At 37.6% G+C, this 144,179-nt stretch overlaps 1 protein-coding gene across 1 annotated transcript; it reads left to right on the top strand.

The window, feature by feature from the left end:
- The first annotated feature begins 36,798 nt into the window (after nucleotides 1-36,798).
- Nucleotides 36,799-131,192, top strand: LOC134754265 (zinc finger protein 37 homolog). The gene is made up of 7 exons (XM_063690480.1): nucleotides 36,799-37,552; nucleotides 38,726-38,866; nucleotides 41,763-42,001; nucleotides 44,599-44,718; nucleotides 49,258-49,358; nucleotides 63,564-63,763; nucleotides 130,277-131,192. The coding sequence occupies exons 1-7, from the start codon at nucleotides 36,972-36,974 to the stop codon at nucleotides 130,659-130,661; spliced, it is 1,767 nt and encodes a 588-aa protein (XP_063546550.1). The 5' UTR covers nucleotides 36,799-36,971; the 3' UTR covers nucleotides 130,662-131,192.
- Nucleotides 131,193-144,179: the final 12,987 nt, after the last annotated feature.

Genomic DNA, 144,179 nt, shown 5'->3' with positions numbered 1-144,179 from the left:
ATGTACACATTAGTTGTTATTTTTATGTAAAAAAAAATTTAATAAAGAAAATTATTGGGGGCAGGGTTCTGTGTCAAGCTCGAAGAAAATACAAAAACTTAATAAGTATATGTTTGAGAACAGCATATTAGAAAATTTCTAGTGTGGGGATTGATGTTTTGGTTTATTTTTCTATTTTAGTAATAATTTAGATTTATAAAAAAAAAATTGACATATTTTGTGGAGATTTTTTTCAAAATATATTATTTGTAACATAGGTAATCACATCTCAAAAAATCTCTGATGTGAGAATTAATGTAGATTTCTCATACATTTTGAACTGTGCTGACCGGCCTATAATAACTTCACAGCCATTATTATGGGTCGGCAATAGCAACAATCGACTCAGTAACTTTAAAAAATATTTTTTCCATCATAATCCTTTGTGTAGGTACAGGTAACTTAGTAATTACCTTTTATAAACATAATATTAGCATATAAAAATGGAAAAGTATATTTGAGGGATCCTGTATGCTTAAAAACTATGGTCGATTCTAAAATTGCCTTAAGGGGGTCGTTAATACCTGCAGTTACCTTAACCCTCGTGCCTTGAAATCCTCGCAACTCTCAAGATTCTTGGAATCTAAGTTTTATGAACATTGAAGGGGGCTACTTGTAGCAATAGCAGCATTAGTACCGGAAAAGAATTACCTAAGAATTGACAAGAGGCGTGGTAGAGTCGGGAACGGATTCAAAAGATAGAGGAAATAAAACCTGCCCTTACAATTTGACTCACATGAGTGCACAAAGCACGATCAGGTAACACTGAGGGGCGTCACGGATGCTAAGTTTCAACTGTATTTTATGATTTTTTTTAATATTATGCTTTTACTATATTGTATGTATTCAAACACAATTGACATTGTTTATGAATAAATATCTTGAATCTTGAAACTACTGTACAGTCCGTTAACTCTCAGAATGACATTCGTTTTTCGGGTAAAATCGGACGTAATCGCGTAATAGAAAATGACAATGTCTCACTGATTTAGTTGCAATCCAACACCCAAAGAATGCAGTCTTAAACTATATAGAGTAGTTAATACCACCATAACTAGTAGGTTAATATTTAATTTCATATTTTTCGGCAATTAACAGAATGGGGACTAATCTCAAAAATCGTATTTCTATAAATGGTCAATCAGGAGAAATCATAATATATAAAGTATATAAATATTTTTGAAAAGAAGCGGAAACGTTTAAGAAAAGTGATAATTGTAAATATTTTAATAAAATTCAAGACCAGGAGATAGAAGTAACAGAAATTTCAAAAAGTACATTAATAAAAATATTAAGATTCAAAGATCTCCCGAATTTGAAAAATCGTATAACTTTACCATATGAATTAAAATATGTGACGGGTGTTAACAACTATATAATTTCCGCCAGAAGTAGTAAATGACGGTGCGACGTTCTGTTTTCAAATTACTTTGGGACGAATTTCAAATTCTGATTCTATTTAGATTATGACAAAAAGTCAAATCGCAATATAGTCATCAACCGAATATTAAGTCATTAAATTAGGGCTTATTTTACATTAAGACTTTTTGCGGTAAGTTTAAAACTTTTTGTGAGTTAAGGTGGTTCGATTTTCATACAAAATTCAACCGGCTTTAATTAAGGCACTACACACTATTACTACACAAATATTTGCTCATTTATCTACTTTCGAATATTCGTTTGCGCTAAATTAATAGAAAAACTTTGTTTCATACAGAAATCATGCATAAATCAACGTAATCTTTTCATCAATTTTACGTATGTGTGTGTCACAAATGTCGTGTACAAAAACGTTGCGTGCGGCGTTGCCGCTCTATGACGTTGGCGACGTTGCCTGGCCGCCCTGGCAGGATTTGCAGTGCCGTCATGTTTAGTGCATTTTTTGTTGACAGTGTTGACACTGACACATAGGGTCATGTTTATTGTAACTTATCAATTTGTTTGTGTAAATTGAAAATGATAGCACGTCTAAATCAAGTTACAAAAATCATCGGTATTCTGGTCTGCGAAAATCCAGGAAAATTCACTCAATTGAAGCGGAATTCATGATGGTGAAGTTTCGTAAGGTACAGTTTCACTCCTTCATTGTACATTGAAATTTTCTCGTGCCGATCTTTTTAGAAAATAATTCTCACTTCTTCCGTAATGGTAGGATAATAAGCAGTGAACAATACCTATATAATGTAATTATTACTGTTTTGGTTGCCGAATAGTCAATGTGTCACTAACTAGGTTTTTTTAGGTATTGTGCAAAATGAAGAGGCATTCTTGGAAATAAAATGTTTTCCTTCATTACCCAGAAAAAATCAGGACATCCTCACTGCAATAAAATAGAAACTTTCCTGGGGTTGAAAATGATGGAATTTTGTATATGAATGAAAAACACAATTATTACTACCAGGTAAGTAAGTGATAACTTTATTAGAATCCATATTGTTGCATCATCTTTCTTCCTATAACATTAGAGATTTTTTGCTATCATGATATTATTTTTCTTTCAGGTACAGGGACAACTACGGATAACAAATATGAAAAAATGTTATTTCATTTGTTGTGTACTTGAATCCAAAAAAAATATATATAATAAAAGTTTTAATTTTATTTTACAATTACTACTTTATTATTAGTACATTACGATACAAGTGCGAAAAGTAGGAAACTGGCAACGAGTGGGGATAAATTGAAACACGACCGAAGGGAGTGTTTTAATCGACACGAGTTGCGAATTACCTTTTCGCACGTGTATTGTACAACGTTTTACAGTACATAATTATGGCCCTAAGACATTTTCGACATATGCACGTATATGCACCATATGTGCTAAAAGTATTTGTAAAATACTTGTTAGCACATATGGTGCTACTTTCTCGCACTAGTGCGTCAAAAAGCACTTTTCGTGCATATGTCGAAAGTTTAAAGGGCCATATGTACTGTAAAACGTTGTACGATACACGTGCGAATAGGTAATTCACAACTCGTGTCGATTCAAAACACTCCCTGCGGTCGTGTTTTAATTTATTGCCACTCGTTTCGAATTTCCTCTTTTCCGCACTTGTATCGTAAATAACTATTACAGTACATATGGTGTAACTTTCTCGCCCTAGTGCGTAAAGAGCACTTTTCGTGCATATTTCGAAAGTTTAAAGGGCCATATGTACTGTAAAACGTTGTACGATACACGTGCGAATAGGTAATTCGCAACTCGTGTCTATTTAAAACACTCCCTGCAGGCGTGTTTTAATTTATCGCCACTCGTTTCGAATTTCCTCTTTTCCGCACTTGTATCGTAAATAACTATTTCAAGCAAGGGTACGATTCAAATTTCCCAGAGATAAGACCTAGCTAGATCGAACCCCTTACAGCAAATTTCATCGAAATCGTTAGAGCCGTTTCCGATATCACTGAAATATATTTCGGTTATATTGGAATCGAACAAGAATTCGAAGAAGAAAAGGTATAAGAAAGATAAGATGACACAAAAAGAACAAAAAAAGTACCCCTGTCGTACCAGTATCGAACCCGAATCCTCTTGCACGTATTTCCACGAACATACCGCAACGCCATTGCAGCATACTTACACTGCATGAAATTGTATACTACAAGCATCACGGAAACACTGTTTGCATGTGTGAGTAATAGTAGGAAATAGCATGACAGAAACACTCTGTCGACATTAAAGGTGGTTTTTTCACAATGAAGTATTCATACTTTTAAGTATACAGATACCAACACTATTCCACAAAAAAATAAAACCTGAAAGTTTGCGAAAGTGACGCCATCTAGCGGGGTTTAAGCTTTGGGTAACCTAGTCGAACCACCTTAATAAGAAAGCAGAACAGCAGTATCACCTTCGCGTGTTACCGCCGATACCCGGATTTTAGAAAGATACATCATCTTTCTAAAATCCGAAGGTCATTCTCAGAGTTAACGGACGTAATGTAATGCCTACACGATTAAAGTGATATTGTTACAACGTTAAATTGAGAGACAAAAGCTGTTTCTCATTCGCTTCCATTAGGCATGATGTATTGGCGCGTGCCTAACTGGGTCTCCCCGTTGGCTCGTCATGGTGCGCCGACTTTTTATACGCTACGGGACCGCGGCCACGACCATTCGCACTAAACGCACCACCTACTATGCAGTCAATTTCTATATCATACGTAACACACGAAAGACGATGTTACTTCCATGCCTGGAAAATGAGACAAGAAGAGAAAACTGTTATCCCCATTACATCGACATAGGTAGGTGTTTAGAATTATTTCTTTACGTGTGCTACATAGGAATTACACACTACAATGGGAAGTCCTTTAAAGGTTTTCTTTTGATTGCAAGCGTCAAAATATGCGCCATAAACGGCCTTATCATAAATTGAGTTGACTTAGAAGTCTGATTTTTTACTGTTGTAAGGGGTAGCGGATGTGTATTTGATATAAGGTTCAGCCTGATACCATACGTGTTCCTGAGAATATTGGCAGACGGACAGACGGACAACAAAGTGATTAAATAAGGGTTTCGTTTTTGCCGACATATACTCGTAGGTATATGGAACTAAAACCACGAGTAAAACTTGAAACGATAATCGATAATCATTATTACTGAGCTGAAATTTGACACCAATATATAAATCAGTTACGCTGACAAAGTCGTAAGATAAAAACTAGTTTTTTTTTTTTATATGAAAAGTGGGGATGCTTTTTTTTTCGCTTGAACCCTATAGTGTGGGGTGTGGTTGGATAGGTCTTTTAAAACGAATACGGGTCTTCAAGAACCATTTTTTGATCAACTTAATATTTTCGGAAATAATCGATCTGAAAGGAAAAAAGTTTGGCTCAACTGCACTTTAGCTGACGCGGCCGTTCCATCGATTTGCCGCTGTCACTGTCACATTTCGCAAGAAAGAACGGGAAAGATGATGCGCGCCAAGTGTCAATTTTGATCGAATTTTGTCGATTTTTATTTATTTTAAAAACGTTACCTTACAATATCGAAATTCTAAAGCTATGAAATTACTATTTATGTTAAGATTGTTTTTTCTTCTTTTTTTGTTTATAGTATCACATAATAAATAACCGAGTAAAGTAGGATTAAAAGTCCGAGTTAGAGGCACAGATTAATAAATAGAGGTGACTTTGGGAATTAATTGTATCGAGCGAAGTGTCATAATTCGTGTATCGGAAGCTATGTTGTTAAAGATAATATAGTCAAGAACTACATATATTTTTTCCACGTCTACGAATATCAACGCCTCTTAGAAAAACATGATCATATAAGGAAATTTTTTGGCTTCTGGCTCAGGGAACCGCCTTCAGGGCTCATGTTTTTTTTATAGAAAGTACTCATCATAAGGAATCTTCCCACCAACTCTTATGGTGCGGAACCCCATAGTTTTCGAGAGAGAAAATGTTAAAGTTCCCATACAAATTTCCTTCAACACGGCTCTGGCGCATTCAGTTGTCAAAACTGATAAATGTGGTATTTTCTATAAAAAGGGACCTTATTGTCGATGGCGCTTACGCCATTATTAACGATGCTCCGATATAAATACAATGCCGTGCGACGCTGTGCGGCGTAAGCGCCATCGTCAATAAGGTCCCTTTTCAGAGAAAATGCCCCAAATACGTTCCTAGCTACGCAGTTTAGGACAAGGACAAGAAGAGTGACAAAAAATTGGCGAAGCCCCCAAGAGGGGGGCTCCGGGGGCGAAGCCCCCTGCATTAAAAAACAGACACAATAAGATAGTTATTTTTAAGCTGGATAGGTTAGGTGTAGGCCCTTCGTGTATTTAAGTAGTTACGAGCTGGTAACCAGTCGACGAAGCCCCGCTCTCGCGGGGCTTCTACTTCTGAGGGACGAGAGAACCCTAACTAACCTATCCAGGTTAAAAATAACTATCTTATGGTGTCTGTTTTTTAATGCGGGGGGCTTCGCTCCCCGAGCCCCCTCTTGGGGGCGCACCTCGTCCCCCCTTTGTCACTCTTCTCGTCCTTGGATGCGTAGGAACGTATTCAGTTTTGACAACTGAATGCGCCAGAGCCGTGTTACTTAAAGGAAATTTGTATGGGAATTTTAACATATTTTTCTCGAAAACTATGGGGTTCCGCACCATAAGACTTGGTGGGGAGATTGCTTATGATGAGTACTTTCTATAAAAAATATGAGCCCTGAACTCCGCGTCAGCTAAAGTGCAGTAGAGCCAAAGTATAGCATAGTAAAGAATTTCAAGGAAAAATATAGAGAACCTGATCGGTCTAGCTGTTTTTGAGTTTTGGCAAATAGTCTATTTCGACGGAAGGGTAACTACGGAACCCTACACTGAGCATGGCCCGACATGCTCTTGGCCGGTTTTTTTTATGTTTCATCAGCAGGTCGCTAAGCTTGCTTATTCTAAACTAAAAATTGGATTTATGATGAACATTTACGAAAAAAACGACGTTTTCTTAAGTCGTCTATTTTTTATCTTTTGAATACATGAAACTAGTTTTTAACCGACTTCAATTTCATAGAAGGAGAAGGTTCTGTATTCGGCTGTGGCAATTACTTTTTTATTTATTATGTTGCTGGATTCGTCGATCTATGAACTCAAAACAAAAACGGCCGTTTTAACTTCGGACGCATAGATTGACGAATCCAACAACGAGAGAAAATAGTACATTGTTGCCGAGGGATGGAAAGAAAGACATTCTCTGACGAGGTACCTAGATCTCAGGCCTCGGCTTGGCAAAAGGTCCGAGTCAGAAAATGCCTGTTTCCACAGAGGTATACATAGTGCTTTTCTCAAACATGTAAACCAGGCGCGCGGGGGCCGTGCGTTGTCGTCGCTGGGATAAAAATTAGGCACTGCGTTTTCGATTTACGAACAAAATGCGACCATTTCCGAGCATGTTTGGGAAAAAAATATTGGGTGGGAATAGTACATTTCGATGCTAGTGCGGAAAGTATGTCATTACCTCACGAGTACCGAGATATCTTGCCACGAGCCGTACATTCTTGCTGTAAGAAAATACGCCTCTTCTTTGACAGGCGTACCGTTCCATTCAGACAACTTTAAGCACGGTTTTTCAACATTCAAAAATAAACGTGTTATAATACTTATAATGATGAAGAGGTAAGTAATAAAATATGAAATATGCATATTTTTCGTATTCTTACATTAACAGTGCCCTCCTAGTGTAAAAATCAGTTTTTCGACATTTTGTCGAAATCAACTTTTTGTGATAATCATAATGTACGGATTAAGCTGCATCGACCACTTTGGCCCGTTTTCCGATATGTGGCTTAGTTTTCGAGAAAAAAGTCGTAAAAAGGACGTATTTGCACTAATTTTCCAAGCATTCCTAGTCTAAAAAGCGACTATTTGACAAAACCAGGCTAAATCAACGTATATGCAGCTATACGTTTTTTTACGCTCTGGTTTGCGTGAAATCTTATCCACCATGTCTAGCCTAAAAGTACGTATAAGACAAAAACTAAGCAAAAAACACGTAAAAGACGCTATACGTACTTTAAGACTAGGATCTTTAGCAAAGTTTTAGATCTGATTCTAGTCTAAAAAACCGTATAATATTTTTTTTCTGTTTAAACGTTCAGTACGTCATTTAAGCCTAGTATCACTTAACTTTATTACGTCACCATAATAGTCTTTAAAACCGTATAACTGCTATACGTTCTTCTTATTTTGTATGGACGTCGTATTATATGAAAACAAACTTTAAAAATGGTTGAAAGTGCGTCTAACTAGTCTATAACGCAGTATACGCTCCAACCGTTGTAATTCCCCCCGCGCGCCAATAGGCACCTTACGCTAAGTAAAAGCCGTCAGCAGTGAGCGGCGAGCACCGGCGCAGCTTGTGGCTGACGGTACGAGAGCGGGAGGTGGTTTTTTGCTCGCGAAATATTGACCGAACGCCAAGGTAAGAAAAATGCTTTATTATTGCATTACCACCATCTGTTATCAATAGTATGTAGTGTTTACAATTAGTACCTTCGAATATTATCATTTTTATCAAGGTAAATACTTCAAAATTGCCTTTCAAATACTTTCGCTCGACAGCAAATACGTCTTTCTAGCGTAGTTTGTAATGGGAAAATTGTTGATACGTACTTTTCTACAGCAAACTTTGTTTAAGTTTTATCTCTTAATTTGACGGTTTATAATAATAATAATAAAATACTTTATTGCACACTGCAAAATAAAGGTTACAGAGACTACATTGGAATTTAACGGCGTAGGTAATAACAGGTGGTCTTATCGCTAAACAGCGATCTCTTCCAGACAACCTTCACCGGTTTAACTGTTTTTATCTAAATAAAATCAAATCAGCTAATCGTCTTGGGTTTAATTCCCAGTAAGGCAAGTAGGTAATTGACATTATGAAGAGTCTAAATTTTATTATAAAATGTTTTAAAAGGAAATTTAATGAGAATGCTTATAAGCATGATATCATTTTCCGCCTAAGCATTTAGATAACCAGCTCAAAGGACTATGGGCTTCTTTGTATGTAACCTGGGTTCAAAAGCCAACTGACAGTTAGGTCATTAAATACCAAGGTAGGTTTTATCTAGTTGGCCCCAAGCGGAAATGAATTATTTTTATTGCAGTTTGTCACTCACTTGCTTCTGGTATCCTGGTAAGTCACCCGACGTCACTCTTATTATCTAGGAAATAGACTTCGATGAGAAATATCGGCTAGGTACGTAAGTGAATTAATTACTGCAGATCATATTACGTTTTATTTATCATAGTATTTATGTAGTAATAAACAGAGGTATTACAGTAACTGTACAAGAGGTATTACAGTGTTATTACGTTTTTTTATAACAGAAACAATTTATGTATCTTAAAATAGGTAGTATTTATTAAGTAAAAAATGTATGTTAAAATAGTAAAAGCTATGATTTTGTAATCTAATAGATAAATAATTTTACTATAATTTGAATTCGATTTTTAATTACGATCGTTAAAAGACATTTTCGAATTAAATAAATGAATGAGTATATGTAGGAATGAATACGAGTTTAATTTTATTGTTAATTTCGACTTCATAGCTCGCTAACGTTACCATGCGATGAAAACTCTCGATGACTCGATACATACCCATACATGTTTCATTACATGGTTCATTGTCTATTGATAAGAAAATAAAATAACTATTAGAGATGCCACAAATCCGGTAAAACAAATATATTATTTTGAGTTACATTTATGTGAAAACTGGTCGCCTACAAAGTTAAATATTTGCAAGCTAGGTTCTCCATACAAACGTAGTTACGCTCTCATTTTAAAACAATTCGCTAGATTGCTTTAAACTAAAACTTTGTACTTATAATAGGATAAGGTATATCTAATATATCTATGCCTGTAATGAGTGTATGTAGCTTCAGATACCATAGTAAAAAAATACAACGAATTTAAGTTTCCATACAAAACTAGTTTTTAATTTTATTTTAATCACTTTTAAGGCAGTTTACTAAAACACTCATCGACTTTTAATTATTTACTAAAAAAATCTGTATTTATACAATACTATTTATACTGTAGGTATTGAACTCTAACAAAATTTTAGTGGAAAAATGGTAACTGGTAACATGGTGAACTAGTAGAAATAATCCGATTTTTGTGTTGATTTTGTATGGTAATTAACATTATAATCGTTGGATCTCGTTTTTTTAAATAATTAGCTAGTAGGATGGCGTTTTTTGTTCGTATAATAAATAAACATTTGAACTACGTCACTGTTTTTTATTCCCTTTTCTACCATAAATACTAATCTATAAAGCGGTATATTCGGTGTTTTTGGTGTTATACGTACTTTTACACTAGGACGCTGGTGGATAATCGTAAATTTTACCAGGATACTGACCATGAGGCCGAATAACTGCAATAAGGTCTTTTAACTTAGGATCTCAAGTGAAAATTACTCATTGTTGCTAAGCTAAAAGGCAGTATGGGACATATACGGCATTATTACCTACTTTCTACCAATATCCTAAATTAGAACGCCGTATAACGCATGTTTACCGCCTTCTTGACTAGTACCACCTACACATTTTTAAGCTTAATACTAATCTAAAGTGGTTTTTATAAAATAAAATAAAAACCAAGCTGTTTAGAAACATACTATAATTTTTAAGAAAAAAAAAACCGACTTCAATGGGGGATGCCGCTGAAAGTTTACTTATTGTTGATGGTGCACTCTTAGATTCCAGACAATGAAATGAAATAGACAGCATATTTTGCGTAATTATCCTAATCCATCTTTTGACAAATTTTGCCTAATTGCCTAATTATTATAATATTGCCTAATAATGTAGAAAAGGAGGTAAAACCACCCACTTTTCTAGTAGCATTCCGTTTTTGTAAGGGTCTAACCTAACCTAACCTACTTTTCTGATAGCATTTCGTTTCTGTAAGGGTCACAGTTTTAACCTAACCTAACCCACTTTTCTAGTAGGATTTCCGGGTCCGGGTCTGGGTCCGGATCCGAGTCCGGGTCCGTGTCCGGCTGTCCGGGTCCAAGTTTGGGTCAGAGTTCGGTCCGGGTCCGGATCCGAGTTGGGGTCCATGTACAGACCCGGGTCCGGGTCCGAGTCCGGGTCCAAGTTTGGGTCTGGGTCCATAAGGAAGGGAACAAATCGCCAAACGTGAACTATGCGTCATTAAAGAGTTCCATTCTGATCATCATCAGCAGTTCCATTTCATCAAATGTCACTTTTTAAAATGGAAATGCTGGATTTGTTGATAAAAATACAAAAATCACTATATGTATGCCTTTCACATCTGAGGAGTTCCCTCGATTCCTCATGGATCCCATCATCAGAACTCGAGCTTGACAAAAATGTTTCTTGAAAACCTAACTTGCTTAACAAACATAAAGAAGAGGACAAATCGCCAAACCTATGCGTCATTAAAGAGTTCCCTTTTGATCATCATCAGCAGTTCCACTTCATCAAATGTCAGTTTTTTAAATGTAGGTGCTTGATTCGTTGATGAAAATACTAAGATCACTATATGTAAGCCTTTAACATTTGAGGAGTTCCCTCGATTCCTCATGGATCCCATCATCAGAACTGCGTTTTGACAAAAACGGGACCAATCTGTATGTATATACTTACAATTAAAAAAAGAATTTTCAAAATCGGTCCAGAAATGACGGAGTTATGGAGTAACAAACAATAAATAAAAAAAAGAAAGAAACATACAACCGAATTGATAACCTCCTCCTTTTGAAATCTTGAAGTCGGTTAATAAATACCTAAAATAAGTACATACCTATACCTACTACATACAAAAAGAAATATTGGAATGTCTTTCCGTTTCGTAGAAATCCAAAAAAGAAGGTTTTTTTTTGCGATTATCTCGAAAGTAGCTTTTGTCGAAAAACTGCTTTTTATACTAGGAGGGCAGATTAGGTTGATTACGACGTTTAAAGGAAACTAATATTAACACTCATCAATAAGTAGAAGTAGTCATGAATTGGAACAAAATTATTTATAAAAAATTGGAAAAGTAAAAAGCACTCTTTCGCGAAAACCAACTTTCCGCAGGCTAAACAGCCACGAAAAGTAGCACTTTTGAGCAACTGTATTAAAAAAATATTTAGGTGGCTATATATATAGCTAGCTAGGCTATATATAAAACATGTATGGGTATGTACATACCATGACCCCTGCGACTCGACCTTGAACTATGGATAATCCTTATATTGGTATAGTAATATCATCTAATTAATCTTGATTTAATGAATGTAATTAATCTTCTAATATTATACAAACTACCCCTTATATTAAAGCCGCGCTTTCTACTCACCGGATCCACTTATAAGATTTGGCTCAGATATCCTGATAAATGCGTACTGCACACGTACTCAAGTCGTAATTTATCCCAAATTGTATCACAAATACCGCTGGGGTAGTTTTGCCAATTAGAAATAATGTTCGTTGACAGAAAAGTTCGTTAATTTGAACGAACGGCGGGAAAGCGTCGCTGTTAGTGTGCGCGTCTAATATACGGCACGGCGTCGGTACGGCAGCGGGCAACTCGGCGTGAGGCGAGACTGACCTCGGTTCGGTAGGCTCTGGTGCGAGTGGTGTGATGGTGGCGAGAGGGCGAGCTTTGCGAGGGTGGGGTCGCCATGGGCCATTGTCCGAGCTGCAATTGCAACCACTCATATTAGTTTATGTTAGAGCTCTTTCCCACTTACGTCCAGCTTTTTGCGGGTATGATTTTTTGCAGGATCCAGTTTTCTGTAGTATTCGTGGTACTACTAAAGCGGAATCCTGCAAAAAACCGTACCCGCAAAAAACTAGACGTAAGTGGGAAAGACTTCTTATATTACGGGCTTTACGAGAGAAGGTACCACTTATAAGTACCTACTGTATCTACGAATATGTAGGTATAATATTAATACGAGTATTGAAAATGAAAAATTATTTATTTAGGTAAAATATTTCGTTTTAACTGTTAACAATACAGTTAATGGAGTCTCCTAGTAAGCATAATATACCTGTGACAGGAGACCCCGCTCTTCCCAGACAACACTTCGTATAAGCAGAAAAATTAGGGCGAGCGAAGCGAGCCCTATCATCACTATTCGACAATCTATGCATTCTTGTGGTACACTACGGAAAAACTTCGGAAAAACATAGTAATTTAAATTTATGTCGAGATGTGTTATCAAACTTAAAAATATCATTTTGTAAACATAAAAAATATAATAAAGGAATAATACTTCGTGCTAATGTTTCTTTATTTTTCTAACAGATGGCGTTAGTAGTAAAAAACCGGACAAGGCGGATAAGTGCGAGTTGGACTCGCCCACCGAGGGTTCCGTACTTTTTAGTATTTGTTATAGCGGCAACAGAAATACATCTGTGAAAATGTCAGCCTGGTGACAGACAGACAAACGGACGGACAGAGGAGTCTTAGTAATAGGGTCTCGTTTTTACCCTTTGGGCACGAATATTTGCCAAATAGGGCGAAGTGCGGTGCCAGCATAACAGGCATATCGGACAGCGACCGTGGTCCGTTGAGTATATTTCTTTCTAGCTCTCAGCTGCGTCGAGTAGGATGGAGATGGCGAGTGGGCGTTCCCGTCTATCCGACAGTTAGTAGCGACCGACTCACTTTATGCACAGACTATGCTCAGTTGTTGTGTAAACTTCATGCTCGAATGACATTCACGTCGTACGTACGCTCGTCTAACAAAAATTTATAATTAAATTTAAAATGCCGTATTGTGCAGTATTAAGCTGCAGAAATCACAGCGGTTAAAAAAATCTTTCACGTGGAGGTATTTCCTATCACCGGTGGTTATTTATTTAAATATAATCCGATAAATACGAAAAATCTGTTTATTTTGCATTATTTACGAATGTTTGTTAAGTAAATCTATATTTTATCAGTTAGAACTTAAAGTTCACAATCCTTTGTCACTATTCTTTACGTTTATCTGGAATATTCGCTATCCTAAATGTCAAATAACTTCGCTACTCAGATGCTGCGCAATGTCGATATTTATATCGATAAAGTTAAAGTTACGATATTTCAAGTTTGATGTTTGGTTCGGTAATAAATTATTATTTTAGACAAGTTTCTAATTATTATTTGGGATAATCAATGTCTAAGTAAATATGGCAGCTCTGGTCATTAAGCACTAAGTTAAGTCGGGGTCATTTCATGGCAACCTTTCAAACCTTCGTATTCCTTTACATACGTTTTTGTTTTTTACACCCATCATATTTTCATCGTTAAAATAATTAGACTAGGTACTTAATGTACTTATGCGTACAATGCATGCAATGTGCCATGAATAAACGATTTATATTTTCTATTTCTTTATTATTAATTATTGTAGGTTCCCACAAGATGCCGATATTAAAAATAAATGGATCCATGCTACTGGGCAAGAAAATTAGTTTCCGCAAAAATATAGCACCATTTGCTCGGAGCATTTCTTAGAGAAAGATTTCTGGGGATAAAATTGCCATACATCTCATCTAGCGTCCACACGCCTAAAACTTAGTTACTAATTTAGTAATTATTAGTGACATTCGGGCTCACTAAATTAATAAAAAGTGTTCCATACCACGCAAACTAGCGTCAAATATTGGAATTTTGCCGCCCCCCTTCCTGATTTGATAGGTCACAATCTTACAATCAAATCAAGTGGGATCGATGAGCCAGTTTCATGTATGCTTTCACACCATACAATTAATTTGACAATTTAATCAGGTTGTCCCGTCTAGATTGGCCTTAAATGCTGCTACAAGTAAATATATTGTTAAAGACGAATACTTACCTATGTAAGTAATTGCAGATTTGTTATTACAAAATAACAGCAATACCGAGTTAATAGACCTTTAAAGAACTATGATTTTATCTGTTTGACTTTAAGATATATTTAATGTTCACATTAACAACCTAGTTGGTCAATTAATAAGAAACAAATTTCTGGTTAGATATTTGTTGTACTGTACTACATATTATTTTTCATACAATCACGATTATCACTACCTATATTATAATCATAAATGAAGTATCATCTAAATGTGTTAAAACATACGGTAATGAAATATCAATACCTAACTGAACACACAAATATCGATAAAACACTCCGATTACACTGTCCCCTCCCTATATCGAATGGAACGAAGTTCCAACGGTTGCTACTCGCAGGCGTGTAGAGATCTCGAAAACACCAGTGTAACGTGACCGTGAGATCCGTAACAAACCATGCGTAATTAGACCTTACTTATACTGGTTTTTTAGCTCTTTTCTCGCCTGTAATAAGCAAGTGATTTTAAAACTATCTATATATAAAATAACACCATCTGGTGTTGAGTAGTTGTATTAGGTGAACGTTGAGCGAGCTTTTGTGAGATGAATGAGATAATGAAAGAGTCGTATGTCATATAGCTTTGACATTATATTTTAAACCGTCACTCATGTAGCCTACAGTTGATATTCGTTCGAGAAATGTCCACCGGTAATAACCTTTTGGTATGGAAAGTTGCTACGAATCAGAGCAATTTTGTAAGTGTGTGACGTATTTTAACGTGGCTATGAATGTGTGAGTTTAGCGACACTGGTTTTAATACTAAATAGGAGTCATTTCACATCCACTAGTTTATTAATTCGTGGCTGCGTCCTTAAGAGTCCGCAGCAAGCTCGGTTCTCCATACAATAGTACATTTCGATGCTAGTGCGGAAAGTATGTCATTAATTCACGAGTACCGAGATATCTTGCCACGAGCAGTAGGCGAGTGGCAAGACTCGGGACAAGTGAAGAATGACATATCCGCACGTGTATCGAACGACGTTTTTTAATACAGTTGCGAAAAAATAAGAAAAGCAACAAGTAAGGAATGGAATTCGAAACTTTTATATTATTAATTCTGTGACACTGACATCATTGACATTGACATTATGAAGAGGTGTTTTTCTAGCTTTTATTCGACTAGAATAGATTTTGTTATTATTATTGAACCCACTTCAATGAATGTTTTTTTTTTCAAATGCATGTTCTATAAGACAGAAACAATTGTAAATATTAAAACATTGTAGTATTATTACCTAAATATCGTTATTTACGATTATTTGTGTATCGTATATTTATAAAAACAATATCGAATGTTGCCTTTGGAAACTTAAAACATTCTTGCAGTAAGAAAATACGCCTCTTCTTTGACAGGCGTTCCGTTCCATTCAGACAACTTATTAAGAACGGTTTTTCAACATTAAAAAATAAACGTGTAATACTTATAATGATGAAGAGGTAAGTAATAAAATATGAAATATGCATATTTTTCGTATTCTTACATTAACAGTAGGTTTTTATGTTGATTGCGACGTTTAAAGGAAACTAATATTAACACTCATCAATAAGTAGTCATGAATTGGAACAAGTAAAAATTTAAAAAAAATAGGAAAAGTAAAAAGCACTACTTCGCGAAAACCAACTTTCCGCACGCTAAACAGCCACGAAAAGTAGCACTTTTTGAGCAACTATATTAAAAACGTAGTTACGCTCTAATTTTAAAACGAGTAGCTAAATTGCTCTGAAACTTTGTACTTACACTTATGCCTATAATTAGTTTATGTAGCTTCGGATACCATAGTTAAAAAAAATACAGCGAATTTGTTTTTTTTTACAATACTTGTTTTTGCTCTATTTCGTTTGTTTGATAAGCTGGAGCTGTATATTAACTATAGTTGGTCAAAGGACTGTCTCATTTCAAACATAGACAGAGATAATCATAGTATCTTCGTCTACACTAGTACTAGCACCCAAAAGAAAAGGATGAATAGGTAGGTATAGTTTTTTCTGTTCTTATTTACTGACAATTTGGTTGACCAACTATAATTACACGCATAGATATACCTTAATATGTCATTGTATGTGCCAACAGTTCAACACGTAGTTTTAAAATGAGAACGAAACTCCGTTTGGGAAGGTGAAATTCGGCCGAACTTGCTGTCTACTTCCATATTAGTGCGACAGTGACAGCTGCGTTTCCTTCGCTACGGATCGGAAACGATAGGCATGCGGGCTACGCACCCTGGTTACAATAATAAACAAAATCGTTGAATATTTAAATGTGAAGTTAAAGGCGTTATAATTTTTTGGCATGAAATAGAAAAACTATTCTATTGGAGCGTCAGTCATCATGAGAGGTACCTATCTATAGAAAACTGCTGTCTAAACGCGAATTATACTTACAGCATAACTTGGTGAGAACATGAAACGATGGTTCTGGACACTTAGGAGCAAGGGCCTGACACTCTTTGATAGAGAAAGATAGTCTTATTGCGATTCCTATAAGAGGAAAGAGAAAATAGTGCCATACTTTGTCCTTATCACCGACTGGGTTTTTTTTCATGGTCGGGATATGGCAGCATAGGTAGGAGGCGATAGCGAAATACCGAAATTTATAAGAGTGAAAGAGAAAAAGGATTATGCTGCCAAACATTAACCTGTCAATACATGAATATGTCTTTCTCTTACCCCTGGTCGCTCGGTTTCATGTCTATAACTACTATACTATGTCTATGCTTAGGAGGCTCGCGTGGAGCCAAAGTCAACACGTAGAGCCCTTTTGACACTGATAAATGTTTACACCGAGCGGTTGCTGGCAAAGTGGTACCTTTTGATTGAGAACGCCACAAATATTTTTTCCCCTCACTAGCTCGGAAAGTTGTCGTTTATCCCCTTCAATACAAGCGGGGAAAAACGCGTTTTATCCACTAGTGGGGAAAGTTATTTGACCTTGGATGGAGCGTGTTTAAGTAGCTTGACAGATAACAAGACGTAAAACGCTCATGATAATGGTTCGTTCGATATTAATTATCATTAAATAAATGGTTTGAGAATCTAATAAAAAATACCAAATTTAGCTTTATTTAATGATTTTAAGTCATAAACCTTAAAATTTCATAAGAAACGTCTGTTTCTTTATAATGATGTTAAATATAATTCTGAACGCACAAGTTGAGTCGATGCAATTTCAAAACGCATCGTTGACATTCCATACATCAGAAATGTCAACATTGTCAACAAATTTTTTACTTACATCTTTTCTCACCGACTCGCGTAAAAATACACAACTTCCAGAGTTTTCTGTTATAATATCGTAAAGAAATGTGTGATTCCAGTGATGAAGATGATCTAACGCCTGTGGATGTTGCACTTTCCTCGCTATAGTGAGGTGAAAAGTTTTGTGTTACACACGGGCGCAAATGTATTTTACTTCTCGTGTGTTGAAACACTCGCTACGCTCAGGATTCTATTTTAGAACCACTCGCTTCGCTCGTGGTTCACCTATAGAATCCTTTCGCTTGCTCGTGTTTCAATTCTACACTCGCGGGTAAAATACAACTTTGCACCCTTGTATAACAAATAACTAATTTTATTCTGTTTTTAGTATTTCTTTATAACGTATAGCGGCATAGCTGTCTAGCTATCACGGTTCATGACGATATCTCATGAGATACAGCCTGGTGACAGACGGACAGACAGACAGACAGACACACGGACAGACAGCGGAGTCCCGAATAACAGTCCAGTCTTTACCCTTCGGGTACGGAACTTTATAAAAAGGAAAAAGAAACTCAACGTCGACGTCGCGTTATCAGGCTGTCAAGGAGAAGGCAGAGAACCGACATGCATGGAAATCGCTTCACCGACAAGAGTAACTCTTAAATATATGATGATGAGGTAGAAAAACTCCGCGAGCCCTTACAAAGCTCTGCTTTTTGCTAGTTTAATGTAATTTACTTTAATTTAGTATGCACTAATCTAAAAAGTAACAAACTAACTAAAGCTATCCTATAGGAACTACCCTAACAAGTACTACGGGGTCCACCTATTTGGCCTGTTTTAATAGTGAAAAAGTTAAAATAACTTGTCCAGAAGCATTTAAACGTTTGTAGTTTTATTGCCGGACTGTGCACGAGTGTTATCCTATCAATATTCGGCAATCTGATGCCTTAAAATGGAATCATTGGATTTGACGTAGCATCATTGTTTACATTTGCATCAAGTATTCAACAGTGAATGTAAAAGTTCTGCGAGGTTAACGTGCAGTAACAGATTAATGTGTGTGTGTGCGGGTTAATAAAATAAATAATAATCATTACAAAAATTGATTCGCCCAACCTGCACGTATACCGCCATCTAGGCGTTATTGGTCGAACTAACGAGCTGTCACCTCACACTGAATCTCTTCTTGCGTCCCGCCTGCGCAGGAGCACTTGGGAGCACGTAACGACGCGTCATCTACAGCTTCGTAAGAGAGCTGCCGAGCGCCTACGGTTTGGAGCAATTGGAGCGACGGCGAAACTTCACCCCGTGGTATTGCATAAATTGAAATATAGTGACCCCGATTCCTCGGTAGAAGGCATTAGCCGCCATTAAGTTATCTAGTCAAATAAACATTATATTTTTATGTTTTAAATTGTGATTTTTTCGTTTGTATTTTTTTGTGTGAATAGTGGAATTTTATTTTGATTTGTTATTTGAACCGCCCAAACTTTGATGTTGAGTAAAGTTTGGGCGGTTCAAATAACAAATCAAAAGCCCACCCCCATGTCACGCAAAATAGGCGCCAGTCGTCGAGTTGCGGAAAATCGCCCGAACTACAATACAATACCGCCCAAACTTTTTTTTTCTGTTTTTAAGTTACTAATTGACCAATAATTGTGTAAGTACCTATTGCATTTTAAGTCGAGAATCTGTGTTTGCACTTGAACCTGTATATTACAGGGTCTTACGGACTCCATTTTAGATTTATTTTCAATTGCAATTTTTATTTATTTATACGTATATGAAGGATATTGTTTTTTTATTATTTCTTTTTTACTTTATTGTAATTTTTAAGATTCTTAGTGTACAGATGTGTATTAATTAATGTGTACCTATATTTTTAGTGAGCTCGCAATTTAATTTATTAATTCAATGTTTATGATTATTGTTATCATTTCAATTCCAAAAGTGTTTTTAATTTGTTACCTAGTAAAATTGTATTACTTATACATTAGAATTTGGCTAGGGTGCTTTTACTAAAGGAATTTAGTTGTCATTCTACCAAATAAGAGCTTTTCGTTTTTAGTATGGCAAGCATAAGATTTCTTTGGAAATGTCAACAAAATGTCACACAGAGATTGCATGAAGTTACTATAACTATCCAACGGTTTAGGTGCTAGTACAAAAGACGCAAATTTTTCGGTGCAAAGTTTAGAAAATGTTTCCCAGTTGATTTTATTGAAGTTTATATTTGATACGGAAGAAGCAGTAATGGTACAAGTCGAAATCCGAATGCTGCCGAATGAAGAGCGGTCTACATCATTAAAAATAACATTAATCAGAATTGGGAAATGGTTACTACTTAAAAGGTCATCGTGGACAGAAAACGAACAGCTAGAACTAACCGCCGGCGATGCAAATACTAAATCAAGAGTGTTACCTAGTTGGCCAAACGGGGCAAAAGTGGTTTCAGAGAAATCATTTAAACAAACTAGATTATATTTGTCTACAAAAGAACTAATAACATTGCCTCTACTGTTATTACGACGGCATCTCCAAGCTGAATTATGAGCATTAAAAATCGCCTATGAGCAAGTAGTTCCTACTTGTAATTTTAGAAAAGGAATTGAGTAACATTTCTAAATTAAATCTACCATAGGAGGGGGAGGTATATATAGACAAAGAATCTCAATAATAGTAGAGCCAGTGATAGATACAATGTTTTGAAAATGATAATTGGCAGGCGTGTTAACCAGAGTGAAAGAAAACTTATCTTTAACAGCCACTGCAATGCCTCCATGAGGGCAATCAGAGTCTCTGCGCACAATCCTGTAACCCGGTAACTTAAAAGATTTGGAAGGTTCCAACCATGTTTCATTTAATAAAATTATATCAATGTTATTGCAAATGAAGTGTTTTAATTGGTCTATTTTAGTGATGATGCTGCGTGAATTCCAATGAAAGATATTAAGGTTATCAATGTTGGTATTAGTATACATTATTGAGTAGATTTAATTATATATATATAATGAATTCAGTCTAAACAACTGAATATTGATGCTCCTATATGTAGTAAGGTAATAAAAGAAACTCTAATTAATAATCTATCTACTCAATAATGTATATATATATATATAAGCCTTTTATTCAGTAATATTTTTTTTACAATTTGAGAGACATTTAATACCACATCAGAATTAATTAAGTCTGTAAACAGAGCTCTGGAATGAGGCCGCTGGAGGGGCTTCTTGGGTTGTGGCTGTGGCCTGTTAGGGACACCGGGAGTAACTGGAGTCTTGGCCGATACCGTTGCGTAGGTAATATTTCCATTTATTCTATCCTTCACCTCTTGATTTTTTGCAGCTTTGACAGGGCAGACATTACTTACAGCCATGTGAGGGCCACTGCAGTTGACACATATTAAGTTGGATTTATCTGTACAGTCCTTGAATAGATGGCCAGCACCGCAAATAGAGCACACTTGGGGGCTACTACAGGAACCACGTCCATGGCCAAACTTATAACATACGTAACACCGGCGAATTGGCTTCACATACTCTTTAACGTCGAACCAGATGTAATCATATGTGACATGATCAGGTCGTAGCGAGCCTAGAAATGTAATCAGAACAGTAGGCGTTGGCAAAGTTGAGCCATCAACAGCATTTTTTCTTGTAAATCGCTTGACTCCAATGATCTCAGCACTTGACTTAGTGCCCTGTTTATCAAAACTTACAAGCCTTGTATTACAAGCATTTTGCCTGTAAAAATTTTCATTATTACAAGTATCTGTTCATCAAAACTGCACTTGAAAACTACAAGTGACAAGTGTCGTGTTTAATTTCACAAGTATATTTTTACACGTATATTCGTGATTTTGTTTATCAAAAAATTCTTCGTAAGTTACAACTTTTAAAAAATCATGCAAAAACCTTAGTGCCCGGCGACCCTCCATTCCGTATTACAAGTTAACGAGTGTCGGGCTCACTATTTTAAATATAAATTTTTAAATCGATTTCCTTTTCAAAATGTGGTCAAGTGATTCGAGCGACGACGAAAACGTTAGAATAACGGAACCTAGGCAATATAAACCAAGAATGGCCATATGGAGGCGACCTACGAATTCAATGAAAGGTTTCGTCTGAAAGCGTAAAAAATGGAACACTTAATTGTTATTTTGGGCAACAATTTGGAAAGAAACACAAACAGAAACAAGGCATTGTCACCGAAATTGACGTTACAAATAGCTCTCCATTGGTTGGGTACCGGAGCTCAATACCATGCGGTTTCGGACATGCATGGTGTTACCAAAGGAAGTGTATGCAATGCAGTTCACAGTGTTGTAGCGGCTGTCAATACTGTTATGTTTGAAGATTACGTCAAATGGCCGAATAATATACAGGAGGTAGTACAGAAATTTCATATGTTAAATGGAATGCCGTTAGTTTGTGGCTATCTAGATGGCACCTTAATAGAAATGGATGCCCCACACCAACATGAAGAAGTATTCGTAGATCGCCATGGAAAACATTCCATTAATTGTTTGGTGGTGTGCGGACCTGACAGGATATTTTATTATTTGCTATGCTAATTGGCCCGGTAGTACTCATGACAGCAGAGTATTAAGAAATAGTCCGTTATACGAGCAATTTGAAAATGGTTGGAGGCCGATTCCACAAGGTGTTCTCCTTGGCGACTCTGCTTACCCTCTAAAGGACTGGCTCATTACTCCTCTAGTAATTGATCGCAATGTTCAAGCAAACGTAAGTTTTCTTAATGCCCACAAATCGACACGGCGACTTATTGAAAATGCAATTGGGATACTGAAAGAAAAGTTTCCATGTTTAAATTATTTACGGGTTCAACCAAAATTTGCCTGTGAGATTTTTAAATGCTGTGTGACCTTATGCAATTTCGTCCGAGAAAACGGCGGCGAAGACGACATAAACGACTTGCATGACGAAGAGAACTACGACGCTGCTAATGTGTTCGAAGGCGTACAAGATGATGGGGGGCGCAACAGACTTGAAAGGATAATCAATTGTTTTAGGATTTAAGATTTTTTAATATCAATGAGTTAAAACTTAAACGTATGCTATTAACAAAAAGTGAAAAATGAATAAGTATACAAATAATCAATCGTATGAGTACTTATTACATTTCTGAATAGGTACCATCTTCGTGTAATATTAGATTGTCACTAGAAATTAATAAAAATTCGGAAGAGTTGTTTTCCTGAGATATGCGTTTTATTTCTTCAGTATATTTCGAAGGCTTGATTTCCAACTTTCGTTCCATTTCCAAAATTGCAAGCTTCATTTTGTAATTTTGCAACTCGAGGAACTCCAGTTGCAGATCAAGTTTTCTATTTTTCTTTGTTTCTTGGTCTAGTATGTCAGCGTGCCGCTTAGATCCTTTTCGGACAATTTTAATCTTATTTTCTTCTGTGAACAAAGAAAAGCATGCGTTAAGGCCGTTCCGTCGGTTTGCCGCTGTCACTGTCACATTTCGCAAGAAAGAAAGGGAAAGATCATGCGCGCCAAGTGTAAATTTTGATCGAATTTGGTCGATTTTTATTTATTTTAAAATCGTTACCTTACAATATCGAAATTGGAAAGCTATGAAATTACTATTAGTTAAGATTGTTTTTTCTTCTTTTTTTGTTTATAGCATCATATAATAAATAACCGAGTAAAGTTTGATTAAAAGTCCGAGTTAGATGTTACTTTGGGAATTAATTGTATCGAGCGAAGTGTCATAATTCGTGTATCGGAAGCTATGTTATTATAGATAATATAGTCAAGAACTACATATATTTTTTCCACGTCTACGAATATCAACGCATCTTAGAAAAACATGAACATATAAGGAGATTTTTCGCCTTCTGGCTCAGGGAACCGCCTTAAACGTGGAATTTTCCAGGCCGATAAATAATAATAAAATTAAATAATATCAAGTTTCAATTATTACCTAGTTGTTTCATAAGTTTTTTTACCTACTCAGAAATGAATGATCGTGTTATTCGTAATGGCTCCTCTAAACGATGGACCATCACTATGATGGTCCATCGTGTAAAGGAGCCATAAACGAAGTCGCGAGCAAACTCTCTACGCCAGTTATTGTCCGCGATTCCGTCCACGTGGAACTCGTATATATGTGTAGATATATCTTCATACAAAGATTCGTCCCCCTATTTCTGCCTCTAAATAATTATTAACGCAATAAAAAGTCGTCCAAATCGATTCTATAATTTAAAAGGTGACAGACAGACAGAGTAACTTAGACTTACGCAATAAATATGGATTTACCTGCAAGACTTACCGTTTACATTTGAAGTTGTCGGACAGTTTTGATTCTTTGTTTGTATCTGAGATGACTCGGGAACATCATTTTCGTCAATTTGTAACTCAGAAGTCGTTGGTTCTACGTTTATCCCATCCTTAATAGGCGAATTTTTGCCTATGATCTCCAGTATGAGTTCGTCTATTGGAGACACTGCTTCTTTTTCCGCCGCCAGTTCCAGTTTTTCTTGCGTTGTCTCTTTTATTGTAATAAAAAATAGACAAATTAGCACCTATATTTTGATTTAAAACATGAATAAACGAAAGTAGATTAAACAGTTGGTATGTAGGTAAAAAGAAACGGTGTTAATAAAGGACGAAAAAGTTAAAATTATACTCTGTAATACTTACTTACGGCATTTGTATAATTGTATGAATTAATTTAAGTATAGCCATTTACTTGTATTGATATATGGCTTAAAAATATGACATAAAATTTTGTTGTATGTTCGGCAACTAATGTTTAGATACTTACCAAAGTAGATCTTTTTATGTTTGAATAAAAGGTATCCCGAACATAAGTATAGTCTTTTCCTGCAGGTACCAGACCAAGCGACTGACAACAAGTTAAAACATTTTTCCATTCTTCTATTTTTTTGTCTTTCGACAATCTATCGCTAAACGCACCGAATGAAATGTCCTTTTTATTGCGAATCATTTGGAGGACAGTTATTTTACTATCGTTTCGAGACATTTTCAAAAGTTTTTTATCTAAAAAATCTGCCGCTAATGAATACTTGTCCAATTATAGTTTCAACAGACGGGAAATGAGCGGGAAAACAATTTTGTCGCTACTATTTTTATTGAACTTTTCATATCAGGCACAGACAATATACCATTCAGCCATGCGTTGAAGTAGAGCATAATCGATTAAAAAAAACTGTGACATGGCGGGAAAAGAACGTGACGGCACATTATTTTGATTTTAGAACTTACAAGTGGAATTTACAAGGGTCCAAATTAGCCTCATGCATGAAGTTTATATTTGAACGAAATATGTTTTATTCGGATGTTTGTTACCGTTATATCATGTTACAAATGCATTTCCGTTTTTAAATTACCATTTAATTAGTTAAAATTATAAATAAAAAGTACAAAAATTTTCTCGCGAAAAGCTAGTGAGCGAAACGCTCGAAACGCCACGTGACGTCACGCGTTCGACAGATTTGTGTCATTAGTCGCAAACGTCAGTTGGGCCGCCCAACGTGTGACGTCATTACGCTCTGTCGAATTCGCGCCAAAAATTATGAGCGTTTCAACCGCTCAAAAATTTTCAACATTTTAAATATTTTACAAAAGTATTTTTATCATTTCCGGTGTTCCAACGATATAAATTATGAATCAAAAATAAAAATAAATTCATGCATGGAGCTAATTGTACAAACCCTGTAGGTTCTTATTGATAAACATAATTTACACGAACTTGTAAAAATTTTCTTGTAAAGTGTAACTTGTGAACTTGTAGACTTGTAAGTTTTGATAAACAGGGCACAGGGTCCTTCAAAAGTTCTTCTTCAGTAATTTCAATAGGCACTTTAACTATTCCTAAGCATTCTAGGTGATCATAAGGAATTTTAGCTTGCCAGCTATGTGACTCCTGCATCTGGGCATAGAGTAACTTATACTAGAGCGGTACTGTCATAGTAAATTTTGTAACCCCAGTAAATTCACTGCCATCTGTCGACACACTTTAAAACTAAAAATGAAGATTTATAAAAATATGATAAAATGTATTTAAATATGGATAAATGATTTTTATATTTGCATTAATTATTTTTATGATTTTGACCCATGTTCTTTCACTGATATGCGTTTAAATTGTTAAATAACAAATGAAACCGTCAACGCCATCTATACGACAGTAGGCCAAAGCTAGTAGCGCCCTCTGAACGAGAATCAAATTTTCTTGATTTTCGAGGCACGTTTTTTCCTTAGACTGTATCCATCTATTACGGAGTTATATCTATCTTTGATCTGGGTATTTAAAAGAAAATTTTTGGCATCTTTCTTGTTAGTGAAGAAGACTTTCATCATGAAATTTCCAATAGGTTTAACATGGCTTAGGCCAAAACACGTTTTCAGGATATCTGTGGTCTGCATGACTTCAATTTTGGTATTTGGTGACGACATAGACAGTAAAATGGGATATTCTTTTTTATTGTCTTCTGTATACATGTGGGTATAGTCCTTAAATAGACCTCTTTTGTTTGATATAAAATTTGCCGCCATTTTAGTTGGTGGAGACTGTACCGCTTCACCGGCTTCACCTGATTTGCGTTTGGCGGCCTTGCCGCCGCTATCTTTACCCATCACCCAAACCTACACATCTTGTTGTGTATCGGAACGGGACGAGTGAAACAAATGCTGCTTAGATACGCACTCACGTTTATTCGCCATGACACCTTATTATAAGTACATGCATACAGTAGCATACGTAACATTTCTCCCCGTTTTTAATAGAGAGTAAGCTTCTTAATCTAAGTTACAGTTTCGTATAATTCATACAATAAAAAGGTTTATAATCCGTTCGGGGAAGTGGACGCAACAACATGTCTGACAACCCGCCCCTTGAACTCTGGTCAGCGGGGGTAGCTACCTGCTGCGACTGAACATTGTCATCAGAGGTCTCAAAAAATTCCTCAACTTCTCCGCCTGAAGTAGCAACCTGGGTGGACCCGTCCGAGGTACCATCTTCCTCTCCCATTTCAGCTGGCGAAGACGAGACAGGCTCAGGCTCATGACTGCCGCTGGCCACCAGTGAGGAATACTCGATCTCATTGGTAGCACAACTGTCGTTGACAGAGGGTTCTTCTGTTTCATCTAAACTCTGATGACTGGGGTAACGGAATCTGTTGACGTCCACTCCTTTAATCAGTACAAGTTGATTTACATGCTTTTTTACTTGCACTAACGTAACATGATCCTTAACTAAGTATATTGTTCTACCAATTTGTTTTACTATTATGCCTTTGTTCCAAGTAAATTTTTTGTTGCCATATTTTTTTTATACATTACATAATCACCAGGCTTATAAAATGGCCGTTTTTTTCCACCAAAGGATTTACTCTGTGAACACTGTTTACGCTCCACTGTTTTAACATGAGCGTCGTGGGACGAGGACGGCGTTAGTGTCGGGGAATATAACAAGTCCCAGCGCGAACGAAGTTTGCGGCCGAATACGATCTGGGCAGGTGAAGTCCCCGTGGTGACATGTACGGAATTCCTATAATCGAATAGGTATTTGGACAGGTTTTTATCTACTTTCCTCTGATTAGTACTAACCATTAGACAAGAACCGTTTCCTTTTTTTGCTACCTTCACATTACTGGCCGCATGGTAGGCGGGGGAAGTTACGTGCGATATTCCATTCGCAGCGCAAAACGTACGGAAATCGTCAGACAAAAAACATGTGGCATTGTCACTAACTAGCGTGTGAATTAATCCGAATCGTGACATAAATTCATATAGTTTTGATATAACAACAGACTGTGAATTAATCCGAATCGTGACATAAATTCATATAGTTTTGATATAACAACAGACGTTGAAGTCGAACTAACACTATATACCTCAACCCCTCAACCCATTTCGAGTACGCGTCCACTACTACTAAATATGACCTATTATTTATTGGGCCCAGGAAATCTATATGCACCCTATAAAATGCCTGCTTAGGGTATGGCCACACTGCAAGCGGGACGCGCGGCGGAGATGGTCTCAACTGGTTACAAATGTCACAACTGGCTATCATAGTTTCAATAGCATTATCAATACCTGGAAACCATACCCTACTCCTAGCTTCTGCTTTGCACTTAACAATACCCAAGTGCAACTTATGTAACTTTGATTTTAAAGTTTCCGGTATAACTATTTTATGCCCCGCATAACTACTCCATTCTACAATGCTAATTCGTTTTTACAGAGTAGATATGGTTGAATACCCTGAACTGTAACTTTTTTTGGCCATCCGTTTATAATGAATTTTATGACTTGGTTTAATAAATGATCTTTCTCAGTTTCCTCACGCAACACCTTAGACGTCACAGGTAAGCTGTTGTCGGCAACAAAATTTATGTACGATGCCCTATCGTCGATAGACACTGGTGCCCCGCCCTTAGTGTGGCCCGCGCCGGCAGATGAGTCATCATTGTTAAAGGGGCCCACAGACTATCAGTCCGCCGGACGACATCGGCCTGTCAGTTGTTCGGAACTGTCAAATTTTCGTTCTAACTGACAGGCCGATATCGTCTGGCGAACTGATAGTCAGTGGGCCCCTTTACGCTCGCCCGCGACAGATAATCAGCACTGTTATCAGCGCTGCGAACGTACTCAATAGTGTAGTTATAGGCACTTAAAAACATCGCATAGTGCTGGAGCCTATTAGCTGATACCTCTGGAATACCACGGTGAGGCCCAAAAATCGTGGTTAGTGGCTTATGGTCCGTGCGAAGAACGAACGGCTCGTCCTACCATAGAGGTATTGATGAAAACGCCGTACCGCAAATATAATCGCTATTGCTTCTTTTTGTAAATGGGAGTAATATTTTTCAGCCGCGTTTAACGGGCGCGAAGCGTAAGAAACCGGACGTTTCAACCCGTCATCCCCAATAACACGCAAAATAGCCCCAAGGCCGGTGGGGGACGCATCTGAAGTGACTACGATTTTTGCATTGGGGTTAAAATGCGCTAACACTTGATCTGAATCAAACAGAGCGCGAAGCCGAGCGAGCAAAGCGAGCGTGCCGCGGTAGCGGCCGGCGAGCGCCAGAACAGACATGTTATTGTACCTACTAAAAAAATCTTCTTTTTTTTGCACCCCCTTTGCTTTAGGCCAACCCCAAAATGGACTTTTAAATATTCGTAATAAAATAATATTAATTTTATACTTACATCGACGTGATCCTCACAGCAATATTGTGTGTAACACTTGAAGTATTCTATTCCACATTTACTTCACGACAACACCGTCTTTCACGACTATAATTTTTGTGAATCATTCCCACAAGTGGGAACAAGGTTTTTGATATATTAAGCAATCAAAATCTACTGTTTTGGTATTAAATAATTATAAATCAAATCGTAAGAAACTAGCGGTTTAACTGAAAATTTTAATTATGACAATTGATGACAATGACATCTTTGACAATTACGTGACGTGAGTGACGGATTTATTTACTATGGTTCGATAACTTTTATTATACGATGACATTATTATATTCAGCCTCGCGAGAAGGTCAAACTAAGGTAATCAGTATATTTGTTGAAATATCTTCAATCCTCGATTATTATATCGCAGCAAATGTCGGATACTGTTTAGAAACCTCATATCTCGAAATGGTTTTCGAAATAGAACATAAAAAAAAAAAAACAATCCTAATTGGGCCAGAGTGGAATTGTTTGGTAAATAAGTTTTGTAACTGGCTACAAAATGGGAATCCAAAATTACATTAAATCAATAGGTAGGTAGGTTAGGTTCGTTAGGTAGCTTCAAATGCCCGAAGGGCAAACCGCCCAGAAATAGGAGCCCCGCGAAGCCGTCTAGTTACGTTGTGAAGTAATTTTTTTTTAAGGAAACAGTCCGACGAACTCCAGCTAACTAGACGGAGCCCCGCTTCGCGGGGCTCCTATTTCTGGGCGGTTTGCCCTTCGGGCATTTAAAGCTACCTAACCTACCTACTGATTTAGTGTAATTTTGGATTCCCATTTTGTAGACAGTTAGGTACAAAACATTTGCTAACCGTGGCTACGAATAATCCATTTGAGTAAATAAGTATTATTAAAATTTAGTTATCATATTCAAACGATACTGACGTTACTAAACTCGACTAGGTTTTGTCGTGAATAATATTTGAAAATATGTAAGCAAAAAGCTAATCCATTTGAGTGACTACTTTTTGCCGAAATGGTATAGATATTGTTAACTAATATGCATAAACAAAAGCTCCCCGATTATAATCTGAGGCGTGACTGAAATAATTTAGCTTTTGTAAATACGCGGCCAGGCCACGAGCCACGAGCCACGAGACGAGACGCGAGTGTAAACAGTGGGCTCGTGGCTCGAGGGGCGAGGCATGGAGGGGGACGAGCCACAAGCCCACCGTTTACACTCGCGTCTCGTGGTTCGGCCAAAGAGTAGTATAATATGGGTTCGGCTCGTGGCTCGCACGCAAATGTAAACAAATCGGACTTTACAAATCAGCTTTATGCTAGTTTTATAATATAGTTGGTCAAACCAAATTGTGAGTAAATAAGAACAAAAAAATAAACTCATTCTTTTCTTTTGGGTGCTAGTACTAGTGTAAGACAAAGATAGTATGATTCCCTCTGTCTATGTTTGAAGCCCCCTCCACACTCGTACGCGGCGCGAATCGCACGCGTAGAGAGTGGAGGGGGCTTGAAATGAGACAAACTATATAATAGTATCATTAAGAAAGAGATAGACATATTCATATATTGACAGGTTAATGTATGGCAGCATAATCCTTTTTCTCTTTCACTCTTATATATTTCGATATTTCGCCATCGCCTCCTACCTATGTACCTATGCTGCTATAACCCGACCATGAAAAAAAAACCCGGTCGGTGATAAGGACAAAGCATGGCACTATTTTCCCTTTCCTTTTATAGGAATCGCAATAAGACTATCTTTTTCTATCAAAGCGTGTCAGGCCCTTGGTTGTTAGAAATGTTAAAACGTGTTTTTAATTTGTTTTTTTTTATGGACACATTTTATATACTAGAACCGTTTTTCCCCCGAAGGGTAAAAAACGGATATTTAGGTTCCTGCCGAAGCTTGAACCACATATGAGATAACACCCTTGTAAGTCAGCCCTAATTAAGGGACTTTATCAACTTGCAGCGCCATCTATCACGCCAATCAAGTACTAATGTCGCCCGGTTGCTAGCGCTCGGCTGCTTTCTCGTCAGTACCATATGTATAAGCCGGCAAGGCCCTTAGGCGTGGTTCAAGCTTCGGCAGGATCCTAAATATCCGTTTTTTACCCTTCGGGGGAAAAACGGTTCTATTTAGGTATCCTTGCCTCCCGCTTGAACCACATATGAGACGTGTTTAAACCTCTGCCTGCGCTGGCCCGGGCGTACTGTGACCTGTGACTGATAGTTATAATATTTATGCAAAAATCACATAATAAGAATATGGGCTTGAAATATATTCCGTATTTATATACCAAAAGATTGTTTGCGTCAAACCTTAATGACTAGAATTTCCTCATTTGTAATTATCGATAGATACGACAATCGTTAGCACTGACTGGCAACATAACTAAAGTTATTCATTGCGACTATGTAAGTATGCTGAATCACATCTGAAGCTACGCGAGCTGTGATGCTTGCAAAGTGAACCCTATCAAGTGAGTTTTATATCAAACCCGTCCACACTACCTCTGATGCTTTCCTTACAACACCTCACTAGGTGAAAATGATAAATAGGTTATGTTGTATAATGTAATGATAATAATTATTTTACAAAAAAAGAATACTACTTGTCTACTGCTTAACACAATGAAATATAGAACTGCCGATCCATCCAAAAATCTGTTCCAATTCGTAACTAATTGGAAAAACCCTGGGTCCTCTCTGATTTAAAGTATTTTCTATCAATTAAATGTAAATTGGTATGTATAGGTCAAATGTAATGTAATATGTATTTTAATATGCAGGAATAACCAAATGTTTGTATTTTTAGACATTAATAGTTATTTACTATACCGGCTTCATTTGTACATAGCCCACTACATACTGACAACAAATTCCGTAAATGTGTTGAAAATTATATGTATACCTACATAATGTGTTTATTTGCGGAAATAATTGAATTGTATTTCGAATCGAGTACTGCTCTGCCTGAAAGTAGCGTCAGAAAATGAAGAAGAAAATACATTATTTTACGATTTAGCACTTTAATATCTAGTAACAACTTTCAGCTAGTAGTAGTTTCAACTGAGCCGATAATACATCCTTATTGATTTAAAACAACCATATTAATGTTAAGCTATGAATAGTTAATAATTCTAATATGAAATGGTAGGCTCCTATTTATTTTAAGTGTCAATTATGCTGCTAAATTTACTATCCACAGATAACTGAAAACATGCCATTAGGCTGGTACCGCTTCAACTGAGCTTATATTATATACTTGTCAGTCATGCAAGCGAATGTAACGAATGGCGAATGAACAGAATTACTGAGTACTGACACGCAGGTGACAATCGTATGGTGTTGATGATTGTAAATTTAAAGTGATGCTGACAACTCCAGTTGTTGTGGATGGCATCTCTCCATGATACTGTGCGTTTACTGAAGATAGAATATTAAGTGCCAAGTAGAATATTTTAGAAGATATTTTAATAATTGAATCATTCAAATGAGTTCACCTATAACCTTTAGGTTTGGCATTTTAGGTTGTTTAACGTTCACTCTTTCTGATGGCGAATTGATTCCCAAAATGAAGATTTTATGGTTCGCGCACTGGTAGTGGATTGTACATTAGTTTATTGTTAGTCTTAGCACACTTCGTGAGTTTTTTATTGCTTTCGTACCTATACATACGATCTTCTAATAAGAGCGTAAACACCTCTTGGCTGACCACGGAAGACTCTTTGAATAAGAAAAGACGAAGTGAAAATATCCACTTTAAATTGTAGTGCAACCTATTAAAACCAATTGCGAACTTTCGTGAGACTAAGACAAATTACATTACATTACACTATTATTTGTTTATGTCCACGGGTCGAGCTTCATAACGTAATCTAATCTCAAGTGCTGCGCTAGCTTCCTATTGACCCTTGACACGTGTAGATGCATTCATTACCAAATATTAATTTTGATAAGAGATTTAGCAATGCAAGGACGTTGTATGTTGTTTATTGACTGAGGCAGGGTATAGTGCTACAAATATTTATTTACCGCTACTGTAATCAGTTTGACATATACTCACAAATAAAAACACTTTGAACTTTGTATATCAGTTGAATTTAGACTGTTTTTATTATCTTGAAGGAACCCTAGTACTAATCTGTCATCATGATGCCCCCAAATAGACAATTATTTGATGATCTAGGCCTTTCTGCGACATATTATTTTTCACTTAGTTGACGTAAAGCTAATATATATCTAGAAATCTCATATTTACTATATTTAATGAATGTATCATGAATATATAAATATATGAATTGTAGTTGTCTTCACAAGTAATGCTGTAATTCGATTAGCAGCGCGTCTGCCCTATATCCAAGACACGATGATTTTGTAGGGTACTACAAACCTACAACACTACTTGATTGCATTGACGATGATGTTTACAATTGCGAGTACATGCCATACGAGACCTGTTACAACAGTATGCTGTAAGCCCTGGACTTCTACCTTTAGTACTTAGATCTGGCAATAACAACAGAACTAGTGTTGATTTTTAGAGTACATTGCACTCTATTTAACCGGCGAGCATATTGTAGTCATGAGACACTACTAGAATCATATTCGGCTTAGATCTTGCGCGATCCTTTGATGAGCGTTCTAACGGTTTTATCAAGCCTCTGATTCCGTGCACTGGTATCTATTTGGGATTTGACCTAGTTGACTCGTCTTTTTAAGGATGTTCTCTTTCTGGTATTCCTCTAAGAATATTACATATTATCTGAACTTGGGTGCCTTTGGCCTAAAACGCCGTATGTTATAGTTCTTTTGTAAAAGCATGTGACTACTTCGTAGGAAGGGAAACATCTCAACTAGAAATCGAAAGAAGGGTTTGTATTTCCGATCCGTGCTCTTTTCGAATCAGGTATCTGCTATCAGTGACTGCCTGCAAATATTTTCTAAATATTACTCTTGTATGTACGTTTGCGTACGTTGTACCTTTGTATGTACATATATTGGCTTGCCCTGCAGTCCACATGGTTTCAAAGATTTTGAAGTGATTTCATTTATTTGTCTTATTGGAAAATCAAACAAACCCTCGGAGCAATTAACGAGTTTTATTGCTTTATCATGTGTGGTCGTTTGAGTTAAAGACTTCCAAGTTAATTTAGATACAAAGCCGTGGACCATGGCTGTTGGTTCGACGGTTTAGTTCCCTTAGTCGGCTTCACTAATTTAATTCGCGATTTTTCGGTACACAGGATCAGTAACTCCACTCTAACTGAACTACCGAAAAATCTTTTCATAAATTCTTTCTTTATTTACACAAAGGAAAGCTTCGTCAGACATATAATATCTACCACTAACGAAACCGATGTTTCCACTCCTATTGATCAATCATGGGTGACAATGCGGAAGGCCATATTAAATTAGTATTGTAGTCCTTTTAGTCATTCTGTGAAAGCACCTCCTACAAATACCATTCCGTTTCCGATAGTTATATTAATAGTAATGGAACTCTTTGAAATGGAACTAGAACGTTTGCGGTCAACGTATTATGATTTAAAACCCGCTGCTAAGATAATCTTCCAAAGTGGAGCTCGTTACTTACAGCATTTGAAGCTGAGTTTACAAGTTTCTGCCTGATTGATGTGAATAGAGCATTATAAATGCTTTTGTTAGTTCGGCCTTTTGAACGGAATGTGATAGAAGTTATGTTTTCTACGTGTTACTCTTAGTTCTGTGGTCTCTGTGTGACAGCTACTTAGTAGACGTTTTGAAATATAGATAATTTCTAGACTAGCGCAAAGGTTTCTCTTTGTGACAGGCCGCTATTTTGTAGCTATAGACTATAGTCAACATTAGAAGAGGATACAGGAGATGCTTTAGTATCCCCAAAAAGACTATCAAAACCTGACTAGTCATTCAAAACAGGGATTAAGTGCGATGATTTTTTCACTCATATATATTATAAAATGACAGTCGTAAACGAATTTGTATTTTACGTGTATTGATATTCTTATTCAGAAGAGAGAGTTTTAATCTTCTTTTCTTCTTTAAAACTGATGTCGATTGTCCTTGCCTCCCCCTCTCTCGTTTTGGTAAAGGATCTAGTTGGGCAAAGTATAACACAAGGTTTCACTCTGTGCTTTTCCCTGTGCACAGTTTCTTAACTGCCATTTTGCAGTTGGTTATACAGTTACGATCCCCAGAATGTATATAGGTAGGTTAGTTTTTTAGGTTCGTTCACGGCAAACAATTCCTTGTTTGTTATCGACCAAGACCAACATTTGTACACAACCAAGATTTACTGTAACTGCGTTTCGTTATCAATTTCGCGCCAAACCCGCCAATAGAAATTCAGCTGCTTATCGTCCTAAAAGGTGACACACAATTCGATCGATGACGTAGACTAACCGGGTCGCACATGGGTAATATCAGGACCATGCAGATCTTTAAAAAAATGTGAGTCCGACCAAGCAGACATCGAACAATAATGCGACCAATAAGACGTCCGCCACCGTATTAATGGTAGACCATGAGACAACGGTTGTTTGTCTAACAAGACAATGTTATTTCATTGTCATTTCAGAGGACGATACGATGCCGTCTCATAGGACGACACATTAGGGTCTCACGATACGACAAAATGTCGTCTTATCGAACAACGGAATGTAGTTCTACGGGGCGACGCAATATCTTCTCACGGGACGATACCACGGGATGACGCGATATCTTTCCACAGGATGACGTAACTCATCAGGACGACGCCTTGTCGTTTTACCGGACGACGCTTGGCGTTCCCCAGGGATGCCAAGTCGTCTCATGGGACGACGCTTTGTCGTCTCATGGGACGACGCTTTGTCGTCTCACGGGACGACGCCATGTCGTCTTACGGGACGACGCTTTATCGTCTCACGGGTCGACGCCATGTCGTCTCACGGGACGACGCCATGTTGTCTCACGGGACGACGCCATGTCGTCTCACGGGACGACGCCATGTCGTCTCACGGGACGACGCTTGTCGTCTCACAGGGCGACGTCATGTCGTCTCACGGGACGACGCCATGTCGTCTCACGGGACGACGCCATGTCGTCTCACGGGACGACACCATTTCGTCTCACGAGACGACACCATGTCGTCTCACGGGACGACACCATGTCGTCCCACGGGGCGACGCCATGTCATCTCACGGGACGACGCCATGTCGTCTCACGGGACGACGCTTGTCGTCCCAGAGGACGAAACCATGAGGCATAAGTACCCGTGTACTTTTTGTGACGGTGCCTGTAGTAAGGTCACTGCGTCTCGTCGCTGGGCCATGGGCACCGAGCGGAATGTCACGAAGTCGAAGGTATTCAAAACATTTTCACGATTTGAAATTTCTCGATCTTTAAACTTGCTTTGTAAACGTGTTGCTCGGCTGAGTTACAAAAGCGTACTGACGAGAAAGCAGCCGAGCGCTAGCAACCGGGCGACATTAGTACTTGAGTGGCGCGATAGATGGCGCTGCAAGTTGATAAATTCCCTTAATTAGGGCTGAGTTACAAGGGTGTTATCTCATTTGTGGTTCAAGCGGGAGGCAAGGATACCTGAATATTGATCTACACTCCATAATGCAAAGTATATAGCAAAGTACATGGAGACTGTATAAAGGAGCCAAATCTCTATGTATGGAAAGTGTCCATCAAAAAACAGTAATTAGGCGGCGCCACCATACACCGAAATACTACCAAAAACAACCTACGTAATTTGGTCGGGTTATTTGTTGCCTTATATGGTTCATGTTATACTCATGTCCCAGAGCCTAACTAGCGCCACCGGAGAGATTAGGAACTATTATTTAAAGCTTAACGCGGTCACTTTTGCAACAATTCTGCCATAAGAGATTGCGATCCTTTCTATACCATCCATACCAAAGTATGTAGACGACCAAGTTGCCATCGAAAAATAATAAATTAAATAATGAGATGCCAACCCTACCGTCAAAATGTCACTGATTAATTTTCAACTTCGCTTGGTGGAGTTGGTTGGTGGTTGTTTCTTGTTTTTTTTTTATTTGTGACTGGGTGCAGTTACTGAGTTTAACATAGAAATATGAAGGTTTTTTTCACGCTGCCGGTTCGGTTAGTCTGGTAATTTGTTCGGAATTACGAATTTTTGCTTTATTTCCTCGGATAAAAAGCCATTGCGATGGCAGAACTTGAATCTTTGAACCCCGACAGTCGTGTCGGAACCATTGGGTATATTAGTAAGGTTGATGTGGAATTGAATATAAAGAAGGAGGTTGAGATAAGGGTCAAACCCGAGCCACACGAATGCGTGACGTGCTCGAGCCGGGGCCGCGACGGACTTGATATCTACAACAGTAATACGGCTTCCGGCATCTCATTGTACGACTTCCTATACAAGTTTACACGCGTAGACTTCTCTGCAGCCGAAAATTGCCCAAAATATATGTGTAAGACTTGTTTTGAACTTATTAATGTCTTGGAAGCTGCAGAACTAGAATATCTTAAGCTCAAGCAAGCCTTTGAAGACATTCTTAGCAGAAATCCTTTATTTGACACAACATCCCATCCTGTTGAACTTGGCGCAGTAAAGACAGAAGTTTTTGATGAAATCTATAACACAAGGAATTTAGGTCCTGACTCTGAAGATGAACCACTTGCAGTTACTAAAAAGAAGAGACACCGAAAACCTGAAAAAACAAAAAAGAAGCTTTCAAAAAATGCACCTAAAAGAAAGCCAAAGAATGCAGTCAACATTGAAAGGTCTGTCTCTATATTTTATTATGAACTTAGCACATAAATTTAACGTTCAGTTTAAATCAGAGACTGTTAAAAATGTTTTTATTTTATTTGTGTACTAAAATTAACTGACATTTTTAAGATGTTATATATATTTAGAAATGTTAACAAAAACTACTGCGTAGGCAGTTATGCGATGCTGTATTTGTTTGACTATCTATCATAATAGTATATATCGATACCTCCTAAGTATACTGAGGCAACTACAAAATCACAACTTTACAGGAGAGCCGTGCAAAGGTATAATTTGATGTAACTAAATTATGCGTAAAGATAACTTCATGAAATCTGCATAAATAGAATTTCGATAAAAGTGGTAGTTTATGTCAGAGATGGGCATTAATCGATTAATCTTTTAGTTAACTAATCAATCGATTAAAAATATCAATCATCATTTTTTAATCGCGATTAATTTAGTTGCGATTAAATTAGTTGTGAGAATGTTCGACTAACAACTAAATTAGTTTTAGTTTCAATCGACTAAATTTCACGATTAAATCTATATTAAAACTACTTAGTCGCCCGTTTTTGCATTTTTTATCTTGCAATATGTAACTACAAGTACGTATGTATGTAACATACGGAGGTACTCGTATGTTGAAACTATGTTAGTTTGGGTTCCCCAGTTCTTATTTACCCTTAGATAAGAGAAATTTAATCCAATTTCAGAGAGATGCACTACTTTAGTAGCAAAATAATAGTGAGAACAGATCTCACTCCTTAGAAACTGTCAAAATATCGTAAGTAATACATGACTATTTTATTTTTAAACATCCGTTAAGATGTCCTAATCAGTCTGTCAACATAGCCATACCGAGGTATTCTATTCAATTTGCTTCTAACATTAGTCGCGAGAAAATAGTCTAACTAATTAGTCAATTACAAAATTTAGTTTTCCGAAATCAATCGGCAACTAATTTAGTTGCAACTTAATTAAAAAATGGTGTCAGTTGTATTCATATGCGTAGTTTTATTTTCGAAACTAACAGTAAGTATTTCAAACATAAATATGCAAAAAAACGATTTTCTCAAAAATGTCACTTGTCACAGTATACTTAGGAGGTATCAATATGATGTTTTCTTTGTATTTAAGTATTTATTGAATTATATCATATACATAGTTATGCTTGGTTTTAGTTGGCAGTGCAATGTGTGTGGTAAGAAAGGTGATACTGGTGGTATTGTTGCGGAGGCAGCCCACAAGTTGACTGTTCACACCTTGGTTGCAGCCGCAGCCCCTAGCCTCGAAAATGTTAAGAGAGAAGATTCAACAGATGGGTAATTATTTAAAATATTGCAAATTTTTGTGCTGCGATATTCATAATACTTATCAAAGTGATATTAAACTTCTAATTAACAAACTCTTGGTTGTCATGTAACTATTAGTTGTGTTATGGTTGTGTTTAAAATGAGTGACATTAATTTCTTTTTAATCTTTTATGTATATAAGTACATATAGAGGCGTTATTCATAAACGCGTTACTGGCCTGAATTAGCTATGAATCGTTTGCCTTTATCTGTCATTTTGACATGTATTTGTAAGAAAGGGATAAAAAAAATATTTAACTAAATCAGGCCCATAAAGTTTTAAGTTAGCAAAAATAGCCAATTAGTCGGCTCTCTTTGAGTTACGAAAAATGTGACATTTTATTAAGATATATCAGCCAACATTTATTATTCATTTGACAATTTGTTAACTTTACTCAAATACACTACAGGAACATTCATTCCAATTTTAATATGGAATTCATGTGTAATCTGTTGAATGGGTCATTTATTTATTGGGTTTACCAACAATATCATACCTAATTGCTGTAATGGCGGAAGTGTTTAAAATAATGTCGCAAGGTTTTCAATGTGTCAAGTGACCTACGAAAACTTTAGTGCAAATTATTGACTGTATGATGGCTTTCCTATGTCCGTTTGTCTGGTGTTCTCCTCTGCAGTTCGTATTTCTCAACCAATTATTGTGAAACGTTGTGAGAAAGTCCGATAGTTGCTTAGAATTTATTGTGGATTCAGTTTTTGGATTTTTTTAATGTTGGAGTTATATCATCAGGTACACGAGGTTCACAGAGCCACTAGTCATATGAAAGTCAGGTAGTTATATTGCCGTAGTCCAGAGAATATTTCATAATTGGCTACAATTACAATCGTAATAATATAGTATCGTCGTAAGTACCCCTCTTTTTACTATAATGTGTGTTTTTTAGGTGGTTTAAAATGGCTACCTTACAAATGACAGGTCTCTTAAGGTGCAGTAGGTTCAGAAAACGGATTAAAAAAACTCATAGCGCTTTTTTGGATCACAATATGGCTGCCATAAATTTAATTAGCAATCTTGAGGCCTTTCTCTAGGGACTTGAGCGATTCGAATCTTGTTTTTGACTTTTGCTCGATACAAAAAAATCACTAAAATAGGTCTAAATTGCTCTTTATAAAATTACGATAAATTTTGCACAAATGCTAAACATATGAAAATTATTTCTAAAAATGAGCAATATTATGCTTGAAGGAACTCAATGATTACTTTTTATTTTTAAATCAAGAAATTCAAATTAAAAAACATGATATCCGCGCTCCCGGGCACGCACTTCCATACTTACTTATAATAAAAATTGAGAGTGCACTATTCACCAACAAACTGTCTACAGTTTGGCGAAACTTTTGTATACCTAGACATAAGTATATTTTTTGAAATAAATAAATTAAAAAAATCTTGCTTACGCTTACGCTCAGTGAGAGTTAGAGAAGAACACGAACTTACTGAACCTTAAGAAAAGTCTATGTTGCTCAAAGAGATTGGGATTGGATTGATATAGCCGACTAAACGGCTGTCCGATCGCCGATTAGTCGGCTAGTCGGTCAAATCAATAGTTGGTACATGACTCGTACCCTATATCCTTTTACTAAAAAAAAGCACAATTTGTTAATTTTGATGGCAGAGTACTTACTCCCATAGAACCAAAAATCTGCTGTAGGAAATTAAAGTGTTCAACTGTCTTGGTAGTCACGAAATCGATTTCTATTGACGTCCTGCCACTGCACGCTAAAGACTGCATAAAATTAAAGTGTTCAACTGTCTTGGTAGTCACGAAATCGATTTATATTGACGTCCTGCCACTGCACGCCAAACTTTTTTTTAAATGAAATAGGAGGCAAACGAGCAGACGGATCACCTGATGGTAAGCGATTACCGCCGCCCATGGACACCCGCAACACCAGAGGGGTTGTAAGTGCGTTGCCGGCCTTTAAGATGGGAATACGCTCTTTTCTTGAAGGTTTGAAGGTCATATCGGTCCGGAAATACCGCAGGCGACAGTTCATTCCACAGTTTAGCTGTGCGAGGCAGGAGGAGAAGACTGCATAAAATTAAAGTGTTCAACTGTCTTGGTAGTCACGAAATCGATTTCTATTGACGTCCTGCCACTGCACGCTAAAGACTGCATAAAATTAGCCTTACCTTAGATACTATTTTATTATTATGGGAAATTATATTATTTTGATTACTTATATAGGGTGGGCCAATGATAAATGCATTTTAACGAAAGACGTCGATACGAAAAGAGAATTTATCACTGGCCCACCCTATACAAAGATATAGTTTTAAACTTATTTTACACTGCTACTGCAACAAAGGGATCATTTTGCTCAGGAATTAGGGAGCTTAGCCACAGAATAACTAATAGTACTACCGGCTTGGCCACAGAATAACTATGGCTTGGCATTGAAAAATGTAAATACCTACTGTTTGCCTCATACATTTCGTATGGTTTGGTTACATAAAGTCTGCAACCATGAAGTTGTAAATTGTGACTGATAACGCGTTTCAAAATATTTAATAGATATTTTATTTTACTAGAAGACCAACAGCTTTTTACAAACAGTATAGACTTATAACTAGGATACAATCATGAAGCCAATAATAGGTCTCCCTAACAGATACAAATGAAAAAAGAAAACGGATTTGCTTAGGCACTAGGTAGGTAGGTAAAAAATGGTGTGTTTCTGTGCGCGCGCGTGTGTGTGTGTATATATATGTATACTTCTTAGGTTATTTCTTTTTATAATTAAAAAAATGATTTATTCAGTAACTTAATGACTTAAAAATATGCAGGTTGGTGTCTCTTTTTCAGTATGTACTACTGTAATAAACCATGTACTAATTTTCCAGAACACACAGTCCAGATTACAGTAACGGCTTTGATACTGCTAGTGACAGTTTGTTCAAAATTGAAATGGGTGATTTCGAGGAGGATGATGATGACAGCGACAGCTATATTCCGGATGATATTAGCACAGGCGAGGTCCCTCGTAAAAGATCGCGAATACTATCGTCAAAGAAGAGAAAACGACGCGAGGACAAAGTCATGCATCAGTGTGATCAGTGTGATTTGAAATACTCATCTATGGGTATGTAATTTTTAAATTGTGGTATTTCCTATAAAAAGGGACCTTATTGCGCTTACGCCATTATAAACGATGCTCCTATATAAATACAATGCCGCGCGACGCTGTGCGGCTTAAGCGCCATCGACAATAAGGTCCCTTTACATAAAAAAATGCCCCAATTTATGTTTAAAGAAATGAAAAACATGATCTGTTTTGCCTTTTGAGTTTGCTTTAAAAAACCATAGGTCCAAAGTTATGTAAAGTTCTAAGGACTTTCATCACTTTCTCACTTTAGCATTGTGGGTCTAAGCAAAGAGAATTAAGTAGATATAGAGTGCTCACTCCAGACATCAGATGTTACCAAAAATACTATTATTTTCGTAGTCGACATCTAGCGTCAAGTAGCGGAATTATTATACTGCTATTCGACAATAGATGTTGCGACGGACGGAAAGTCAACGATTTTCAGAGAATATTAAACATAAATTAATTTTGAACAAGCAGAAACGTCTGCGATCGATGCTATTAAGCTTAGAATAAATTTAAAAGTGGAAAAATTACTGCCTTGGGTGAGACTTGAAAATTAATTTAGAATGGGTAGCACATCGTAACTGGTGAATTTCCAATATGACTTGGAACTCCGGTGGCCGTTTAAGAAGTGTAACACTCTTACGGTAGATGTGGTAGTGGGAAGATTTGCTGACTATGGATGAGGTCTTGGTGGCTTAGTTGGCAGAGCGCTGGAGTATCGATCCAGAGGCCGTGAATTCAAGTCTCACCCAAGGCAGTAATTTTTCCACTTTTAAATTTAATATTAAACATATTAATAACGGGTCACTCACGTATTTTAAGTCGAAAAGGTCGACATGTTCACTCCGTACCGAGGAGCGTCATCGGGAGCTTGCGTCGACGGTGACGGACCGGCGCAGACTGCGGGCCGCAGCCCTCCGCGCCCGATGACGAGGGTAGTTTCTGCCCCCCCCTGCCGCCACCGGCGCCCGCGCCGAGTTATCGGGCGCGGAGGGCTGCGGCCCGCAGTCTGCGCCGGTCCGTCACCGTCGACGCAAGCTCCTGATGACGCTCCTCGGTACGGAGTGAAACATGTCGACCGTTTTCTACTTAAAATACGCGAGTGACCCGTTATTAATATGTCTATGTCTCACGGAAGTTTTGTTATTAAAAGATTTTTAGAGAATTAACCGGAACTCTATTTTCAACTCAACTCCTTCTTCTTATAATGTCAGTTGTAAATTATTGAGCAATACACTTTTCGTCAGTCGCGACACAAGTGACATCTAGTGTCGAGTAGCAGTACTGTTCTCTTTGGTCTAAGGAAAGAGCTGAGCTCATTATTTGAGTCGCTTAACTTCAAACTCGGGTAAATCCATCCGTCAAATTATGTGATTTTTGGTTGGTATTAAGAAAAGGTAATAGTGTAGATATTTGCAGAGAGGGTCGAATCTATTTACCCGAGTTTGAAGTTAAGCGAGACATTTAGTCTGCTGTTGATACTGTTGGTAAGTCGAGACAGTCTCTTTTGTAATGTCAGATCCTTTACACATTGTATATGCGGAGTAAAATGTGGACAAAATTCCATATCGTATTAAATAAAATCAACATCTTATTTTTTATAAATAAGATAAGATAAGATAAAATTTATTTCATTTATAAATATCCAAAGATAAAAACAATCATAATACGCTTAAATAGTTAGTTAAATACCATAAATGTACAATCATGGTTTAGAAAAGTAGACATAAAATATAAGATCTTGTAAGCAAAAATTGTAACATCAATACCTAAACTAAGTAATTTAATACTTGTATCTTAGGTATTAAATTAAATTGAATTATTAACTATATTAAATATTCATGTTCTTTAATAATGTATTTAATAACTTTACATGCAAGATAAAGTTTACTAAAATGCGAAATTTTTAATAGCAGTTATGGTACTTTAAAGCCATCGGCGTCGAAAACACAAATGTTGCCATTTTTTTTTTATTACAATTTTATCTTCCCTAGGAAAGCTTTTTTTAGGAAATAGTACTGGAGACATTACATACAGTTTCGCAACGGTGTTCTTCTAGATTTACCATAATTTCAAGAGAAAGAATCTAATGCCCATGAATCTTACTGGATTAATTGACACATATATAGACTTTTAATCGGCAGTTAGTTATAATTTTTTGGTTTACTTTTTACATGTCCAAAACTTTGTCCAGATTTCACTCTGCATACGTTAGTTCATGAATTTAGAGCCGGAAAAGTGGGCAAACTGATTTTTAACGCCCTAGGGACAGGGACGGATACAACGCCGCGAGGCTCCAGCCATGGCGTAACATGTTTAACTTCATTTATAGTAGGTACATATGGTGCTATTTTACTACCGCACCTCACTAGTCCGATAGTTGGCACATTACGTGACTATGTCGAAAATTTTAAGGGCCATATGTACTGTAAAACGTTGTACGATACATGTGTGAATAGGTAATTCGCAACTCGTGTCGATTTAAAACACTCCCTTCCGGCGTGTGTTACTTTATCGCCCCTTGTTGCGAATTTCCTATTTTTCGCACTTGTATCGTAATGTATGTATTGTTGTGTCTCTGTGTGCAGTGAGGCTCCAGCAGCACAAGCGAAAGCACGACGACTCGAAGCCACCGTACATTTGCGAGGTTTGCGGTGCTCACTACAAGCACAAGCGCGCATGTGATATACATGTCGCTCTTCATAAAGGTAACTAAGTATTAACTACTGATTTCAATATAAACGGTGTATTGTTGTCTTAAATAATTTTAAAAGCAAAAGCTTTGCCTTTTCATGTGCCACGTTATTGTTTTTATAGTTTACTATTGTTATACAGTCAAATCTGAGTAAGTAATCACCTAATACTTAATTGAAATTGAAATTATACCGCCAACTATACTTACTATACTTAACTATCCTATACTTAACTCTAGAAAAAATAATATGTTTTCTTTATTTTGCGGGGTTAGAAATGCTCTAGATAGATCAAAAATTATTTTGTGTGTTGAGAAGGATCGCTCCAGGTCCACTGGTGTTAAAGTTACATTCTCGAGAAGGTTTGCCTGGAAAACCGATTCCAATGCAAAGTCATAACATTGAAATCGGGATTCCGGGATTTAACACTTCTTATAGTTTATCTAAAAGACTGTCTGTAGCCCAACAAAGTAATACTATAAGCAAAGATAGATATAACTCCGTAATAGATGGATACAGTCTAAGGAAAAAACGTGCCTCGAAAATCACGAAAATTTGATTCTCGATCAGATGGCGCCACTAGTTTTTTTATTTTATTTATTATAAACTGATCGGCAATTGGCCCTAGTCACACCTGATGGAAAGTGAAGACAGGGCCTAAGATTGAGCTCACCGGTTCAGTAACAGCCTATTCACTCTTGTTTTAAAGAGACCCAGGTCATATTGATCAGGAAATACAGATGGCGGGAGCGCATTCCATTCCTTAGCTGTCCGTACCAAAAAGGAGGCTTACTCTCGTATGGAGGGCGTTGACGGTTTCGTTTGTTATTCATAATTTTAACGCATATCCGTTAAAGAACATGGGTCAAAAACATATAAAAATAATTAATGCAAATAAAAAAATCATTCATCCATATTTAAATACATTTTAACGTGTTTTTATAAATCTTCGTTTTTAGTTTTAAAGTATGTCGATAGATGGCAGTGAATTTACAGTGGCTACAAAATTTACTATGACAGTACCGCTCTATCTTATTATATCCTCTTTGCTATAGTAAGTATGTGCTTGGTCAACAACTTGTTAAGAATCTCTATCACTAGTGCCCCAATATTTTTCTCGATTGATTAGACCGAGTTAATTTCATAGGCATTTTTTTACAACATGAAGTTTACTTATTAAATTGATGCGAAAAAAAAGATAGGATCACTCGTGCGTTTGTCTGTCTGTCCGTCTGTAACAGCCTATTTTAATATATTGTGTAATATATCAAATAAAAGAGCAAACTTTGAGAATCTCAAATATATTTTTTTGTAATTGTAAAATAATTAGTTTTGAAATTATTTAAGAAAATAGGCAAAAATTACCATGAAAGAGCTCACTGTGAGAATTACAAAATTTGTAATACGAATTATTTTAAAATTACCAAAGATATATATTTAATAGAAATCTCAACTTTATTTTGTAATTTTCTCATTTACCCCCCAAAAGTGGCCTCCATGTTTAAAATTCATTTGTTTGCGTTACATGCCCGTCTTTGGGTCACAAACTTACATACGTGTACCACATTTAAACTTAATTGGTTTATCTCCGAAACTACTGTCTAAATTTTTTACCTATAGATGACAGGAAGACCTATTAGAAATGTGCAGTCATGCCTGATTCGGACTTAATTACGTAGTCTTTGATCCGACCCCTATGGTTTTTTTTTATTATGCTGAGGTAAAAAGTTGATTAAGAAAATATAAAAAAAAATACCATTCCCCCCCTCCCCCCCTTATCTCCGAAACTACTGGGTGTAAAATTCTGAAAAAAATACAATAAACAGTTCTATAAGTTAAGTACCTCTGAATAATAAATATTCATCATCATCATCATCATCATGTCAGCCGATAGACGTCCACTGCTGGACATAGGCCTCCCCCAAGGCTCGCCACTCCGACCGATCCTGTGCCGCTCGCATCTACCGAATTCCCGCGACCTTCACCAGGTCGTCGCTCCATCTCGTTTGGCAGTTCGTTTTTATAAATATTATTAATATTATTTATAGGGAACATACTTACACAAATTGATTAAGTCCCACGGTAAGCCCAAGAAGGTGTTGTGGGTACTCAGACAACGATATATATAATACTTATACAAATACTTAATTAAATACATAGGAAACATCCATGACTCAGGAAAAAATATCTGTGCTCATCACACAAATAAATGCCCTTACCGGAATTCGAACCCAGGACCATCTGCTTCACAGGCAGGGTACAGGGGCTACCCACTAGGCCAGACCGGACGTCTATAGATTATAGGAAAACCTATAAGAACACTGATTAAAATTTTCACGAATGTTACACATTATTCAATTGTAAAACGGGACTTAATCGCGTATTTAAATATTTGAGTCCTATGAGACCACGGCGACAACGCTGTCCTCGAAACGTCGAAGGTAAATCTTAAAACTTAAATACGCGATTAAGTCCCGTTTTACAATTTAATAACCTATAAAAAATGTAAGAGATATTTAACAAAAATGTATGTATTTCAAAGTATATTGTGATATTATCAAAAGATAGGAATCATATGACGATATATCATATGCGACCGGTCTGGCCTAGTGGGTAGTGACCCTGCCTGTAAAGCCGAAGGTCCTGGGTTAGAATCCCGGTAAGGGCATTTATTTGTGTGATGAACATAAATATTTGTTCCTGAGTCATGAGTGTTTTGTATGTATATATGTATGTATTTATCTATATACCTATAAGTATGTATATCGTCGCCTAGCACCCATAGTACAAGCTTTGCTTAGTTTGGGGCTAGGTTGATGTGTGTAAGATGTCCCTTAATATTTATTATTATTTATTATTATTAATTTATTTATTGTTTGAATGAAATAATAATAAATGCTTTTATAATTATTTTATTTTTAAACCTATACGAATATGTAGTGTATGGTACCTAAAGTAACATGGCAAGTTTTCAATATTTGTGCGTATGCATTTCATCTGCAAATCTCAGAGCAATTTGCTTCGTCTACAATTATACTAGACCGTTTATCTGTGACCTAATTCCTTACAATAAGGTTTATGAACCATCACTTCTTTAACATTGTTTACGATGCTACGAGTAGATAACTACTAACTAGTATAATAACTTACTACTATTAAATTGTCAAAAACCTGTTAAAGGTACCTACAGTATGTATAAGTTACTCTATGGTTTACTAAAAAGGCTAGTGCTGCACTCTGGTGGCAGAACATTACAGAAATATTCCCTAATGACACTACTTTCCTAAATCCGTTCATAGAATTATGAGTCATCACTATAAACACCGCGCATAAGGGTCATTTTAGCTCTGAATCCGTCGTTTTAACGCAAACTCAGCGCCATCTCTATTGGCGGTACATTCAATTAGAATTTAATTTATTTAATTATTTTCACTAAACACCATTATAAGCAACTTCACTCACGTTTCACGTCGAAAAAACATTGTTTAAAATCTTGTGATGTACGGAACCCTTGCAACGTGAGTCCGACTCGCACTTGGCCGGTTTATTTAATAGATATGACATCAATCGACTTTAGGTTTGTAACAATATTTTTTGTCCTAATTTTTAGTGTTCCCTACAAAACTTTGTTCACGGAACACTTATGGGATCACTTCAGTCTTGTAAATCAGTTAAGTAGTAGTAGTAGTAAATCACTTTATTGTACAAAAAAAAAATTGTGCAAATTGTGTTTACACTACGTAAATGCGTTTTTCTCAGACACCGTTTGACGTAGATAGCTAATATTTGGAACAGTTATAGCAATTACCACCACTAATATTGTGAATAAGTCAAAACCGCTTATATCTTATTATTAAGTATTTTGTGTTTATTAACCCTGTATAGAGTCTGCAGAAAGAGAATGCCCATAGTCCATACATTCTACGACCCTTCTCTTTCTGCAGAGACTAACAACATAAATCATGACATTTAGTATAACGTTTTATTTTTAGACTGTCTTTGACTTCGAAAAAATATTTTAGCATATGACGACTCCATGGATTCTAGAACCACGATAAGCATCCAAAAGTCCCAAGCCTATTTATTTACATACAAAATAATCGTATTAAACTAAATATTTCTTTGTTATTATTATACCTATATACATAAAATGAAACAAATCACAATATTTCACTAAAAATGTTTTTGATGTAAGTTTTTTTGTAATCATTTATGTCCAGCTATTATTTTAATAAATAGTACACGTATTTTGTTTATAATAACGTACATACTTGCTGTGTTTTTATTGACTTTTTTAAGTAAGACAGACCTCTCCTGAGACTGCACTGCAAGCTAGAAACGCTTATTGTGACAAACTTCTAGGAGAGAGATCGGGGTCCCTAAAGCTCTCACTTACCCCATGTTCGCCGTAACAAAATGCGCTGGTACTGAGACTACTGAGACTTGCACATTATAAGGGGCATTTATTATTGTCCAAGTAGACATTAATAAATGCCCCTTATAATGTGTGCTCATTTTAAAAGGTAAAATAAAATAAGCTAAATTTGTTTTTAGGTATTAGTGACTGGAAATGTGAAGAATGTAATAAGCTCTTCCCATCTAAAGGTGCACTGCATAGACACAATAATATACACACCGGGAAACCCAATTATCAGGTAAGCCAATTTACAATATCTATACGTAGTAATTATACAAATTATTAATAGTTTTTTTTACGTTTAAGCTGTCAACTTAATAGCAAATCCCTATGAACCTATAAACGGACAGCAACGCAAATGAGATCAGCGGCTTCGGTATCCTCTTAGCATCAGGATTTTTGTTTCAACACAGGACAACATCAATTCACCGTACATTGCTGGTCTAACAAGTACCTAAACATTGATGATGTGAAATAGGTATAAAGTACGATTACAATCTGCCTAGGATTCTTCGCTTCTTGGTTTTTAACAACTAGGTTCGTTTTTTACGTAGAATGCATAAAATTATAGGTTACATAAAAAAAACAGATAGTGCTATTAGTGCCTTTTCTCGAAAAATCTTCTAGAAATCGATTATCGCTCATGTCATCTCTGATATGGGTGAATAAAGTATCAATGCATTCAGTTTGATGTCCTGAAGACAAATAACATATGAGATGACAAGCGCGAAAGTGGTGGGGGTAGTTGCTGTGACGTCATAAAGTCGGCAGTACAAAGGTTTTAACTTTTTCTTTTAAACCTTATTAGAAACCGAATAGCGTCGTTCTGGAACAGGGTACGAATTTCTAATAATAGGCTTATTCTGACAGTAAATGAAAACAGTGAGTAGATCACAAATACATAACATACTGTAACATTTTCACGAATTGGTCTAACAAATTATTAGAAAACGTTCAAAATATTTTTTATAATGTTAATATCCAAAGAGGAATAAAAAAACCGGCCAAGTGCGAGTCGGACTCGCGCACCGAGGGTTCCGTACATTACATAATTTTAACAATGAATTTTTATGTGAAACAAGCTAAAGGTAAATTGCGGTTTACAATTTATGACGTATTTGTCCCGAATTTACGCGATTCTTAATAAAAGGTGAGTGACAACCTTTAGCGTGAGATTTTGACATTGGTAACACTGTACAGACAATTTTGGCGGGAGAGAAAAATAACTTGACATTCTAATTGACAGAGAGGAAGGAACGCGTTTTTCTAAGCGGCCTTTAATACTATATAGAACTAATAGAAGATTAAGAACCTGTTATGGCTTTGAGATAGTGGGTAAGAGTTTAACCAGAAGATCCCCCTGGTGAGTGCTTATATTTCATTAACTATGACGAGAGAAATACGTTGAGAGGTTATGTAAAAGTAAGATTATGGTGGCAAGGGAAGGTCTATTGGGGAAGGTGGTAGGACCTCCAGGGACCTGCGGGTCCCACATAAGACGGTGAGAGTAGAGAAACCGTGTTGGCAATGAGTTGGATCCATTACGAGAGGATTCACCACTATAAGTGGCTCTTGATCTGAATCATGGTGCCATCTACGGCTCTCACCTATAGTATTTATTGAGCTCATGAAAGCTATTAACCTCTCAGCGTAAGTTACTCAAGTTCTTGTCGCACATATAGGAAATGAGGGAAAATATAAACAATATGATAAATTATAATATGTCTATTTATCATCTAATTGAGCATGATGTGGCGACAAAATGGTGGAGAGATGCTGAGATAATATTAAATTTGTTTTCCCATAAACCAGTAAAGTATAGGAAATTATAATTTAAATTATTCATCTAAGAACTCAGTTTTCAGCAATATTCATGAGTCATAGTAAAGGATATGCTGAAGTATTTGCGTTTGATAGCCCTTAGTAGGCATAGTTGAAGCAGTAACAAACATGCATCAATGATGAGCGCATGTAAAGTATTTGTAGTTAACAAGAACCTTGTATTAGGTACCGCTGAAGTAGTGGCATTTATGAGTCCTTAAGAGTAAAGGGCATAACATTAAGAGCCTTGTATTAGGCACTGCTAAAGTATCTGCATTTATGAGTCCTTAAGAGCAAAGGGCATAATATTAAGAGCCTTGTATTAGGCACTGCTAAAGTATCTGCATTTATGAGTCCTTAAGAGCAAAGGGCATAATATCAAGAGCCTTGTATTAGGCACTGCTAAAGTATCTGCATTTATGAGTCCTTAAGAGCAAAGGGCATAACATTAAGAGCCTTGTATTAGGCACTGCTAAAGTATCTGCACTTATGAGTCCTTAAAGAGTAAAGGGCATAGTATTAACTAAGAACCTTGTAATAGGTACCGCTGAGGTAGTAGCATTAATGAGTCCTGTATGGGACATAGCAGTGAACAAGAACCTTGCACTAGGTAATACAGTTGATATTAGCAAAATTGTGTCTATTGCAGTGGACAATAAGAATTATCAAGTCAAAAGATTCCTTCAAAAACTAAAGTCCTTTTAATTTGCCTTATATATAAATTAAATTAAAATGTCAAGATCTCCTGTGTTGAAACTTTACCAACAATAAGAGTGTTTGATAGAAAAAGAATCGATTAAAATAAAGGTTTCATATTAGAGAAATGAATATTTTTTCTCTCTCTCTCCTTCTGCAGCTCTCTCTTCTAAGGATTGTATTTTTGGATGTGTTGTTATAAGACTTTCGAAGAAATTTGTGTGTTATTAAGATAAGTTTGGCATGACGTGTTACAAATGTTACAATACAATAAAAAAACCGGACAAGTGCGACTCGGACTCGCCCACCGAGGGTGTCGTACTTTTTAGTATTTGTTGTTATAGCGGCAACAGAAATACATCATCTGTGATAATTTCAACTGTCTAGCCATCACAGTTCTTGAGATACAGCCTGAGGTTCCGAGATATCAAATGAGAATAATAACATTAATAACCTTTATGTTTGTTGTTTTACTTAATTCAAGATGAATTTTAATAAATTATCGATTATGCGATGGATAATCGATTTATTTTGTACTATAGTGAATACGTAAAACCGCAAATCGACGATTCGTTCATTAAGCAATCGATTTGGTAATCGATATAAAATCTTGCACTGGTAACACTTGAGACTTTGTTTTCATTGTGACTTTTTGGCGGGAAGTCGAAAAAAGCGGGCGATTTAATTTTTCCGAAATTTTCTGAAATTGATTTCTCTGTATATATTAGTTTAATTTAGGTGTAAATAATAAATTTGTGTACATAGAACATTGTGTAAATAAAAATGGGTGAAGAAACCGGCGGGGGCGAGCCCCCCGGTGATAAAGAACCGAAAGAACGTAAGAAACGAAAGTTGGCGGCTTCGGACCTTACCGCGAACTATAAAATGTTTGTTAAACCTAATTACAAGCGACAATTCCCAGACAATCACAGTGCAGAGTGCGTCGTGTACGTGGAATCGCAGGAAAACGATAAGTTAGGCAATAGGAATCCCATCACTTTGACTAAACTATTCACGGACAATGTTAAAGGAATAGTTGGCGTGCATCGAGTGAACGCGTATAAAGTAGGCGTCACTTTTAAAAAACCTGCACCGGCCAATAACTTTCTCAAAATGGACAATTTTTTGGGCAAACATAAGTTGAAAGCTTTTGTACCAGCGCACCTTACAGAGACAACAGGCGTGTTACGTTACGTACCTAAGGAGATGAGCAATGAAGAGATCTATAAAAACATTACCTGTGACACGGAGGTGATCTCGGTTAAGAGATTTATGAGAAAAGTGGACGGCAAATTGGTACCCATAGGTACGATTGCCGTTACTTTTGCGGCTACGACGTTACCCCAATATGCATACATGCAAATGTATAGATACCCGATACACATGTATATACCACCACTGCTGCAATGCTACAAATGTTTAAAATTCAATCACTCAGCAAGAATTTGTAGAGGCGAACAAATGTGTTCAGCTTGTTCCGGACAGCATTCATATAAAGAATGTGATGTAGACCAACTCACTTGCATTAATTGCAAAGGCAATCATTTGGCGATCTCCAGAGATTGCCCTGTGAAACAAAAGAAAATGGAAGAAAAGAAAGCTAAGTATGAAAACCTCAACCGAAGTTTTGCCACTGTGGTGAGTAATACTGCACCATCAGCCCCTGTACCTACTACTAATCCAAAAGTTTTTCCAACCATAACCAAACCAAATAATACTGTAGGCGTAAGCCAAACTTCCCTGAATATTGAGCAACTACTGAATAACGAGACCATCATTAATGCTTTGATCAAATCTTTGGTTATGCTGGGAAATGACGGTAGTGATACTCCGATTAATAATAAAAGAATTAAAGAAATACTCAAACAAAATTTATTAAATTAAATCATGGACACTTTTTTACATTTAGCACAGTTTAACATTCAAAGTTTATTACATAAGAAAGCCCTATTAAATACATTTCTTGCAGAGCAACAGATAGACATTTGTTTACTAAATGAAACATGGCTTAAAAGTACAAACACAATTCCTAACTTTGCCCCATACAACTTTGTATATAAAATTTCAAAAAATGCCAAAAACGGAGTAGGTATACTTATTAAACAAAACTTACAATATAATATCATAAACACAACTTTTTATGAATCCATTCAGAATATCTGTGTAGCTATAGAAACATCAATTGGTAAATTATACATTCTTTGTGTTTATTGCCCACCCAATGGTAGCAGGTTTGATGTTCGTAAAATGAAAAAGGTGTTTCTTGAAACCCCCAAGCCATGTCTAATCATGGGCGATTTTAATGCTCATCACATATTATTTGGCTGTCATTCAAATAACAGTAGAGGCAATAGTTTATATAATATTATTGATGAATTTGATTTATGTATTTTAAATGATGGTAGTCCAACAACAGTGCAATATCCAAATAGGAATCCATCTGCAATTGATATAACTCTTGTAAGTCCCACGTTAGCTCCACTTTGTGAATGGCGAGTTCATGATGACCCAATGGGCAGTTACCACTATCCAACTCTGGTTGATCTAAATGTGAAGCCATCGATATATGAAGCCCGACCTGTGGAAGAAAAATATATTTATAATAGAGCAGACTGGTCCAAGTATTATAATTTATCAGAAACTTGTTTTTCTCATTTAGACATTGATAATACAGAACCTATTAATTTATATAATAATTTTGTAAATATTTTATATGATATTCGTTCAGAAACAGTTCCAAAAGTAGAGTCCAAACAATCCATGAAGGTCATGAGGAAACCCGTTCCCTGGTGGAACCAAACATGCCTTGAGGCTGTTAAAAAGTCTAAAGAAGCTTTAACTCAGTATAGAACATCACCCAGCATTGCAAACTTTATAAACTACAAAAAGGTTGATGCTCAGAAAAAACGAACATTAAAAGAAGAACGTGTAAAGTCTTGGCATGAGTTATGCAGTAGTTTTAATAGGATGACACCGGTTTCTAGGATATGGGGATACATGAAAAAGTTTAAAAGAATTGGCTCTTCTCACAATAGATATTTAAATGATGAATGGGTGCCAAGTTTTTTAGATAAATTATCAGACTCATCTCCATTAAACAAAAATCATTTAAATAACATCATTAATCAGTCACACGAAACTCCAAAGAACACTTTTCTGAATAGACCGTTTACACTTAATGAACTGTTTATATCACTTAAAAGTAGAAAAGACACAACACCAGGGTTAGACAATATACCATATATGTTAATAAAAAAGTTGCATCCTAATGCTATAGAAGTACTTTTGCATATTTATAATAAATTATGGGATAATTTAGTCATTCCTGAGTCATGGAAAACACAATGTGTCATTCCCATCTTAAAGCCAAATAAACCAGTAAATAGTCCTTCATCATATAGACCAATTTCTTTATCATCGTGCTTAGGCAAACTTTTTGAAAATATGTTAAAGCTACGTTTAGATTACTATGCGGAAACTCAAGGAAAGCTACCAGATGTTCAGTTTGGATTCAGAAAAGGCAAAAGCTGCTCTGAAAGTTTTGTTTCATTTATTAGTGATCTCAAAAAGGCTAAACTTTGTCATACAAATGTTATATGTGTTTTTCTGGATGTAAAAGGTGCCTTTGATAATGTTAATATTGAAAGCTTAATTTACGTATTACATCAATTAGATCTCCCTGCAAAAATTTTGAATTGGATTTTTGGTTTTTTATACAATAGGACTGTATATGTAAAATTCAACAATAAGCTGTATGGCCCCACAATAGCTAACAAAGGAACAATGCAAGGTGCAACCTTATCACCCTTATTATACAACCTATACACATCTCAAATCCTTGGTTTTGTAAATACATCCCAAGTTAAAATATTGCAATTTGCTGATGACTTGCTTTTGTACAGTGAAAACCAAAATCTAAATATGGCTGTTGATAATATGAACACTGCTTTAACCCAATTAGGAAGGTACTACAGCAACATTTTGAAATTAGAAGTTAGTCCTGATAAAAGTAAAGTCTTAGTAATCAGTAGAGACCCATTTGCACAGTCCATTGTAAATATTAGTTATAATAATAATGTAATTCCTATTGCCAGTCATCACAAATTTCTAGGTGTTGTTATAGATGATAAATTGAAATTTGATAAACATATAGATTACATAAGTCAAAATGCTATGAAAAGCATAAATATTATGAGAAGTTTAGCAGGAACATTCTGGGGTTCTGACCCAAAAACGCTAAACATGCTTTACAAGAGTATAGTCAGGAGCCATTTTGACTATAGTTCCCTAGCATACATGAATGCAAGTAGCACATTTTTAAGAAAGCTGGATGTCTTACAAAACATTGGTTTGAGAGTTATAAGTGGAGCCATGCGCACCACTCCCATTAACTCAATGGAAATTGAAAATTGTATACCTCCCTTGTCCTTGCGTCGTTTACAGCTGGCTGAGAGATTTTGTTTAAAGGAGTTGTCTTGCGAGAACCATGTTGTCTTGGATAAAGTTCTATACCCAGTAGAAATTGCTCAGTCAGCTATCATCTCGGCTAATACTCTCATTACAGGTTCTTTGCCTGAAATATCCACAATAATGATGAACACCAAAAATGTGACAAAAAATATGAACATCAATAATCAGTGGCCAATTTATAAGTACTCATATAATACTATACTAAGTTATTTTGATGTTAAATCTCATTTAGACTCTGTAAAAAACAAATTTGACTTTTTTGAATTTTTAAATGAAAAATATGACTTCTATACCATGTATACTGATGGCTCTAAAAGTGAACATGTTAAAGCTGCATATTATGACCCACAATTGAAAGTAACAAAATGTATTAAAATAGATAGCAACTGTAGTATTTTCACGGCTGAAGCTTGGGCAATACTAGAAGCTTTAACATATGTAAGTAGTAATGTAAATAATGTAAATATTCTTATTGTATCTGATTCTAAGAGTGTTTTAACTGCCTTGTGTAATAGTTCATTAGAATATAAGCAAAATTATATTATATACAAGATTAAGGATATGTTATGTAAGTTAGACAAAAATGTAGAATTTGTATGGGTGCCCTCCCACAGTGGCATAACAGGAAACGAGGTTGTGGATCAGGCGACTCGTCGGGACCATGACCAGGACCTCACAGAATCGTTTAAAGTACCGTTTACTGACTATTACCATTACTTCAAAAGTATTTCTAAGAGAATGTGGAAAGAATATTGGAAACATAACACAGAAGTACAGGATAAAGGAAGATGGTACGCAGATATACAGCAAGACTTACCAACAACACCGTGGTATTATGGCTTTAAATATACCAGCAGGAAATTCATAACGTGCATAAACCGTCTACGTTTTGGTCATTGTTTGGTCCCAGCACATCTCAAGAGGAAGAATATTATTACTGATGATAAGTGTACTTATTGTTTTAAAGAAAATGCAGATATAAAACACGTTATGTTTGATTGTGTATCGTTTGCCATGCAAAGGCTGTTACTTGTCAGTGTCATTAGTGATGTTGCAGAAGAGAACTCGTTGAGTGTTCCCCGCCGCGTTCAAGATTTACTGTCTAATCCTGTTTATTTTATACCAGTATTTAATTTTATTTCAAACACTACGAAAGAAATTTAATTTAATTTGAATGTATATATTCCATTGTCATATCTGACATAAATTGCTTGTAAGTGTATGAGTTAAAGTTAAATAAGTGTTTTTCTAATTGATAATTTGTTATTCTTCTGTGTCCTAGTTTATCTCATTTTGTAATGGCTATGTGTATTTTTATGGGTTTTTGTGTATTTTTTTATGAATGCGACTGAAGGACTTGTATCCATGGTCATGAAATAAATTAAAAAAAAAAAAAATGTTTTCATTGTGCAAACCGTAAATTTGTCAAACAAATTCCTGTTCCTGATTGGCTAAATCAAAATCTGAATTTTCTTATTGGCGGATAATAGGAGCTGCGTGACATTGTAATTGGATACCATTTTAAGTATTTGCAAACCAAACCTACTATTTATTAAACTAAATGGCGTCTTGATTGTGTATTGTTTGTTTTGTTGGACTAGAAAATAAAAGTTTTTACCGCCATATCAGTAGCGTTCCCATTAAGTTTCGAACAAGTTTGCACGTAAAGTGTATAAGATTCCAGTAAACAGTGCCAGGAAAGTAAGCTACGCATAGAGAAATACAGCGATATACTTACGACAGCGGCCTGTATTTTGGTTATATTGACTTGTATAAAAGAAGCCTAGAGGGAGCAAATTTATGAGTAAGTTGCAATAATTTCACGAAATGGATAATTTCTTGCGAGATCGATTGGAACTAAGAATAAAAAGACTTGATGAAAACTTAAAGAGCGCAGAGGCGTTAATATTAAATTGTAATTCCGGAACGGATGTCATGGTGCAAGAAGTAATGAAGTTACAATTAAGTTTGAAACAATCTCTGATTAGTATCCAGTCGGACATTGACAAATATATTGCTACGAATAATTAAAACACAGATATTTTACGCCCTGCACTCGAGAAGCAAATAAAAGCAGAGGAACTACTTATAGAATTAGAATTAATTCTAAATATTCATTCTAATTCTCACAATAAAATCTCAACAAAAAGTGTGAAAGTTCCTAGAATTGAGTTGCTCAAATTTGATGGAGATATTCTGAAATGGACAGAGTTCTGGGACCGTTTCACGGCCAATGTACACTCCCAAAACTTAGATGATGTCGAAAAGTTAGCTTATCTGATAAGTTTACTGGAAAAGGAGGCCAAGGAGGCAGTCCAAGGCCTAACAATGACAAATGCTAACTACCAAGTGGCAATAGACACACTTAAGAACAGATACGGGAGTAATCAACAAGTAATTGACTCGCATTATGAAGCACTAAATAGAACTAGTCGCTGCGAATATACAGCCGAAGACTGTAGGAAGACACTAAATAAAATCGAAAACCATCTAAGGGTACTTTCATCTCTTGGCGAAGATATAGAGAATAATTCGTTTTGTAGTATTATTTTAAACAAATTCCCCGAAAAAGTAATCTACGAACTTAACCTATTATCAGTGGATGACCAAACAATAGCGGGGATCAGAAGTACATTAAACAAAATTGTGGTGGCATTGGAGAAGTCTAAGATTACATTGCCTCTACAAAAGGACCATACAGCCACCACAGATACCTTAATTTCAATAGAAAACAGACCCCGATACCACAGAGGGAGAAGGATACACACCCAGACAACATCCCTCCACAAAATGGAATACACACCCAGGAACAACAATAGGAAAAGACCAGCTAAGTCTAGTACTGACAGTGGAATAAAGAAAGCCAAGTTGAGTTGCATATTCTGCTCGGGGCCACACTTTAATGATGAATGCCCATCTTATAAGACATCTGAAGACAGGAAGAAGAAATTATCAAACCGATGTTTTATGTGCTTGAAGTTAGTTAGGAGAGGCGAGGCGGGCTGATAGCGCGCGCCTGCAGAGGCGAGGTGCGCTGATAGCGCGCGCCTAGGAGAGGCGAGGTGCGCTGATAGCGCGCGCCTAGGAGAGGCGAGGCGCGCCGACCGCACGCGCTTAGAAGAGGCGAGGTGCGCTCATAGCGCGCGCCTAAGAGAGGCGAGGCGCGCCGATAGCGCGCGTAAGCAGCTTGAGCAAATTTTATAAGCTGCTGCTACAGATATTATTGTGCTAAATTTCTTAATAAGCATTCACATTAGTCGCGTTACTGAGCTACATTTTAGATAATGATGGTTTTAGAACAGCAAGTTTTGAGAAACATCATTATATTAGTAAATTGTTTTCTCAATATTAACGACCATTAGGGTTCTATACACAAATAGTAAAATCCATTGATCCTATTACTAATTTGATGAGAAACATTGTAGGTATGTAACACGAGCGATATTAAGTCCTACTTCCTACTAATATTATAAACGCGATATAATATTTAAGTTATTATATGATAAATATCACAGAAATCACACAAGTCGGTACGGCACTGTTTTGATCATGCTTTTTAGGGTTCCGTAGTCAACTAGGAACCTTTATAGTTTTGCCATGCTCCGTGATCGTTAGTGCTATAAAGCTGCAATTTGGCATGATTATATTAATCCGACAGTCGTACAATAAAATCTATAAAAAAAAACCGTTTCAACCCTATAGCGTGGGGTATCGTTGGATAGGTCTTTCAAAACGAATAGGGGTCTTAAACAAACATTTTTTGATATTGAATTGAATATTTTCGGAACTAATCGCTCCAAAAGAAAAAAAATGTGTCCTCCCGCTAACTTATGAGCCATGAGTCCAAAAAATATGAAAAAATCTTAGAAATAGAGCTTTAGAAAGACATTAAACGAAAACTATAGCGAACATGATCAGTTTAGCCGTTTTTGAGTTATCGCATAAAATCTCCCCTTCATAGTTAAAAGACGTACAGCCACAGTTATTAAGACATTAAATGGGGTTTTGAAGTTATTTGGCATTATTTATGTAAATAAAGTAAAATTTTAGATAAAATTGCTTGTTTTACTCGGTCAATTTTTATTTAATATTTAATTTCTCTAAAACAGTTCATTCATTGGCTGAATGAGTAATGCCGTTGACTATTGGCAGTTTTAGAACGAAAAAGTAAAAAATCAAAAAGTAAGACACAATCCCACTGATTTTCATACTTTATTTAACAAATCATTTTAAAATTACTGCAGTTTCCTAAAATATGTATTTTTTTCAAAGATATTGCAATTTAATGTTTTTCGTTATGGATTATTATGACCAGACATGCAAAGTCTCCGATTGAAAGTGTTCTATGGAAAAAGTCATGGCTATACGTCTATTACTTTAATTCTTATTACTGATTACGCAAATTTGCCTCGTCTTTTTGGTTTCCTCGTATTCGATATGAAAAAAAAAAAGATTGTTTAACTCGGGTGAAAGGCACCAAGCATCATTTCATCCCTTTGTTAACAATCTTCTAAACTAAAAGCTCCAGTTTAGCATATTGTGACGAAAAGGTAACTACACTGAGCATGGCCCGACATGCACTTAGCCCGTTTATTGCATTTATGGAATAAATGGCCACCGCGCACTTGTTGTTAAGCAGTAGTTTGAATAACACTTCTCAATGCGTTCATTTTGCAGCTTTTAGCAAGAAAAGATAATACATGTGTACTAATATCGCTATAACTTAGGTATAAGTGTTTTTCTAGTATTTATTATTCAGACGTTATGTCTATAAAAGCCATAATTAACCCATATATGTAGCTACTGGATAACAAATAAGATGTGGATATCTTTACTGCTAGCAGTAATAGCGTCAACCTTTATTCAAGAACTAGCATTAAAACAGAAACTGTAACCGCTTTTATACAGTAAAAAGTCTCCACGGACGCTTCTTTTCAGATTTTAGTAACCACTATCACATTTTTCTTAATATTGTCTGCTTAATATCCCACTACGCAGAATATACACAGCTAATTGCTGCTAATGGCTCTATTTTGCAGCTTTTAGTAACCACAAATGCTTTAAGCTGAATAATGTTTGACTAACTGTGTAAGAAATAAGAATTATTCAGCTTTAATATGCAAAACCGATACTATACAAAACTTATTCAGCATAAATTGGTATACAGGCCCACATATTTTTTTATTCCGAATTTGGTAATAATTTGAATAAGATGATAATTTTACTGCATTATCCTGCTTGTGTTGCTTGGGTTAACTTTAACCTGTAAAAATTACAGATTGCCTCCAGAACCTTTTTTGAATTTTTAGAAAAAATATTTTGCACGCGTCTGGTACCCGGCCAAATCGTCTGGCATATTTTTTATGAGTATTTAGATATTCAATTTTCACTTGTAGAAATTACAAATTGCTTCAAGAACATTTTTTGGACACCAAAAAAAAAATCTTTAAAAATTTATAGGTTAATTTAGACCCGTTACCCTGCAGCCAGACTTGTAGTGCTGAGGTAGGGTAAGATAGGAGAAGCATCAGTCAAATTTTCAGCTTGCCTCAAGGACCTACTCCTAATTTCTACCAGCTCTCCGTCTAGTATTTTTTGTACTCGACTAGACTGACTGAAATAGAATAACACGTTCGTGCGTTTCTGTGAAAATACGATGGTAAAATATTATGCACTACATCTACTGATGTAGGCTGACCTCGTAACTATTGTTATATCATAATTTGCTACTGGTCTATCGCGAATTTATATGTACCAGACTATTGACAATAAATAATATACTTGTGGAGGGTGGGTTTTTGTGATGTCTACCTCAACGTCCTCAACTATCTCATAGACTTTCGTTGGGTAGTTGCACAAATTTACCCATGTATCCGTTTTGGCATTTCGCTGGGACATCAGTCATCCGCGACCCTAACCTGCGTACCGAGGGCATGCGGAACCGGTACTGTTCCCAGAACCGGGACTGACATTTCCGGTACTGGGAAAGAACCGGGATTTCGGTACTTTTCGGTACTGAGTATTTACTGTTGTATTTTTTGTTAAATGATGAATTACTTATATGAAACTGAAAATTAAGATTCAATTTTGTGTAATTCAGTACAAACACAACCTAGAAAAAAACAAAATGTAGCATATCGACACTAGCAAAAAAATCACAATTATGTACTTAAGGTTTCTTACTTTATTCAATAATTTTACGCACTGCGGCATTTTACGCACAAGATCTATAAAAAAATATGTCACAAACTATTATTTTAATGATCAATAAATGGAAAAGAAATTAATGACTCATAAGAACATTTCATAACCTTAACCAAAAAAAAAGAGAAATAGTATTTTCTTTCTTCACTCATTAACTTTCGTAGACCTTCACGAAGGCGTTCTCTTTTTGTGTCATATTCCTTGAGTGGAATGTCCCTGATTGTGCTGGGAGATTTATTAGGCAGCGGTTGACCAGCTCCTTCAAGCAGCGGTGTCAAATCGAGAGATATGGTAAACTGTTTAAAAGGAACTCTGTCGAGTGGAACCATGCGACAAATTCTGTCGTTTTTGTTATTTTTGGGTTTACAATCAAATTCATTAAGTAGACTATAAGCTTCACGTTCTTGAGTAGTTGGCGTTGGGAAAACGTCTGTGTGCAAATAATCATCTCTTGTACTGGGTCCTGGTTGTGGGTCTGGCTGCACGTCAAGGACAATTAAATGAACCTTTTTTAAATGCTTGCGTAATCCACTAGCACTCGTTGATCCACGTCCTGGTTGTGGGTCTGGCTGCACGTCAAGGACAATTTAATGAACCTTTTTTAAATGCTTGCGTAATCCACTAGCACTCGTTGATCCACCTTACGTTTTTAAAACTTTCCCTTACTGATGTGTGTAGTTTGTCCTTTTCTTTTTAAATTATTTTATTTTTCTTTTTAAGAAAAATATAATAATTTAAATATCAAAGAGTACGTTCGGGTTGGCCCCCTAATCTTTACTTCTTTATTTTAATTCACATGTATAGACCATCAAACTACAACAGCTACAATACTTGTAATAACTATTTATTTGACTACTCGAGCCGGACTGTCAAGGTTGGGGACTTTGGGTAGTTAATGTAGTTATCGCGCCAAAGCCCAAATCGTAGCCGGGAAATACCGAGCGGGACAAACCTTGGGCAGCCGAGACTGCCGAGAGTACTACAAGGGTGCTACGGAGATTAGGCGCCAAATTTTAAAGTGATTAATGCGGTTTACTTTACTAACTTTTCAGTACCGAAAAGTACCGAAGAACCGGGATTTTCATTACCAGAACCGGTACCCGAAAAGTTGAAATTTCCCGGGATTTCCCGGTACTAACAGTATTAACAGTAACGGGAGCAACCGTACCTAACCTGCGTAGAAACACTTAAAACGCGAAAGTTTTATATCTAGTATGTAATGCGAGTAAACCGTGAGTTTGTCACGTTTCAGTGCGACCTGTGCGGGAAGTCTTTCATCCACACGTCGTCATTCAAGATGCACAAGCTCTCCCACTCGGGGGTGAAGCCGCACGCGTGCGACGTGTGCGGGCTGGCGCTCATGACGCGCTCGCACCTCAAGCGGCACAAGCGAGTGCACAGCGGCGAAAAGCGCCACGAGTGCCCCATCTGTGGAAAACGCTTTTCCGAGAGGTAACAAGCCCTTATATATTATATTACACAATCAGACACATTGCTTTCAGAAGCCAGGTATCAAGCATGTCTTTGACAATAATGACAAAAAAACATAACTCATAGTGAGATTATATAAAAAAAAACACTTAAATTAGCCGGTCATGACTCTATACACATTATGGCAATTACAATCAGGCCCAAACACCATTTAGCCCAAACTCGGTTAAGATACATCGTTTCATTACGGAGTTTCAGATTATGGGGCATGACACACTGCGTCCGATTCGCACGTCGCTCCGAAGTTTGAGCGAGACAATGCTATGCGCGTATTATAGCGACGTCCCGCTTGTACGTCGGAGCGACGTGCGAATCGGACGCAGTGTGCCATGTCCCTATTTTATGATCTCCGTGCGCAGCTGAAAAATAATCTACCTGAATAAGAAATAAAAGACACTCGTATGTAGCTTTTCATTTCCTTTTCAATGTAATCGCCTAGTTAGTGAAATGCTTTTTAACATGCATCAAATATTGATATTAGGCCATGAAAAATAATCCTTTGCCTTTGGGTTAAATTCATTATCTGCTGATAATAAGGCTGCAGCATTTAGTCGTCTGATATCTTTCTTGAGAGGGTTAATAGTCGTGTGGGAGTCTCTGTCAGTCTGGATATAAGTCCACCTATAAAGGTTGTGGTCAGTGGTATCGAATCTCATTTCTTAGCAATTTCCTGCAACAGGTAAAGTGGTAAATTAAGCAAAAAAAAAGAAACAAAATTCCTTTGCTTAATTTATCTCCACTCCTTTCTTTCTTTTGTCGCATCTCTTAACTGGTGTATTTTGGTAAATAATCAATCAACAAAATTCCTTCTATCTAAAACCATAAGTGTTTCTGGTCGACAGTCGAACTTTCAATTTCTGAGGAAGTTTCACATCTTTGAACTTCCACTGTAAAGGCTCTCGTTTACTTTCGCGATCCAGTGTCGAAACCAGGCATCGTTACAACTCATCAGGTCATCATTCTTGAAATAATGTCTTCCATCGACTTAATTTCATCATTCGACCCGCGACTCATTTCCAAAAAACTCTTTACAACATGTGAGTCGTCTGTCCTTGTCAAACGCCGTTAACTTTCGCGGCACTCGGCCCTCACTGCGCTCACCTCGGCCATGTTCACATGCACATTAATATTTTTTTAAAGTACTAGTTCTATATTAATGCTCATATTTTTGGCTATCTCCCACTGAATCCGTGGGTATTCTTATAATATTTGCTTACTTTGGTTACATTTTATTTCGTAACGGCGCAAATCGATATTGCAACAGGAGCGTTAGGCTTCCAGGCTTTCAGGGCTAAATTAAAATTGCTTGGACCAAAACATTATGTTTTCTTGCAAATATTCGAGAAATCACACAGAAATGATATACAAAAGACACGTTGTTAAAATAAAAAATAATAATAACCAACTACGGATGCATTTCAGTCACAATTTTTTGCCCATATAATTTTTGCCATGATTATTTTTCAGCTGCCCTACGTATATCAGACCTGCTAGCATGAGTTGCATGGGACCCTGCGTCCGATTCGCGGAGCGACGTGCGAATCGGACGCAGTGTGCCATGCCCCTCAAGGGTGATTATCAGCCGGACGATATCAGCCTGTCAGTTAGAACAAAAATTAGAAAGATCCGAACAACTGACAGGCCGATATCGTCCGGCGGACTGGTAATCAGTGGGCCCCTTAAGCTAATGTTTTTTTAAACAAGTTAAGAAGTTCTAATGGTAATTATTTTTCACCTCATCAGCTCGAACAAGCTTACTTTCGTCACTCCCTGGAGTGAAACAAAGTAGCTTTTTAATTTAGTGAAGGTCATGAACTGCCACTTCATACCTTTTTTTTGTCTGTATTATTCTGTGTAATTCGAAATACGTTTTAACCTTTAATATGTACTCACTACTGAGGTGAAAAATTATGTGTGCAACACGAGAGCAAAGTTATTTTACATCTCGTGTTTTTGAGTCCCTCGCTACGCTAAAGATTCTAACTTAGAATCACTCGCTTCGCTCTTGATTCAATTATAGAATCTTTCGCTTTCCCGGGACACAAAATAAACACTCGCAAGAAAAACCCACTTTTCTCTCTTGTTGCACAAATTACTATATTAGGGCAGAGCAAATTTAGTTAGACAGCGGTGGGTTATATTTTTTGGGCCTGTTGAATGACGTGCTTGCATTTGGCCCTCTAATAGAGGTGTATGGTATGCGTATCCAATATTCATTTTTATTGATGGATCAATTAGAGTTAAGACAAAGCTAATACCAGTAGTCGTGCCGTCGTGTGAAGCTTATTGTGTGGTGAGCACGAACAATTATAATGGTATCTATCTAAGAAGTGCGAGGTTCACTCGGCCACCTAATCCGAAGTGTGCAAACTGAAAGGACTTTCGAGCGGCGGCGAAAGTGTGGAAACTCGTGAAATAGGGCGAGGTGTGTTAACGGCGTCACCCGAGGGCCACGGAACGCACGCTCCGACCGTGCACGCTTGACGCTGACGCCGATGTTTGTTTAACCAATGTATGGCGGTCGGCGTTAGCGTCGAGCGTCCGTTTCGAGGCCGAAGCGTTATGCCCCTATTTTTTGATTTACGTGCACGGGCAGCTGAAAAATAATCTACCTAAGAAATAAAATGCACTAGTATGTAGTTTTTTATTTCCTTTTCAATGTAATCGCATAGTTAGTGAAATGTATTCATTACATTTATCAAATATTGATATTAGGCCATGAAAAACAATATATTGTCTGTGTCAGAAAGTCATTATCTGAAGTTAATAAGGTTGCATCGTTTAGTCGTCGTCGTGTTTTGTCGTCGGATATCTTTCTTGAGAGAGTTAGAGGTTATGTGGTCAGTGGTATCGAATCCCATTTCTCTCAGCAATTTCCCCAAACAGGTAAAGAGGTAAATTAGGCAAAAAAAAAACAAAATTACTTTTTTTAATTTATCTCCACTCGTTTCTTTTGTCGCATCTCTTAACTGGTGTATTTTGGCAAATAATCAATCGGCGAAATTCCTTCTATCTAAAACCATAAGTGTTTCTGGTCCACAGTTAACAATTTCTGAGGAAGTTTCACATCTTTGAGCTTCCACTGTAAAGGCTCTCGTTTACTTTCGGGATCCAGGGTCGGAACCAGGCCTCATTACAAGTCATCAGGTCATCACTTTTCTTGCTTTTACCCGCGACTCATTTCCAAAAAAACTCTTTACAACATCTGAGTCGTCTGTCCTTGTCAAACGCCGTTAACTTCCGCGGCACTCAGCCCCCACTTCGGCCATGTTCACATGCACATAATTTTTTTTTTGTACTAGTTCTTTATTAATGCTTATATTTTTGGCTATCTCCCACTGCTTCATCCGTGGGTCTTCTAATAATATTTGCTTACTTTGGTTACATTTTATTTCGTAACGGCGCAAATCGATATTCCAACAGGAGCGTTAGGCTTCCAGGCAATCACGGCTAAATTAAAATTGCTTGGACCAAAACATTATGTTTTCTTGCAAATATTCGAGGAATCACACAGAAATGATATACAAAAGACACGTGAGTGTCAAAAATAAAAAATAATAATAACCAACTACTGATGCATTTCAGTCACAATTTTTTGCCCATATATTTTTTACCATGATTATTTTTCAGCTGCCCTACGTATATCCCCTATCACTGTAGTGACCGAAAAATGCTTATACACCCGAGACCAATAGTTTCGGGTCACTAGCATTTACTTGAATATCGCGAAAACTAATAAAGCTGGCGTATTGAAACGAATTGAACCTTATAGACAATTTAATGTTACTAATATAAAATACATTTCATTTATTACTGATAGTTTATGTATTTAGTTAAAAACGATAACGTAAAAATGGCGTACATTTGCTTACAAAGCCAATATTGAACATATTGAACTTTGTATATTTACATGTAGTTTTGAAACATTTTAATACTTGGTATTACCCCCATTTTCTGCCCGCACAGCTGCAATGCGATTCGGCATGCTGTACCTACACCAAGTTTCTTAAACAATGTTTTCCCATTCCTGTACTAATGCATCTTTTTTTTTAATCATTTATCATTTATTTATTGTATTGTCATGTACATAATAGGTGTTACATAATATAAAGTCAGATCATGACACCCTGTAAGGGCACACAATAGTAATATTATTCTAGGCTAATTACATTTACTTATTAGTAATCAATTTAAATAAAAATAAAATAAATGACCGCAAATCTTAAAACTAAATCTAAGAATATATCGTCATAAATAATTATATTGGTAAATGATTAATTGAATTGATTTGTCAGTTTATTATTAATAGTTATTATTTCAATTTAACTTTCTTTCAACTCACGAAGCGTAATTGAAGGAGGATCTCGTTGCCTTACACGTCGACCAAGCTTGTCCCACTTTTGCACTACTCGAGCAGTATGGGGACGGGCTTTATCGTGCATAAAAATAGCGTCCTAGGTTTTTTTAACAGCTTAAGGTGACCTTCTTATATTTATGTCCACTATTCGCCAGTTCCTTATTTTTTACGTCTTTTCCGACCATTTTCCGAAAGGATTTCATAAAAATCGCATTCTCACCGAGTGTTGCCATAAATGGACCGACGTGCTCATTAATGAGTTCTTCCACGTATCTTCCGCTATTCAGAGTACCATTTTCGAGCAGTACTAGCTCTGTTCGGCTTTCCGCAGAAATTCCAGCCCACACGAGTACGGAACCACCACCGTACGCCACCTTTTCTTTAATACAGCCTTGCATAAATCTTTCTCTTGGTCTTCTGTACACCTTTGCCCTTCCGTCATGTTCATACATGCATACATTTTGATTCGTCCTTGAGCATGACATAATGTCATTTTTGGGAGGATGAATGCGTCTTGCTGTACGACAAATACATTTTATGATAGAACAAAAACAAAAGTATAGTTGGTCAATTCAAATTTTCTATGGGACGATAACCCTTCGTGCCTACATTTTTTAAATTTGCCGCCTTTTTCTTCTGACTAGATTTGCTTGACCAACTGTAAAGACAGTTGCGAAAATCAGAAGTACTAATTTAAAAAAAAAAACTATCAATTTGTTTATATTTTTTTCACGGCTTTACTTCACGTCAATCAATGAGTTTTTATACGTGTAATTAAAGATTATTAATTTGTCTATAATGTTCAATTTAGTTCAATACGTCAGCTTCGATTATGCTAGTGACCCGAAACTATTGCTCTCGAGTGTAGTTCGAGTTCTTAACTCAAAGTATAGTCCCATTCCACTTCCATTTGTCCCCGGATAAGCTACATAACTGCCAAGTTTCATACTGCTGGATGGGCCCATAGGTCCTTTTTAGGGTTCCGTACCTCAAAAGGAAAAAACGGAACCCTTATAGGAACACTCGTGCGTCTGTCTGTCTGTCCGTCTGTCTGTCTGTCTGTCCGTCTGTCACAGCCTATTTTCTCCGAAACTACTGGACCAATTAAGTTGAATTTTGGTATACATATGTAAGTTTGTGACCCAAAGCCGAACATGTAACGCAAATAAATGAATTTTAAACATAAGGGCCACTTTTGGGGGGTAAATGAGAAAATTAAAAAATTAAGTTTTTCAAACTATATCGTGTTATATATCAAATGAAAGAGCTCATTGTGGGAATCTCAAATATATTTTTTTAATAATTTTAGGATAAAGAATTTAGAAGTTATTCAAGAAAATAGGCAAAAATTGAACATTCCCACCTTTATCTCCGAAACTACTGGGTCTAAAATTTTGAAAAAAATAAACAAAATAGATCTCTACCTATATATTACAGGAAAACCTATTATAAATTGCAGTCAAGCGTGCGTCGGACTTAATTACTTAGTTTTTGATCCGAGCCCTACAGGTTTTTTTAAGAGATTTCACTTACGTTTCACATAAAAAATACATTGTTTAAATTGTGTAATATACGGAACCCTTGGAACCCGAGTCCGACTCGCACTTGGCCGGTTTTTTTATTTATTAGTCGCGACTCAAACCGTAGGTACAGACAGCAACACTCTTTAACGGTCCATCGGACCTTATGCCTTTTGTAATAAGGTCCACCGATGGACAGTTAACAGTGCGGGCGATGGTACTATGTATTAGACACCTTATCAAACAAAACGTACTAGTCGAGGAGTTCAGCTGGTTTTCATGAAGTATTATCGTCAACGAATCAACCATTTTAAGATTTAAAACTTCCAATCCTTGACTCGTTAACGAAAATAATACTTAATATATATGTATACATATGTATATCTATTTATAATAGTTGTAATGTGATGGACAAAATAAACCAGAAAAATATTTTTTTATACAGAAGTTGCTAAGCAGGCGAGGTATTCAAAATGAACTGAACACATCTTTATTCTTATGAAAATAAAAGCGTGTGTACATTATTTAGAAAACCTCGCCCGCTTAGCTATCCGCTGTCGACTGTACCATCAGTCGTAAAAGTGCATAGCGACTTTATCAATAAAGTCATTCATAATTTCTCCATGCAATTTCGCAGCTCAATGTACATATAACTACATTCGAAATCCTACTTCATGAATATTCATTCATACAATTCATTCATGAATATATCTAAACTTGTAGCACATTTCATTGCTTTTAAATACAGATAATAAGAGTCGAGAAACATAAATATATAAACATTGGTAATTGTTATTTGCCCAGGGGATATAATATAACTGGCATTAACACGAATTAAACTTGATCTAAGATTTCGTGTTCTATCGTGTGGTTTCGTGCTGCTTCTGTCACTGATGCTCATTTTCGAGGCACGGTTTCAACAAGTGATAGTAGTGATGTTAAATATTCAGGGTCGGTTTGGTCTCAAGCTTTTGTCAGTGCACTGAAGTAGGAATCGTTAAATTTTGTTTTGTTAATTTTGTTACGTTGGGTTGGTTTAGGGCGATTGTGGCTTGTGGCAGCCATCTATTTGATGCATTTGTTGTGTGCTTCGGGTCATTATCTTGCTGAAAATCTTAAGCTTTCGGCCCTTCTAGGGATTTATTGTCTGAATACGTCGAAATTACCTACCAAAACTCCAAAGGTCACCCTTCTCAAGGCAAGTAATGCTTTATCGCAATTATACTGACCCTGTCCTACGTTTTTTCAACAGCTCAAGGTGACATTCTTATATTTATGTACACTATATTCCCCAGTTTCTTATTTTTTACGGTTTTTTTTCGAAAGGATTGCAAGTATCGGTAGTAATCTGTTATTCCAACATCTTGAGAAATAAAATAATACTTACAAGAAATTTACTAAAAAATATCGTCAATAATGTTGTTTTGGAAATATTATTTTTAGTACTTCGTTATGTCGTAACTTGACACCTTTTGGCCGACCCTCAGGAGGAAGAGGATATTGCTTTTTATTTTATGAATAGCATACTAGTAAATTATTAAATGTGCTACACGTTTGTATAAAGTCAACACGCGGTGGAGTTCATAAAAGTTGGTAGTTATATAAGAATTTTATTTTTTGTGTAAGAAAATATATTATTAAGAATTAGATTAATTTTGTTCATCACTGTAATTGTTGTGTGGTTTATTTTAGATTCAAGGACTTCTTTATGAATCCTATTATCAGTACTGCCCTTAGGGGCATGGGACATTGCGCCCGATTCGCGGAGCGACGTGCGAATCGGACGCAGTGTGCCATGCCTCTCAAGGGGCCCACTAATTATCAGCCGGACGATATCAGCCTGTCAGTTAGAACAAAAATTAGATAGTTCCGAACAACTGACAGGCCGATATCGTCCGGCGGACTGGTAATCAGTGGGCCCCTTTAGCTAATGTTTTTTTTTAAACAAGTTAAGAAATAACGGAGTTCTAATGGTAATTATTTATTAGGGCCGAGCAAATTTAGTTAAAGACAGCGGTGGGTTATATTTTTTGGGCCTGTTAAATGTCGTGCTTGCATTTGGCCCTCTAATAGATGTGTATTGTATGCGTATTCAATATTCATTTTTATTGATGGGTCAATTAGAGTTAAGACAAAGCAAATACCAGTAGTCGTGCCGTCATGTGAAGCTTATTGTGTGGTGAGCACGAATAATTATAATGGTATCTATCTAAGAAGTGCGAGGTTCACTCGGCCACCTAATCCGAAGTGTGCAAACTGAAAGGACTTTCGAGCGGCGGCGAAAGTGTGAAAGCTCGTGAAATAGGGTGAGGTGTGTTAACGGCGTCACCCGAGGGCCACGGAACGCACGCTCCGACCGTGCACGCTTGACGCTGACGCCGATGTTTGTTTAACCAATGTATGGCGGTCGGCGTTAGCGTCGAGCGTCCGTTTCGAGGCCGAAGCGTTATGCCCCTATTTTTTGATTTACGTGCATGGGCAGCTGAAAAATAATCTACCTCACTAAGAAATAAAATGCACTGTATGTAGCTTTTTATTTCCTTTTCAATGTAATCGCATAGTTGATGAAATGTATTCATTACTTTTATCAAATATTGATATTAGGCCATGAAAAACAATATATTGTCTGTGTCAGAAAGTTATTATCTGCAGTTAATAAGGTTGCAGCGTTTATTTGTCGTCGTGTTTTGTTGTCGGTTATCTTTCTTGAGAGAGTTAGAGGTTATGTGGTCAGTGGTATTGAATCCCATTTCTCTCAGCAATTTCTCCAAACAGGTAAGGAGGTAAATTAAGCAAAAAAAAGCAACATTCCTTTGCTTAATTTATCTCCACTCCTTTCTTTTGTCGCATCTCTTAACTGGTGTATTTTGGTAAATAATTAATCAACAAAATTCCTTCTATCTAAAACCATAAGTCGACAGTCCAACTTCAAATTTCTGAGGAAGTTTCACATCTTTGAACTTCCACTGTAAAGGCTCTCGTTTACTTTCGAGATCCAGTGTCGAAACCAGGCATCATTACAAGTCATCAGGTCATCACTCTTGAAATAATTTCTTCCTTTTACCCGCGACTCATTTCCAAAAAATTCTTTACAACATGCGAGTCGTCTGTCCTTGTCAAACGCCGTTAACTTTCGCGGCACTCGGCCCTCACTGCGCTCACCTCGGCCATGTTCACATGCACATTAATATTTTTTAAAATTACTAGTTCTTTGTGAATGCTCATATTTCTGGCTATCTCCCACTGCTTCATGCGTGGGTCTTCTAATAATATTTGCTTACTTTGGTTACATTTTATTTCGTAACGGCGCAAATCGATATTCCAACAGGAGCGTTAGGCTTCCAGGCTTTCACGGCTAAATTAAAATTGCTTGGACCAAAACATTATGTTTTCTTGCAAATATTCGAGAAATCACACAGAAATGATATACAAAAGACACGTGAGTGTCAAAAATAAAAATAATAATAATAACCAACTACGGATGCATTTTAGTCACAATTTTTTGCCCATATATTTTTTACCATGATTATTTTTCAGCTGCCCTACGTATATCCCCTGTAGTGACCGAAAAATGCTTAACCAATAGTTTCGGGTCACTAGCATTTACTTGAATATCGCGAAAACTAATAAAGCTGGCGTATTGAAACGAATTGAACCTTATAGACAATTTAATGTTACTAATAGAAAATACATTACATTTATTACTGACAGTTTATTTATTTAGTTAAAATCGATAACGTAAAAATGGCGTACATTTGCTTACAAAGCCATAATTGAAAATATTGAACTTTTTATATTAACATGTAGTTTTGAAACATTTTAATACTTGGTATTACCCCCATTTTCTGCCCGCACAGCTGCAATGTGATTCGGCATGCTGTATCTACACCAAGTTTCTTGAACGAATGTTTTCCCATTCCTGTACTAATGCATCTTTCAACTCACGAAGCGTATTTGAAGGAGGATCTCGTTGCCTTACACGTCGACCAAGCTTGTCCCAGGCATGTTCGATTGGGATTAGGTCGGGGCTACGTGCTGGCCACTCATGGGACGAATACCCACGTCATCCAGGTGGTTTTGCACTACTTGAGCAGTATGGGGACGGGCTTTATCGTGCATAAAAATAGTAACCTACGTTTTTTTAACAGCTCAAGGTGACCTTCTTATACTTATGTCCACTATTCGTCAGTTCCTTATTTTTTACGTCTATTCCGACCATTTTCCGAAAGGATTTCATAAAAATCGCATTCTCGCCGAGTGTTGCCATAAATGGACCGACGTGCTCATTAAGGAGTTCTTCCACGTATCTTCCGCCATTCAGAGTACCATTTTCGATCAGTACTAGCTCTGTTCAGCTTTCCGCAGAAATTTCAGCCCACACGAGTACGGAACCACCACCGTATGCCACCTTTTCTTTAATACAGCCTTGCATAAATCTTTCTTTTGGCCTTCTGTACACCTTTGCCCTTCCGTCATGTTCATAAATGCATACATTTTGATTCGTCCTTGTCATGTAATGTCATGTGTTGTGTTGTCATGTAGTGTACAATTGTTCGCATGCATAAATGCGTCTTTTTTTTTAAATTGGCCTTTACTCCCTGCAATTTTGCACAGGGTGAATTTGCCAATGTCGGTGTTGACTTTCACACGTGAGGTGAATGTTCGGTATAGTACAATTGTATTTTTGGGAGGATAAATGCGTCTTGCTGTACGACAAATACATTTTATGACAGAACCAAAAATAAAAGTATAGTTGGTCAAGCAAATCTTGTCAGTAAAAAAAGGCGCGAAATTCAAATTTTCTATGGGACGATAGCCCTTCGTGCCTACATTTTTTAATTTTGCCGCCTTTTTCCTCTGACTAGATTTGCTTGACCAACTATAAAGACAGTTGCGAAATTCAGAAGTTCTAATTAAAAAAAAAACTATTAATTTGTTTATATTTTTTCACGCCATTACTTCACGTCAATCAATAAGTTTTTATACGTGTGAAAGATTATTAATTTGTCTATAATGTTCAATTTATTTCAATACGTCAGCTTCATTTTCAAGATATTTAAGTAAATGCTAGTGACCCGAAACTATTGCTCTCGAGTGTAGTTTGTTCTTAACTCAAAGTATAGTCCCATCCAGCGCTTTTTGAAAATATGACGGGGAATATATTTTTCATTGGTAGTTTTAAGCACAATGAAAAATTGCAAATCAGGGAAGTTGAAACAACCGCTTAAAACAAACAAGTAGGTACTTGACTACGTGTTTGGTTCCACTTCTATTTGTCCCTGGATAAGCTACATAACTGACAAGTTTCATGCAAGCTGCTGGATGGGCCCATAGGTCCTTTTTTAAATTAGTCTGGAGTGTCTGGACTCAAACCGTAGGTACAGACAGCAACTCTCTTTAACTGTCCATCGGACCTTATGCCTTTTGTAATAAGGTCAACCGATGGACAGTTAACAGTGTGGGCGATGGTACTATGTATTAGACACCTTATGAAACAAACCCAAACCCTGTCCTACGTTTTTTCAACAGCTCAAGGTGACATTCTTATATTTATGTACACTATATTCCCCAGTTTCTTATTTTTTACGGTTTTTTTTCGAAAGGATTGCAAGTATCGGTAGTAATCTGTTATTCCAACATCTTGAGAAATAAAATAATACTTACAAGAAATTTACTAAAAAATATCGTCAATAATGTTGTTTTGGAAATATTATTTTTAGTACTTCGTTATGTCGTAACTTGACACCTTTTGGCCGACCCTTAGGAGGAAGAGGATATTGCTTTTTATTTTATGAATAGTATACTAGTAGATTATTGAATGTGCTACACGTTTGTATAAAGTCAACACGCGGTGGAGTTCATAAAAGTGGGTAGTTATATAAGAATGTTTTTTTTTTTTGTAAGAAAATATATTATTAAGAATTAGATTTATTTTGTTCATCACTGTAATTGTTGTGTGGTGTATTTTAGATTCAAGGACTTCTTTATGAATCCTATTATCAGTACTGCCCTTAGGGGCATGGGACACTGCGTCCGATTCGCGGAGCGACGTGCGAATCGGACGCAGTGTGCCATGACCCTCAAGGGGCCCACTGATTATCAGCCGGACGATATCAGCCTGTCAGTTAGAACAAAAATTAGATAGTTACGAACAACTGACAGACCGATATCGTCCGGCGGACTGGTAATCAGTGGGCCCCTTTAGCTAATGTTTTTTTTAAACAAGTTAAGAAATAACGGAGTTCTAATGGTAATTATTTATTAGGGCCGAGCAAATTTAGTTAAAGACAGCGGTGGGTTATATTTTTTGGGCCTGTTAAATGACGTGCTTGCATTTGGCCCTCTAATATAGGTGTATGGTATGCGTATTCAATATTCATTTTTATTGATGGATCAATTAGAGTTAAGACAAAGCTATAATACCAGTAGTCGTGCCGTCGTGTGAAGCTTATTGTGTGGTGAGCACGAATAATTATAATGGTATCTATCTAAGAAGTGCGAGGTTCACTCGGCCACCTAATCCGAAGTGTGCAAACTGAAAAGACCTTCGAGCGGCGAACTAGTGAAATAGGGCGAGGTGTGTTAACGGCGTCACCCGAGGGCCACGGAACGCACGAGCACGGGCCACGACGCTGACGCCGATGTTTGTTTAACCAATGTATGGCGGTCGGCGTTAGCGTCGAGCTTCCGTTTCGAGGCCGAAGCGTTATGCCCCTATTTTTTTATTTACGTGCATGGGCAGCTGAAAAATAATCTACCTCACTAAGAAATAAAATGCACTGTATGTAGCTTTTTATTTCCTTTTCAATGTAATCGCATAGTTAGTGAAATGTATTCATTACATTTATCAAATATTGATATTCGGCCATGAAAAACAATATATTGTCCGAGTCAGAAAGTTATTATCTGCAGTTAATAAGGTTGCAGCGTTTAGTCGTCGTCGTGTTTTGTCGTCGGATATCTTTCTTGAGAGAGTTAGAGGTTATCTGGTCAGTGGTATCGAATCCCATTTCTCTCAGCAATTTCTCCAAACAGGTAAAGAGGTAAATTAAGCAAAAAAAAGCAACATTCCTTTGCTTAATTTATCTCCACTCCTTTCTGTTGTCGCATCTCTTAACTGGTGTATTTTGGTAAATAATTAATGAACAAAATTCCGTCTATCTAAAACCATAAGTGTTTCTGGTCGACAGTCGAACTTCAAATTTCTGAGGAAGTTTCACATCTTTGAACTTCCACTGTAAAGGCTCTCGTTTACTTTCGAGATCCAGTGTCGAAACCAGGCCTCATTACAAGTCATCAGGTCATCACTCTTGAAATAATTTCTTCCTTTTACCCGCGCCTCATTTCCAAAAAAACTCTTTACAACATGCGAGTCGTCTGTTCTTGTCAAACGCCGTTAACTTTCGCGGCACTCGGCCCTCACTGCGCTCACCTCGGCCATGTTCACATGCACATTAATATTTTTTTAAAGTACTAGTTCTTTATGAATGCTCATATTTCTGGCTATCTCCCACTGCTTCATCCGTGGGTCTTCTTATAATATTTGCTTACTTTGGTTACATTTTATTTCGTAACGGCGCAAATCGATATTCCACCAGGAGGGTTAGGTTTCCAGGCTTTCACGGCTAAATTAAAATTGCTTGGACCAAAACATTATGTTTTCTTGCAAATATTCGAGAAATCACACAGAAATGATATACAAAAGACACGTGAGTGTCTAAAATAATAAATAATAATAACCAACTACGGATGCATATCAGTCACAATTTTTTGCCCATATATTTTTTACCATGATTATTTTTCAGCTGCCCTACGTATATCCCCTATCACTGTAGTGACCGAAAAATGCTTATACACTCGAGACCAATAGCATTTACTTGAATATCGCGAGAACTAATAAAGTTGGCGTATTGAAACGAATTGAACCTTATAGACAATTTAATGTTACTAATATAAAATACATTACTTTTTTTTACTGATAGTTTATTTATTTAGTTAAAATCGATAACGTAAAAATGGCGTACATTTGCTTACAAAGCCAAAATTGAAAATATTGAACTTTTTGTATTAACATGTAGTTTTGAAACATTTTAATACTTGGTATTACCCCCATTTTCTGCCCGCACAGCTGCAATGTGATTCGGCATGCTGTATCTACACCAAGTTTCTTGAACAATTTTGGGGAATGTTTTCCCATTCCTGTACTAATGCATCATTCAACTCAAGAAGCGTATTTGAAGGAGGATCTCGGTGCCTTACACGTCGACCAAGCTTGTCCCAGGCATGTTCGATTGGGTTTAGGTCGGGGCTACGTGCTGGCCACTCATGGGACGAATACCCACGTCGTCCAGGTGGTTTTGCACTACTTGAGCAGTATGGGGACGGGCTTTATCGTGCATAAAAATAGTAATCTACGTTTTTTTAACAGCTCAAGGTGACCTTCTTATACTTATGTCCACTATTCGTCAGTTCCTTATTTTTTACGTCTTTTCCAACAATTTTCCGAAAGGATTTCATAAAAATCGCATTCTCGACGAGTGTTGCCATAAATGGACCGACGTGCTCATTAAGGAGTTCTTCCACGTATCTTCCGCCATTCAGAGTACCATTTTCGATCAGTACTAGCTCTGTTCGGCTTTCCGCAGAAATTTCAGCCCACACGAGTACGGAACCACCACCGTATGCCACCTTTTCTTTAATACAGCCTTGCATAAATCTTTCTTTTGGCCTTCTGTACACCTTTGCCCTTCCGTCATGTTCATAAATGCATACATTTTGATTCGTCCTTGTCATGTAATGTCATGTGTTGTGTTGTCATGTAGTGTACAATTGTTCGCATGCATAAATGCGTCTTTTTTTTTAAATTGGCCTTTACTCCCTGCAATTTTGCACAGGGTGAATTTGCCAATGTCGGTGTTGACTTTCACACGTGAGGTGAATGTTCGGTATAGTACAATTGTATTTTTGGGAGGATAAATGCGTCTTGCTGTACAACAAATACATTTTATGACAGAACAAAAACAAAAGTATAGTTGGTCAAGCAAATCTTGTCAGTAGAAAAAGGCGCGAAATTCAAATTTTCTATGGGACGATAGCCCTTCGTGCCAACATTTTTTAATTTTGCCGCCTTTTTCCTCTGACTAGATTTGCTTGACCAACTATAAAGACAGTTGCGAAATTCAGAAGTTCTAATTAAAAAAAAAACTATTAATTTGTTTATATTTTTTCACGCCATTACTTCACGTCAGTCAATACGTGTGAAAGATTATTAATTTGTTTATAATGTTCAATTAATTTTAATACGTCAGCTTCGTTTTCAATATATTTAAGTAAATGCTAGTGACCCGAAACTATTGCTCTCGAGTGTAGTTCGAGTTCTTAACTGAAAGTATAGTCCCATCCGGCGCTTTTTGAAAATATGACGGGGAATATATTTTTCATTGGTAGTTTTAAGCACAATGAAAAATTGCAAATCAGGGAAGTTGAAACAACCGCTTAAAACAAACAAGCAGGTACTTGACTACGTGTTTGGTTCCACTTCTATTTGTCCCTGGATAAGCTACATAACTGCCAAGTTTCATGCAAGCTGCTGGATGGGCCCATAGGTTCTTTTTTAAATTTGTCTGGAGTGTCTGGACTCAAACCGTAGGTACAGACAGCAACACTCTTTAACTGTCCATCGAACCTTATGCCTTTTGTAATAAAGTCCACCGATTGACAGTTAACAGTGTGGGCGATGGTACTATGTATTAGACACCTTATCAAACAAAACGTACTAGTCGAGGAGTTCCGCTGGTTTTCATGAAGTATTATCGTCAACGAATCAACCATTTGAAGATTTAAAACTTCCAATGCTTGACTTGTTAACGAAAAGAATACTATATATATATATATATATGTATACATATATCTATTTATAATAATAGTTGTAATGTGATGGACAAAATAAACCAGAAAAATATTTTTTTATACAGTCAACACCAGAAATTGCTAAGCAGGCGAGGTATTCAAAATGAACTTAACACAGCTTTGTTCTTATGAAAATAAAAGCGTGTGTACATTATTTAGAAAACCTCGCCCGCTTAGCTATCCGCTGTCGACTGTATCATCAGCCGTACAATTGCATAGCGACTTTATCAATAGTCATTCATAATTTCTCCATGCAATTTCGCAGCTCAATGTACCTACATATAACTACATTCGAAATCCTACTTCATGAATATTCATTTATACACTTCATTCATGAATATATCTAAACTTGCAGCAAATTTCATTGCTTTTAAATACAGATAATAAGAGTCGAGAAACATAAATATATAAACATTGGTAATTATTATTTGTCCTGGGAATATAATATAATTGGCATTAACACGAATTAAACTTGATCTAAGATTTCGTGTTCTATCGTGTGGTTTCGTGCTGCTTCTGTCACTAATGCTCATTTTCGAGGCACGCTTTCAACAAGTGATAGTAGTGATGTTAAATATTCAGGGTCGGTTTGGTCTCAAGCTTTTGTCAGTGCATTGAAGTAGGAATCGTAAAATTTTGTTTTGTTAATTTTGTTACGTTGGGTTGGTTTAGGGCGATTGTGGCTTGCGGCAGCCATCTATTTGATGCATTTGTTGTGTGCTTCGGGTCATTATCATGCTGAAAATCTTAAGCTTTCGGCCCTTCTAGGTATTTATTGTCTGAATACCTACTTCGAAATTACCTACCACAACTCCAAAGGTCACCCTTTCCAAGGCAAGTAATGCTTTATCGCAATTATACTGACCCCAGATGATGGGATAAGGCTTAGGACAAGAAGAGAATTATACTGACCCTGTCCTACGTGTTTTCAACAGCTCAAGGTGACATTCTTGTATTTATGTACACTATATTCGCCAGTTTCTTATTTTTTACGTTTTTATTCCGAAAGGATTGCAAGTATCGGTAGTAATCTGTTATTCCAACATCTTGAGAAATAAAATAATACTTACAAGAAATTTACTAAAAAATATCGTCAATAATGTTGTTTTGGTAATTCTATTAGTACTTCGTGGTGTCAGGGTGCCGGCCGCGGAATCGCCGGAACTTGACACCTTTTGGCCGACCCTTAGGAGGAAGAGGATATTGCTTTTTATTTTATGAATAGTATACTAGTAGATTATTAAATGTGCTACACGTTTGTATAAAGTCAACACGCGGTGGAGTTCATAAAAGTGGGTAGTTATATAAGAATGTTTTTTTTTTTGTAAGAAAATATATTATTAAGAATTAGATTTATTTTGTTCATCACTGTAATTGTTGTGTGGTGTATTTTAGATTCAAGGACTTCTTTATGAATCCTATTATCAGTACTGCCCTTAGGGGCATGGGACACTGCATCCGATTCGCGGAGCGACGTGCGAATCGGACGCAGTGTGCCATGCCCCTCAAGGGGCCCACTGATTATCAGCCGGACGATATCAGCCTGTCAGTTAGAACAAAAATTAGATAGTTACGAACAACTGACAGACCGATATCGTCCGGCGGAAGTTAAGAAATAACGGAGTTCTAATGGTAATTATTTATTAGGGCCGAGCAAATTTAGTTAAAGACAGCGGTGGGTTATATTTTTTGGGCCTGTTAAATGACGTGCTTGCATTTGGCCCTCTAATAGAGGTGTATGGTATGCGTATTCAATATTCATTTTTATTGATGGATCAATTAGAGTTAAGACAAAGCTAATACCAGTAGTCGTGCCGTCGTGTGAAGCTTATTGTGTGGTGAGCACGAATAATTATAATGGTATCTATCTAAGAAGTGCGAGGTTCACTCGGCCACCTAATCCGAAGTGTGCAAACTGAAAGGACTTTCGAGCGGCGAACTAGTGAAATAGGGCGAGGTGTGTTAACGGCGTCACCCGAGGGCCACGGAACGCACGAGCACGGGCCACGACGCTGACGCCGATGTTTGTTTAACCAATGTATGGCGGTCGGCGTTAGCGTCGAGCTTCCGTTTCGAGGCCGAAGCGTTATGCCCCTATTTTTTGATTTACGTGCATGGGCAGCTGAAAAACAATCTACCTCACTAAGAAATAAAATGCACTGTATGTAGCTTTTTATTTCCTTTTCAATGTAATCGCATAGTTAGTGAAATGTATTCATTACATTTATCAAATATTGATATTCGGCCATGAAAAACAATATATTGTCTGAGTCAGAAAGTTATTATCTGCAGTTAATAAGGTTGCAGCGTTTAGTCGTCGTCGTGTTTTGTCGTCGGATATCTTTCTGAGAGAGTTAGAGGTTATGTGGTCAGTGGTATCGAATCCCATTTCTCTCAGCAATTTCTCCAAACAGGTAAAGAGGTAAATTAAGCAAAAAAAAAAAGCAACATTCCTTTGCTTAATTTATCTCCACTCCTTTCTTTTGTCGCATCTCTTAACTGGTGTATTTTGGTAAATAATTAATGACCAAAATTCCGTCTATCTAAAACCATAAGTGTTTCTGGTCGACAGTCGAACTTCAAATTTCTGAGGAAGTTTCACATCTTTGAACTTCCACTGTAAAGGCTCTCGTTTACTTTCGAGATCCAGTGTCGAAACCAGGCCTCATTACAAGTCATCAGGTCATCACTCTTGAAATAATTTCTTCCTTTTACCCGCGACTCATTTCCAAAAAACTCTTTACAACATGCGAGTCGTCTGTCCTTGTCAAACGCCGTTAACTTTTGCGGCACTCGGTCCTCACTGCGCTCACCTCGGCCATGTTCACATGCACATTAATATTTTTTTAAAGTACTAGTTCTGTATCTCCCACTGCTTCATCCGTGGGTCTTCTAATAATATTTGCTTACTTTGGTTACATTTTATTTCGTAACGGCGCAAATCGATATTCCAACAGGAGCGTTAGGCTTCCAAGCTTTCACGGCTAAATTAAAATTGATTGAACCAAAACATTATGTTTTCTTGCAAATATTCGAGAAATCGCACAGAAATGATATACAAAAGACGAGACGAGAGAAGAGTGTCAAAAATTAAAAAAATAATAATAACCAACTACGGATGCATTTCAGTCACAATTTTTTGCCTATATATTTTTTACCATGATTATTTTTCAGCTGCCCTACGTATATCCCCCTATCACTGTAGTGACCGAAAAATGCTTATACACTCGAGACCAATAGTTTCGGGTCACTAGCATTTACTTGAATATCGCGAAAAATAATAAAGCTGGCGTATTGAAACGAATTGAACCTTATAGACAATTTAATGTTACTAATATAAAATACATTACATTTATTACTGATAGTTTATTTATTTAGTTAAACTCGATAACGTAAAAATGGCGTACATTTGCTTACAAAGCCAAAATTGAAAATATTGAACTTTTTATATTTACATGTAGTTTTGAAACATTTTAATACTTGGTATTACCCCCATTTTCTGCCCGCACAGCTGCAATGTGATTCGGCATGCTGTATCTACACCAAGTTTCTTGAACAATTTTGGGGAATGTTTTCCCATTCCTGTACTAATACATCTTTCAACTCACGAAGCGTATTTGAAGGAGGATCTCGTTGCCTTACACGTCGACCAAGCTTGTCCCAGGCATGTTCGATTGGGTTTAGGTCGGGGCTACGTGCTGGCCACTCATGGGACGAATACCCACGTCATCCAGGTGGTTTTGCACTACTTCAGCAGTATGGGGACGGGCTTTATCGTGCATAAAAATAGTAACCTACGTTTTTTTAACAGCTCAAGGTGACCTTCTTATACTTATGTCCACTAATCGTCAGTTCCTTATTTTTTACGTCTTTTCCGACCATTTTCCGAAAGGATTTCATAAAAATCGCATTCTCACCGAGTGTTGCCATAAATGGACCGACGTGCTCATGAAGGAGTTCTTCCACGTATCTTCCGCCATTCAGAGTACCATTTTCGATCAGTACTAGCTCTGTTCGGCTTTCCGCAGAAATTTCAGCCCACACGAGTACGGAACCACCACCGTATGCCACCTTTTCTTTAATACAGCCTTGCATAAATCTTTCTTTTGGCCTTCTGTACACTTTTGCCATTCCGTCATGTTCATAAATGCATACATTTTGATTCGTCCTTGTCATGTAATGTCATGTGTTGTGTTGTCATGTAGTGTACAATTAATTGTTCGCGTGCATAAATGCGTCTTTTTTTTAAATTGGCTTTTACTTCCGGCAATTTTGACATGGTGAATTTGCCAATATCGGTGTTGACTTTCACACGTGAGGTGAATGTTCGGTATAGTACAATTGTATTTTTGGGAGGATAAATGCGTCTTGCTGTACGACAAATACATTTTATGACAGAACAAAAACAAAAGTATAGTTGGTCAAGCAAATCTTGTCAGTAGGAAAAGGCGCGAAATTCAAATTTTCTATGGGACGATAGCCCTTCGTGCCTACATTTTTTAATTTTGCCGCCTTTTTCCTCTGACTAGATTTGCTTGACCAACTATAAAGACAGTTGCGAAAATCAGAAGTTCTAATTAAAAAAAAACTATTAGTTTGTTTATATTTTTTCACGCCATTACTTCACGTCAATCAATAAGTTTTTATACGTGTAATGAAAGATTATTAATTTATCTATAATGTTCAATTTATTTGAATACGTCAGCTTCGTTTTCAATATATTTAAGTAAATGCTAGTGACCCGAAACTATTGCTCTCGAGTGTAGTTCGAGTTCTTAACTCAAAGTATAGTCCCATCCGGCGCTTTTTAAAAATATGACGGGGAATATATTTTTCATTATTAGTTTTAAGCACAATGAAAAATTGCAAATCAGGGAAGTTGAAACAACCGCTTAAAACAAACAAGTAGGTACTTGACTACGTGTTTGGTTCCACTTCTATTTGTCCCTGGATAAGCTACATAACTGACAAGTTTCATGCAAGCTGCTGGATGGGCCCATAGGTCCTTTTTTAAATTAGTCTGGAGTGTCTGGACTCAAACCGTAGGTACAGACAGCAACTCTCTTTAACTGTCCATCGGACCTTATGCCTTTTGTAATAAGGTCAACCGATGGACAGTTAACAGTGTGGGCGATGGTACTATGTATTAGACACCTTATCAAACAAAACGTACTAGTCGAGGAGTTCCGCTGGTTTTCATGAAGTATTATCGTCAACGAATCAACCATTTGAAGATTTAAAACTTCCAATGCTTGACTTGTTAACGAAAAGAATACTATATATATATATATGTATACATATATCTATTTATAATAATAGTTGTAATGTGATGGACAAAATAAACCAGAAAAATATTTTTTTATACAGTCAACACCAGAAGTTGCTAAGCAGGCGAGGTATTCAAAATAAACTCAACACAGCTTTGTTCTTATGAAAATAAAAGCGTGTGTACATTATTTAGAAAACCTCGCCCGCTTAGCTATCCGCTGTCGACTGTACCATCAGCCGTACAAGTGCATAGCGACTTTATCAATAAAGTCATTCATAATTTCTCCATGCAATTTCGCAGCTCAATGTACCTACATATAACTACATTCGAAATCCTACTTCATGAATATTCATTTATACAATTCATTCATGAATATATCTAAACTTGCAGCACATTTCATTGCTTTTGAATACAGATAATAAGAGTCGAGAAACATAAATATATAAACATTGGTAATTATTATTTGTCCTGGGAATATAATATAATTGGCATTAACCCGAATTAAACTTGATCTTGATCTGAAGTTCTAATGCTAATTATTTTTCACCTCATCAGCTCGAACAAGCTTACTTTCATCACTCCCTGGAGTGAGGAAAGTGCGACTTTCCTGAGTGAAACAAAGTAGCTTTTTAATTTAGTGAAGGTCATGAACTGCCACTTCATACCTTTTTTTTGTCTGTATTATTCTGTGTAATTCGAAATACGTTTTAACCTTTAATATGTTCTCACTACTGAGGTGAAAAATTATGTGTGCAACACGAGAGCAAAGTTACTTTACATCTCGCTTCGCTCTTGATTCAATTATAGAATCTTTCGCTTTCCCGGGACACAAAATAAACACTGGCAAGAAAAAACCACTTTTCTCTCTTGTTGCACAAATTACTATATTAGGGCAGAGCAAATTTAGTTAGACAGCGGTGGGTTATATTTTTTGGGCCTGTTAAATGACGTGCTTGCATTTGGCCCTCTAATAGAGGTGTATGGTATGCGTATGCAATATTCATTTTTATTGATGGATCAATTAGAGTTAAGACAAAGCTAATACCAGTAGTCGTGCCGTCGTGTGAAGCTTATTGTGTGGTGAGCACGAATAATTATAATGGTATCTATCTAAGAAGTGCGAGGTTCACTCGGCCACCTAATCCGAAGTGTGCAAACTGAAAGAACTTTCGAGCGGCGGCGAAAGTGTGGAAACTCGTGAAATAGGGCGAGGTGTGTTAACGGCGTCACCCGAGGGCCACGGAACGCAGGCTCCTACCGTGCACGTTTGACGCTGACGCCGATGTTTGTTTAACCAATGTATGGCGGTCGGCGTTAGCGTCGAGTGTCCGTTTCGAGGCCGAAGCGTTATGCCCCTATTTTTTTATTTACGTGCATGGGCAGCTGAAAAATAATCTACCTCACTAAGAAATAAAATGCACTCGTATGTAGCTTTTTATTTCCTGTTTAATGTAATCGCATAGTTAGTGAAATGTATTCATTACATTTATCAAATATTGACTTAATAATATTGGCCATGAAAAACAAAATATATTGTCTGTGTCAGAAAGTTATTATCTGAAGTTAATAAGGTTGCAGCGTTTAGTCGTCGTCGTGTTTTGTCGTCGGATATCTTTCTTGAGAGAGTTAGAGGTTATGTGGTCAGTGGTATCGAATCCCATTTCTCTCAGCAATTTCCCCAAACAGGTAAAGAGGTAAATTAGGCAAAAAAAAACAAAATTACTTTTTTTAATTTATCTCCACTCGTTTCTTTTGTCGCATCTCTTAACTGGTGTATTTTGGTAAATAATCAATCGGCGAAATTCCTTCTATCTAAAACCATAACTGTTTCTGGTCCACAGTTAACAATTTCTGAGGAAGTTTCACATCTTTGAGCTTCCACTGTAAAGGCTCTCGTTTACTTTCGGGATCCAGTGTCGGAACCAGGCCTCATTACAAGTCATCAGGTCATCACTTTTCTTGCTTTTACCCGCGACTCATTTCCAAAAAAACTCTTTACAACATCTGAGTCGTCTGTCCTTGTCAAACGCCGTTAACTTCCGCGGCACTCAGCCCCCACTTCGGCCATGTTCACATGCACATTAATTTTTTTTGTACTAGTTCTTTATTAATGCTTATATTTTTGGCTATCTCCCACTGCTTCATCCGTGGGTCCTCTAATAATATTTGCTTACTTTGGTTACATTTTATTTCGTAACGGCGCAAATCGATATTCCAACAGGAGCGTTAGGCTTCCAGGCATTCACGGCTAAATTAAAATTGCTTGGACCAAAACATTATGTTTTCTTGCAAATATTCGAGGAATCACACAGAAATGATATACAAAAGACACGTGAGTGTCAAAAATAAAAAATAATAATAACCAACTACTGATGCATTTCAGTCACAATTTTTTGCCCATATATTTTTTACCATGATTATTTTTCAGCTGCCCTACGTATATCCCCTATCACTGTAGTGACCGAAAAATGCTTATACACTCGAGACCAATAGTTTCGGGTCACTAGCATTTACTTGAATATCGCGAAAACTAATAAAGCTGGCGTATTGAAACGAATTGAACCTTATAGACAATTTAATGTTACTAATATAAAATACATTTCATTTATTACTGATAGTTTATGTATTTAGTTAAAAACGATAACGTAAAAATGGCGTACATTTGCTTACAAAGCCATAATTGAAAATATTGAACTTTTTATATTAACATGTAGTTTTGAAACATTTTAATACTTGCCCGCACAGCTGCAATGTGATTCGGCATGCTGTATCTACACCAAGTTTCTTGAACGAATGTTTTCCCATTCCTGTACTAATGCATCTTTTTTTTTTAATCATTTATCATTTATTTATTGTATTGTCATGTACATAATAGGTGTTACATAATATAAAGTCAGATCATGACACCCTGTAAGGGCACACAATAGTAATATTATTCTAGGCTAATTACATTTACTTATTAGTAATCAATTTAAATTAAAATAAAATAAATGACCGCAAATCTTAAAACTAAATCTAAGAATATATCGTCATAAATAATTATATTGGTAAATGATTAATTGAATTGATTTGTCAGTTTATTATTAATAGTTATTATTTCAATTTAACTTTCTTTCAACTCACGAAGCGTAATTGAAGGAGGATCTCGTTGCCTTACACGTCGACCAAGCTTGTCCCACTTTTGCACTACTCGAGCAGTATGGGGACGGGCGTCATCGTGTATAAAAATAACATCCTACGCTTTTTTAACAGCTCAAGGTGACCTTCGTATGTTTATGTCCACTATTCGCCAGTTCCTTATTTTTTACGTCTTTTCCGACCATTTTCCGATAGGATTTCATAAAAATCGCATTCTCACCGAGTGTTGCCATAAATGGACCGACGTGCTCATTAATGAGTTCTTCCACGTATCTTCCGCTATTCAGAGTACCATTTTCGAGCAGTACTAGCTCTGTTCGGCTTTCCGCAGAAATTCCAGCCCACACGAGTACGGAACCACCACCGTACGCCACCTTTTCTTTAATACAGCCTTGCATAAATCTTTCTCTTGGTCTTCTGTACACCTTTGCCCTTCCGTCATGTTCATACATGCATACATTTTGATTCGTCCTTGAGCATGACATAATGTCATTTTTGGGAGGATGAATGCGTCTTGCTGTACGACAAATACATTTTATGATAGAACAAAAACAAAAGTATAGTTGGTCAATTCAAATTTTCTATGGGACGTAAACCCTTCGTGCCTACATTTTTTAAATTTGCCGCCTTTTTCTTCTGACTAGATTTGCTTGACCAACTGTAAAGACAGTTGTGAAAATCAGAAGTACTAATTTAAAAAAAAACTATCAATTTGTTTATATTTTTTTCACGCCTTTACTTCACGTCAATCAATGAGTTTTTATACGTGTAATTAAAGATTATTAATTTGTCTATAATGTTCAATTTATTTCAATACGTCAGCTTCGTTTATGCTAGTGACCCGAAACTATTGCTCTCGAGTGTAGTTCGAGTTCTTAACTCAAAGTATAGTCCCATTCCACTTCCATTTGTCCCCGGATAAGCTACATAACCTAGACTTACAAGTGATGAATAAAGTTATTCATCACTTCTAAGCCCTTTTTTAATGTTTTAAAGCACGTTAGCGAATTGATATTTTGTATTCAGATATTATGCTGCAAATAATATAAAATCATCAATCAACAAAGTATGTATAAAGACGCATCAACATAAAAAATATTACGAGTATAATAATGTAGGTCGTATCTGATAATGTAGGTGTTGTCTTTAATGATTATCATTACCATGGCGAGCATTCATTGTTTGCAGATCAATCAGCCTGTTTCCATTACACTATTATTATTACATCTGCTTTTGCCTTGAAACTTATTTCAAAAATATTCAGTTTAGGTTCTGTCCTGGTTGATTTATGATGCTAAGGTTCTATTATTTTGTTTGCGATAATGAATAAAATAGTCTTTTCCTTTCGAACTTTGTGATTTGTTATATAACAATTCAGACTTTGTTTCTGTGGAAATTAGTAAATTATTGCGAACATTTTGTTAACAAATTAATAGTTATTGAATCTGTTTTGCGAAATGTGTAAATGTAATCTGTTTTTTGAAATTATCGTTCACTTGTGTTCACTGTAGGGAGTATGACTCAGTCCGAGCTTGCTTTTGCGTCGATTAGGCCTACTATAAATGTAATTGGCTTTGCGAATTTTATTTTTAGTACTAAGTTTAAGTTTATTACTAGTACTAATCTACCAAAAAGCACAACAGAGAATAACTAATTTTAAAAACAATTTTTGCCAGCCCTCTCCCTATTGACCCTTTAGCGTCTCTATTAACTACCAGAGGCATCCCGCTCCAACCCTCAGTCATCCCTATTCACCCCCTTTGCGTCCCTATAAACCTCGTATGTTTTCGAAATTTTCATGGATTTCTATTTTCAAACTTTTTGCTAGCAAAACAAAGATTATTTATACTTACCATGTAATTAATGTAGGTTCTCAATTTTTTTAATTTTTCCGATAATTTTCACTTATTTTGTTTTAAAAGACCTATCCAACGATACCCCACACTATTGGGTTAAAGCTAAAAAAAAAAAGAAAACTGTATGGGAGGTACCCAAAAAATTTTTTTTCTAGTTTTTGCTTTACAGTTCTTTCGTCCCCTGCGGCCGCGTACGAAACCGGAGTTTCGTAACCAATTGCGAAAAAAGAATAAATATACTTTCTACGATACTAGTTGCAATGGAAGACTTTTTTGAAACCGCGGTAATGATTTCGTAACTGGTTGCGAGCGACAATTTTTATGTTTCGTACGGTAGTGCCGTTTCGTACGAGGGATTATCTTTGCTTGAAACGGATTGCTATTGCAACCAGTGAGTAATAAAATAACAAAAGTATACACTATTCCAAAATGGTTTATTTAGTTAAATTTGTACCATTATAGCAGACATTGAAAACGACCAGTAAACAAAATAGCATTAACTCCCTCATAGGCTCTCTTTATTTATTCAGAGGGTTGGGTGACTGTACATACTTAGGCAGAAAACTAACGGGGTTATTAGTAGTTTTGTTGAAATTAAAACTTCAATTATTTTAATTCAAAATTGAAATCAAAATGCACATTTTAAATACAATATTTTTTATACATTACATTAGATACCATTTCTGACACCACAGTGTGCACCATATTTAGGGACAATCTCAGAAGATCGTCGATATGCTGTGCATGGCGGGCGTCGAAGTCCGTGTGGTTGTTAGGTAATAGAAATACTTCCGTCCAGGCTTGCTCCCCTACTTCACATTGTTTATTGCAGACACGTGTTCCAGGTGATATTAAAAGTTTAATTTACACAGGAAATTCATCTTTACAACGTTCGGTACTGACCTGAATTCATTTTTCGTCGTTCGCATCAGTAGACCTTTGTATGTTAGTATTGTGTATTTCTCCGTTTATTTTGAATGTCGACATTTTGCTCTTTTTTCTATGTAATACCGAAGTGACAGCGATAAAGTTATGCTATTTTATTATCAAATACTTGCCACCAATGACATTACTATGTAATGAGGATAAACGTCGGGGCATGATATGTAAACTCCATAGGATCCCAAACTAAGCTGTGCATATCTTGGGATAAATGCTAAGATTGTAAATACTTTCAAACTACGGTTACGTCGGCGGTCGATAAAAACATGACAATTATTTGATCGAAACTAGTTACTAGTGTAAAACAAAATGCTTGATCGACAAGTGCAATAAAAGCCTCTATTCAAAGCAGTTTCTAAACCCCAGTTTTTAGGGTTCCGTACCAAAAAGGTACAAAAGGAACGCGACTCTGTCCGTCTGTCTGTCTGTGTTTCTAAATTCTCGAGAACTACTAAAGCTATTGATTTAAATTTGAAATAGTTATGAACAACGCTAACCCAAACACATTGGAAGTGTGATTTTTTTAGGGTTCCGTACCTCAAAAAAAAACGTAACCCTTATAGGAACACTAGTTTGTCTGTCTGTCTGTCCGTCCGTCCGTCTGTCGCAGCCTATTTGCTCCGAAACTACGAGACCAATTAAGTGGAAATTTGGTACACATATGTAAGTCTGTGACCCATAGACGAACATGTAACGTCAACAAGTGAATTTTAAACATAGGGGCCACTTTTGGGGGGTAAATGAGAAAATTAAAAAACAAATTTTTGCAAACTATATCGTGTTATACAGGGAGGAACGACACCAAGTACCTTCCGGAAAATATTACGTCGTTTGAGTGATACAGAGTAGATTTGTAATCGAGGAAAACATAAAAATACCTAATTTACTCCTTTTTAACTGTGGTGTAGGGATGTTACGGAGGCGGGTTTACCGGAGCCGGAGCCGGATCCGGAGTTTCAAAAAATTTTTTGACTGAGTCGGATCCGGAGCCGGAGGTGAAGTAGGAGTCGTAACCGGAGCCGAATCCGGAGCCAGATCCGGAGGTCTACCGGAGCCGGAGCAGAGTAGTTTTTTAGTGGACTGCAGATATATCAAGGGCAAGTTTAATTAAACAACACAATAACCATAACAAAATCAATGTTAATAAAAATAACTAAATTTCTATTTCAAATGAAATCGTTTTTATAAACGAATATACCTAGATCAACGCGAAACTTAAATGAAAAGCAAACAAAATGTGATATTATAGGTATGTATCTATGTATGATGTATGTAATAAATTAAAAAACAATGCAATTAATCAGTTTAAACCTGGCACATGTTTATGACTTGTTTGCTAAACAAAACTGAAATACGAAAATTTAAGGTGGCTCTTTATTTAAATGCACGAATAAATATGACGCAACAACACGGAAGCAACGGTCGGATCTAAAAAATAGGAAAATAGGCAAATCCTGGGCGACAATTCAAAACTTGTAGGCGCGTGCCGCTACCGCAGCCAGCGCATTTCTCCAAGCTCCGATATAACTCCGGAAAAATTTGAAGCGGAGTTGAAGGCGGAGCCGAAGGTACGAAATTAAAAATAACCATAGCCGGAGGCGGAGGCGGAGGTGTAAAACCAAACGGAAGTTCCGGTTTATCGGATCCGGAGGCGAAGCTCCGTAACATCCCTATTGTGGTGATAGCATATTGACCCTATAGCATCTGCACATCACGGCTAGATTAAGGATCTCTGTCAGGAAAACTCGGGACATAACGCATTTTTCCGATCGTTGACGGAATCGCACTGATGAATCACGCATGCGATAGTGTACGCTCATCGTAATTTTTCCTCCGCAAATTGTCAAAAGCAGCAATTAGCCTTTGTCTCATTTTGTCCGCAGTTTCGCATTCCGTTTGGTACACAATATCTTTTACACAGCCACACAGGAACAAATCTAAACAAGTTAGATCCGGAGATCTAGGTGGTCCCCAAACTCCTTGTTCAATTTCATTCGTACTTCGTGTACAGAATGAGCTGGTGCACCATCTTGTTGAAACCAAATGCGTCACCTTTCAGCCAGTGGTAACTCGTCGAGGTATGTGTCATGCGCCGATATTTAAAATAATCATGTATCCATTTTTATTTAGAATTCGAGGCAAAAATACAGGTCCTATAATAGTTTCACCGTGAATTGCCGCCCAGACGTTAACTGACCAACGATACTGGTGACCTGCAAATCGATAAGCGAAAGGATTATCTTCGGCATACACATGCTCGTTGCGTCTGTTCCACATACCGTTGCGAGTAAATAAGCTTTCATCGCTCCAAATAACATGCCAGATGAAATCACGGTTTTCTACTGTTTTTTGTATAAACCCCCGGCACAGTAGGCTTCGCGGATAGGACAGTCTCTGGGCAGTAAAGCTTGAACCCTCTGTACTTTGTAAGGGTGAAGGCGGGCACGTCTAAGAACAGCACTGCGGTATGACTTATTCCAAAATGTCGACCCGCTGATCTCGAGCTTGCTCTTCGATTCCGTTCAAAATACAGCAGCACTCTTTCTTCATGTCTAACCGCAAGTTGTACAACGCCTACTCCACGTTGATCATTCTGTGCAGTTCCTGGTACAATGGGCTGATTGTTGGCAACACGATCAAAAGCACGTAAAATCGTCCTGCGCCCAGTTGGATGCGGTGGTGGATATATTTATCTATATCGTCGTAAAGCTTCAGCGGCATTATATACGGTGCCCACGAGGAAAGGGAAAAATTAAAACAGCGTATTCCTGATTATAGAGGTATTTAAAGTTAAAAATATCATATAATGTACATACGCTGGATTCGGCTTAGTTTTATCAATATTTCCATTTTTGTGTAAACAAGTTGTAGTGGCATGTCCCGTATAAAAATGACAAATTTAAGTAGCCACGAGCATCTAACAACGGCGTTTTTATTTGAAGAATATGACATTAGATAAGTAAAGTTCAATGACAATTTAATTTCAAACATCAGACGTCTTGTCCATTTCCTACCACGCAAAAAGGTTTGTTTGTTATTTAAAATGTATTTATTCTTGATTTATTTTAATCTTATGTCATGTATCGCATGTGCATCAAACACAACATATTTGTAATGTTTTATTATTTTAGACCTTTTTAGATACTTAGTTTCAATTAATTCGAGAATAATTTTGTGAAACGCGTTACGGAACAAAAATCTTTTTATCAGTCAAGGAAACCAGAGATATTTATTATGACAGAGTGCTATATCATCTTTAATAGTCGTGAGCCGCCACCTGCGCTCATTCAGGGTTTCACATGGCACAGACGTGGCCGAAAGGTGGAGCCATTTTGTCACGTAATCAAACAACAGTTGTGTTGGCACGTGGATGGACCTTGAAGGAGTATGAATTGGTGGAGAGGAAAAGGCGTGTCTCTTCAATGGCGTCTAATTCGTAAAGAAAGTATAATTTTAATATGGCTAAGCTTAAAACTAGATATTGATTAAGGCGCCACCTATGGGCCTATTCTTGAACTACGTGCCCTAGCACGAAGATTCAATAGTGTAGATAGTGTCCCATAGATGGCGCCTGTTAACACGAGTTGACATGCTCCCAGGCAAAGGAGGTGCTTAATTATAACAAACCTGTCGTGTCATACAGAAAGATTGTCATCTCTGTCTGGCATAACAGATTTGCTGTTATACCTCTTTCAACACATGATCATCTCTTATGTATAGGAATGTAGGTAACTATGACCGATAGGATAATCATGTTTTGTTGGAAGAAGCACAACACAAACTGTTTGGTACTTATTGCTCTTTATACTATAGGCAATATGGGTTATATCACAAGAACTACGTAATAATATTATTAAACTTAGGAATTGTTAGCAAGTAGGTACCAAACATTTTGTTTTACTACTTAGGTTAAGGTCAATGAAAAGAACTCGCAAGCAAGTTTTAATAAACAATTAGGAACTTAAGTAACATTAGGTATGTGCTAAACTTAAATAACTACTTAACTAGGTAGGTATACGTATAGAATAATTTAGTTATATGTCTATAGCGTCGATCGGTAGCGGGCAAATATTATTAAAGGATCGCTTAATGATTCCTCTTGTTGTTTGTATCTCGGCCACCCTTGCGACCCCGTCACGACCTTGGCAGCAGCTGATGATGCGCCCCATCCTCCACAGGCAGGGCGGCAGACGTTCCTCTAGCACCAGCACCACGGCTCCCGCGCGAAGAGCTGGACCCTTGGAACTTCTCCATTTTGTACGCTCCTGTAACAGTCCTATGTAGTCTCTTGACCAACAGGTCCAGAAGTTCTGTTGCAGCTGCTGTAATTGTTGATACAAGGTGAGTCGGTTTATAGGTACATCTTTGTAGTCGTAGTCGGGCAATGAATTAGGTGTCCTACCAATCAAGAAGTGGGCTGGCGTGAGACATGTAATTTCGTCCGTATTTGAATTTGGAATAGGGCATAAAGGACGACTGTTCAAAATCCCTTCAACTTGTACAAGTATAGATAAAAAATCCTCATAGGTTAAAAGAGCCTGACCTAGAATCCTCTTTTAGTGAAATTTACATCGTTTAATAGCAGACTCATGGAGCCCCCCCATATGGGGAGTATAGGGTGGAAGGAATTTCCATTGAATTCTTTCCTTCGCACAAAAGGTTATCAGGTCGTTAGATTGCTCATTCAAAAAATCGTAAAGTTCTGTTAACTCGTTGCTAGCACCATGGAAGGTTGTAGCGTTATCCGACAGGAGTTCCTTTGGAACACCTCGTCGACCAATAAATCGTCTAAAGGTCGAAAGAAATGCTGAGGTATGTAACCCTGAAATTAATTCTATGTGAACTGCCTTCGTTGTCATACATGTAAAAATAGCTATGTAACATTTATAGGTTTTGTATCCACGTCCCCTCCTGTCCCTGACCGTGTACGGACCACCGTAATCCAACGTCGTGAACACAAAGGGAAGCGCAGGTGTAACCCGCGTCGGTGGCAAGTTGCCCATAATGGGAATCTGTGACCTTGGTTTTGCTCTGAAGCAGGTTACGCATTTATCTACTATTTTATTTGCAAGACTCTTACCGTTTATCGGCCAAAATCGTTCTCGAACCGATGACAGCAACAGTTGAGGTCCGGCATGCAGCAGTCTCACGTGGTAGTCGCTCATGATGAGCTTGGTTAGTATGTGTTTATGTGAAAGAATTATTGGGTGTTTTTTATTATGGTCGTAAGCAGACAGACCCAAACGGCCACCTACTCTAATTAGCTTGTTTTCCATAAATGGATTTAACGACAATAAGTTAGATGATTTTGGTAACGGTTTTTTATTTTGTAGTAAATTATACTCGGTTGGAAACATTTCGACTTGTGAAATTTCGATTAATTTATTTAATGCTAATTCTAATTCGTTCACAGAGAATGGACCGGTAAGTTTTTTGTTTCGGTTTAAGCTATTATTCGCGAATCTAAAAATGAATGAAACACAATTGATAAGCTTGTTTACATCGGACCATCTTTGAAATAAATTGTCCATTAATGGGTCTGACTGTACACTCGTAGTGATATTGCAACGAGTCTCTGCCAGTTCGGTATCTGACAATAACGCGGTAGGGGTACGATTGGAAGGCCATTCGTCATTGTGTTTACGTAACCACGAAGGTCCTTCCCACCAGAGGGCGCAGTCAACTAATTTATCTGCCTGTATGCCCCTCGTCAAAAGATCCGCAGGATTGTCATTTGACGAAATCCAATGCCAATGTCGGTTAAACCTTGAATTTCGATTACTCGATTTTTTACAAAACAATTGAGATTATTTGGTTGTTGTGATTTTGCCCAAGCCAGAGCTACATTTGAGTCCGACCATAGATGTACCTTGGTAAAATTACACTTTAAGGCATTGTTTACCTTTTTAAATAACTGTGCAAGTAGCAACATCGCCCTAAGTTCAAGTTTAGGTATAGTTTCCTTACGCGCAACTCTTGTCTTCGAGCATAGTAATCGTGTTAAAATATGGCCGTGCATATCTATAGTGCGTATATAGATAGCGCAACCGTATGCGGTCAATGAACTATCCGAGAATCCGTGCAATTCTAACGTTATGTAACCGCTGATAGGCGCGTTCCTAGGTATTTGTAGTGAATTGAGCGTAAACAACCTTTTATAAAAGGTTTCCCATTCACTTATAACATCTGTAGGTAAACCTTGATCCCATTGATATTTATTGTCCCACAACCTTTTAATAATGAATTTAGCAATAATTAGGGTCGGGTTTAGAAGCCCTAGGGGGTCAAAAATAGCTGAGGCTAGGGATAAAATCTTTCGTTTGGTTAATGGCTTTGATACTGGTTCGTCTTTAAATTGGTACATTAAATTGTCACTTGTACTACACCACGCGAGCCCTAACACCTTATGCGTATCGTGTGCGAGTGAGATAGGTGTCGTGTTTGTGTGCGTGGGATCGGTATTACTTACAGTTTTTAATATGTTGGCCGAATTTGATTTCCATTTTCGTAGGTGAAAATTCGCTCCTTGCAGGATGTGCTGGAGATGCACAGCTGTTTCTTCGAGCTGCCGTTCGTCGTCGCCTCCGTGGAGCAGGTCGTCCATGTAGAAGCTGTCACGTATCGCGGCCGCTGCCTCTGGATACTTCTCCTGACACTCGTGCGCCAGCTGCTGTAGGCACCGAGTAGCTATATGGGGTGCGCTCTTCAAACCGAAACTAAGGGTTGTAAGTGTGTATGTACGTAAAGGTTCTGTAGGATTTTCGCGCCATAAAATACACTGTAAATGTCGTTGGTCGGGGTTGATATAAATCATTCGGTACATACGTTCGATATCTGCACTTATTACATATTTATTTTTTCGGAACCTTAGCAATATGTTGACTAAGTCGTCTTGGTTTATTGTACCTTTGTATTGAATACTATTTAGTGATTTACCATTGTTAGTTTGAAATGAACAGTCCATTACGACTCTTAGGGGTGTCGTGGGCTTATGGGGGGTTAACACAGCATGATGAGGTAGGTAATTGCAGTGTTCAGTATTTTTTGTCTGAACCATATGTCCTGCATTTTCAAAATCTTTCATAAATTGAACATATTTTTCCTTATTTCGAAAAAACTTGGATTCTAATGTTTTAAATCGTTTGTAAACTACAGATCGCGACTGACCCAGATCGGTAGGCGGCTCCTTAAAGGGGATAGACACCACGAAGTTACCATCAGACGTTCTGGAGTGCTCATTGAATACCTTCTCGCACTGAACGTTTTCATCATCTGGTACGGCCGGTATAGAATGTTCGCTGTCTGAATTCCAAAGGGTCTGAAGCGCCTGAGTTAGAGTAAATTTACATCTCACCCTCTGCGACACGTTGGCTGTGTACGGGCAGGAGTACGGGCCGGATACTATGTAACCTAGTTGGGTATTTTGAAGAATTGGTCGGCCATTACCTAAAGAATGCCTCTCGGTACAAAGTAGCTGATAAAAATGCTCAGCTCCTATTAGTAGATCGACTTCTCCACCTTCGTAAAATAATTCGTCCGCCAAACGGTATCGCGTAGGTATATTTAACTGTCGAGCGGTAATCGAGTGTGTAGGTAAATTACTTATTGTAGATACAATAAAACAAGACAAATTCTTTGAGAATGAATCATCGGTTGATCGAATGATTAAGTTGCATGATTGATTTACTCTCGTTATTTGTTCGTTAAATCCTATAATCTCTGTATGTAATTGTTGTTTTGGTAATTTTAATTTATCGTATGCACTTTCGGTTAAAAAGTTCGATTGCGAACCATTGTCTAGCAACGCGCGCAAAATAATTGGTTGGTTATCTTTATTTAGTACCTTTACGCGGGCGGTAGACAAAATTACACCTTTATTTTGTGTAACTGAGGATGGATTCCCATCGCGCGGATTTCCACCAGAGTTCAATTGTCGCTGATTAGTAATTAAATTGATCGACTGCGTATCTACGGAAGTCGGCGTCAGTGAAGGAGTATGAAGTGTCGATTGTCGTTGGTTAGACTCGGTTGTGTCGGTATGTGTAATGTGTAAAAGCGTATGGTGCTTACCTTTACATGTTCTGCAGTTACTCGCGCGGCAGTTTGGAACAATATGATTAGATTCTAAGCAATTCGAGCAAAGACCTAATCTTTTTACCACACGAATGCGTGTAGCTGCATTCAGAGCCAAAAACTTCGGGCATTGGTTAATAAAATGCGCCTCCTTACAGTTCGGACATTGGTTACGGTAGGTACTATTTTTAAATGTTACCTTACTGTTGGTATGGGACGGAGGGTGCGTGATTACCATCGCCTTCCGCGACGGGGGCTCGTGGGCCGCGCCCTTCGGGGCCTCGGGTTGACTCACGGCCTCCCTGAGGTCGGCTTGGGTCCGCAAGAACGACTTGAAGTCCTGTAACGTAGGCAATTCACGGGAATTAATTTTTTCCTCCCACTTGGTTTGCAATTTTTTATCGAGTTTGGAACTGAGGAAAAAAACAATTAGCAAATCCCAGTCGTTGGTTGGGACATTTACTGATTTAAGTATGCGCAAATGCTTGGAAATGTTATCATTTAATGATCTAAGGGCAGTGGCTGTATTAGGTAAGTTGTCAATATTAAACAGAGCTCTTAAATGGCTGTAAACGAGTGTCTTAGGGCTGTTATATCTTTCGCACAGTAATTGCCACGCTATGGCGTGGCTTTCCTCGGCAAATTCCAATGAGCTGATAACCTCAAGTGCGCTATCTGTTAAGCAACCCTTTAGGTATTTAAATTTTTGAATAGGTTTTAGACTGGTTTGATTTACGAGTGCGTCAAAAGTGTCTCGAAACTCAATCCAGTCCGTAACCTGTCCATTATAGGACGGTAATTTAATATCTGGGTATTTAATAGAATCATGCTCACGTGGCTCGCTGACCTCGCGAACGTTGCCTTCGGGGGATGTGGAGGCTCCTGTACTAGATGCCTGCGCTAAATAACCTTTGCTTAAAGATACACATTCAAAATAAGTGTTCTCAAAGGTCTCTCTTTCCTTTAAATGCTCCTCGAGAGTTTCACTTAAAGTCTCAATTCTATCTTGAATAATTTCAAACTCTTTGAAAACACCTGTTATTCTAGTTGTACGTAACTCTAATTCGATTATCTGATCAGCAGTTAATGAGGCAGATGTAAGTTTCGACAAATATTTTTTAAATAAGGTTACCTTCCCCTTAACTACTCCTCGTTTTTTAATTAAATTTTTTAATTTTACATCCTCAACAACTGTGTCACTGTGTGCATCACTGTCTGAACTCGATGAAGGCATATTTAAATTGTATTAAATGCAAATTATGGTATGATATAGGTATAACACGTGTACAGTTAGGTTATAAAAATGCGAAAGTTGAAGGATTTTCGAATAATTTAGCCCGTTAAATTAATTGCCAGCCACTTACTTGATAATAGAAACCTAGCCTTAGCCGTCTTCTTCTCTTCTCAACCCTTCTTTGGAGCTTGACCTCTGCAAGTGACCTCGTGGCGTGTTCGCTCGCCACGACTCGTAGTTTGATGAATTGGTGATTTTCCAATGGATTTCGGTTGCAATCTCTGCGCATATATGAAGATCTGTCGATTGTAGCACCCAGATTTCCTTCTCCGCCGGCAAGAATGCTCCGGTCCCCCACGTGGCGATGCGGGAACACAAAGGCGGTCTATCTGTTTACCGCTCGATTTTCCCGTCTCGTTGTTGCTAGGCTCGCCTCGCCCAGCTTCTGCTCCGTGCGTATTCGCTTGGAAGTATCTTCTTTAGGGGTCACCAAAATGTTGGCACGTGGAAGGAGTATGAATTGGTGGAGAGGAAAAGGCGTGTCTCTTCAATGGCGTCTAATTCGTAAAGAAAGTATAATTTTAATATGGCTAAGCTTAAAACTAGATATTGATTAAGGCGCCACCTATGGGCCTATTCTTGAACTACGTGCCCTAGCACGAAGATTCAATAGTGTAGATAGTGTCCCATAGATGGCGCCTGTTAACACGAGTTGACAAGTTGTTTTGTCGAATAGAGGCTTTTCCGCGCGTGCTACCACTTTAGCGGGTCTTCTGGTCTCTTTATTTAAGACTAGCTGTGCCCGCGGCTTCGCCTGCGTGGAATTCGGTCTGTGTCAGTAAGCGGCTAATTCACCCCTAATTTATCTCCCTGTCCCCTGGAGACGGAACTTAAAGTAAAGTTGACAAATGGATACGCTAGAGGACTGTAGTCCAGATAAAATATTTTACAATTAGGTACCTACCACCAAAGATAGATATAACTCCGTAATAGATGGATACAGTCTAAGGAAAAAACGTGCCTCGAAAATCACGAAAATTTGATTCTCGATCAGATGTCGCTACTACCTTTTGCCTACTCTCGTATAGAGGGCGTTAACGGTTTCGTTTGTTATTATTTAACAATTTTAACGCATATCAGTGAAAGAACATGGGTCAAAATAATAAAAATAATTAATGCAAATAAAATAAAAAACATTTATCCATATTTAAATACATTTTATCGTATTTTTATAAATCTTCATTTTTAGTTTTAAAGTGTGTCGATAGATGGCAGTGAATTTAGTGTGGTTACAAAATTTACTATGACAGTACCGCTCTATAATATTACATCCTCTTTGCTACCACTAAATAAAATTACACTCCAAAATGTTTTTTTTGCCCTTATTCAAATTTTTGACGTGATTTAAACGGCATAGAGTAGTAGGTGTATATCGAACGATACAGTACCATTTTTGTATTTTTACGTCCTTGACTGTACCTATCCAAATCGGGTACACTACATATTTCCGAAAAAAAATTATTCCGAATTTTAGAATGTCGAATTTTATCATTCCGATTTTTAAATGATCGACCCATCAAAATTCCGACTGTCATAATTACGAATGATGAAAATCACGAAGATTTATATTTCCGAAAACCCAAAAAGCCGAATTTTGTAAATTCCGAACTACATAATTCCGACTATAACAATTCCGATGGTGGCAAACACCGAATTTAACATTTACGATTTTCAAAATCACGAATTCGGAATTGCCCTTATTCCGAATTAACGTGATTCCTATTTTAAATATCCCAATTTTTAAATTTTCACTTTTTTGTCAACAGTTCGTTTTCTTGGGGGTCGCAGTTCTAACCTAACCTAACCCACTTTTCTGGCAACAGTTCGTTTTCTTGGGGGTCGCAATTCTAACCTAACCTAACCCACTTCTAGCAACAGATTTTCGGAAAAGTGTAAAATCGGAACTTTAAGCTTTCTGTCAAGTGACAATCGGATTTAAAGTTTTCGGAAATAGCACATTCGTGATTTTATTCCATCGTGTTTTTAAAAATCGTAATTTTGATATTTCGGACTTATAAATAATCGGGATTATGAAAGTCGTGGTTATAAAAATCGGAAAAACGTATTTCGGAATATTTGGGTGTTCCCATCAAAATCATGTCATCCAAATCGGTCCTCCAGTGAAATCAGTCTAAGCATGACGCCGGCGGCGGGCAGTGTCTGCCCCTTTTTTTTTGTTTTCGGGGTGGGAAATGCAACTGCGTAGCGTCTGCCCCTACGACTTGTTGATAGTCATAGCGAAGCAGACGCTCACGGGGACCTGTAGGCGCTTAAAGCGGAACGGGAAGTTGCTCGGAATGAGGGGGATACGCAGGATGAACACGGCTTCTCCGGCGCCACACTCCGTCAGGATCTGCGCCTACATATGTATTGCGTACAATGTATTTGGGATCACAATCGAGACTCGCGCTGGCTTGCCGTTTCAGCCGAAAGCGAAGCGACCTGCCTGGCTAGAGCGCCACTGAGTCTCGCACCGTGGTTTTTCTTAGACTCCTGAGACCGTGCCCCTTGTGGCCGCAATGCATTGCGAGACTCGCGAAAGATTCGATTTTTTTCGGGAAGGCATGGTAACGCGTATAAGTCCCAAATCGTTTAACATTTACTGAAAAATGTTTTTTTTTAAAGTACCCACCTTCATGACCATTATTAAGAGGAAAGGGCACGGCCGCTTCTTCATGCAAACGCAGTCTCCATTTTTTGGATAAAAACTACCCTATGTTCTTCCACGGGACTCAAACTATCTCTATACTAAATTTTATTTAAATCGGTTTAGCGGTTTAAGCGTAAAGAGAAATTAAAAAAAGTTTTTTTCATATTTTTTGTGTTTTCACTCGGGAATGGTGTCATTTTGATATCATAAATGAATTCGGCATACCCGATTTATACAAAAACGATACCTAACTTGGCCTAGTAGCTAAAATGATATAGTTATCAAGATAAAGTTTTTAACCCCTTTTTCCATGGGGGATGAATTTTTAAAAACGCTGAAAAAAAATTTCTTGCTTTTAAATATAATTAACGTTTTGCAAAGTTTTAAGTTTCTGGCTTAAAATAAAATTTGCACCCCAAGACAAACTTTCATCCCCTTTTCAACCCCCTGAGGGGTTAAATTTCCAAAAACGGCAAAATTAGTTTTTTTGTAATCGTCTATCATACATTTCTAAGAAGTTTCAAAGCATTTGTAATGGATTCAAACTTTCAACCCCCTTTTAACCCTGTTAGGGGACGAATTCTTGAAAACGCTAAAATTACTTTTCCTGTATTATAATAATATGCCCATTATACAAAGTTTCAAGTAACGCACTCAAAAAAAAATTGAACTCCATACAAACTTTCAACCTCTATTTCACCTCCTTAGGGGATGAATTTTCAAAAACGCTGAAATTAGTTTTCTTGTATTTCAATAATATATCTTCTTACGAAGTTTCAAATTGCTAGCTTAAAATAAATCTTGAACTCCATACAAACTTTCATCCCCTTTTTAACCCCCTTAGGGGTAAAATTTCTCAAATTTTTATAGCCTATAACCTGGCCGTGGATTTTTTCGACAGATTAGTAAAGTTTGCATCAAAATCCGTTTAGCCGTTTTCATTTGTAGCGCGGTCAAATAAACAGACAAACAGACAAACAGATAAACAGACAAAAATTCTAAAAACTGTTGGAATGTGTTCTGTTATCGATTCTAAGTATCCCCAGCCAATTTTTTTTCGAATATCTTCCATGTACAGACTTTCGACCCTCTTCCGCTTTATTATATGTATAGATGGGTTCTTGCAAATATTTATTTTTTAGGAGTTTTTTGGCGACTTCTTGGCCATAACCAACCAAATATTTGACAAACCAGGGCCGGGTTGTGGTCCCGACGATGGTACTGGAACAGCCGCTGGCCTTGTCGAGACGTTTGTTGAGGAACTTCTTCAAATTTTAAGTTTGAGCTCCTTTATTGCCCGGTCGTATAGGCGCGAATCCTGGTAACCTTTCTGCTTATCTTTTATCCAAATTAGTGGATTCATCATTTAAACCGAACTTTCATTATGCCCAATCCTGTGGCTAAGCTCCTTGTGTAGATATTCGGTAACTTTATAAACTTCGGGAATAACATCTTCTCGGTTTTGAAGTTTTCCCCAAACGTGGTGCAGCATTAGCCGGCAAATGGCGATTACCTTGGCTAATGAGACGTTCTTCTCTGCACTTATCTCCACCGGGCAATCGCGGACACGATGGCTTCTTTTAGCAAACAAAACTGGTGCAGCATGTCATATGTCGAATTTCACATGGTAGCGACGTCCTGCTTCAATTATAGCGTTGGCAGATTTAATCTTATTTAGGGTTTCGTAATCAACTAGGAACCCTTATACTTTTGCCATGTCCGTCTGTCCGTCCGTCCTCTGCTTTGCTCCGTGATCGTTAGTTCTAGAAAGCTGAAATTTGGCGTGGGGACATAAGTCATGCATGGCCACAAAACGGTAAAAAAAACCGGCCAAGTGAGAGTCGGACTCGCGCACCGAGGGTTCCGTGCATTACATAATTTTAACAATGTATTTTTTATGTGAAACGTCGACCAACCAACCAAAAACCAGTGACAACCGAATCAAACACGCGTAGTGACACCGTGAGTGTAGTGTGTTTGGACAGACCAACGAGTGTAAACGCGACCAGACCAACAAGTGTGAATGCGACCGATGGTAACGTTGAAAGCGAACGCAGCCGACGCGCAAAAATGAGGGTTGACCGAGCGCTGTCTACACAACTTTGACACCCACCCGCTATCATCCGCCCACGCAACCTGGATCTTTCGTATTATTGCCCACTAACCAAGAGGAAGTTTATAACACGCTAGCAAGTCTTAAATCAAATAGTGCGCCAGGCTGGGATAATGTCTCTACACAATTTTTAAAATACATATCCAAAGAAGTAGTCCCTATTATAACGCACCTAATAAACTTCTGCTTTAGATTAGGAGTATTTCTCAAATCTAAAACAGTCTTTAATAACGCCTGTGTACAAGAGTGGGGATAAAGACAACGTCAACAACTATAGGCCTATTTCAGTTCTACCGGTGATCTCTAAAATCTTAGAAAAGCTACTAAATAACAGATTGTTGAACTATTTAGACAAATTCAACCTTCTGTCTACATCGCAGTTCGGATTTAGACGCGGTAAATCAACCGAAGACGCAGTAAATTCTCTTACCTCGATAGTTGTAGATCATCTGGACAACAACAAAAAGAGCTTAGCGGTCTTTCTAGATTTAAAAAAGGCGTTTGACACAGTCTCTCTTCCCATTCTGGTGCAAAAGCTGGAAAAAAAAGGTGTCAGGGCTATACCACTCGCACTCTTTATAGATTACCTGTACGGTAGGCAGCAACGGGTTAAGCTGGGCGAATTTTGTAGTGAAAATGAGAACGTGCTGTACGGCGTGCCCCAGGGAAGCGTGTTAGGCCCAACTTTATTTTTAGTCTATATAAACGACCTCTGTGACATGACCATTCCTAAAGCTGACATATTCTCCTATGCTGACGACACAGCAGTTATATTTTCTGGAAAATCTTGGGATGAGGTGCAGGTCAATGCTGAAAGTGGTATGGCTAAAATCTCGAATTGACTAAGGATAAACTTGTTAACACTAAATACGAATAAAACAAAATATATTTGCTTTAGTATAACAAATTCCACTCAGCCTACTTTTCAAATGGACCTTAAAATTCACTCGTTCCAGCAATATAACTCTTCTGTTTGTAATTGTCCAATTATAGAAAAAGTATCTGAAACAAAATATCTAGGTGTACTCTTGGACCACAACTTGAACTGGTATTCTCACATTGACCAAATCACTAGTAGAGTTAGGAAAATGATCTGGATATTTAAGACGCTGAGGTACATTACTCCGTGTAAAGTGAGCACAAGTTTAACAAACTCCCGCAACGTTTTAAATGAAATTTATATATCTCTGGTACAATCTATAATAGTGTATTGTATACCTGTGTGGGGAGGCGCAGCAAAAAGTCGTCTCATTGACCTGGAACGAGCTCAACGTGCACTGTTAAAAGTCATGTTTTTCAAAAAAAAAATAGATACCCTACCGACTTGTTATTCCAAACCAGTGGCCTACTTTCGGTCAGGAAGTTATACATACTACTAACAACACTAAAAACACACAAATTATTACCATATAACCCTAACTATAAAAATAATAGACGTATTATCTATGTAGCTTCACGTACAAGATCGCACTTTGCAAGGTCGCAATTTAACGCAAAGTCTGCCTATTTATATAATAAAATAAATAAAGAATTAGACATTCACTCAAAGTCACACCGAGATTGCAAAACACTCCTTACTGCGTGGCTAAAAACAAAATCATACGAAGAAACGGAAAAACTACTAATATTAGAATACTAAAAAAATATATATAGGCAAATGGACAGAACAGTCTATCACACACACACACACACACACACACACACACACGTTTTTCATGCATTTATAGTTATTATAATAAATTATTTAAGGCGCTAGTCGCTATTGTTGGCCGTAAACTCTTACTTTCTAGAGTATATATCTGCTTAACGGTTCAACAAAAAATTATGAAAAAAATATATATTAATCTCCATTTTATGTACAACATTCCTAACGTTTGACTTCTTCCTTATGACTTATAGTTTCTCCATAAAAGGAACATTACGACAGGTCGTTTTGCGACTAACTTTGCTTATATCTCCTAAACGGTTTATTCGATTAAAGTTATTTTTAACCTAAAATAAATGTTTTAACAGGCACTACAAATGCAACGTTTCATAATGTTAAAAAATTATATTTTTTTAAAGAAATCGAATATTATTCAACATTTCGTGCGTATGCAGCTCGAAAAAAGCGTGGCCGGCAGTCTTGTGCTAGCTTTGAGACGAGGAGGCTGTGTCGCTCGTCGCTCCGTGCCTTCCTTGTACTCTGAATGCTTGTGCTGAGCCCATTGTGGCCAAAGACTAAATAACTGAAGAAAGTTGATTTGATTCTGACGCGCTTTAGCGCGCCTAACACGGTGTTTTGCAGCCTATTATAATGAAAATAATGACAATATTTCCACTTATGTTTGAGAAAGCTTCATTTGAAATATAAAAATAAAAGTTTTCTAACATGCGCGGACATATTGCCATTTTTACGTTTTGAATAAAGTTCGATTCCTAACAAAACAATAATTTTATTAATTGATTAATATAGGCTATCAATTTACGTTGTATATAGATATTTATTTATTCATTTTTAAGTTAAATTTTTTTTAATTGTGTTGGGAGATTGGGTAATCTCCAATTGATTGGTGGTGGTTGATGATGAAAACGAACAGTGACAAGTAAGAGTCAATTGATATTCTTCTACAAGCTAATCATAAATGAAAGTAGGCATAACCCAAATATAAACTATTTAATCATGACCCTTACAATTGATTAAGCCTGTTAGTAAAAAGACCAAAACGGCCTGTCGTATTTTTTTTTGGCGAAACTATAAATTAAGGCGAATGGAAAAAATCTAACGTACTACTTACCACCGCAACGACATACGAGTACCTAAGATGCTATAATGTAATAGTTAGTTCGTATTTTACAAATGTTTTCTTGCTCAGATACGAATAGACCTTGCATTTCGTGGAGGTGGTAAATTATTATAATGGTAAATAATACCTCTTTAATTCAGAAACTATATACTTACTTACTGTTACTGTCTACCTATAGAGCGTATTTCTTCTAAATGGGTAAACAAAAAAAATATGAAAAAATATATAGGTATGAAGGTATGAATGAAGAGCCATAAACGAAGTCGCGAGCAAACTACGCCAGTTATTGTCCGCGATTTCGTCCACGTGAAACTCGTACATATGTGTAGATATATCTTCATACAAAGATTCGTCCCCCTATTTCTGCCTCTAAATAATAAATAATTACGCAATAAAAAGTCGTCCAAATCGATTCTATAATTTAAAAGGTGACAGACAGACAGTTACTTAGACTTACGCAATAAATATGGATTTACCTGCAAGACTTACCGTTTACATTTGAAGTTGTCGGACAGTTTTGTTTCTTTGTTTGTATCTGAGATGACTCGGGAACATCATTTTCGTCAATTTGTAACTCAGAAGTCGTTGGTTCTACGTTTATCCCATCCTTAATAGGCGAATCTTTGCCTATGATCTCCAGTATGAGTTCGTCTATTGGAGTCAGACTGCTTTTTTTTCCGCTGCCAGTTCCAGTTTTTCTTGCGTTGTCTCTTTTATTCTAATAAAAAATAGACAAATTAGCACCTATATTTTGATTTAAAACACTCATGAATAAACGAAAGTAGATTAAACAGTTGGTATGTAGGTAAAAAGAAACGGTGTTAATAAAGGACGAAAAAGTTAAAATTATACTCTGTAATAGTATCCCGAACATAAGTATAGTCTTTTCCTGCAGGTACCAGACCAAGCGACTGACAACAAGTTAAAACATTTTTCCATTCTTCTATTTTTTTGTCTTTCGACAATCTATCGCTAAACGCACCGAATAAAATGTCCTTTTTATCGCGAATCATTTGGAGGACAGTTATTTTACTATCATTTCGAGACATTTTCAAAAGTTTTTTATCTAAAAATTCTGCCGCTAATGAATACTTGTCCAATTATAGTTTCAATAGACGGGAAATGAGCGGGAAAACAATTTTGTCGCTACTTTTTTTATTGAACTTTTCATATCAGGCACAGACAATATACCATTCAGCCATGCGTTGAAGTAGAGCATAATCGATTTAAAAAAAAACTGAGACATGGCGGGAAAAGAACGTGACGGCACATTATTTTGATTTTAGAACTTACAAGTGGAATTTACAAGGGTCCAAATTGTGCAAACCCTGTAGGTTTTTTTGATAAACATAATTTACACGAACTTGTAAAAATTTTCTTGTAAAGTGTAACTTGTGAACTTGTAGACTTGTAAGTTTTGATAAACAGGGCACAGCTGACCATCCACCGAGATACAACCGGCTGACGATTTTTTTATTCACATTAGCATCTAAACTATCATCTGACAAAGTATCATGCGGGAGGCGATGACAATTTTTTTTTTGCTTTTTTCGCTGGCTGCCATTCCTCAACCCACCAACGGAACGGCAGCTAACGTCCACGGGGGTTCATCATACATAACCGTTAACCACTAAATCGACTCCGATATAGTGGTTAGCGCTCTGCAGTTTTTTATTTTTGGCCACAATAACTCTATTGTGGCCAAAAAATAAAAAACTGCAGAGCGCTGATTTGGTTGTGGCGCGCTTGTAATATAAATTTCCCACGAATGATATTCCCACGTAATGTTTGAGAAAACTTCGAACTTCGAAAAATAATACTACCTATATATATGGTCTACTATACTAATATTACATGGCCGTACCACCTTAGCCGTGACTCAGTTAGTTTGTCAGTATTGGGCGCTACTTTGAAACTACCCTTTATGTAATTATTACGCACTTTGTCTCCGAGAGTAACTCCACCCGACCACCGCAGCATCCGTTTTTTGCTAGGTATTTCATGTTTATTTCCAACGGAATTATCTATGTAGTCTTATACGACTTTGTCATACTTCCAACCACCATGCCTCTTGAGGACCAGTTGACTGGCTCCAGAGTCTGCTAGAGTTGTCGCAGAAGTACGGCGGAAGCAATGTCCTTATAGAGCTCTGGGTTTTCTAAATTCAAAACCGTGGCTATTTGTCTCGGCAGGGATAACATTTTGTGGCGTCCACTGGTGTACATTTTCTCATCTGTGTAGTTTAGAAAAAGTCTATTACTAGATGAATGCGTGTCCTGAGGCCGTAGGGAATAATATTTTTTTGAAAATATTCAAGAACTCATCCCGGATCACAAGGATCAGTCTAATTTACTATGTGTGTCTCGAAGCTTAAATATCGCTATTTCACCATGGGATTCAATGTCACTGGTAGTTTTAGCCAGCTCTATTCCTCCACATGCACCATTGATGCCCAAGATCAAACCTACCTGTAATTTATATGTTAATAAGTGTACACCTGTAAATGATTCGTTGATCACCGAGCTTCCCGTAACATATTCCTGTCCATTCATTTCCTTGGTGACTTCTTCACAGGGCCTTAGAATGTAAATTAGTTTTCCAACGATTTCCCATTCATTCGGCGTTAAAGGGTTTACATCTGACGTCGTCGTAAAATTTGACAGGGAGCTGTTTATCTCTTCTTTTAAATCCACAAATCTCTCCAACATATAAAATGCGTTGGAAACGCGTGGGCACGTCTTAAAGTGGTCGTTGTACGGGTTGTCCTGCTTGTTCCCTGGTTTTTTTTTCTTCTCGCACGCGTTTGTACTCCATTTATAGAGAGCCACGGTGGCCACTTCGGATATCGTTCGTCAATCAATAGTATGTGCATATCATGTGAAATGCAGCCATTCTTAACACTTTTCTAACTGACTTTTCGAGTCATTCGAGTAAAACGGTTTGTACTTCTATTTTGCTATCTATAAAATGACCGGTGGCAGCCATAAAACCAATCACCAACAGGAGAAGACCACATGTCCTAGGTTAAACATAGGTATTGACTGGTGTTCATAATTTTTATTGTCGTTTTTTTTGACGCTTCATACAAAGCAGGCAACATACTATAGGATATTTGTAAAATATTTTATTACATATACCTACATCGGGAATGCAAAGTGGATAATTCTTCGATCATAGAAAACGGTTGGAGATCTATTATGATTAAATTTCATTACAAAGAGATATATACATATTTTTTTAAATCTTTGTGCAATCTTCGCATGTATGACGTATTTTTAGGCTTCCGTACCCAAAGGGTAAAAGCAGGACCCTATTACTACGTAAGACTGCTGGCTTTCTGTCCGTCTGTCACCAGGCTGTACCTCATGAACCGTGATAGCTAGACAGTTGAAATTTTCACAGACGATGTATTTCTGTTGCCGCAATAACAACAAATACTAAAAACAGAATGAAATAAATATTTAAGTGGGGCTCCCATACAACAAACGTGATTTTATGTCGTTTTTTTGCGTAATGGTACGGAACCCTTCGTGAGCGAGTCCGAATCGCACTTGGCCGGTTTTTTTTTTCTCACCGATGTACTTTGACCGGCCGAAACTTGTTATCCCTGAGGTACCTCTGGGTCTGGAGCGGCGGACGTGCCAGGTTGTGGCTATGGAGCTTCGATAGCAGCGACGGCATCTTCTGTTTTTATTATGTGTGTAGATACTGATATAAATTACATATTTAAGATTGTTTTCAACATGATCGAACACGGCATCGTATACATGGACTGGTACTTTTATGATGTCTGCATCAGTACCAGTCACTGTCATTTGTGATAAAATTTCCTCCGGATAAATTAGGTTGAATATATTTCGCGGGTCGCTTTTGTAAGTCTCGGTACACCGTACAAGACGATCAGGGTGAATCCATGCTGTCAACATGATCGAACACGGCATCGTATACATGGACTTGGACTGCTACTTTTATGCTGTCGTATGGTTTTACCTCGTTTGAGTATTGATGCTCACGCCAACCAGTTTTTATAAGGTTAGATATTTGCTTCAGTGCACGGATTTAGATTTTAATAAACCGGATGGAGTACACGGGCCAAAAAGTGTGTCCACATGAGAAGTCAAAGTGGGCGGTTGCATCTCTTTCTAATTAGGGTGACCATAAGTCATATGTATGTGGGATATTAGGATAAGTTGGAATGTATAGTTTGGCCAAGATCTTTTTTCATTCATGCATAGGGAGTCAGAGAGAATGGATATAGTTTTTTTCTCCTCTGTAAAACGCTTCACAAAACCTTACTTAATTTAGTCGTTATAAAAGCCATGGAGACTGTATAAAGGAGCCAAATCTCTATGTATGAAAAGTGTTCATCAAAAAACAGTAATTAGGCGGCGCCACCATACACCGAAATACTACCAAAAACAACCTACGTAATTTGGTCGGGTTATTTGTTGCCTTATATGGTTCATGTTATACTCATGTCCCAGAGCCTAACTAGCGCCACCGGAGAGATTAGGAACTATTATTTAAAGCTTATCGCGGTCACTTTTACAACAATTCTGCCATAAGAGATTGCGATCCTTTCTATACCATCCATAATAAAAGCTGTTACTGATGACAGACAGACTGACAGACGGACAGCGGAGTCTTAGTGATATGGTCCCGTTTTTACCCTTTGGGTACGGAACCCTAAAAATGGTCACGTTTTTTTCATTTGTAGTCTGCCTCTTTCGCACTCATGGTATGTTCATATACGTAATGGCTTCTCTTTTGCACACTTCAGCTATTCTTTAAGCGTCATCGTAGTTAATTGCACCATTTTTTTTTAAATTTGCCGCCTTTGTGTACTGACGGAAATGTGTGTTCAACCTACCTATAGAATATTATGTATAAATGTGTCTGTAATATTTAAGGATTTTGGATTTAAATTTTGGCAATTATATAGCTCTCATTACGTGCACAAATAAATCATTTATCTATCTATCTATCAACCAAATAATTAAACATGCCGAAATAAAGATATACTTATTTAGGTAAACTTATTTTTACATTAAGTAAGTACGTATGTAATAAGAACTCTGTAAGGCCGATTCACATCGTGCCGACATCATAGTCACCCTAATGAGTTTGACAATGTTTTCTTGTATTTTTATCGTAAACTTTAATAGTTGAGGCTTACCTGTGAAAAGATATACCACAATCAACAAAACTTTCACTTCTGCAACCTTTCACACAACATCTTTTACCCATTTTATACTTTATTTCGCAAATAAATCTTGAGCGCCGCCATTCATGTATTTTGAAAATTTCTTTATCAAGTTGGGGATACCAATTAATATTCAAATTTACTACAATGTCTACCATATTAAAATTAATGTATTTTTTGTTGTGCACATGCTTGGTTAAATCAGTTAATAATATTGACATTATAACTATTTACAAATTACGTAAAAGATATCAGAACCGCACTCTGAATATAGCACTTAAATAATATAAGAAGGTATTGAATTTTAGTAGTTATTGATATAAATACTACCAAAATGGTATTTTTTTAACATTGGCAACATGTGCGAGTGGGACACCGCGACCCACTTTTGCTATCTCATGTGGACCGTTTTCTCTAGTCTGGTACGAACACCTTTCTGGCTCGGTGATAAGGATCAATTTAGTATGGCAAAAAAAGTGACAGCTCGCTCCTGTTTAGGGTATAACTTCATGCTTCAGTGTAATATCCCTTCGGGTGGCAGCACTGTTACACCAAAAAGCTGTCAAGTGGCGGCGCCATTTTGCGCGAAAATGCTTAAGTGTCAGAGGGTCTGACGTAGTCTGACGGGTGGTCAATAAGAAATTGGCGGGTGTTACAAATTTGACGATTATTGTTTATTTTTGTATGAAGGTTACACATAAAACGCATGGCGCTATAATAAGAATGAGATAGGCTATTAATTACGTTGACAAACATATATTTTCGATATATGTGCAATTCGCTAGTCCTCATTGAACCTAGGCCGAGCAAAAGTTTTCCGGATTTTTATATAGAAGAGTCTAGAAATACAAAATAAAAGCACTATTAAAAAAAAAATTATTGACAGTATTACACATGTATATACAAGGAAAGGTAATAAAATTATACCTTTGCATAAATCTTTTATACATTACAAGCATGTCAAAGTTGGATCTGAAATCTGTCACGTAAAACCAGTCAAAAACTGAGTAATCTTTCAAATCTTGTTTTGTTATCATTTATTAATCAAGCGTTTCAAATTATATATTTATTTTGCAGAATGCCTCATAAAATATGTATTTTCACCGACTTTAGTAACAAAACTTCCGATTTCGAAAAAAAATGAGTCGATTAATATGGCACTTGAAAGCTAAAGTAGAAAGATGACCTTCGTACATTGTTTCATAATACCAAGTTCCTAAAGATGTTCAAATTACAATTTGTAGGTTTTACAACTACATTAAATAACATTACAAAAATTAATAAATACAATGCCTTTTTTTATTAGAAAACTGCATAACACTGTGACAAAAATCGAAAAAATTATTACTAACACTTTTTTACCAGGGCTACATCAGTATGGATACGACTTCTGATATTTTTTTTATGTTGAATGTGAACTACTAATAAGAGGTAAATTGTACAAATTTTAGCCCAGCTTAATAAAAAAACCAGTGGTTAGCTAGATTAAAAACAAATATAGCCAAACTGAAACTTTTACGTTTTAGTTAGTTAGTATTGCTGGGCATTTTCCGCAACTCGACATCCAATGTGCCTATTTTGCGTGAAACGAGGTAGCGCTACTCTAACCACCCCAGCTCCTCCACGAAGCCGAGCAACGTCTTCAGGTTGCTAGTTGCCTCCTTTAGTGTGCATGGATTCCCTAGGTATTTGCTCCTATATACTTCTACCTGTTTACAGTCTAGGAGAATATGTTTTGTTGTTTCTTCTTCTGCCATGCACGCTCTGCACATGGGGCTGTCAGTTTTACCCATATTATGTAGGTGTTTGTTTAGTGTGTTATGTCCTGTTATTAATCCTACTTTTTTACGTAGTTGAATTCTTGGTGTTTTCAGTAATATTTTGGTAAGTGTAGGCGACAGGTTAAATAAAAGGCGTAAATTCGCGAAATACAAGGCCAAAACTATGAGCGAGCGAGGAGCCAACGCGGCGGGTGTGAATATTGGAAATGTACTCTCACTTTACCTACAGTTACATATAGGTGCAGCGTATGACTTGGGCTCGCTACCGTTCATTGTTTTATGTAGCTTTAATTAGAATAGTTTACACTAGATGGCGTTACAAGTACCAAAATTAACCAACAACAATAAAAATTGATAAACCTAAAAGTACAGTTCACATAAAATATATGCGTCGCCTACAGTAAGCTTGTGGTTCAGTTTCGGTAGAATTTCTTTGGTTTGCCTGCATGTCTTCATTTCATTCCAGTACTTGTTGTGCAGTTGTCTGTGATGTTGTTCTAGCTGGTTGTGTATGTAGGATATTGGTAGGGGCATGATTGGCTCGGGTCCATATGTGTTTCTGAACCTTTCCTGGCCAGTTCATCCGCTGCATCGTTTCCTCTTGATCCACTATGCCCCTTTATCCATTGTACTGTTACTTTGTTGCCTTCTTTGCTCACTTCAGTGAGACTCCGATGACATTCAAGTATAAGCTCTGAAGTAAGTTTGTCGCTGCATAGCGCTTGTAGTACCGATTTACTGTCTGACAGTATTAGTATGGTTTCGTGTTTCACTTGTCGTCTTGTAATAGCATTGCAAGCTTCTATTATTCCTACACATTCAGCTTGGAATACCGTATTGTGTTCACCAAGGGATTTTATGATGTGTATGTTCAGGTCCTCTGAGAAGACACCACATCCTGTCCCTTCATTTGTTTTTGAGCCATCTGTAAATATTCTTAGGTTTATTTGGTTTAGTCCTTCTTTCGGATCTTCTGTTAACGATATGGCGTAATCTCTCCAGAAGATCATAGTTTTTGGTATTTTGTCGATAGGCGCTTCCAGCATGGGCAGTTTTGAGATCGTATTTTCATAGATCTTCTTGTGCGATGAGCTGAAAGATGTCCATAGGTTTAGATTTTTCAAACGAAGAGCTGTGGCAGCCGCTTCTTTCTGCTTTTACGTTTGTATCTGCTAGTGCTTTAAATTAAAGTAACCAAACGCATGCAAAACTTTTACATGTGTGTGTATCTAATAGGGATTCAAATTATACAAAGAAACGTACAAAGATATGGTACACGACCATCCATACTTCCATTCCATACTAATATTATAAATGCGAAAGTGTGTATGTCTGTCTGTCTGTGTGTTACCTCTTCACGCTTAAACCGCTGGACCGATTTAGTTGAAATTTGGCATAGAGTCCAGGAGAAGGACACAGGATAGTTTTTATTCCGAAAATCGTCCCATAAGAGGAAGAGGGTGAAAAGCGGGGTGTAATTGAGATAATTAATGAATTGCCTGATAATTCGTTTAAACAATTAAGCATACGCTCAAATTGAATGATTGCCATTAGACTATATTCAGGCGCTATTCTTACTCTAGCTGTGGTTACTAAGTCCACGCAGACGAAGTCACGGGCAAAATCTAGTAATATATGCATAAATGATACTTACACTAAAATAATGTATATAAGCTAAATACTTTATTTTAGTGTGTGTAAGTAGATACTTACAAATTATAAGTGCATATTTACAAAGCAAGGGGAGAAACAAACAGGTTTGTTGCAGCCCACACAGTACATAGTTGTGCGCTTTTTTTTGCATACAACACACACTAGTCGGTGGCGTCCTTTACTATGCGGTATGAACGGGTATTCAGCCAGGTGGTGTTGTCGCACGCTGTACACCTTTGTACTGGCAGAGCTGGCAGGTGGTGCATGGATCGGAAGACGTGGGGTGTGGCAATCTATTAGTTCTCTGATCAAGTGGCATCGGAATTCTCTATGAGGTATTTGGTTATTGGCTTTGAACAATATGCAGCAATATGCAGCATGTGCTGCCCCCTCTACCACCACGAGTACGCACACCTCTACTTCTGCTTCTTCCTCCTCACGTGCGAGCACTTCATTAGAATCAAAGCAAAGCAAATAAACATAAATGCATGTTAGTACAAGCCAAATCCCTTTAGCGTAAAAAAAAACTTTAACCAAATCAAACGAGATAAAAAAATAAACACTAAACAGAAGTATTATCCATACTTTTCTATCTTCTTTTAAAACTGAACAAAATGGCCACACTCGCGACCTTGAATCTTGAGTGTCGGTATGTGGAGTATGGCACTTTTAAATGAAATATTATTGAGTTTTCAATTAAAATATTTTAGACTATCGTTGCCAAATAGTTAACCCAGCGATTTTAGTTTTACTTTAGGTTATTAGTATTATATATACCTAAATAAACGCCCAAATCCTCAGAACCAAACTCGTTCATGGCCCGATTCTTAGAAGTAAAATACCAAAGTAATATGTAAAAACATAACAAATGGACGGTAAAACTATTGTAAACTGTTTATTACTCACCCAGGCATATTATATTAAATCCGCATACACTTCTTTAAATATATAAACACTTAAAATCATGTTTTATTGAGCACCAAATATTTGATGATTGCCCTGTGTCCAGACGCTTTATAAATCAATGTGTTTCTACGAATATTTACGAGTATATTAGAGACACTTGTTTTTATTGCTAGAAATGTTTCTTGTGTTTTCCATAAGCTATTGATAAAGTTTACGCAGCTTAGCTGCGCGCGCAAACGTTGAATTTCCCGCCAATGGCGACGTCTGATGCATTTGTCTGGATAGCGAGCTCTGCTTTGGAATCTGGATGCGCCAGAAGTGCTGCTTGTGCTAGTCTGTACTTACAAGTTTCAAAGGCCTTCGTTTGCTCTGCATCCAGCTCGATTGGTTTGGAGCCTTTCGTCTGTTCACCGCCGAGAAGTAAATGGAGTGGAGCTTGTATTGCCGCTGCCCCAGGGATGAAACGACGGTAAAAGTTCATCATACCCAGGAACCTCCTTAACTCCTTCGTGTTCTTGGGTACCGGAAATTCCTGGACGGCTTGTACCTTACTCTCCAAGGGGCTGATACCTTGTGCGGATACTGCGTGCCCTAAAAAGGTGACCTTGGATTGACCGAAGACGCACTTTGCGGTGTTTATAAGCATCCCGTAGTCCTCTGCAGTCGTTCGAACAGCTGGCGGAGATGCTGTTGATGCTGAGCTTCTGACTCTGAGTAGACGATTATGTCATCGATGTATCCGAAGCAAAAGTCGAGTCCCTTTAGTACTTCATCCAGAAAGCACTGGAAAGACTGAGCTGCGTTTCTGAGGCTAAACGTCATGTAAGGGAACTCGAACAGGCCAAAAGGTGTGGTGATAGCGGTCTTGGGTATGTCGTCGACAAAAACTGGTATTTGATTATACGCCTTGACCAAGTCTATGGTACTAAAAATCTTCTTACCTGTCAGCTGGTAAGCGAAGTCTTGTATGTGCGGCACTGGGTAACAATCAGGTATGGTTCGTGCGTTGAGAGCTCTGTAGTCTCCGCACGGTCTCCAGCCGTCATTCTTTTTGCGTGCCAAATGTAGGGGGGAGGACCATGCACTCTCTGATCTTCGAGCAGTACCGTTGCGGACCATATCCTCAAACTCCTTTTTCGCTATAGCCAGTCTCTCTGGATCCAGGCGACGCGGACGGCCGGAGACCGGTGGTCCTGGAGTGGTCCTGATGTGGTGCTCTGTACCATGCTTTGGAGTGCCCGGCTTACCAGCTGGACGGGTAATGTCTGGGTACCCACGAAGTAGTTCGAGGGAGGGCGTGCTCGCACTCTCCAAGGCCATGATGTGTACGGAGTATATTTCCTCGCTGCTGCTAGGGGTCCTGGCTGGAGTGGTGAGTAAAGTTATAGCGTCGATAAGGCGTTGGTTTCGGACATCGACAAGAAAGTTATAAATCCAAAAAGTCGACGCCGATGATGGGTTTTGAGACGTCAGCCACTGTGAAGCGCCACTCGAATGCTCGCCGGAGACCTAGATCTATATGGAGGTTCAGCAGCCCATAAGTGCCAATTTCTGTGCCGTTAGCGGCAAATAGGAGGTACTTTGTCCTCGGACATGTCCCCCGAACAGCTGACCTTAGAAAAACACACAGGTCTGAACCCGTGTCTATGAGGTATCGCACCTTCATCGTACGGTCAGTGATGAACAGGCGGCGAGTTGTTGTTGTCGTTGGGCAGTCGCTCGCCGCTACTAGTGGCCGCCCTGGTCGTTTCCCGAATGGTAACTGCATGGCTGCTTACACGTCTTTGCTTTGCTCCCAAAAGTAAAATGATACCAGCAGTGTGGATGACCTTCGGGACGTTGTCTGGAGCGGGAACGGCCCCTTGCGAGAGCGAGAGCGTCTGCGGTGATTGAATGAACCAGACCTATGACCTAGAACCTTAAGGAGGCTTTCTACTTGCCGTGTCAGTTCCTCTACTCGCTGTTCCAAAGCGGTACCTGGCACGCCCAATGAGGTACTAGCAACCTTGTAGGATGGCTGCGCTACGTCGACGACCTTGTCTGCTAGGCCTGCCAGGGTGTCGAGGTCCAAGGTAGGCTGAAAGGCAACAACAGTCTGTACATTAGGTGGTAATCTACTGGTCCAAATAGTCCGAATAAATTCCTCTGGCATGTGCGGTCCAGCTAAATCCTTAAGATGCCTTAGAAAGTCAGTTGGCTTTCTGTCATCAATTTCCTCATGCTGTAGTAGTTGCAGGGTTTTCTTCTCACATGAGACAGAAATACGTTGGATGAGCTCGCTTTTTAATTTAGTATACTTGCCAGTAGCTGGAGGATTTCGAAGAATGTCCTTGATTTTGACTGCGTACTCCGGGTCGAGCTGGCCGCACTCGAAATGGTATTTCGTCACATCCAAAGTGATGCCAGAAAGACAGAATTGGTTTTCCAATTGCGCGAACCAAACCTCTGGCTCGTCTGGCCAAAATGGTGGCGGACGCACACCCACTCGAAACACATCACTTGGACCACCACCCTGTACCTGAACCGGATTCGTTGCTAACCACCGCCGGAGGCGTCGGAATACCTGTACCATCACCTCCATTTGGCACATTTCCCGTTCCATTGATCATTGCTGAAGGTTTTTTCTTGCCGCCGACGAATGTGTCCACTTTCTTTGTCGCGGGTCACCAATTTGTAGTAACCGGGTAGATCACTACACGTAAGCCTTTGTTTGCGAAGCAGGGCGATAGCGTCGAAGCGATGAAATGACAAGAGTAACATCAACTTTAAATTATAATCATTAAAAACGAATAAGAAAGATAACACAATTTGAATTTGCGTAAGCGGCAGGTAAACAAAGCAAGTGCGCGGGTGCATGCGAACGCGGTCCGAGAGCCGCCGACGCAGTGGGGTGATGCGCGCGGCGCGTGACGTATGCGCATGCGCTGCTCCTTTGTGTCCGTGCGTCTAGTCGAACAGTCCAAGAGCCATAAGCGGAGCGGAGCGGGTAGCGAGTTACCGCTACAGAATGAACAATCATTAACTTAGCATGTTCAAAAGCCTCAGCTTCCTTGTTGGTCCATTGCCATTTCATCCTGTTCCCTGTTAGTGTATGAAGATCGGCGCAGACACTGTGTAAGTGTGGTATAAATCGCTCATAGAAGTTAACTAACCCAAGGAATGATCGTAGCTGCTTGGCATTAGTTGGCGGGGAAGCTTTGCTGATGGCTTCTATCTTTGATTTTGTGGGGCGTACTCCATTTTTAGGGTTCCGTACCTCAAAAGGGAAAAACGGAACCCTTATAGGATCACTCGTGCGTTTGTCTGTCTATCTGTCCGTCTGTCACAGCCTATTTTCTCCGAAACTACTGGACCAATTAATTTGAAATTTGGTACACATATGTAAGTTTGTGACCCAAAGACGGATGTGTAATTTTAATTTGTTTACTACAAATGAATTTTAGACATGGAGGGCACTTTTGGGGGATAAATGAGAAAATTAAAAATGAAGTTTTTTAAACTATATCGTGTTACATATCAAATGAAAGAGCTCGCTGTGAGAATCTATATCAAATATTTTTTTTTGTAATTTTATAATCAATAGTTAAGTTATTTAAGAATATAGCCAAAAAATGACCACCCCCCCCCTTTATCTCCAAAACTACTAGATCTAAAATTTTGAAGAAAAAAAACACAATAGTTCTTTACCTATAGATCACAGGAAAATCTATTAGAAATGTGCATTCAAGCGTGAGTCGGACTTAATTACTTAGTTTTTGATCCGACCCCTACAGATTTTTTAGATATTTCACTCACGTTTCACATAAAAAATACATTGTAAAAAATGGTGTATGTACGGAACCCTTGGAACGCGAGTCCGACTCGCACTTGACCGGTTTTGTCAATTGTGTGCCCAAGATATTCTACTTCTGGCTGTAGAAAGGAGCATTTCTTTAAATTGACTTTTAACCCAGCTTGTTCTAGTCTTTCAAATACGGTTCGTAGTGTTTCAAGGTGGTCTTTGTCATTTTTTCCTGTAACCGCAATGTCATCAAAATAGACTGCTACATTTGGCAGTCCCTCTAGAAGCTTGTCAAGATAATGTTGGAATATTGATGGGGCCGTGGAAATGCCAAAAGGCATTCGGTTGTGTTGTAGGTGTAGTATCCTTTGTGTGTCGATATTGTCAATCTTTTAGGTCAATTTTTGAAAAATATTCACCATCAGCTAGACTCTGGCGTAATTGATCAAAAAAAGGAACAGGATGTGCGTGTGTTATTAGAACAGGGTTGAGTGTGCTGCGGAAGTCACCGCAGATTCTGATCTGGCTATTGGTTTTCACCACGTTAACTGTCGGTGTTGCCCACTGGATCGGGGTTATATTTGTGTCTACTTTGGTTATAATTCCTTCTTCAACCAAACGATCCAGTTCAACTTCTATGTTTTTCTTCATTGAGAATTTAATTGACCTAGCTGTGATGTGTTTCAGTTCAGTTCTTTATTTGCTTTCTTAAGATACAAGTATCATGCAAAATTGTATACAATAAAATAACTTAGCCTAAATCATGCATAACATTCAAAATTAAATTCTGAATAACATAAATGTACAAAAGGCTGATCAATGTCCTAACTAACGTAAAGATGTCACATTTAATAATATTGATAATTAGATTTTACACAATAAATGATTCGGTTGTGCATCGGGCATAATATGTATGTTTACTTGATAATCTTTTACTTTTCCAAGTTTGTCATCGAAAAGGGTTGTGTGCTTATTCAGAATTTGTTTTAGTGTAATGGATTCCTGTCGAGTTTTCTTGATCGAGTAGACTGGTTTTGGGAAATCCATCTGGAACATTTCGCTCCACTGTAGGCCGAACAACATAGGGTCTGCTGACTTCATGACGATAACAGGAAGTAGTCTTTCCTCATTTTGAATGCGTACGGTAACATTTGTTAGACCCTTTGGTTTGAGTCTTGTATTTCCATATGCGCGCAAGCTGGGAGCCTTCATAAGGGAAGGAGCACCGATACGCGCCCAGAATTGTGTACTAATAATTGAATAGAATGACCCGGGGTCCCAGTCCATCGTGCAGGGAATGTCGTTAATGAAAACATCAATTTTTTTGCTGTCCTTGCTTTTCGTTTTGCTTAGTTGACAGACGACGTCCGTTTCATCTCCGCTATCGTCTGAGTGAGGAAGATTGAGACGAGTGGCTGTGGCTGCTACTCCCGTCATGCTTCAGTCTGCGCAGCTTGTTTCTTTGAGTAAATGTTGTTGGTTTATAGTTTCGATTAGGTAAGCATGCTTTGCCTGATTTGATCAGCAATCCTCAAAATGGCCTGGTATATTGCACTGTTTGCATGTATGTGCTTTGGCAGCACACTGGTTTAATGGATGTCTTTCGGGCTTACCGCATCTCAAGCATTGATGGATCCGTAATTTGCGCGGTGACGTGTTCTGGTTAGATTTGGGGTTTCTTTTAATCTTATTGACTTTGACGTGTGTGTCTGCATCGCCTTGTGCTCGTTCCCGCGAAGAAAGTCACTTCTTTTTCTTTCATATTACCATCTTGAATTTCTTGTAGATCCGGCCATTTTTGTTTTAGATCGATCTGTAATTGTTCGTGGTTAAGCCCGGTTGCAAATCGGTCGAGTAACTGTCGTTCCAATATATAGGTCATCGCTATAGCCACAATCTTTACTTATCTATTTTAGCCTGTTAGCGTAATATTCCATTTGATTCGTTGTCTTTTCGTATGCATTTCCAAAAGTCTGTTAAGGCTCTATATCTTGTGCGTTTGATTTTAAATAGGTCGAGGAGTTTATTTCGAATATCCGCGTATGTACTGTTTACAAAGTGTGGTGTAAGGGCAAACTTTATTTCGTGAAAGGTATCCGGTGATAGACAGGTGAATAGCAGTTCCTTCTGTATGATCCGGGCATCCTCGCCCCAAAGTTTCCATTTTGTTTCGAAATAGTCGATAAAATTTTCAACTGCGGTATCGTCCGGATTGAATTTGTCGCTCTTAAAGCCGTTGTAAACATTGTTTCTGTTACCGTTAGTGTTCGAAGAGCTGGGTGACTCCGTGCCGTTTGTCGTTGTTGGTGTGGGAGTCGCGGCAGCTGCGTTTTGCTGTTGCGATATCATCAATTGTAATATGTCTGAGATTTGTTTCTGTTCTGTAGCTTGCAATGCAAGGAATTGGTCAAATTGTTCGCTGTTCATTTTGTAACGATTTTTTTTAATCCTCGTCGCCACTGATATAAATTACATATTTAAGATTTATATAATAGTTTATTTATATGTTTTTTTTTTTAATGGCTTTTATTATAATAGCCAGTGTCATGTCGATTTATTACAAACAATAAAAAGAGAACCGAGAATTTTGAATAAGATTACCGAAAATATAGTTGCTTATTCCAAAACTGTAGAAATTAAAGTTTTAACTTATTCAGTTCACAAAAAGAAACTATTGCTAAAAGAATACACTTGTCTTTAATTTTGAATAATTCTAAAATAGAAGTAGGAAATAGAACTTTGAGGCGAGAAAGATCCGCATAAAAACAATCGTGCTTAAATAAAGGGCATGCGAAGAAAATATGATTTAAATCACCTTCCTCCAGCCCACATTCACACAGAGAGGAGTCACGGATATGGATCCTTTTCAGGTGGACAGGTGAACAACAATGGCCCAGTCTCATTCGAATAATTATGGAACAGTATTGTTTTTGAATAAAAATCCTAGAGAACCAAGGCTTTCTTGGTACATCAGGTTGTACGAGGAAATAAGATTTATTTCGTGCTCGATTAGCGGTAGTCCACTTGGCCGACCAAACCTGGAAAAGCCATCTAGAAGCTAGAGGGACTAAATCAAAACAGTAGTTCCTGAAAGGCGTCTTGTCACCGCAAACCACAGCTTCCTTAGCAACCCGGTCGGCTCGTTCGTTCCCTGTGACCCCTGAGTGGCCCGGAACCCAGATCAAGGCAACCTCAAACCCCCTTTTTTACAATTTAACAGATTCTCTTTAATTTGGAGAATAATTGGGTTGTGGACTTTGGATGAAAACGGATTAGATAAAAGCGCTTGTAGGCAACTACGGCAATCTGAAAAGATGATAGTTTTCCTTAGTTTGAACAAAAGAATAAACTTCACACTCTCCAAGATGCCAATACACTCTCCAGTATATACAGAAGTTTCAGGAGGGCATTTAATTTTTTGGACTATGTTATACTGGGAGTGGAAAACTCCTACTCCCACACAACCAGTAGGTGACAATTTTGACGCATCACAGAATATAGTGTTCCAGTCATGCCAATCACGCGAGAGAATCTGGTGGAGGTACTCGTCTGCATGAGGATCATCATGACAAATGTCAAAATTTAGGATAACCCGGGGCTGAAAAATGATAATCGCGTAGTTGAATTCAAATAGAGGGAGACGAGGGGAGTGGAAAACTGGATCCTTGAGAGATTGAAACTTTCTTAAGCTATTCACAAGACAGGGTTGGTCAAGATGATTCGGGGCAGACAAAGCTTTAAGATCATATAAACGATGAATGATAGGATGATACGAAAATTGTAGCGATCGGAAAAAATAACTATCCGCTAAGAATTGGCGGCGCAAAGCAAGGGGGGCTCAACACACTCTACTTGCATGGCCTTGATTGGGCTGGACCTCATAGCGCCTAAGATAATTCTTAAAGCTTTGGATTGGATTAGATCAAGTTTTTTCAATCCAGCTTTATTCCCAGGAACCAAAAGATGGGAGCCATAGTCTAAAATGCTTCGTACTGTAGCATTATAAATTAATCTCAGGGAAGTTGGATGGGAACCCCACCAAACTCCCGCTAGGCATCTAAGAGTGTTAAGCCCACGTTCACATTTTTTTACTAAATACTCAAAGTGCGAGTCTCCGGAAAGTTTAGAATCTAGAATGATTCCTAAAAATTTATAGGAGGGACGGAAAGGAATATTGGTTTCGTTGATAGATACGTTCAAATTAGGTAGAGCTCTTTTACGCTTAAAAACAACAGCACAGCATTTAGAAGGAGAGAGAGACAAACCATTATTAGAAAGCCAGTTATTTAAAGACTGGAGGGAGCTGTTGATGGACACACTGGCAGAAACCAGGTTTTTATTTGAAGAGTAAATTAATAAATCATCTGCATATTGCAGAACTTGGCACCCAGAAACAGACCCCTCCAGGTCATATGTGTATAAATTGTATAGTAAGGGGCTTAAGACAGAACCCTGTGGCAGTCCGCGCCAAACCAGTCTAGCTGGATTGATGTGAGGGTCTTTACCCCGAAATGTTACTTGCCTTTCGGAAAGGAGGTTACCCACAAGACAAGCCAGTCTCGCTGGAATACGCAGATTACGGAGCTTTTCTCGGAGAATGGGGAGCTGAACATTGTCGTAGGCAGCTTCGACGTCCAGGAATACTGCCAGGACCGAAGCACGGTTTGCAAAGGCTAGTCTTATATCCGTTGTAAAAATGACCAGGCTATCAATTGTGCTTTTGCCCTTCCTAAACCCATATTGGGATTTTCCTAACAGTTCGTGACTTTCAAGAAACCATTCCAATCTGTTCTTGATGAGATGCTCTAAAATCTTAGTTAGAACGGAGGATAAGGCTATAGGTCGGTATGATTGAGGGTCATTTGGGTCCTTACCCGGTTTAAGAATGGGCATTATCAGTTGAGATTTCCAGGACCGAGGCGGCCGGCCCGAAAGCAAAATTTTGTTAACTAGGCCAAGGAAATAATTTAGGAATCTGTCACCCGCTTTAGCAATAAAGGAATAGGGTATTCCATCATGACCTGGGGCGGAGTCTTTTACCGTTCCCAGCACATTCCTGAGCTCCAGAAGGGAAAACAACTGGTCTAAAGGGTCAGATGAATGGTTGTTCAGTAAGCCTAAAGAGGAGTCAAGAACTCCAGGAACATATGGAGGAGCTATTTTGGTTAGAAAGGATTCAGCCCATTGTAAAGTATTAGGGTATGTACATTTACAAGGGTTATATGAACTTCTAAATTTTCGGATATTATTCCAGACAATTGTATCAGGAGTAGAGGGACTAAGAGACGAACAGAAAGATTTCCACCCTTCAGACTTCTTATTGTTAAGCAAGGTTTTGGTATCCGACATAATTTTTATCAGAGATTCAAAATTCTCATTTGACATATTTATGGCATACTCCCGCTCTGCTCTCTTTCTAGATTTAACAGCCTTAGAGCAGTCACTAACCCACCATGGGGGAGAAGCCAGCTTGCCTATAACAGTATTTTTAAGAGGAAAGGCCTTATCAGCAGAAGTTTTAATGGCAACAATTAAAGCGTCAGAGCAGAGGTCTAAAGAATGTGTAGTAATAGGAGGAAGATGTAACGTTTCATAATCCAGAAATTTTGTGTAGCTAACCCAGCAGTCTGCGTCATTGATATTATAAACTAATAGGGGGCAGCTCATTGAAGGTCTTTTAGAGGCACCGAAGGGAAGGCAAAGTAAAATCGGGAAGTGATCGCTACCATAAGTGCTATCCAGGACCTCCCAGGAAATTCGTGATGCAAGTGAAGGAGAGCATAGGGATAAGTCAACTGCACTAGCAGATTGATTCGGGAGAGAGCGCCGTGTGGGAGTACCTGAATTTAGTAAACATAAGTTGCATTTGTCCAGTATATCTAGGAGAAACTGGTCTCCTAGAGCGTCATCATTTTTCTTACAACCCCATAACACATGGTGAATATTAAAATCCCCAAGTACAATAATAGGATGTGGGAGGGGTTCTATTAACTTCCTTAGAGACTTTAATATGTTATAAGAAGGATCAGGAATATAAAGGGAAAGAAAGGTAATGCCTTCCACACGGGCACAAGTTGCGTGGAATTTAGGGCTGTTATTAGGCAAGGGAATAGAAGGAAATATGGTCCCTAATGAAGAGGGCACACCCAGCATGTCCATCAGCCCGGCAGTCCATTAGGGAACAGTAACTGGGAATTTTGAAATTAGAGTTTTCCTTTAGCCATATCTCTGATATGGCTAAGATAGCTGGATTGTGTTTATTGATAAGGTAAAGTATCTCTTGTTTTTTATTGTTGATACTGCGACTGTTCCACTGTAGAATTACGTGATCCATTATGACTTAACAAAGATGAAATAAAAGGTGCTACGTGGGAAATCAAAGAAGTATTAGCCAAAGGGCTGGCGGGAGAGAAAATTTTAATGAAGGAGGAAATCAATTTTATAATTTCTGAAACTATGAATTGTTCATTAGACGGTTGTTGATTAGGGAAGACCGGAGTGGGCTCAACAACCGGGTCCCTTGTCAAAGCGTCGTGAGCTCTTTTATCATACCCTTTTTCGAGGCGAGGGGGCGAGCGGGGTTGACGGAAAATTGTTTTATCTTTCGCATGACCATACCGGCAGCATTTAACCCTTAAATACATGATTTTTTGTATAACTTTTTAATAAATTGAAATAGATGTGTCATGCTGTATAAAAGTAATAAATGTGATTTTGGATAGCTGCATATTGAGCCACGGACCATCAAATATACGATGCATATATACATCATTATGCATTTAAGGGTTAAAACATTGTATAGTTGGTAACTGATATTGTTCAACCACTAAAGAGTTTAGACATAAGAATACTCTCTTAGGTAAGGTTTGGCCATCAAAAGTCACAATTACAGTTTCTGACGGAAGCCAGGAATAAGTGCCGTCTTGTTTGGATTTTTTAAAATTGAGGCGCCTAATTTTGACGGGGACAGGGCCTCCCGAGTTTAAGGGAACCTTGAGATTTTCTAGGACCTCCTCAGGAGACCAGTCGGCGGGGATGCCTCTAACCAGTCCCAGCCTAGTGACATTAAAAGTTGGCACAAATGCCTTATAGTTACTGTGAGTTAAGGTCGTGGATTCCAGGAAGTGGTTTGCATCATCAGCAGAGTGAAAGCAGATCGACACCCGATTTCGCCCGATTCTTTTCACAGACCCCTCCACAATATTGGGGAATTCTCTTTTGCGGCTTTGTAGAAAACGCCCGAAGGTCACTAGGTGTAGAATTGTTCCCGAATCTGTAGCTGTTTCGATTTTCTGTACGTACACCAAAAAAGGACCTTGATCATTGGATGTATACTTAATGCGCCCAATTGGCGTAAGAGGGGAGGAGGGAGTCTGAGAGGGTGTTTTATTTTCTTGCGGGTCTATTAAATGAGCCGGCGGAGTTACTACTGGAGACTGGGCCAGTGATTGTTGACCTGGCTGGATTTGGCTATCCTCCAAACTGCTGTGTGGCTGATTAAAATCCACATCTAAAACATCCGACCATCTGTCGGGGGGGCTGGAGGACCTGGATCGGGCCCCCTTATCTTTATTTGGCCTTTTCTCGTTGCGATCTTTTTCGCGGAGCTCCTTACGCTTCTGCCTTTCGCGTCTATTTATTTGTTCCATTACGGGAGTGGAAGACTCAAGCCGATGAGTATTTTCGAAATTCTCATGATGAGCTAGGCTAACCGACAACGGACAATTGAGTCTTCCATCTTCTGAACGGATTAATGTAACGTCCTCGTCCATGAGGAGTTACTACGGTTGCCAAGGGCAACCGCCCTACAAGCTAAAAAACTACACCACTATTTATGTACTAACTATTACGTCTTACCACAAGAATTGGAATAGCAAAGTATATTTAGTAAAATTTAGCAATTTTTTTCCCTGCCGAATATGATGATAACGCCAAATAACAAAAATATATTAAAATTCAAACCATCCGCCATCGACACTCAACTGACCACCCATATCTATTTATATGTTGACAATAAAGTAAGTGACAGACATGACATAATTGACATATGAAAACCCGTTGATGGATCTCTATGGTAAACGACGAAATGAGGTTGTAACTGATACAATATAAAATTACATAAAATATACTACATTAGGTACATATTTAAACTAATTATCCAGACTTACCATACTTTTGAACGTTATATTAATACCTACCTTGTAATTCCTTACGCTTGTAATACCTACTTAGCATATTTAAATTTCAAATAGTCTTTGTACTTTTGATAAAACGAAAAGTCGTAAAAGTAAGGAAGGGGTTTCCGAGCTAGTGAGGTTACTTAAATAGTAGATTGTTAATCAAGGACTGAAAGCCAATAGTTCGAATGTGAAATGGGTGCACTGCAATCCACGTCGACTATGAGAAAAGTTAAATACTTCGTATGACTTCTATAAAAAATGTGAACTGAAATTAATGAAGTGACCAATTTCATAGACGTAGCTATACCTAGTACCTATATGTAGGAGGTATCATCTGTTTCACAATTAAGCAATATTACGTAATGGAGGTTAACCTACCTGGGACCTCAAAACAATATAAAAATAATTATTTTAATAACATAATAACAATATAAAGAAGAAACGCGTTCCATATTGATTTTCGTACATTGACCCGCCTGTTGACATCTCTATTGCACTCGCGTTATTATATTGCTGTCAGGCTCGCACAGTGACATTGACAACCGCCATCATGGGCGGGACAGCTATATAATTATGCGAGTGCAATAGAGATGTCAACAGGCGGGTCAATGTACGAAAATCTATATGGAACACGTCTCTTCTTTATATGTTTCTTTGTAAGTACAAAATTTTCTCCCTCTTGTAACTTTGTATCTATAAGACGTACAAAATAAATACAAATATTTTTTTTAATTTTCCCACTTCTTATAGATATTTTTGTCATAAAATCAACTGTCGTTTCATTAATATATAAAAATAACAAATTTTGGCCCCTTCAATTCAAGATGGCGGCTAACGCTCGCTGTGACCCCTCGAGGTCTAAAACTTACATTTTTCATGAAGCTTTTATAAGCAATATAAATTAAAACATTTTCTAAACCACCTTTTGTAGGGCAAAAATATCTTCATACTGAATTATACGTAGACCGGCAAAAGCGATTTTATACTTACGAAACGTTTCTACCAGGAGAGATGAAAAAATTGTGTTGAAACATTTTTTTATATCAATAATTGTATATTGCAGGTATAATTTGGTAGCTCACAGCAAATCGCATTCCGGTGAGGGTGCGCAAGCGCCGGCGACACCCGCAACGCCACCACCGCGGCGCCGTCTGTTCCGCTGTAACTTCTGCCAGGAGCGATTCGAGCGCCGCTACATGCTCGAGAGACACGTATCCGTCGTCCACGGACGAACGCTAGAGCGTCCGCCACCCACCCCACGCAACACTATGAGCAAAATGCTTAAGGCTCAAGCGCAAGCGAGACGGTCGCCAACTCATTCGTCTAACGAAACTACTACTAAAGAGGAACCGAGCCCAGACACCACGGAAAAAATACCGACTTCAAGCAGTGCGTGGACCAATGCTTATGTCCAGGAATTTGGATTGAGACCGGAATATCAACATTGATTGTTACTTCTTTGTGAGCGGGCAGAGTTGGTCACTCTGCCCGCCACACTAGAGCCAGGCAGTTGACTACTTCTCATGTGAAGAAATAACAGTACTTTTACAAAAACCACATTAACGACAAACAATAATAAATCCTAAATTTATTGGTCGTTAAACAATTGGTTGCAATACAAGTTGTTGATTTAGTAGTACCTAACTCAGGTCCGTGAAATGATTCCACTGTGACTTAGTTTCTATTACAAGTGTTTTACAACTATATTATTATTTTATGAACCTAACATGTATATGGCATGTAAACTAGTTTGTTTACCGATTAATTTCTTACTACATATGTTGCATAGAAAATATATAATTTAAGTAAATAATGTATATACGAATAATAGATAAAATTTGTTGGCTATGAAAGTACTAAGCCTGCACTAGATTGTAAATAGTTAATACAGATATTAAATGTCTTTTACGTTTAGGTATAAATTAATCTAGTTCACTGGAAGACATGTTAATTAAAACTGTATTTTTATACTGTTATTAGCGCAGTAAACAATTCTATTTATTTTTGTCTCTGATATTCTATGACTATGATACATGAATGGAGTTTAGTGCACCGCCGAATTGTTCGACAGTAGACCGGACAGCAGTATTGTTCTTGCTTTCATTTTTATTTCAAAAATGCGCTCATTATAGGTGGATTTTAAGGAAGTTCAATATTTGCAAACTCGTAGAATATGAATAAATTTAATGAACAAAATTCTAATAAACGCCCAAATGATGTATAACACGTTTTTGTTAAATATTGTATACATTTTACAATTATTCTGTTAAGTTCTATTACCGGAATCCTATAGCCGTCACTGGTCTCCAAGGGAGGATTTTTCTCTTCACGCCAATCATTAAGTATTGCACAATAGTCTGGCTAAGTTTTTTGGCATGTTTATTTCATTTATTTCTAAAATCTTGGTCTGATACTGTTCGATCACAGTTTTTACACAACTCGGTCTTTAGGTACTGAGCAATGATATTATATAGGTAACTATAGATAGGTTATACTCATACAAAGGATCACAAATTATACTATTTATATTTATTTATATTCATCTGTTTTTGTTGATTATTTTTCGCATACAATTCATTTTTATTACTTTAGAGGAACGTAGTTGGGTGAGTAAAAGGTACCGTTGACGGGTAGACTTAGACTGATTTATTAAACCATAATCAAGTATTTTATACATCTCTAATCTACGGCGGTACAGACATTATCTTAATCAAATCAGCGCGTGCTCTAACCTTTTATACTAAGTTATCAATACGCGCCGATAATATTTTGCTGACCGCCATAATTACACTTGCGCTTATCTCTTTCGGTGTATGGACGGGAGCTCGTTAACAGGAGCCAGGGGTCGGAAACCGGTATTTGCTCCATACAAAAATACCGGTATTATTACGTTCTTTTACGTTCTTTTGTTTATAATTTCATTTTTAATGGGACGTTTTAATAATGCAAAATTGTTTCCTAAATACATGATTCAGTCCTACGTAATGAGCATAAAAAAATTCAAAATATTGGGCTATTTCGGGGTTTATAAAAAATACCGGTTCCGAGCCCTGGCAGGAGCACATTTCTCGCTTGCCTAGGCGCGTCTATAGAACATCTGTACAATTTAAGCGTTTCAAGTTTGGAACGCCTATAATCTATTTGGAGTTATAATAACATCATTGTTACTAGGGCTCAATACTGTTTAGGGACAATTAGGAGGGCTTTGGAACACATTGCGCGCTGCTGGAGGCTACACAATCTTATGTCACCCAAGCATACAATGCGCCGTAGCCAGATTGGGCCCAAGCAACACATTTCCTCCACACAGTCGAATTAGTTAAGAAATTAAACGGATTCCCAAGGTCGTCTGTTTAAAATTGATACACGCATAGTACGTTGCTTCTGGAACGAAATATATGAAAAACTTGGCATAATTAATGGAAGACTTTTTTCAATTGGGATATGTACCTTATGGACTGAACTTATTTTTCATTAACCCTCCCCACCCCTCCCCCCTCTGCGTCACCCCCCCGCACCCCCGCAAAGGGCCCGAAACGCGGTTTTTCTAAATTTTTAAGAAAACCGTTCAAGATACAGAAAAAGTGTTTAGGAACGAAGTGAGACCTTAATAAATTTGGTATTAATCTTTTATACACACTTTAGTGCTATCACTTCTAGTTTTTGTGCAATTTGTCACCAAAGATGCAAATTTTTTAACATTTAACGTTTTTTTCTTTTTAAAGATAACTGTTCTCAAAAAAAAAACGATATCGCTCAATTTTGTTTTATTTAAGTAAAAAGTTAATATGTTCTTTAAAACGAAGTATCATTTATTATTAAACTTCTTCATTTGACGACGCTGTGCCATTTTGAAAATACATCCTCTTTAAACATGTTTAAGCTCACCGAACATCGTTACTATTAACCACTTGACTGTGTATGAAACGGATCCTGACCGAATTTTATACAGCACAACCCAAGCAACACAAGGCAGCTGAATATTGTTTGAATAATGGAGCATGCCGTACTGTAAGCTGAATAAGCTAGCTGAATATTTTTTATTTATTTATTTTTCAATTTATTTAGGTAAACAAACAATCAGCGCTGTTACAGACGTTATACAGAAGATTTTAGTTCTAGCGGTTACGGCGATATTTGCATCGAAAGCTGTACTTGATGCAGAAAGCAAGCCGCTTTGCCCAGTGATACTAGGGACCCTTCATCCCCTAGAATTCAAGATGGCGGACCTTTTCCAAAATGGCGGCTGCAAAATTTAAAAAAATTGTAGACACAAAACGGGTGCACCGATTTTAGTGATTGATATATCAATCTATTCGTATTGACACCTGTAATCGGAAAAAAAATATACCATTTAAGAAATTAAAGATCGCGGCCGAATATTAAGAAAATTGTTTTTTTTTCCTTCTACTGAAAATAACAACTAAATGTTCTATAGTATGGTCACATATTCTTTCATTTAAATGAAACCTGATAATATTAGCTACAAAATAATTATAAATAATATTTCAAACTTTTCACAGGTTCCGGATGGATTACTATCTGGGTGGTGACATTGGTATACATATCCTGAATTAATGCTATATACTATTCAGGTACTTCACGAAACCTCAATACTACACACATTGAAATAGTAATGGAGGGACAGTTTGGCGTAGTTCATTTCTATATATTCAATTTAATTATATTAGGTAGGTATATTTTGGTATGATTTCATATGAATTGCCTTTTTTTTACAGTTCAACCACATCGGACGAAGATGATAATGAGGAGTAAATGTGACGTCCCACGGGTAAAGGTACCTTATGGCGGTTGGCGCTTAAGCTATTATTAACGCCGCTCCAATACTATCGCGGTGCTATGCGACGTAAGCGCCAGCCTCCATAAGGTTCCATTTTCCGTGGACCGTCACAAATAATAAGCGGCAATACATTTATTTTTAGCTCAATAAATAAAGTAAATATGTATTATTTTCTTTTTTACCTTTAAATATAAAGAAATATCATCAAAGTTGTCAGTTTTGACGCGAGGGGGCCGTTTCGGACGGGAGTTACGCGCTTTTTGTAATGCGTATAGTTAAAAAACTACTCAACGGATTGTCAAGTTTTTTATTTTATTTTGTAGCTAATATTATCAGGTTTCATTTAAATGAAAGAATATGTGACCATACTATAGAACATTTAGTTGTTATTTTCAGTAGAAGGAAAAAAATGAAGAAAAAAAAAAACATAATTTTCTTAATATTCGGCCGCCATCTTTAATTTCTTAAATAGTATATTTTTTTTCCGATTACAGGTGTCAATACGAATTGATTGATATATCAATCACTAAAATCGGTGCACCCGTTTTGTGTCTACAATTTTTTTAAATTTTGCAGCCGCCATTTTGGAAAAGGTCCGCCATCTTGAATTCTAGTGGATGAATTTTGTGTTTCCTCGGATGAAATCATTCAGATTGGTCCCTAGTATCACTGGGCAAAGCGGCTTGCTTTCTGCATCAAGTGCAGTTTCATTTCGCTAACCGCTATAGCTATTTGGGCACAAATTAAACAGCTTACAACTGAATAACAGCAATATAATAGCTGTATAAGTGTGTTAATAGTCGTGAATCATCTGAATAACACTTGTATAGAGGCTGTCAAACGCTTCTATACCGCTTTTAAACCAAAGTTATACAGCTTTGTATACAATGAAACAGTTATTCACACGTTATTCAGCTTTTGGTTCATAAGTACATCTTTACAGAAAATATATTCAGATATTATCTCTAAAATACAGAAAATGTGTGTGATTAAATCAATGTTTTCTGTCTTCCATTTTAATTTGTGAACTTGTGTCAAAGTTTTATAATAGTTTCTGAAGTGAACACAAAATGAGGAGGAGATTTAATGTTTACATAACTTCAGTAAATACATATATATATTTCAATGAAAATTTTAAAGCGCCGCGTAAATAATGCATGGTTTAAAAAATAAATATAGACATTTTACTAGTCCACTTTTAAATTTGTAATTTTTTTGCGGTGTTCAGGTGTTTTAGTGATAAAAAATGTACTTTAACAAGTTATGCTACGATAAAATTCGTTTTATAAATGAATAAACGTTGGTTTTTCAGTTCATTTTGAATTCTTATTGAATTGTAGAGGTTAGAATATGAGCAACCGTAATGGCGTCCGACCGTGCTGAATATAAGCTGCTGCCACAGATATTATTGTGCAAAATTTCTGAATAAGCATTCACATTAGTCGCGTTACTGAGCTACATTTTAGATAATGATGGTTTTAGAACAGCAAGTTTTGAATAACATCAGTATAATAGTAAATTATTTTCTCAATATTAACGACCATTAGGGTTCTATACACAAACAGTAAAATCCATTGATCCTCTTACTAGTTTGATGGGAAACATTGTAGGTATGTAACACGTGCGATATTAAATCCTACTTCCTACTAATATTATAAACGCGATTTAATATTTAAGTTATTATATGATAAATATCACAGAAATCACACAAGTCGGTACGGCACTGTTTTGATCATGCTTTTTAGGGTTCCGTAGTCAACTAGGAACCTTTATAGTTTTGCCATGCTCCGTGATCGTTAGTGCTATAAAGCTGCAATTTGGCATGATTATATTAATCCGACAGTCGTACAATAAAATCTATTAAAAAAAAACGTTTCAACCCTATAGCGTGGGGTATCGTTGGATAGGTCTTTCAAAACGAATAGGGGTCTTAAACAAACATTTTTTGATATTGAATTGAATATTTTCGGAACTAATCGCTCCAAAAGAAAAAAAATGTGTCCTCCCGCTAACTTATGAGCCATGAGTCCAAAAAATATGAAAAAATCTTAGAAATAAAGCTTTAGAAAGACATTAAACGAAAACTATAGCGAACATGATCAGTTTAGCCGTTTTTGAGTTATCGCATAAAATCTCCCCTTCATAGTAAAAAGACGTACAGCCACAGTTATTAAGACATTAAATGGGGTTTTGAAGTTATTTGGCATTATTTATGTAAATAAAGTAAAATTTTAGATAAAATTGCTTGTTTTACTCGTTCAATTTTTATTTAATATTTAATTTCTCTAGAACAGTTCATTCATTGGCTGAATGAGTAATGCCGTTGACTATTGGCAGTTTAAGAACGAAAAAGTAAAAAATTAAAAAGTAAGACACAATCCCACTGATTTTCATACTTTATTTAACAAATCATTTTAAAATTACTGCAGTTTCCTAAAATATGTATTTTTTTAATGTTTTTCGTTATGGATTATTATGACCAGACATGCAAAGTCTCCGATTGAAAGTGTTCTATGGAAAAAGTCATGGCTATACGTCTATTACTTTAATTTTAATTACTGATTACGCAAATTTGCCTCGTCTTTTTGGTTTCCTCGTATTCGATATGAAAAAAAAAAAGATTGTTTAACTCCGGTGAAAGGCACCAAGCATAATTTCATCCCTTTGTTAACAATCTTCTAAACTAATAGCTCCAGTTTAGCATATTGTGACGAAAAGGTAACTACGGAACCCTACACTGACCATGGCCCGACATGCTCTTAGCCCGTTTATTTCATTTATGGAATAAATGACCACCGCGCACTTGTTGTTAAGCAGTAGTTTGAATAACACTTCTCAATGCGTTCATTTTGCAGCTTTTAGCAAGAAAAGATAATACATGTGTACTAATATCGCTATAACTTAGGTATAAGTGTTGTTCTAGTATTGAAAAATAATAATTCAGACGTTATGTCTATAAAAGCCATAATTAACCCATGTATGTAGCTACTGGATAGCAAATAAGATGTGGATATCTTTACAGCTTCCAGTAATAGCGTCAACCTTTATTCAAAAACTAGCATGAAAACAGAAACTGTAACCGCTTTTATACAGTAAAAAGTCTCCACGGACGCTTCTTTTCAGCATTTAGTAACCACTATCACATTTTTCTTAATATTGTCTGCTTAATATCCCACTACGCAGAATATACACAGCTAATTGCTGCTAATGGCTCTATTTTGCAGCTTTTAGTAACCACAAATGCTTTAAGCTGAATAATGTCTGACTAGACTTATATTGACCGGGATATAGACCGTGATTACCTTTTGTATTATTTGTGAGGTCTATATCCCGGTCAATATAAGTCTAGTGAAACTAACCGTGAATCATTCAAAACTGTAATGTCTGACTAACTGTGTAAGAAATAAGTATTATTCAGCTTTAATATGCAAAACCGATACTATACAAAACTTATTCAGCATAAATTGGTATACAGGCCCACATATTTTTTTATTCCGAATTTGGTAATTTCCACCGCTTATACACAAAATTTATGCAATCTTAATTTGAATAACATGATAATTTTACTGCATTATCCACGATTTTTGCCTACCACACCCATAAAAAGTTATAAGAGCGAAAGAGATAGAAATAGTAGATTTTTGCTTATAGCGACAGTATCTCTCTACGAATGAGAAACGTGAACATTTCAAGTGGGTACTTAGGTACGTGTGTCTATGGACTGTGGTTACTCTTTTATGCATGGTGTCTGTGTGTCTATAATTACTTTTGATATTAATCGATAAAACGTGGCTAAGCAGCACCACACACGAGCTGTTTTTTTAGGGTTCCGTAGTCAGCCAACCCTGATCAAAAACAAAAATGAGGATACAATTCAGAATAAGTACAATACACTAGAAAGAGAACTAAAAGCTATATCCTGCAAAATCAACAACTCGAAAATATACAAAGATAAGATTGGGGATGAAGCAAGGGCTCTGATGGAAACTAGAAAGTGTCTTATAGTGAACAGAACCGTGAACAGAAAAGAAATTGCAGAATTGAGTAAAGAAATCAACAACAAAATTAGAAAACATACAGCAAGATCTAGACTGCAGACGATACAACACCATATAGAGAGAATAGGAGGAACAAAAAAGGCACTAAAAGAACTAAGGGATAAAACTGAATGGATACCCAACCTACACAACAAAGTAACAGCAACTAAAGTCTCTACCCGCCCACTGATCATAGACACCGCAACAGAATTCTATCGAGAACTATACAGTGATACAGAGAACACCAACAGTCCCCTAGAATATAAAGAAGATGAGGAAGAAGTCCCTACTATTCTGGAAAGTGAAGTAAGACAAGCAATCCTATCTCAAAAAAATGGAATAGCCCCTGGTGATGACAAAATACCTAACGAAATAATAAAAGGATGTATAGACCAAATCTTAGGAACCACAACAAAATTATTTAATGACATTATGATAGCGGAAACTATACCAGAACAATGGACAACCTCTACAATTATACTACTTCATAAAAAGGGCGACAAAAGCCTAGTCAACAACTACAGACCCATCAGCTTAATAACAAACTGGTACAAAATATTTTCCAAAGTTACCTTAAACCGAATAAACAGAGAATTAGAGGAAAACCAACCTAAAGAGCAAGCTGGGTTTCGAAGTGGATTTTCAACTGTCGACCATATCCATACAATCAAACAGCTGATAGAAAAATATGAAGAATACAACAAAATCTACTACTTTGCTTTCATAGATTATAATAAAGCGTTCGACTCACTGAAACATAAGTACATATGGTAAGCGTTGAGGACACAAAACATACCAACAAAATACATAAGGATAATCCAAGAACTATATAAAAATTCAACAGCTAAAATACGAACAGAAAGAGATGGTCAATTATTTAACATGCAGAAAGGAGTTAAGCAGGGAGACCCCTTATCACCAAAGCTGTTTTCTGCAGTTCTTGAATATGTATTTAGAAAACTTAACTGGGAATCTTTTGGTCTTAACATAAATGGAGCAAAACTAACAAATCTAAGGTTTGCTGGCGACATTATTCTACTGAGTGACAACCCGAAGGACCTAAACCTAATGCTACAACAGCTTGCAGACCGCAGCAAAGAAGTGGGGCTATCTATGAACACTGAAAAGACCAAGATAATGACCAACAGTGTAAAGGAAGACATATACATAGACCACAACCTCATTGCCTATGTAGAACAATACACATATCTTGGACAAGTGATATCACCTCAAAACTTGACACAACAAGAAGTAGACACTAGAATCGGGAACTCATGGAAAAGATATTGGTCTTTAAAGGAAATAGTGAAGAACAACCAAATACCAACAAACATTAAGTCCAAAGTATTTAACACTTGTATCCTTCCCTGCCTTACATATGGATGTCAAACTTGGGCCCTAACTGTCAAGGAGAGGAAAGCTCTCCAAGTCTGCCAAAATAGTATGGAAAGAAGCATGTTGAATATAAAACTTAGAGATAGAATAAAACTGGAGGACATTAGAAAGAGAACAAAAATAATCGACGTAAACCACACTATGAAAAAACTAAAATGGAACTGGACCGGCCACATGCTCCGAGACAAAAGAGAAAAATGGTCAAAAGACATCACAACCCACCCAAGAGACGGAAAAAGGGATGATGGAAGACAAAAAATGAGATGGGAAGACGAGTTCAGGCAGGTGGCTGGAGCCTTCTGGAGAAGACAGGCTCTGGACAGGGACTCGTGGAGGAATATGGGAGAGGCCTATGCCAAGGGCAACCAGACAAGACGTCTGCGGAGAAAGGCTAGCAGTAAGCAGTAAGTCAGCCAACCCTTATAGTTTCGCGATCGTTAGTGCTAGAAACCTGTTTTTTGGCATAGATATGTAGATCAATAATGCTCACAAACTGGTAAAATAAAAACCACAAAAAAGTAGGGTACCTCCCTACACTTAAAGTAGGCGTTTTTTTTTCTTTTGAACCCAATGGTGTGTCGTTGGATAGGTCTTTCGAAAATAATAAGGGTATTCAACAACCATTTATTGAAGTAAATTTGAACCATGGGTTCAAAATAAAAAAAAAAATATATCGTGAATGTAGAGCTCTAGAAAGACATTCAATAAAAAGTCGTTTTTGAGGGAAGTTTTAGCGATTAGTCGCTAAAACGCCAAGAATACGATACCCGTCATTATGTTGAACTAAATTGTCTACAAAATTATTTTGAAGCACAATTACTTGCTAGCACAGGAGCACCACAGAGTTTTTTTGCGCAAACAGGGTGTTAAGTTATTTTTGACGGCAATAGTTTGTTGTTTTTTCAGTGCAGTGAAGAGATAGTCAGGTCTTACAGCTCGCCTATCCAGTGCCGGATTAAGATATTTTGGTGCCCTAAGCATTTCTAGGCCAGGGTGCCCCCTCACCCTGGATTTTTTCAAATTTGACTGATTTGGTGAATCAGGTGTGGCTGAAATGAAGGACGTGACCAATCTATGGCATTGTGTGTGTAAGGGACGTGGTGAAATAATATGCAGTTTTAAAGCAAAATAACGTAAGGGTGTTTGGACAGCGAGAAGCGTGTACCATACCGCGCGCTCGTATAGATCGACTGACCGCTGGGAGCCAATGACAGACAAACCTCCGTTTGTCCCCCCTCCCCTGCACGCTCCCTTCGGTGTCCCAAAACCGGCACATACTACTCAGACTTCCAAGCACCCTCTTTTTAATAAAATAAAGAAAAAAATACAAAACCAAATTCGCGTCGCTTACATACCCCACCCCAAGTGCTGCATCAGCACTTACTCAACCTCAGTAGGTACATATGCGACGCGTGCAGCTGATCGACGTAGTGTTCCAGATTTGGTTTTTATCTGCACGACTCTTATGCGACCGTCTCTCCCCGGAATTACTTCTTGTATTATTCCTTTAGGCCAAACGTTACGGGGTGACGCAGGATCCACAACCAATACCAGATCTCCCACTTGCAAGGGTCGTTGGTCTTGGTGCCACTTCTGGCGAGGGATCATCTGTGGCAGTACTTCTCGTACCCACCGCTTCCAAAATAGGTCTGCAAGTCGTTGAGAGGTTCGCCATTGTTTACGAAGGTACATGTCAGATTGGTCAAATGAACCGAGAGTCGGTAAGTTGGAAGAACTGCCAAGTAAAAAATGATTTGGCGTGAGGGCTTCATCACTTTTCGGTTCAACTGTGACGTGTGTAAGCGGACGACTGTTAACCATCTGTTCGACTTCTGCCATGAGCGTGCTCAAAACCTCATCTCGCGGAGCCTGTTCTTTTAATACCACCTTAAGTGATGCCTTTATTGACCGAATAAGTCGCTCCCACGCGCCAGCCCAGTGGGGGCTAACTGGTGGCAAAAAATTCCAAGTGGTACCATATTTTAAGGCTAAATCTTTTAATGCGGCGTCATTCAATTCACTGATACACTTCTTAAGTTCATTATCAGCTCCTCTTAAGTTTGTGCCATTATCCGAAAAAATTTGCTGAGGCCAACCACGACGCGCCGCCATCCTTCGCAGAGCCATTATTAGTGCGTCGGCCGTGAGCCTCGTGACTATTTCTATGTGAACAGCTCGCATGGTAAGACACGTAAATAAAACTCCGTACCGCTTTTCTCGGCGTCTTAATACTGTCACTTCCATTGGTCCGTACAAATCAATCCCACAAAAGGTAAACGGGCGCTGGTGATGGGCCATGCGGGCAGGAGGTAAGTCACCCATTCTAGGTGGTTGCGGTTGCGTTTTTTTTATTCTACAGAACATGCACTTACTGCTCACATGTTTCACAGTTGGCCGAATACGAATAACCCAGTATTTTTGTTTCAGGTTGTTTACCACTGTTTCTTGATTACCATGTGCGGCCGTCACGTGATAATGTTTTACAATCAACTTAGTGACATGATTACTTCCATCGAGGATTACGGGTTGTTTTGTCTCCGATAGTACCTCCTGAGCCGCCCCAATTCGTCCGTCGACGCGCAGAATACCGTATTCATCCAGCAATGGCGTCAAGGTAAGTAATCTGCTTTTCCGATCTAAATTTCTTTTATTTTTCAGGTTCTCCAGGTCTTCAGGAAAGGACTGCGCTTGGGAATATTGGATAAGCAAGCGCTCTGCCTTTTCCTTCAGGTCTCCATTAATCTCGCAGGTAAGTTTTTTACATTTATTTATAAACATAAGTATAGCACAGGTAGCTCCAAGCAATCTTAACCACGACGAAAACCGTTCAGGTTCAGGAACAGCTGGTAAGCTTTCAGGAGATACATTTACAATCATTGTATACTCTAGATCCAAAGGGTTAGGCGTCGTCAGCTGTTTACTTGAAGGCCAAGTTTCCTCATTGCTATACAAAAAGTCGGGACCGTGAAACCATTCATTTTCCAGCATTTTGAATTCACAGGTGTCTCGTGTAGCAATATCAGCTACGTTCATTTTCGTAGGTACGTATCTCCATTGAGTAGATTGAGTTAATTCGTCTAATTCCCCGAGCCGATGCGCCACGAACGCTTTATAGGTACGTGCATCGTTATATATCCAGTGAAGCACACAGGTCGAATCAGTCCAGTAATATATTTTCTCCGTGGTCATTTTGTGCTCTTTGATAATACTATGTGCCAGTCTCGCTGCTAGGCATGCACTTTCTAGTTCCGATCGTGGAATACTTCTATGTTTAGCAGGTGAAATTCGACATTTACTAGAAACGAATGCTAATTGCCAGCGGTTATTGTTATCTAACCAGCGCCAGTACGCTACGGCGCATAAGGCTTGCGATGACGCATCACACATCAAATGCAGTTGTAGGTTAGTATACATAGCCGGCGGGCGGCCTTCACTATTCGGTGCATTCGGTGCATCGTCTGTCTCACTCGCGCGCACGGCGGCTTGATAATATCGGGGCAGGCGCACTGAACTTACGCGTTTTAATAGCTCGAGGAATTCGATCCACTTTTTAAATAATTCTTCCGGAATTATGTCATCCCAAAGCAATCCTTGTTTCCAGGTATCACGGATTATTATTTTTCCTCTTATTGTTATCGGTGATAGAAACCCATAGACATCGAATATCGACATGACAACTCTCAGCATTTCTCGCTTTGTAGGTATTTTCTCTCCAGATATGATTGCCTCTGGTATGCGTTTGAAAGAGACATCAAAACCAAGTAAGTCTTCCTTTGGAAACCAAACTAATCCGAGCGTGCGTTCGCCATCATCTTGTTGATCGATTTTGAACCTTATGGCCGTTGAACCTAAGTTCTCTTTTGGTAAACTATTTATTAAAGTTTCATTGTTGCTCGTCCAGTTACGAATGTTAAACCCGCCTTGTTTATGTATATAGGCCACTTCTTTTACCACTTTTATTGCAGTTTCTTCGTCTTCAAAACTATCAATATAATCGTCTACGTAATGTTGTTTACATATTGCAGATACAGCGGCCGGCATCGATGACTCATAGCGCACGGCGTTCTTGTTTTTTATGAACTGGGAAATAAATGGCGCGCAATTCGCTCCAAATATTAAAGATGTCATCTTATATGTTTTTATAGGGCCGTCAGGAGCAGCGGAGCCTTCAGATGTGTTTCTCCACAGGAAACGAAAAGCGTCTTGATCTTCAGGGATGATTTTCACTCTCAGGAACATATCTTGGATATCTCCAGTTATTCCGATTTTATTTTCGCGAAATCGAAGCATTATTCCGTATAATGATACGAGCAGATCAGGTCCTTTATACAGGTAGTCATTTAAACAAACGCCATTATTTTTGGATGCGCAATCAAATACGAGCCTTAATTTTTGTTTGTTAGGGTTGTCAACCCCGAAATGGGGTAGAAACCATGTTTTTGGCGTGAGCTTAGGGTTGCCGACCTCCATTGCGTAATCGTTATCGAACAGGTGATTTATTCTTTCAGTGTACCTTGATGCATAGCCAACATCCCGTTTCATTTTTCTTTCTACCCCCTTAAGTCTAGAAAGTGCGTTACCATAGGATTCAGTCATATTGCAATTAAGGTCTTTCCATGGAAGCCCAACGTGCCACCTTCCTTCTAACAATGTAGCAGTTTGTTCCAGTCGCTCCTGTGCGCGCAGGTCCTCGGAGTTCTGGCGCGGATTACATGAGACGCCCATGGATTCAA

The sequence above is a fragment of the Cydia strobilella genome, chromosome Z, assembly GCF_947568885.1.
Source record: "Cydia strobilella chromosome Z, ilCydStro3.1, whole genome shotgun sequence".
In the NCBI taxonomy this organism is placed as follows: Eukaryota; Metazoa; Arthropoda; class Insecta; order Lepidoptera; family Tortricidae; genus Cydia; species Cydia strobilella.
Note: the sequence above shows the minus strand (reverse complement) of the source record. Positions and strands in the feature narration are given on the sequence as shown.

Excerpts from the sequence above, each read along its gene's own strand:
- LOC134754265 (XM_063690480.1), top strand. The coding sequence starts at position 36,972 with ATGGCAGAACTTGAATCTTTGAACCCCGACAGTCGTGTCGGAACCATT. Across the intron at positions 42,002-44,598 it reads TTTGAAATACTCATCTATGG|TGAGGCTCCAGCAGCACAAG; the intron begins GTATGTAATTTT and ends CTCTGTGTGCAG. Across the intron at positions 63,764-130,276 it reads GGAAAACGCTTTTCCGAGAG|GTATAATTTGGTAGCTCACA; the intron begins GTAACAAGCCCT and ends TGTATATTGCAG.